This window comes from Heloderma suspectum, chromosome 5 (assembly GCF_057233095.1).
Source record: "Heloderma suspectum isolate Gila_16-S chromosome 5, 16-S_ref, whole genome shotgun sequence".
Classification (NCBI taxonomy): Eukaryota; Metazoa; Chordata; class Lepidosauria; order Squamata; family Helodermatidae; genus Heloderma; species Heloderma suspectum.
In genome coordinates, this window is record NC_139462.1 from 157,677,737 (window position 1) to 157,789,790 (window position 112,054).

Below are 112,054 nucleotides of genomic sequence, written 5' to 3' on the forward strand. Positions count from 1 at the left end.
AGTTGGACATTAGGGGACACTTCTTGACAGCGAGAGCAGTTTGACAATGGAACCAATTGTGTGGAGGGGTGGTGGGCTCTTTCCTGGAAGTCTTCAAGGAGAGGCTCGACACCCATCTGTTGGAGACACACTAGCTTTGGATTTCCTCCAATGAACATTGGAGCCAGTGTGGTGTAGTGGCTAGAGTGCTGGACTGGGAGTCGGGAGATCTGGGTTCTAGTCCCCACTCGGCCATGGAAGCTCACTGGGTGACTTTGGGCCAGTCACAGACTCTCAGCCCAACCCACCTCCCAGGGTTGTTGTTGTGAGGATAAAATAGAGAGGAGGAGGATTATGTACACTGCTTTGGGCTCCTTAAAGAGGAACAAAGGCAGGATATGAATGTAACAAATAAATATATAAATAACATAAAAACAGAGGCACGGAGCCTGCAGGGCACCATGGGAATAAGGGCACATTGGTGCCCATGGGCACCATATTGGGCACCCCAGGACTAGATGACCTACAAAGCCCCCTCCATGATGCTAAATTAGTTCATTTTTTATTACATTTATATCCCACTGTTTCTTTCCTCCTGGAAGGAACCCAAGGTGGCTCACATGATCCTCCTCCTCTCCTCTCCTTGTGAGGTAGGGTAGGCTGAGAGTCAGTGACTGGCCCAGTCACCATTGAAATCAGTGAGAGGTGTTCCACTGACAGCGCAGTCCTAGGCATGTCTACCCAAACGTAAGTGTCATCAAATATGATGTACGTCAGGCCTCAACGCTGGTGTGTTTTAGGCATTATTGAAAACATACCTGTTTACTTTGGCTTTCTTCCAGCTACAAGTTATCTTTGTACCAGGCTTGTACTATTGTGTGTGCGTATATGTGGTCTTTTTGTTTGTTTATTCTTTTGTAAACTACTTCAGGGTTTGTTTCAAATGAAAAGCAGTACATAAATATTATAAATAAATAAACAAACAAACAAATAAAGGCTTAAAAAAGGTAAAAAGGTGTCCCCAACCAGTCGTGTCCGACTCCAGGGTGTGGTGCTCATCCCCATTTCTAAGCCGAAGAGCCAGTGCTGTCCGAAGATGCTTCCGTGGTCATGTGGCCGGCATGACTGAACACCGAGGTGCACGGTACGCTGTTACCTTTCCCGCCGAGGCGGTACCTATTTATCTACTTGCAATTTCTTGCTTTCGAACTGCTAGGTTGGCAGAAGCTGGGACTGAAGACGGGAGCTCACTCTGTCACGCAGCACTCGGGTCTCAAACTGCTGACCTGCTGACCTTCCAGTCTGCAGTTCAGCGTCTTAACCACTAAGCCACCGTGGCCCCAAAAATAAAGGCTTATTTCCAGGTAAATTCGACTATGACTGCAGACTTAGCCTGGATCCAACCAGGGCCTGGCTCGCATGTAATGACAATGCAGGGTATGGGTTGAATATGGGTTGCTTTTGAAGCATGTGCTGTCATTACATGTGAACCCAGCACTGTGGTTTAACTCTGGGTCGTTAACTGCAAACAACTCAGGAACCCATGATTTGTTGTTGGGTTGTGAACTCTGCATTGTTCCTGGTGTTAGAAAAAAGAGACTCCATAACCGTTGGCGCCTCAGTTACGTAGGAGCCCGAGTGGCGGGAAAAATGTGGGCGGAGCCAAAAGAACCATAATTAGCTCATGACTAACGGCTTGGTAAGCTGATACTGACTGTTTATTGGCTATTGATTTGGTAATCTGATACTGACTGTTTCATTGGTTACTGGCAAGAACAATAGAAGTGATATGGTATAAAAGGCTTTTGCACACGTGTCTTGGGGTCCAGACTGCTCTGCACCCGTTTTGCAAAACATTCAATAAAATAGTGTTGGATCCACTGCTGCCTGCCTGGCATCCTTTTCTTCTAAACCGAAAGCAAGGCCTTTTTTTTATCTAACACTGGTTAGCAACCCAGAGTTAAACCACAGTGCTGGGCTCGCACGTAACGACAGCCCACGCACGATTCAGCCCGGAATCTGAGTTGTCCTTACGTGTGAACCAGAAAGTGTGAGCACGGGGAGGAGGGAGGGCAAGGCGGTTTAATCCCAAATCCTCAGGCAGCCTCTATTCGCATCTTGCAGGGAACCAGAGGTTACAAATAAAGAACTGGGAGCTAGGCAGCCTTGGCGGGTAAACGGGTTCTTACACATCAAAGGACGAAAGGCGGATGGATGGAGAGCTACCAGCGTCAAGTCTCGCTTTCTTTTCGGCTTCCCCGAGGCTGTGTCACGTGTCCCGGAGCAGCTGGCCGGAGGCCCCGCGGGGAAGGCTCAGCCGGGCTAGAAACGAAAGCTTCGCTTAGTTTCGTTTTCTGCCGACGACCGGCTGCCTGGAGGGCGCGGAGAACCTCGCCGCTGCAAAGGGCCCGCCCGCTTTCCCCGAAATGACGTCGCGGGGCGGGGGCGGGGCCGGGGCGCGGCGGCTTCTCTACATAGAAGGGAAGCCCCCGCGCCGCCAGAAGGTGGCCGCGCTGCGTTGACGGGCGGCCGCTGGGCAGCCGCTTCCGCCGAGCGCTTGCACCGTAGGGCAGCCAGAAGCACCGCCTGCGGTGTTGCCTGCAGCCCAGGTAGGAAGGCGGCCGCGAGGGGAAGGCGTCTGCATGCCTGTCTCTGTTTAGGGCTGTCCCGACGAAGGAAGCGGCTGCTGTGTGGTGGGCGTGTGTGCTCGGCGCGGTGGGGGGATTGCTTTTCCTGGAGCCGTCGAGGTGGCTTCCCCCCCCCCTTAAAACTTCGCCACATAAGCCCCAGACCTGCACACAATTATTATTGGGGCGTAAGCGTTGGAGTAAACCGTGGGGACTTCGGCTGCAATCCTCTGCGCGATTGCTTGGGAGAAAATCCCATTGAAGGCGATGGGGCTTTCTTCTGAATAGACCTGTGGCTAGGGCTGCGCTGGAACTTCCCGGCGGACGCTTGCAGGATTGCAGGGACCCTGCTGAAGGCCGCAGTTCTATGCGCCGTTACGTGGGATTTAGCCCCATAGGGTTCAGTGATGATGGGCTTAATTTCTGGAGGAAGATGAGTAGGATCGGGCAGAAGGACGCGTCGGGGTGGGGCTGGGGAGAAACAAGCCTCCTTTCAAGTGTAACTGATAGCAAGCCGGTCAAAGGAATCTGGGGAGGGCAAAGCTTGCTTCCGATGATCCTGCAGAAGGACGTTAGGAAAGTAAAAAAAACCTTGGCCCGATGAAAAGTGCCTGGGGTTGCCTCGTTGACGTTCAACGGAAGTGCTATGGAGCACACCTTGCCCCACTGAGTGGAAGAGAGGCAGAACTCTGCCTGTCATGGCACACTTCGGGAGGAAAAAGCCCTTGGTATTGTTTGGACCTTCCTAGGAAGGCCTGGATCACCCTGGGAGAACATGTTACCATGTCACGCCTCCTCTTTAGAGCTAAGAAAACGACACCGATGATGACATTGCCTTTCTTGACTGACTCATGTTGGTGGGGCGACCTGTTGCTTGGTTGTTTGGGAGGAGTTGTCCTGCAAATGAGAAATGAAACTGAGAGCTCTGGCCGAAGCCGACGTTTGCAAACCAGCAGAAATTGGGCTTGATCTCGCTGGCTCTCTCTCAGGCTAGGCACAGCAATTGACTGGCATGCAACTTCAGCAGGCCTCTGTTTCACCATTTGGGGAAAACTCAGAATCTGTTAAGAACGGAGAAGCTGATAGGATGCTGGACGCGGTTTTCCAAAGTATAAAATGGGGCACTTTGAAAAGTGCAACCAAGATTCTTGTGGCATCTTAAAGGCGAACAAATCTTTCTGGCACGAGCTTTCACGGACACTGTCAGATGTATCCACGAAAGCTTATGCCAGAATAAATTTGTTCGCCTTTAAGGTGTAACAAGACTTTCTTGTTTTTGCTACAACAGACTAATGTGGCTACCCCTCTGCAAGTTAAAACTTACAATGAGTCTTGTGTCTTGTTAAAAGACTAATATAGCATATCTTTTGGTGGGCCAGGGCCTGTTTTGTCAGATGCATGAAGTGGTCACTGCAGATACAGTTGTCAGGGTGTAGTCACACATTCCATCTCTGGTTTCTGAGGGTTGTTTTCACTGTTTACCTCCATCACCAGTGTACAAACAGGAGACTGTGCCTATCTTGCTTTTGGTTGCTTCTAGATGAGGGTTATATCCTGCAATCACTCTGCCTCATTCACAGAATTTTACGGTGGGTCCAGATGATGTCATCTTCCACCATTTGTAACCCTGCTGTGTGTTCCCACTGCCTCTTCAGTCTTGTTTCTTACTACAGAAAACTGATTACGGAGGGAAAGAAAGAATAGCTGCACAATGGCTTTTGATTGGTAAAGCTAGGAGTCCATCATCTGGAAGCACCTCTTGTCACATGCCACTACTTGAGGAAAATATGGCAGAGTGGCAACTCCCCCTCCCCCCACTCCTTTTTCCTCCCTGAGCCCTCCTTCCTGGGATCTTAATGTAAGCAATAGAAGATCCATATGGTCCCTTTTCTCTTGTCTCGCTCCTATCCTTATGAATATTGGCTGGGGATGTGTACATTTTATAAGTAGAGTGTAGGTATGTGTGTGTATTTTCTTCCAGTGTATGTGTATGAAAATACGCATACACTGGAAGAAAATTCTGGTGTATGTGTGTATATTTTCTTTTTAAAGATGGCTTTCCTTACACTGAAACTTTTGGGCAACTCTTTAAGAATGTTCAAGTAAGGTATTTCCAAAAGAAGTTTCAAAAACGACAACACAGGCCAGTAGTTAACCAATGAGAGGCTTTTTGAAAAGATTTTGGGTGCATCCAAATGAAGGGCTCCTAGGATTATCAATCAAAAGGCATTGTGTGGCTATTCCATCTTTTACTCCTTAATGGAATTTTTTCTGGTAAGAAAAACCCATGGATGAAGCGAGGGAAAAACCACAGGAGGGTTACAAATTGATGGCAGGGTTTTCTGGAGCCCCTGTAAAATGAGGTAGAGCAATTACACAACAAAAGCCTCATCTGGAAGCTCCTTAGGGTATCATTTTCTGAAAAGTTTCAGTTTTAATCTGGTCTCTTGTCTAGTAGAGATGAACTTGGGATTCATTGTTTTGTAGAATCACTAGGAAGTCATCTGGAAAATTAAAAAGGGAAAATACTTTTTAAACATTCTGACTTTTTCTTGCACAAGTTTCAGCCTTTAAAAATTTTATTGGCAGTTTGTTCCATGATAGAAGCAACTACCAGTCTTTGCATTATTGTGAAATAGAATTCTTTGTTGCCAATAATTAAGCAGTAAAAATGATCTACACTGGAAAATAAGTGGGGAAGCCAAACAATGTTACTAACTCTCCACCAGATTCTCTAGGGGTTGAGTATTTTCGAAGTAATTGGCATGGAAACCCCAAAGTGTACAGTTTTGCAAGCAGGCTGTTCTTATCTAAAGCAAGGGCATTTTAGAAAACATCACTGTTGTCTTTATTGCTTTAGTTTGGAGTGCAGTAGAGAGACTTCTGTCATGCTGACCTTTCCAGTAAACCAACAAGCCTGAAGTAAACCAAAGTTTACAATTTCATCCTATTAGCATGAGGAAGGCAAGCTTATGATATTAGGCGACCTGAGTTGTTTCCTTATTGCTCAGTTCCCTTGATGCGTATTTTTTCACAGGTGACTTGTTAGAATGTATGTTTTAAAAAATGCTCCCAAATTGTAAGAAAATTATTACTGCTATTGTGAGTCAAACCAAGGGTCTGTAGGCTTGTTCGTCTCTCTCCAGCAATGACTAATATGATGTAGACAACTATTTTTAATACAACTTCCTCTCTGCTAACAATTAATGTCCTTCCAACCTTGTCCTTGCTGCTACTTTATTAAGCCCTATTCTGAAGGGAGTGTTGGCTGTGCCCCGTGAACTTTTATGTATTCTTTGCTTTAAAAACAAACAAACACCTGCCCTGAGATTCTGGCCCATATTGTGTCTGGAATCATTATTGTATGGGGCAGACGGTTCTGCTTTTTGATAACATCTGCTTTCATATAGTTATATGGTTAATGACTAGTTAAGAAATCTCTGAAGACTGAGGTGGGGGGTTGAACAGAATATATAGTCATTAATGCACATTGCATAGTTATAGGTCCCCTCCTTATAACTAGCAGAAGCAGAACAGATTATGAGAAGGAAATACACGGCCAGGATCTAAAATGCTACATTAGGTGCGCACAGGGGCTTCTGTATGCTCACTGGCATGTTTTTACTTTGAGCAAGCCCCTGTGCCTTCTCACAAACTACTTTGGAAAGTTCCGTCAGTTTCCATAGCAGTTTGCCACGTAGAAGGAAGAGCTGCTGATCAAGAAACATGAGTGAAAAGCCCCCCCTTGGTTGTGTACGAGTTGTGCTCTTGGCCATTCACATTTGCTTACATGAATGGAATGGAATCCTGGCCATTCACATTTGCTTACATGAGATAGGCAGAAAACAGTGTGTCTTTGTGCAGAATTTGAATTACCTTGGCACAACATTTTGTTGTTTTTATTTAATAATAATAAATATATTTAATATAATTAAGTAAATAATTATAAAGATTTGTAGGCTGACCTTCAATGAAACGGTCAAGGCAGTGTACACTTTTTAAAAAGAAATAAGCAAAAAGCACCAGGATAACATCTAAAACTGCATATAAAAAATAGAGCAAATCAACAGTTCAGAAATTCAGCACAAAACTTTATGCCCTGGATGTTGTGGACAGAGGAGTGGACTGCATCCAAGTGACAGCATCTGGTGTTCCAGGTTGGTTACAGAATTCAGGAAAGCAACCTCTTTTATGAACCAATTAAAGAAACACATTAGAACTTGGATCCTTTTTAGCGGGCTCTTTTTTGGAGACGAGCTAGTCAGGAGCCTTGTACAGGAACAGAACCACAAAATCTGTATAATATCACTAGAAACATCCAAAGGGAAAATCAGGTATCACATGCAAATGCATTTTGCTGAAATGTAGTTCATGAAGGAAAAACCTCAGCATTTCTTATTTGCTGCAAATGTTCTGTTGAAGGGGAGGACCAATCTAAGTTATTTATTTTTTAGTTAATGCTTGGAATATAGGGGTGGATGGGGAGGGTTAAGCAACTCTCTCTAGCCCCTGGCCATATGGCTACCTCCCCGGATTGTGAGATGTTATCATTTTTATTTTTAACAAAATAGGTTGCTTGATGCATTAGTATTTTATAAAAGCTCAACCATTTGAGGAAGATATCTGACTACACATTGCTGTGTAGACTTCAGCTCTGTCATAAGGGCATCGGAGATTATTCAGATGTTTAGAAAGGGTGTGTGGTACAACCCTCACAGAACTCATCAACTCAGAATGTATTGGGGTGGGTGGGTGTGCATGTTTTAGAATAGGCTCTCATGTCAAAATCTCCTGTTATACTGGAGATCTAGTGCCTTTAGTGGCAAGTCGTGTTCTGCCAACTCACTGTTTTCTCAAGGAAATATGGGAGGGTCCTCCCTGAGCTCTGAAATGGGTTCTTGTACCAAAATAATTCTCTTTAATTTTCTTACTGTTTGGGAGTTTAAAGCAGACATATACACAGTCATTCACCTGATATATGAGAAACTTTACAAAAGCTTGTTTTTCTTTTACCTAAAGTAGGAACGCTTGGACAGAAGAGCCAGTAAAATTTTTCTTTGAGCTAGTAATTTCCATGAAGTTTCTGGTAGCTTCCAAGTCTGACATTCTGTTAAGATCATCCTGAAATCTCAATATTTAGATTGCCCTCCCATTGATCTGCTACTGATTTGGGAACAAACCAAAGTTAAGTATAGTAACCTATAATATTATAGTATAGTAATTGTCATCTAGTATTCAAACACTCTTTTTAAATATCATTGGCACCAAAGAAAGAAATGATCTCTTTAGGAAAGAGCTCTAAATATGTAAGTGCATCTGGACAACCTAATCCTAAACAGCCTTTTTGCCTCTAAAATGGCATCATGTGGTAGGCACTTTCACCCTTATTGCTGAATTTCACTTTCACAGCATGATTGAACCAGTGCGACAGAGTCATGGCCACTCTGTACCAGCGAGCAGCACAGTCCCACTTCCCACGTACTCTCCACCCTGTAAAAGCTTATTCTGCATAGCATAGCTGAGCTGCAGAGGTTTTTTTTTAAAAAAATCTGATTATGCTGGCATTTCACAACTGGAATAGTATGAGGGGTCATTGTGCACGAGATTGTATGCTTGGCGTTTACGGAACATCAGAGGACAGAATTGGACCACTGGAGCTTTCTTTATCCCCATCATGTATTCCATTCATTCTTTAACTCTAAAATTGTCCTTCCCCTAAGTAGAAGTTGTTGCTTTTTTAAAAAAGGTGGCAAATACAGTTCAACTAAGAGACCAAAACAAATACAACGTGCAGATAACAGGTTATTGCTTACTTCCTGTTATGAAAGACTTCCTTCATGCTTCTGTGTTGTATCTGGCCAATTGTGGTTATGGCCTGGCTAATCCATTGATTGTACAATCACTATATTGGTCTTTAAATGCATGTTGGTGCTTTTTCAGTAGGTTCCTTTGTGAATTAACTGCAATGCTCTTGAGATTTAGGATGGGGAGAGCTATTATACTATAATTCAGAGCATACTTTTTTCCTCTCTTTGTCAGAATGGATCACCTCCCCTTTCGGGATCCCATTGCTCATGCAGAATGCATGAAAGCACATGGAAATCAAGACTTCAAAAACGGGAATTATGTTCAAGCCATCAAAAATTATGATGAAGCAATACGTGTAATGATTTATTTATGGCACACAACAAGAGGGTAAGCATTTATTTAGAGAATTGTGAACTGTCCAGTGCTAACTTCTAGACTTGATCTTTCTTTTATTAAGTTACTGAGGTTGGTTTCCCGTGACCAAGTTAGTATTTGATGATGGTTTGATTGTTAGATGTACTCCTTACATAGTGATTGCAAGAAGGTCAGATTTTCACCAAAGAACAGAGTCCGTGTGCAGCAGTAATAGTTGCATTGTCCATCCGCATGTCCCCAAATACTGGAAAAGACAAAAGGCCACTCTAGGGAGAGATTATTATTTCAGGTAGCAGGTGGTATTGTGATTTGCTTTTCCACCCCAGACAAGCAGATCAATGGCTAATTGCTTCTCTAGTGAGACTCCATAGAAAAGAATCCACAATAGAGTATTAGCTAGTCTTATTGTAGAATGCAGTTATTTTTGCAAGAAGTTGTAAGTGAAGTATTCTACAATAAGACTAACTAAGGGCTCAATCCTATGGAGATAGACGGGTGCCTCCGACCTACCCTGAAGGAGGTGCCCTGTCCATAGCAGGGTGGAAGCAGCACAGAGGAGAGAATTTCCTCCATGCTGCAGCCGCCCTGCACCTTGCCTTAGAGTCATGTTTTTGCACATCTAAGTGCAGCTTTGGGGGTGGAGGTGGGCTAGAGACCACATAGGAAGCTGTCTAAAACAGCTTCCATGGTCTCCCATCCCTGCCCCCAGGAAGCCCCATTTTCACCCCTCTGTGCTCTGTGTTACGAGCACAGAGGTGGCGGTGATGCGGTTCTCTCCACCCCGGCTATGAGGGGCTGGGGGAAGGAGCGGAGAGCACAGTTTCCCAGCTACGAGCTCGTAGCAGGGAAACCAAAAAATCCTATCTCCCCCAGACGCTATCTAGGGGACATAGGATTGCTCTCTCAAACTCTGAAACCTTGGAGAAACATTGCCAATCAGTAGTGATAATATTGGGGTAGATGGTCTGACTTGGCTTCCTATGTTACAGAACTTATACTAAACTGTACATGGAGATGTGTTGGTGAACTGGTGTGTGAAAGGCTGAAGTTTTGTGTCTCCTTGAACAACATTCCATACATTCCAAAGCCAGAATATATTGTCAACTCCCTCATACAATTGAGGAGATAAAGGGTATTTTCCCTTGAGTTAGGGAAAGGATAAGGGTTTTTTAATCTCTTCCTCCACTATTTCCATAAAAGCCAACTGTCCTTGATTTATTGGAATTTTGAGACGCAGGCTGGAGTTCTATTTTAATTGTTGCCGATCAAAATTTGCAATATGACATGCCTAAGATGTATTTGTTTCTAAGGTGTTTCTTAACATGCTTAGAATATCTTGGGCATAATTTGATTTGGGTTTCTAACATGCCATATGTAACGTTTGCAGCCAATAAATCTGTTTCATTTTTTTGTTGTTGTTCAGCAGATACTTCTGATTTTTAACTAGAAGTCTGTTGCCGAAGTGTAGGTTGGTTAGTTCAAATCAGCGTGTGAAATTCAGCCCCTTGCAAGTTTACACTGCCTTTAGGAACATCCCTGACATGTTTAGGGTTGCCAGCTGCAGTGACAATAGAAGCCCAAACTGGCAGAATTACCCATTGGGGTCTAGATCTATGCTCCCTTTTCTCCCTAGCCCATGGTCCTGAGTCCCCCCAAACTCTCTTGCCTGATCACTTCCTTCCTGTCAATAGTACATGGCTGTAATCCAGCTTTCCAGTTTTTCTGCAGTCCTACCTTGGCTCTTCCTTTTCTCAGCTTCATGTCTCCACCACCCATGGTTTCCTCAGGTTTTTCTTTCTTCGGCCACTGCTTACTTTACCCCACTTCCTGTCTTTTGGCCAGCCACACAATGCTATTCTCTCCCTCCTCCCAGAATATACAGCCCCTCCTGATCTTAGGCGCTGTGAAATTTCTTCAGAGTCCCCTCCCTTGGATTGCCCTTTCTTGCCTCAATTCCCTGACTCTGCTGCCCCTTTCCTCAAGCCTCATACTCCACCTTTCATCCTGCGGCTTCCTTTCTCACTCTATTGCTTACTCTGCAATCTGCTTACCTCTGGGCTTCCTGTCACTTAGCTTTCCTCTGTCCCAGGATGTCTTCCCATTCCTCATCCTACCCCCTTGTGAGGTTTTTATCCCTGTCGAACAGGCGCCTTTCCCTTCCCTCAGAAGCTAGACAGCAGGCTGTTGCGTTTCCTCAACAAATGCTACCACATTGGCTTAGCCATTCAGTGTTAGAGCCTTCACCCCACATGTGCAATACAATATAAATACCTAGCCACTGGGATTTTTGCTTTGGAGACCTTTACATCAGGGCAGGTACCTGTCATGTTGTTCCCATGTTACAACTGAGGTAACTGGTAGATCCTTGTATACCACTAGTAAGTGCTTAGAGGTTGCCTCACAGCAATTGAGAGAGGCTCAACATTTGGTTCTTTATTTTATTTCTAAAAGTATTTGTTTGCTATGTTTCAACCCTAAAAAGGGTGCCCAAAGTGGCTCGTAAAAACACGTTAAAAACTTGTTAATGTGCAATAAATGTGAGAACAGAATGAAACATCAACATAATCGGGAAAGAGGAGATTAAAAGCTAGGTGAACTGAAAGTCTTATAAAATGCTTAAAGCTTAAAAGAAAGAACAACAACCATTTCTATTTATTTTCCATGGTACAATAGCTGTAGAGTATAAGATAATTATGTTTACAAGGCTACAGGGATTACATACAGGAAAAAACAAAGGTGCTGTCTCCTTCGTTGGTGTAAGTCCTCTGCTGGAGTTACCTGTGGAGAATGGTTTTACGCTCCAGTTGTGTTTGCTGTTGGACAGTGCTCTTTCCCAAAGGGAATGCATAAATGACACACATACATCCTTAAACACCCATGAACATGCATTGTGCCCAATAAGGAGATCGCAGCCTATATGCATAGGTCTTTAAAGTGTTCGTGATAGATATGTGCCCTCACGTATTTGCTGTGGGAAAAGCCAGCGTGCCTCTAACTAGTACAGTTGCCACAGCACCTCTGTCTAAGCCAGGGATGGGGCACCTGTGCCCCTTCAGATATTGTTGGATTGCAACTCCCATCATTCCTCACCACTGGCAATGATGGCTAGGGCTGACGGGAGCCCAACAGCTTTCAGAAGGCCACATGTTCCCCATCTTGGACCTAAGCCAAAATAAATACATGTTACATGCATCTCCAGTTACTTCCTGACTACCTCTCTGTATTTGTGTTTTTTAAAGCAACTGATAGTGGAATGGTGCACTGGAAGCACCCTTAGGAATTTTCAACAAAACCAGCCAGGAGTCTTATGGTACCTTAAAGACTACCAAATGGATTATGTCATGAGCGTTCCATGGAAATTTATTGCATAATAAATTTGGTGGCCTTCAAGGTATTGCAAGACGCTTTTTTGGTTTTGCTGCAACCAACTTTTTTGGTTACTTCTCTGGAAGGAGTTTTCAGGTGATTCAGTGTTTTTGTTAAAATTCCTCATCTCTTAGGGTTGTTCACCACCGAGACATGGCAGTTTTACTGTGCAATCGATCAAATGCCCTTTACAACATAAGTAAGTGGAAAGAAGCTTTTTGCTCAGCACAAAAAAGCCTCCAGTGGGATCCAACTTACGTTAAGGTACACTCCGAAAACTTTTATCTTGCAATTTTTAAAATCATGTTTTAAAGTTTAAATACTTTGAAGCAACGTATATGGTTTTGTTGATAAATAGAACATTTGTAAGAAGAGAGTGGTCAGATCTATGCAATTGGGATTTGAATTTGTTCTTTGGCCTTATCACATTAGGAAAATCTATGTTTTGGCATGTGTATGGCCTTTACTTAAAAGAGAGCTGCTTTAATGAAAATAGAATTATTTACAAGATAACTGCCATTCAGAGCTGTGTTCCTATTGCAGGAGCTGTGGAGATGAACAGGAGGCTTACTAGAAAAATCTCAGGGATATAAAAATTATGCTGGTACCTTGGAGTTTTGAAAACTTTGCTGTACATAGGGCTGGTGCTTTACAATCTGAAGTATTCTTCCAACTGATGATGGTTTCACAAGTGTTGTGTTGGGACTTATTCTCCTTGCTAACTACTAAGGATAGCTTTAGGTGCCATTGATTACATTACAAACACAGGTACTTTGAAAAAATAACAACCCTTTAAAGTTTCCATTTTATAAATTCTCATTGAGTTCAAAATGGAGAGAGAGCCATCGTACGTTCTCACATCACCTCAGACAGAATATTTTTCAGGGGAGTTATTTCGCACATTAATCTGCCCGTTATCAAGTGTAGAGGCATTTACACTCATGTGTGAACCAGGCCTTAGCTTAAGGGTCTGAAGGATACAGATTGTTTTTGAATCTCCTTTTAGGATTTAATTGAAAAATGTTCTGATTTAAAATATTTGTAAATTATCAAATAAGTGGTTGGATCCTTATTTATGCTGGATCAATGGGGTGGTGGAAGTGGACTTCCTTGCCGACTCTTTCCCAAGGCAGCCCCTCCAGCCCCCTGAAAATGCTACACAAAGAGTCAGGAAACCCTGCTGAAGAGGTGAACTGTGGCATGTGTGGGCGGCAGGGATGAACCCCCCAAATCAGGCAGAGTTTCCTTCCATGAGCAGAGCCCTTCCTCTTGCTCAGAAAGGTAGATCCTAGATCCAACCCAACAATTGCATCCAGGCAAGCAAGTAGATAAATTAGACATGAATAGCTTCATTTAATTTTTTCTTCAAGCTGTTGAAAAAAACTAAAATAATTTATTACTAAAAGAGCCAGTTACATTGGTATGTATGAGCAGGTGACCAGTAAAGAATATTGTGGGCTAGTAACTTGTTGAAATCAAATGCTAAATTGGCTTATTTGACTGGTTATTTGGGGAGTGGGGGGAAGTGATTGAAATGTCCACATATTTAGATACAGTTTATAAAACAGTATATTATGTATAATGCAGAAGTTTTCCTTCCAAATCCTGATATTTAATTCTATTTACTGCTAGATTCTTCCATTCTTATTTAGGAAGCCATGCCATCATATTGTTGCTGTTAAATTATTTGGCTCTGTTGATCTGTGTTGTTGTTGTGAACCGCCCAGAGAGCTTTGGCTATTGGATGGCATAGAAATATAATAAATAAATCTGTTGATGTGGTACTGAAGTCGAATAACGACTGTCTTGTGATCTTTCTTTCTAGGGGTACTACAGAGCTGGTTACTCAGTGATTAAATTGTCACAATCTAGTGACATGTATAGCTGTCTAGATGCAGCTACAATATTCTGTCAAGGTTTGAGCTTTCTCCATACTTCATCAGATATGGGTCAAATTCCTGATTTTATAGTTGGTGTCTTCTCAAGTGTTAACAGTAAGTGACATGAAATATGATATTTTCATGTGACTATTACGATAATGTCAGATTTGGGGACTGAATGACAGATACAGTTAGGCATGGTATACAATCATTAATATTCTGTAACCTTTGCAAAATTTGTGGCCTCAGTCCATTTGTAGATGATTAAAAGTATTCAGTGCCAGTTAAAGGCGGGGGGTAGTATTTGGCCTGGTCCAAAATGAGAGATAACTGTAGAAATAGCTTCATGGAGAATGTGATTTCAGATATGTGATATATAGTGTAGTTCCTGTTTGCACATGTGCTCTCATCCAGTGTGTCAGGCTCTGGAAGTGCATTGTTGCACACAGCTTTAACTGGATTGTGACACCATGTCATATGCAGCTAAAGAAGGCCAGATGAGGGTTTGATGAGCCTAAGGCTCCCCCGGCCCTTTGTACCAGGTCAAGTAAGGCCTAGTCTACACATGCAGCAGAATGAGGTATTAAGAGTGCTGAGACAGTAGCATGGTACCATGTACCACTTCGGTATGCAGGTCAGTCATAGTTTTGAATTCATCCCTACATCAAATACCTATTGCAAAGTATTTTGCAAGAACGCCAAGAGCAGGCAAAAAGTTGGGAATAGAGACTTTCTCCCTGCTGTGCTTGATTTCTATTTGCAGGAAGTCCTATACAGGGAAGAAAATTCAAAACTGGAATTGTACTACCTGCAGCACATCATGCCACCTGCAGCTTCTACCATCACATTCCCACGTCTTGCCTCTTCTTTCTGTTTGTATGGACCAGGCCTAAGTAGCAACTGGATCATATTTATATTCTTGCCTAAATGTAGCATTGAGAGAAATAGTTGAAGGATCCTTAGACGTATTATTGCATGGGAGGGCTACTTGTGGCCCTTTAGATGTTTTGGCCTACAACTTACATCAGCTGTAGCCAGCATAGCCAATGGTGAGGGAGCATGGGAGTTGTAGGCCAAAACATCTGAAGGGTCACAAGCTGCCCACCCCATTCTATAGCTTGTTCGTTTTTTCTGTTTTATATCTGTATTTGCTAACCTCTGTCTTTATACTTCCCCCTCTCTGTTGGTGCCAAATTGGGGAATTACTAAGGTGGAAGAGTGCAACATAGAAAGAAAGAAAGAAAGAAAGAAAGAAAGAAGCTTAAGCCCCCTTTGTTTCATTTCCCCCCCTTTAGATGAAAGTTCTATTAGCCCACAGTTTGTATCCATCTGTAAAAAAGTTGTGAATTATAATTTCGGTCCATCAGTATGGCAACAGGTGATTGAAAAGCTGGCCAGGAAAGGATTGTGGCAGGTAGGTGTCTTACTATTTTAAATATTGGTATTCTGCCTCTCCTAAGCTCTGCCCTGGGAGGTAGTGAGCTCTCCCGCACTGGAGGCATTCAAGATGAAGCTGGACAGCCATCTGTCAGGGATGCTTTGACTTGGATTCCTGCACTGAGCAGGGGGTTGGACTCAATGGTCTTATAGGTCTCTTGCAACCCTACTATTTTATGATTCTAAGCTCAGGTTGGCTTCTTAACAAATTTGACCAAGTCATCAGGGAAGTGATCATGGATTCTGGAATCTCTCTGCTTAAATGTTTCAAATCCTGCAGTTACAAAGCCCTATTTATATCTGGGATAAACTGGCATGAATTGTAGACATGCTTTCTTGATTTGTATGCTTAGCTCAATTCCTGGGTAGCATTCATAATTTTTGTTCACACCTGTTAAAGATGCCAAAGAGAGGGAATCGAATGTGTATGTGTAGTTGAGTAAAAGGCACTCTCTTGACTATTGTACTCTCTTTAGGAATACTGAAGCTACTTTGTGGCTGCTTAGGTAGTTACCTTTGCTGCACCAAGCTGCAAGAATGTAAGCTGCATGGAGCAGGTCTTGTTGCTAGCAAAAGGAAGTAAACCCCCACATTTCCAGTGCTGGGAGATATGCATGTGGTAGCACTGCAATCATACATTCTCCTTGTTGATGCTGATTACCTCTATGGATGGGATATTGAACTCTCCCTCCCACAACAAGTGATTACTACTGTCAGATAGGAAAGCAGTAATAATATTCTTCGAGCCCGGGGTGCAGGGGGCTTCTCATAAGTGGAATTTAAGCCATTGGTGTTTTGTAATTAACGGTAGTGTGTCCACAGAACTGCAGAATGATACTTGTATCAGAATACTTCCAGAGTTGCTTCCTCTCTCGTCCTTTCTGATGTATATCATAGTTTTGAATAACTATGCTAGGTTTTGCAAACACCAGGCATCTCGGTGATCTGGTGTCTGAATGCATTTGAAAGTTAATATTTAAAGGCCATTTGTTCAGAAAACTTTTTTTCTGTTCTAGTCTTGCCTATTGTTGGCTTATGAGAAAGACAAGTTGCCGAAGAGTTTGAGAGTCACCAATTTATCATTGAAAGATCTATTTGAGGTTAGTCCAAATATGTTTGGTGGAAATCCTTTACCTGGGATTGGGTGAATGGAATTGGGAAATGGATTTCACCTGAGTATTTGCATAAATAGTAGGTTTCGTAAGTAACCAATATAGACTTCACAAGATGGAGACTTCAGTTCAGAGGAGCTGCATGCAGTCCACAAAATTATTTTAATAATTCTTCTGTTAGCAGCTCACTACAGCAGTCGTCTCTTGATATCCCTGAATTGGTGGCAGTGGCTGGATAACGACATCTGAAGTTTTTGTGATAGATCCTTTTTGTTGATATCCTCTCTCCAAGTTAAGGTGATGATTGTGACTTGGTTTGCATGTCGCGGTGGCAATTCTTGGGTTGTTTAAGCATCCCCAATTGCTGGGGATGAGTGATGGGTGCACTACTTCCCATGCATTTGCCATTTTTTATTACAGTTAACAAATTTCAATTCATGACATCCAAACCAGGAAACTCTGGGTTGTTTAGGGGTTAAACAATGCAGAGCTAATGGGGCATTCCTGGGTTGTTAATTAAAAGTGGAAACGAGTGCACAGCTTGCGTGCTTTGTTCATCCCTGCATAAAACAACCCAGGAATTGCCGTTGTGAAGTGTGAACTGGGTTTGTATGTGCACCAAATATAACCTAAGCATGTATATTCTATTTCTCTTCAACCAGAAATATGTTTTTTGTGGTCAATATGAGGAAATGGAAAGGTTACCCAAACTAGTGGAATGGCTGATCTCCATTGGAGCAAATATAAAGAGTGTTGGACCTTATCCCCTTCATGCTGTCATCATTCTTTGTGTCAAAGCAAGTAAGTGCCTTACGAAATAATGGTGTAACTATATAATAATAATAAAATAATAACATACTACTAATAATATATATTAATAATAAATTATGTATTAATAATATACTGGTCTACAAATAATAAACAATTATTGTAATTATTATAATTAATAATTAAATGCCTTTAAAAATAATTCTCAAACAGAATGACAGCCTGAATGATGCTACAGATAATTTGGAAATATAGACATAAAATTCAACAACTAGGATTCTGTCAGAATGGTGTGTTGAGGATTGTGTATTCAAGCCCTACAACATGAGGTGGCTAACCTTTGGTCAGGGAATGTGGGTGTGTTGCAGTCCAAGACCAGACTAGAAATGCCTATGATATGGAGCTTCTCCACACGAGGCTTTTATCCTGTGATTTAGATTGGTTACTCACAGATGTTTGTGGATCCTTTATGTGACATCGTCACTCTCCAGGGCCTCTTCCATGCTTTATGACCATTTCCATGGCTTTATTTGTAATGGTGATAATGAGCTATTTTAAAATAGCGATTTGAATCTCAGAGTGTAATGGCGGACTTGCACTATAACCACAGCACCTTCTAGTGCCTATATAATGAAACATATAGAATGTAGAGATAAAAGAAATCCCCAGAAAAAAAGGGAAGTGTGTTTAAAGGGCCAATCTTAGTCCCACAAAGAAACCAGAAGCAGAAGCCCTGGTAAAGTTAGCCTTGTGTGGAGAAGCCCATAAAGTCAGTTACTATTCCCAGCTCAGTAGGCTAGAACGCCTTTAGACTACAGATAAAACTAACCTCAAAGTATGGAAGAGTTGTATAGATATTGTACTGTGTATGGAGTGTCACTCTAGAGTGTCACTAACGCATACTTTGGACTGGATTTGACACCAAATGGTTGTCCACCACAGCCCTGGAGAATTTTTTGTTAGACAGAATAGATAAAGCCAAATAGAGAACAATGGGTATATCCAGTGTTAGTCCTATGTAGAGTAGAACCATTGAAATGAATACAGCTTAAGTTAGTCATGATTAACTTAAGTCCCATTCATTTTAATGGGTCTACTTTATGTAGGACTAACATTGGATACTACCCAATTATTACAAAAAATATATTTTCCCATCCTTTGTGGATATTTTGTAAGACTTGACATAAATTAATCACTTAAATTAAAGCTGTATGCTTCTGTTTTTAAATTATTCAGAAGGAAACCACCTTTTCAGCTGGTTACTTGATCATAAACCAGAACTGAAGGATCATATCAACCAGCAAAATGAAGATGGGTCTACAGTTCTCCATGTTGTAGCATCCCATTCCAGTGGATATCCTTTACAAAGTAAGTTGAGCGGAATGTTCAGCATCTGTCTTCATGGTAGCGTTGCGTTACTTTCTGTGACGTAAAATTGTTTGTTTCCATTTTTAGTCTCTCCTATCCCCAAAGACTCAAGGTAGGTAACAATATTTAAGAAGCAAATTCTTAAAACAATTAACCATGACAGATAAATAAAATAATTGTCTTCTATAAGAAAGCTTGGTCTGTCATAAACTGCAGAAATGTCACCAGATGAAAAGGTGTGTCCCCCCCTCTCCCCCTGGAAGAGAGGTCAGCTTTGCTAGTCTTCTGGTGGAAGGTTGTACAAACCCGGGAAGCAGCAGCAAAGAACATCCCTCTAGCGTCCTTGCTGTTAGGGTGCGCTAGCCAAAGACCCTTTTTTTTGCCAATTACTGTAGAACTAATAAAGTGTCCTTTCCTTTCAACACTGAAAGGTGGAAATGGTTTGGTAACCTTAGGGCAGGCGTAGGCAACCTGGTGCCCTGCAGATGTTTTGTAAAAATTTCCATCAGCCCCAGCCAGCATGCCCAGTGGTAAGGGAGGGCACCAGGGCAGCTATTCCTGCATTATGGTGTTGGTCTGAGGGCACATGAGACAGCCACCTTGCTAAGCTGGTTTGGGTCTGGTTACTACCTGGATGGGAGACTGCGTGGGAATTTCTTTATGCTGCCTTGAGTTCCATGATAGAAGAAAGTCAGGCTATAAACGTACAATAATAATAATGAATAATGTATATTAGGGAAGAATTGTTTTTGTTAACTTGCATAATCATGATGTAACCCAATTATGTGAACAATAAGTAACTTATTCTCACCAGTTTAATTCTTGATATTTTGGTTGTTTTCTACCAAAATCCTTAGAAGGTTCTAAGGCCCAAGTGCAAGTACCACTGTGCTTTTAACATAGACTCAAATGAGATTTTGTGCTGATGTATTTTGAACTGAGCGCATGTGAAGGAATGAAACTGTTCTGCCACTTTGTGGTTGGTTCTTAGTTGTTTTCTGTTTAGGATCTCTCCCTGACTGGAGGTTCAAGAGGTTAGCCCAGGAAACTGAAACTTAAGGGTTGGGGGAGGAAACCTAGTCATCTGGGAAACAGAAACTGAACAAGACTCTATGGCCCTTCTGATAGCCAAGAGGCTGGATGTAGAAGTTAAAATAGCGTGCCTAAGTAAAGCAGGCAAAAACAGAATTTGCGTTAGGGAGTTGTAGAGTTCAGAAGAGAAAAGAGCTTGAAATCAGAAGAAGCCAGGAAGGAGAGTACTGCAGAGGACCCAGACTCCACTCCAGAGACTAAAGAAGCTGAGATGAGTGCAAGAAGGTTGGAAACTGTACTGCCAGTGGAGTAGGATTGGCTGAAATCACTTTTTTTACTAGGTTCTGCCAAAGTAAGGAAATACTCTAGACTAGCTTTAGATGGATGCATTTTCCCATGTTTTCATATCCTAATTGTTCTTATGGCTAATTGCTACAGCGGTTTTAAAATATTTTTCCCTCCTAGAAATATTTTTACAATAATAAAAATATTTATTATTTTTATAATAATATTATATTATTATAATATAATAATATTATAATATATTATAATGCTGCCTTTCAAACCCTTTACTGAAATCTAAATTGGTTTTTTGTCCTAACCTTGGTCTGATACCTTGTTTTTCATCCCACGCTTACTTGCTTTATCACACTGTCCAGTACAGTGAGTTGGCTGGGCCAGTGAGTAAGTTACAGAGGTTATAAAGGCTGTTTTAGTGGAGGCAGCCAAGAAATGAAGGCTCCTAGTTGGTGGCAACAGTGAGGACCACAGGAGGGGCACTGGGTTAGCTGGTTTGCTTGCCTCCCCTTCTCATGGTGTGGGGTACCACAGCACCCAAACTTTGCTGCCGCAGCACCGAAACAAGCAGTCAAAGCGTTCTTTCATGCTTTGAAGTTCTTGTCAAGAAAAGATTTGAAGTTGAAGTTTCCTTACAGAATTGTAGCCATGTAGCACGGTGTTGTTGTTTTTCTTACTTGCAAGTTTTATTTAGTCCACTGGGTGGCAATGGGGAAATAAGCATGTGTTCCAGCATCAGGATAGGCTTTTAATTCACTTAAATTCATTAGTGGATCTTTCTTTTATGCATGAGACCTCGACCATCAGTCTAGTTGGCTGTAAAGACATATCTCTTCTCCTCTCACTTCCCAGTAAACACCATCCCTCTAATGGAAGGAATTTTAGAGCCACGTGTTACTAGAAAGTTAGAATAACTTGGTGAATAAATGCACAGTTGTCACAGAAAGGGCATGGGAAGGATGTGTGCTTCTGCCTCTTTTTCCAGCACTCCGCGTGCTTCATTAACCTACCTGGTTTCTCAGCTCTCTTGACTTTTATTTTAATGATGAGTGTCTTATGCATCTAGCATGTTTACTCATGTGAAGTTTAAGGTAGCATACTTTTTCAGTAGGTGGAATCCTGTGCTTGTAAGGAGTCAGATGTCTGCCCTGTTATGTGCCCTTTTTCTTGCTTTGCATCAGTCTTGCAGGGAGGGAAAGATAGGTGTCCCATTGTTTTATAGGCTTTCTACTCTGCAATCCTTTTTTGTGGCTTAAAAAAACCCTTTTCCATCCCATTTGAAGAGTGCCACCTGCATAGCACTTTCCTGTGCTATTGGTTCACACGTTTCACAGTCCAGCCTAATGGCCTTGGAGCTTCCTACAGTTTTTGCTTATCTCTGTCTATCACTGGCCAGAAGTAGATAAGACTAGTCTGGCACATGTGGATTGCAGCGATCAAGCATTAGATGCACATTGGGCCATTTTCAAAACTGCTGTTTACCAGTGCTGCATACTTCTCAGAGGTTCTTGCTTCCTGCAAACTTCAAATCAGAATGTTGAAATCTGGCTTATAATGATTTAAATCAAGGGATCACATATTCCTTATTTGCCTTACACTTAGGTCAGATAGAAGATGTGATGATGCTTCTAAACGCTGGCGTGGATCCGAGGATCCGTGATGCACGGTCAAGGTCTGCTATGGATATCTTAAAAAAAAAGAAGAAGTTCAAGGCTATGGATATAATCAACAAGCACATAGACAGACATACGTTATGTCCAGAGGAGCCACCAGGTACTTTATGGGGCAGCTTGCTCAATTCAGTAATAACCATCTCTTGATGAAAAGTGATTCCATGTATCTAGGTTTCTGTAGCCTGCTGCAGGCATAAACCTTAACTGTGATTCAAGGATTTGGGCAGCAGGATTGTGCGTGTTAATTTCCTCTATCCCCCCTCCCCCGTTTTCTTGTGCCTTTGTTGTAGCCTTAATATTTGCTATTCGGGTGTGTTGGTAACACAGAACTGCTATGCCAGTTTTGCCATCAAGATCACTGCCGCGATGAGACCAGCATATATGAGCCAGGGCCTTTGTACAGCTGCCCCTGAGGTTTGTGGGTGCTCCTGACATCTTCTACTACTACTAGTACTACTACTACTACACAGATACTTTGTGAATTGAGGATTCGGCTCCGTAGCTGTATTCTTTTGGGTGCTACGGACAAAATATTTCTTCCATACTTGCATCAGCACAGGGGTGCAGTGTCACATTCTTTCGTCCTCTCCCTTCGCAATCAACACACCCCAGGAAACAAAGCTTCAGGCCAACACTACTTTATTAGTAAACAACACGTTTCTTTACAAATGCAGATTCCAGAAAACTCTCAGACTGCATAGAACCAGCTAATCCCCACATCTGCGAATATCAATAGCGGAGACGAAGTGGAAGTTTGAGAAGTTGCCGGCAGTCTGGGCATGAACTTCACGGCCAGACTTGTTTCGCAGGAATGCCCCTCCCTTAGGGTGGCTCCCTCCTACGTTGGCTTCCATGAGTGGCCAATCTAGCAGAGCATCCGAGCCCTTCCCCTAACTTTCCCCGCTTTGCTCTGTGATGGACCCTAGTGTCCCTCAAGTGACGCCCTTCTCCTCCTCTTCCTCCGAAAACTGAGTTCTCGTGGTGGAGGAATGAGGGAGCAGTTCAGGCTGGGCCACTTGTGTGTCAAGGTCTTGGGAAGAAAGTCTCGCCGTATCTGGGCTCACTAGGGAGGGTGCCTCCGTCTGTTCTTGTTACCATTCTGATTCCGAATCTGAGCTGCCAGACATCTCCACACGCTCAGATTGATTCCTGACATGCAGAACCTGTTTCATACTGAGGGCCGAATTCCATTTGGAAGACGCTCTCGTGTGCCACATTCCAGTGGTAGGCAGGACCCAAGGCAAGGGGGATGGGCTCAAAATAGCAAAAATGCCAGTATATTTTAACTTAAAGCTCTTACTGTCACTAACTAAGACTTAGGAGAAACATTTCAACCTTTTAAAATGAGGAAAAAACTGCACAAAGGCCCCGAAACCACCAAACAGTTGAGGGGGCGGGGAAGGGGGCACAATTCTCTACATTGTGCAGACTTTCTACGGCACATAGGTTGATGTGGGAAGCATTCCTGAAAGTAGAAAGTTTGAAAAACGTTGGTCTATGGAATTAATTATATCTCCCTATTGGAGGTAGAAATGTTGGATCATGTTGGTGACTTCCCCTCTTCTGAGGTGAGGGTGGGCTGCCCTGGGGCTGAGCCTTGATTGGTTACTCGAAGTCTGCCCTGAGTTGCTAGGGCCAGGCCTTGAATAGGAGGCTGAGGAAGAGGCAGGTTGTCTTCCTTTGCCCTGATGGTCCTTGGATTTGCTGGTGGCTGGAAACTATCCTGGAAGAACCATACTTTGGTACATATAGGATAGACTAGCTAGCCTTGTTATTTTGCTTGGGGATGCGCATACAGGCTCTTAGTGTTCCTGGGTCTTCCGTCTGCTGTAATTCAGCTTGTAATTTCCTGTACAACCTACCACCTCTCCCCTTCCTGTCCCCAACTGTCCTTCTCCCGTCAATAAAATTTTATCCAACTTCAAGCTGGTGGGGTTTGTTCTGCATAACTTCAGTGCTAATTTCAGTGCCTACTGGCTTGGGTGGCAGGCTACTGAGTTATTGCGGGAAGTTGTGGCCAGGTTTGGCCTATCCTACCTTGCAGGGTTGTTGGGACTGGTCTCAGCAATCCTTCACATGGCCTTAGTATTGTTACGCCCTTGCACCCCAATTCTCTGAGCAGTGAAAACTCCAGAAGTGCGAGTGTGTACCCAGGGTTCTGCTTTCCTTGGAATGAGGTAACTGGAGACTTATGGCATATTTGTGATTAATGGTTTACACACATATACACATTGATGGAAATTCACTAGAATGTTATGCCATTTTTGTGCTGCATGGTTTATTTATAGAAATATATACAGGTAAACGTAGATGGAAATTCACAGCATAAACTGCTCCAACAGACACTGCATCAGATTTCCAGGGAACGATCAGTGCCAAAGGATTCTTGGAGTAACACAGCTCACTGCTGTTCTATCCAGTCTCACTCCAGCACTGCTGGCTTGTTCCTTTGTTTCCTTCTAACACACAGTTCTGGCTTGCCCCCTTCCCCATTGAGTGGAGGGAATAAGGATGAGTCATCCCCTCCACCCATCACCTGTGCTTTCCTGGGCCATCTTGGCTTTATGGGCTATCAACAGTCCTTTGTCAGGTCTTAAGAGGAAGCACCTCAGGGCCACCCACACGGATAGGTCTATTCACAGAAATTTTAAGAGTCAAGAGTTGGAAAGGATCCCAGGTCACCATTGAGGGCCAACCAGCAGCTCTCCGCCCCAACTTACAACAGTAACCTCTTCTCATCATGGATTCCAAATCAATGAACGACCCCTTCCCAAAATAAAATAAAATATCACAACAGTGCTTTTCCATGTTGTTCAATGCAGGGCAGACAGAAAGCAAAACCTCTGCAGATGCTGTTGCCTTGCTTCAGGATGCTTTTGAGCAGTTCGTGCGGTTTTGCTCCTTGGAAAACGGAGCACGTAGCATCAGTTCACTGAAGCATGAAAAAATCCAGAGGCTTCTGAGACTGCTGTCTGCAGCAAAAGGTATAGTAATAATTGACATAATTATTCAAACAAACATTCCTGCACAAAAATGTTGGTTCTGAGTCGCCAGTGTTTCTCCCTTTAGTTTTTTATGGATTCTCATATTTATTTTTATACTTTTTCAAATGTTTTAACCCAAAATAAGCTTAGTGGCAAGCCACTCTTGCTCAGCCTCAAACTTCCACTCCAATATATGGATAAGTTAGTCTTCTTTGTCTTTAAAAGGTGGTTGTTTGGTTTTCTGTGATAATTTCTTTGAAGTGCTTTGGGCACTCTAAAGCATGGATAAGCAACTTGGTGCCCTCTGGATGTTTTGGACTATAACTCCCATAAACCCCAGTCAGAAGGCCAATGGACAGGTATTATGAGAGTTGTAGTCCAAAACATCTGGAGGGCACCAGGTTGCCAATCCCAACTCCAAAGGATAAATATTATTTCTTAGCCCATATCAACTGCTTTGTCTACCTGTCTTAATCTGCTTTACAAAGCATAAAACCATGACTGTTGCCATTCTGAGCCACTGAATATGGATTTGTCCACTTCCAGGCTTCAGAATATCAGATAAAAAGTCTTCATTGCAAAGCCTTTTGAATCTCCTCTGGGCAACAAAAGTTGTCCAGTTGGATCTTTAAAATGCTGTGAAAAGTGATTTCCTATGAAAGGTAACCAGCTGAGTAGAGGAACTCGAAGAATTGTATCACATCTTTGGTTTATCAAAAGGCGACAGTTTTCAGGCATTGTAGCTCTGGCTTCACTTATGGGCCTTTCACGGCTTGCCAGAAAGTTTGTCGTATCTAGGACTTCTTTCTGATTTACAGTTTGTAGTACATTCATGACAGGAGGGGCCTCAGCTTCCCTTCCACCAAGGGAATCTGAAATGCCAAGGGAGAAACAATGATGTATTCCCACCACCTTGTTCCTGTCTTAAACGAATTGGCAGCTAAAATTTCTCCCCTGCTGTTTTGTATTGTTTAAGAAGACTTTTGTTTTATATTGTCTTAAACGTGTACCTTTCGTAACATATTGTTCTAAATGCTTTGAGGAGCTAGATAAAGTTAGTGTTCTTCGTGATAATGGAAAATTGTATTAAACTTATCTAGTCGGCAACCAATAAGATATAAGAGTTATGGCTTGATATGTGTATTGGATTTGGTTTTGGCAAGGAGTCAGGTGTGAATTAACACAACGTCCTTTATGCTGTTTGTAGTGCTCAGAGACCTATATAGCCCTGTCTGTATATTGGGCATTTTACTGTGGCCATGCTAGAAGCAGATTTCTTCTGGCACACAGCATAGATTAGGGAGGCAGAGTAAGACCTCACAGCTGCATGATCTCATTCTCTGAGATAAGGGTGTTGGTCCTACTCTCCCGTGAGAAACTGAAAGAGAGCCCCTCCTTCTCTTGAGGAGAGTGATTTGTTTTGCAGCCCGTGTTTCTCCTGACAGTTTCTGGAACTGAGGAAAGACACCTATAAGATCCAGCAGGCTTGTTTGCTCTTTGTTCTCACTTTGGGAGGAGGAAAGGCGCCACCTGCCCAGAGACTGTGGGCCCTTGGGACGACAGCCTGTTGCATCCAGGGAACCAATGCAACACCCATTGAGGGGATTGTGATCTACCCATGGAGGGGTGTGTGCAAGCTTTCGGTTGCATTTCTTGTTTATATTTGGCATCCCTAGTACAACCATGTATTCCACAAACTGTATGTCATTGTTTTATACAAGTGGTCTTGTTTTATCTTGGTAACACCAGAACCTGTTCTGACTGGGCCCTGAGTGGATCAGGCTTCCAGATTGATACAGTATGTACATATTAGCTTCTTAATACTGTTCATCTCATTAGAAGCTGGAGGAAGGCCACAGCTTAAGGTGCTACCTGGAGATGTGAAGGCTCATGAAAAAATGGGGTGGAATGTTGTTTCCCCATTTTCCAACAGAAAAATTCAAAATTTTGGTTAATGCTGGAAGGTACGTCTTCCAAACATTTTCTCTTTTGGAATGAATAAAATGATTTTTAAGACAAGGTTTTAGTCACTCAAAATGTTTAGGTAAGACATGTTTTTGTTGTTGTTGTTGTTCAGTCGTTCAGTTGTGTCTGACTCTTCATGACCCCATGGACCATAGCATGCCAGGCCTTCCTGTCCTGTGCTCTCTCCTGGAGCGTGCTCAAGTCCATATTCATTGCATCGGTGATGCTATCTAGCCATCTCATCCTCTGCCGTCCCCTTCTCCTTTTGCCTTCAGTCTTTCCCAGCATCAGGGTCTTTTCCAGAGTTTTCTCTTCGCATTAGGTGGCCAAAATATTTGAGCTTCACCTTCAGTATCTGTCCTTCCAATGAGCACTCAGGGTTGATTTCCTTTAGGATTGACTGATATGACCTCCTTGCAGTCCAGGGGACTGGTAAGAGTCTTCTCCAGCACCACAGTTCGAAAGCATCAATTCTTCGGCGCTCAGCCTTCCTTATAGTCCAGCTCTCACAGCCATACATTACTACTGGGAAAACCATAGCTTTGATTAGACGGACCTTTGTCCGCAAGGTGATGTCTCTTGGGATCTTGGAGCCCAAGAAAATCAAATCTGTCAGTGCTTCCATTTCTTCCCCTTCTATATGCCAGGAAGTGATGGGGCCAGATGCCATGATCTTAGTTTTTTTCATGTTGAGTTTCAAACCAGCTTTTGCACTCTCCTCTTCCACCCTCAAAAAAAGGCTCTTTAGATCCTCTTCGCTTTCTTCCATTAGGGTGGTATCATCTGCGTATCTGAGGTTGTTGATAATTCTCCTGGCAATCTTAATGCCGACCTGTGATTCATCCAATCCGGCGTTTGTCATGATGTACTCTGCATATAAGTTAAATAAGCAGGGTGACAATATGCAGCCTTGTCGTACTCCTTTCCCAATTTTGAACCAATCGGTTGTTCCATGTCCGGTTCTTACTGTTGCTTCTTGACCCTCATACAGGTTTCTCAGGAGACAGGTAAGGTGGTCTGTTACTCCCATCTCTGTAAGAATTTGCCAGAGTTTGTTGTGATCCACACAATCAAAGGCTTTAGCCTAGTCAATGAAGCAGAAATAGACATTTTTCTGGAATTCTCTTGCTTTCTCCATGATCCCGCGAATGTTGACGATTTGATCTCTAGTTCCTCTCCCTCTTCGAAACCCAGCTTGTACTTCCGGAAGTTCTCGGTTCACATACTGCTGAAGCCTAGCTTGTAGGATTTTGAGCATCACCTTGCTGGCATGTGAAATGAGTGCAACTGTACAGTAGTTTGAACACTCTTTGGCGTTGCCCTTCTTTGGAATTGGAATGTAAACTGACCTTTTCCAGTCTTGTGGCCACTGTTGAGTGTTCCAAATTTGTTGGCATATTGAGTGCAGCACTTTAACAGCATCATCTTTTAGGATCTTAAATAGCTCAGCTGGAATGCTGTCATCTCTGCTAGCTTTGTTGTTAGTAATGCTTCCTAAGGCCCAGTTGACTTCACTCTCTAGGATGTCTGGCTCAAGTTCAGTGACCGCACTATCATGGCTATCAAGGGCATTAAGATCTTTCCTGTATAGTTCTTCAGTGTACTCTTGCCACCTCTTCTTAATCTCATCTGCTTCTGTGAGGTCCCTGCCTTCTTTGTCCTTTATCATGCCCGTCTTGGCAGAAAACGTTCCCTTGAGATCTCCGATTTTCTTGAAGAGATCTCTAGTCTTTCCCATTCTGTTGTTTTCCTTGATTTCTTTGCATTGTTCATTTAAGAAGGCCTTGTCTCTTTGCTATTCTATGGAACTCTGCGTTCAGTTGGGTATATCTTCCCCTTTCTCCCTTGCTTTTCGCTTCCCTCCTTTCCTCAGCTACTTGTAAAGCCTCATCAGACAGCCACTTGGCTTTCTTGCATTTCTTTTTCTTTGGGATGGATTTAGTTGCTGCCTCCTGAACAATGTTACGGACCTCCGTCCATAGTTCCTCAGGCACTCTATCAGGTCTAATCCCTTAAATCTATTCCTCACCTCCACTGTATATTCATAAGGGATATGATTTAGAGTATACCTGAATGGTTTAGTGGTTTTCCCTACATTCTTCAGTTTAAGCCAAAATTTTGAAACAAGAAGCTCATGATCTGAGCCACAGTCAGCTCCAGGTCTTGTTTTTACTGACTGTATAGAGCTTCTCCATCTTCGGCTGCAAAGGACATAATCAATCTGATTTCTATATTGACCATCTGCTGATGTCCATGTGTAGAGTCGCCTCTTGTGCTGTTGGAAAAGAGTGTTTGCTATGATCAGCGTGTTCTCTTGGCAAAACTCGATTAGGCTTTGTCCTGCTTCATTTTGTACACCAAGGCCGTGCTTGCCTGTTATCCCGGTGATTTCTTGACTTCCTACTTTTAGCATTCCAATCCCCTATGATGAAGAGGACATTTTTTTTGGTGTTAGTTCTAGAAGGTGTTGTAGGTCTTCATAGAACCGATCAACCTCAGCTTCTTCGGCCTCAGTGGTTGGGGCATAGACTTGAATTACCGTGATGTTGAATGGTTTGCCTTGGATTCGTACTGAGATCATTCTATCGTTTTTGAGATTGTACCCCAGTACTGCTTTTCCCACCCTTTTATTGACTATGAGTGCTACTCCATTTCGTCTAAGGGATTCTTGCCCACAGTAGTAGATATGATGGTCACCTGAATTAAATTCGCCCATGCCTGTCCATTTTAGTTCGCTGATTCCCAAGATGTCGATGTTCCATCTTGCCATCTCATGTTTGACCACCTCCAGCTTACCTTGATTCATTGATCTGACATTCCAGGTTCCTAAACAATATTGTTCTTTACAGCATCGGATTTTCTTTTCACCACCAGACACATCCACAGCTGAGTGTCCTTTCGGCTTTGGCCTAGCCGCTTCACTCTTTCTGGCGCTACTTGGAAATACCCTCTGCTCTTCCCCAGTAGTATATTGGACACCTTCCGACCTGAGGGGCTCATCTTCCGGCGTCATATCTTTTAGCCTTGTCATATGTTCCATGGGGTTTTCTTGGCAAGAATCCTGGAGTGGGTTGCCATTTCCTTCTCCAGTGGACCACATTTTGTCAGAACTCTCCGCCATGACCTGTCGGTCTTGGGTAGCCCTGCACGGCATAGCTTATGGCTTCACTGAGTTACACAAGCCCCTTCGCCACAACAAGGCAGTGATCCATGAAGGGGAAGACATACTATGCATCTTCAACCTACAACATTAAAGAATGAGAATTTCTGGGTATGCTGTAGCTATGTACAACACTCACAGCCAACATACATTTCTGCACCCAGAGGGTGCTGCCATCTTCATGAGAGGAACATATTAGGCCTTCATTGCTGCCTTCTTCTGGTGTCCTTTGATCTAGTTTGGAGATACTAGAAGCAAATATCTTGTGTCTGCCATCCTTTTGACTGGTCGTTCCCTGTGGGTTGAGCTTTGTACCTCTCCCCTCAAACTCCTGTGACATGGACACCCTGGGTAGCATAGGATGCAGTATTTTATAGCATGCATTTGTTCTCCCCCGCCCCCCATAGAAGGTATATAAACAGTTTTGCTTCAACAAAACGAAGGAATTTCTACTTTTGAGGCCACAATCCTATGTGTGCTTACCTGAAGTAAGTCCACTAAACAGACTGGATCTTACTTCTGAGTGCACATGCATCCATAAATGTCATAAATATGCCAAATAGTACAATACTATATGCTAATTTATAAATTATATATTTGTTACCAAATATTCTCCTCTAGACCCATATACAAACTTGCACATGTTCTCAGGACAAGCATTCATACAGGAATCTTTCTCATGTTGGCAATAGTGCATCTTTGGCAAGGCAGAACTCAGTAATCCATACAAATGCAGACACTCGCACATCTACACACACACACACACACACACTCTCTTACTTCATTTATTTATTTAAAATATTACTTGGCCGCCTTTCAGGGCAGAAGCCCTCCCAAGGCAACTTATAGCAATAAAATACATAAAAACAGTTAAAATATTAAAAATGATAAAAGCAATAAAAACAGCAATAAAACTAGCAACAATGTTAACAGCAGTAACAACAACAATAACGGTCATATCAAGAGAAGGCCAAGATAAAATAATATGTTTTCAAGGCCTTTTTTTAAAATATATTTTTATTTATTTTATCTTTATAAATTAAATAAACAGTACCAAAATTGCCAACAATCTAATCAATACTTCAATTTCCCAACAGTACAATATTCTGATGAGGACACCACAATAACAGAGAGAAGAAAAAAGGGGGGGGGAAGGGAAAAGGGAGGAGGAAAGGAAGTGAAGAAAAAAGAAAAATTCCCTCCCCTCCCTCTTCCTCCCCCTCCCCCTCTTCCTCCCCCTTAAAGAATTGAGTTTAAACTCCAACACCCCCCGGCCTCCGATGCCGTTCTATTTTAAAAACTATATAACCTTAACAATCTTACAGTTTAATAAACAACCTTACATTTCTATATCATATCAATCTTATATCAAAGAAACAGATCTAAAATTCATTCCCAAAAGCCTATATTATTAGTAATATAATATATACTATATATATATATATATATATATACACACACACACACACACATATACTATATATACTGTATGTATACACATATACTATATATATAGTATTATATAATAATAAAACTTAATATAAACCTTCAACCATCAATAATATATTTTATACTAGATATATTTATTTTAAAATAAAAAATATAAAGAAAAGCAAGAAAAAATAAAAGGTGAAAGAGAGTAAACCAGTATAAATATAATCATTCATCTTCTGAATTAGCCTGGATCGTGTAGACTAAACACAAACAGTTAACAAAGCTTGTTTAAAGATTCCAGTTCATGGGGTTGTAACAGGAATCTCGCGCATTTTTACATTCAGCCATGCCTCCGCCATTTAGAAACTTCTTCATCTGACCTTCAGACACGATACAAAGTGTAGCAGGATATTTTAAGTAATATTGTAAGTTCATTGTTTTTGCCGTATTTTTTGCTTTGATAAATTGCCTTCTTTTATTCACCACCTCTTTGATGTAGTCTGGAAATAACATAACTTTATCTTGTTTCCAGGAAAGGCTTCCAGCCTCCCTTGCCAAACGCAGGATATAATTCTTTGTGGAGACTCTGCAAATTGAACTGTGATGGTATAGTCAGTCCCTTTCGCATTCGGCACATGAAATGCCTGCTCAATATCAAGTAAATAATCAGATGGGATAGGGAGTATCTCCTGCAAAAGTTTATCCACAAAAATAGGCAATTTTACATCATTAAACAGATTTTTAATCCCAATAATACGTACATTGGATCTTTTTGTGAAGGCCTCCAGTTGAGAAATTCTGTCAAGAGGTATTTTTAAAACAAATTTGAGTCGTAGTTTCATTTCCTGCCACTCAGTCTTCGAACTCATTAATTTTCGTCTCCATTTTTTGCCATGACGCATTAATTAAATCTACAGCTCCTTGCAGGGCAGTGATGGAATTCTGGATTAAATCCAGCCTTTTGACTTGTTCCGTAAATTGCGAAGATAAGGTCTTTATCAGCATAAATAATTCCCCTATGTCTTCTGTTTTCAAAACTTTTGACACAGATGATGCGGGGGGTGTAGATGCCAGCTCCCTTCTCCTCCTCGGTGCATTCATGTTTCTCTCCAACAGATCTTACAGGTCCTCAGATGTTCTCAAATATTGTTAACATTTCTTAAATCATCCCTCAGAGGTTGTTGATATTTCTTGAAGCATATATTATTATGGAACACGTCAGCCCTGTTTTCTCCTATGAAATAGGAGTCTCATCACAGCTTTTTGCATTGGTAAAGCTCTAGGGAGATAATCCAGCCCCCCCACTATCTCGAGGGGGTTACTTTTCTCCAAGATGTTGTCCAGATGCCGCCTTGCCCCCCCTTTAATTCCAGGGGGGAAATGAAAAGGTTTTTCAACCTTTTAAAAAGCTGTTTGAGAAGGCTCCCATGGAGACCCATGGGAAGCTGTCAGAGCGACATCGGTCCCAGCCGGAAGGCCTCAAGGCCTTCTTAAAAGTCTGCAGTGACAGAGCATGGCGGACCTCTGATGGCAGCTTGTTCCAAAGATGTGGAACAAACAATGGGGAATTTATCCAGTTAACAAACTTGAAATATACACTTGGCAATTTGGCTGCATTAGATGGTAGAGCATTCTTCATAAAGATATAAAATCAAGACAGTAGTTAAACCACGCCGCGGACATATGTGCTTCGTCTGAGCTAAAAAGGGCGGAGCTTCTGAGTGCAACAAGGTTGTGGAGGTGGGGAGTAACTAAATCGGAGTCACTAACTGATGGGAAAGGCAAAGAAAGGTTTGCGGTAAGCTTGAGAGAGCGCTGAAGGGGAAAAGGAATTTAGGGAGGCTTGTGTTTTTGAAGGGTGGTGTGCTCAGCCTGATCTTGAAGCACAGTAACAGGGATGGGGTGAGAGGCTAACAATAAACCACATTCACTCTCGGTTACAGTGCTTTCTCCGCTCTGCTCCTGTTTCCTCTCAAAAGAGGGGAGATGGGCTTGCACCCACAGATGCAACGCATGCATGACCACTCTCACAGACAGTTTGGGTCCTCTAAAATTACCACTCTCAACTTGGCCAAATCTTCTGGAAGACTTGGATAAGTAAGGTGGGAAATAAAGAAGAAAGATGAGTGAGCAAACAGGGGTTCCAGCGTTGAAACTCTTGGGTCTCAGCAGGAGCAGTAAAATGTGTCCTTTAAAAAGGAGGGAGAATGAGGACCTCAGCAGCCAGGCTAGGCTTAGTCTGGCCAAAACAAAATGCAGTAGAAGAGTGGCAGAACCGCGGTGGCCTGTACTATTTAGGTTCTTCTTTCCGGGCTTGTCCAAGGGTAGCGGGGACTCCAGGGTTTGTCTGTCTCTTGGAGAGATTGGTTGGAGCTCCTACCAAAATGTGGGTTGTCCAGCTGCTTTAATTTAAGTCTTTTTTCTTAAAGGCACCATGCTTACATCTGTCAGTATCATGGAGGTTGCGGGGCCTACTCTGCCATGAGCAGCCTGCTAACACATTTATGTTGTTAAAATAGCAAAAAAAAAAAGTTTAGGCTTGATAAGGAAGTAGTTATTGCATATATTTCCATTTCCCCCAAAATTTCTGTGTTCCCCTGATATAAGGGGAGGATTCCCCCCCCCCATACCTTAGACATTTATGTAAATTCTACATCTCTATAAAAGTCTGGTTGTAGAAAACCTGGAAATGTTTCAGGAACATATTAGCAAAAAAGGTAATTTAAGGGAGTAAAACTTTAAAGGTGGGGAAATAACAGATTTATTGAAAAATTGTCAAATTTTTATTATGTTTTGGAACAACGAGGTGCAAGACAGTGTACAGATGTATACATTATTGGGGAATTCATGGATATAGAATTGATCCAAAGGGGAAAAAGAAACCTTGGGTTCGATCCAGATTTAGGCTAATTGAAATCAGTGGGACTTGATTAACTTAAGTCTTGTTTATTTCAGTGGGTCCACTCTTTAAATATGACCAAGTCTGGATCCAACCCATTGTTATATATTTATTAACTTAATAAGGATGGGATTTCTTAACCTGGGTTCCATTTGAACCAGAGCATGGAACAGGTGCAAATGTAATGAGCAAAGTCGACATGGAAGTGGGAGGGAGTGTGTATTACTAATGCTGGCGCCTGATTTGCAAAGGATAGTTTGCAGGGAGCCATTGTTAGGTCTCCACTGAGCTATTTACACTAGCAGTGCTGGCACCGCTGCCATCGATAGTGAAAGCTACTGTAACAGTTCCGTAGCAGCTACCGCTAAAACAGCATAACACAAAATTGTCATTTGCAGCGTGGAGGGAGTATGTGTGTTTCAGACAAGTGTCTGAGGTTAGGTTATCTTTGCAGGATATAATAACCTGCTTACTTTTATTTTGTGCAGAAATTCCTGGAAAAATAGTCTGTGACATTCCTCCTGCCTGTGCCAGCAGCTTCGTAAAGCTGTTGCTGAAGAACCAACTGTGGCATGAAGTCCGGTTGCTGCTGACCCAAAAGGCCACAGGCAAGATGAAATTGGGAGGCAGTCTTCTTAAAAACTGCGATCTCTCAGACCTTGACATTGGCACTGTCTTGAAACACCTAGACAAATTGGATGGACGAGTGCAGCTTATAAAATGCTTGATAGAAAGAGGAGGTAAATATTCAGAGTTATTAAAATATTCTAGATTATAAGACTCTATTCTTGACTAAAACAAATGTCTTACAAATGCCTTTTTTGAAATACTCCTGTACCTCCTTTTGCATATCCTGAATATGGCTTGAAAAATTAATGGTGTTGTCTTAAGTAACGAGATACGAATCTACATGAGTAGGGGTTGCCCAAACAAAATCAGTACAGATACCTTGTTTGGAGGGGATATAATGTAGCTCTAATGCTATGGACTGCTTTAGTGCTTCTGTGCAAAGATATTTTGCACAGAAGGCATTTGAGGGCATAACTCTAACATAGATTGCTATAGGAAGATTATGAGGAAGGATTTACTGTAGCACAGAGTTCTGCTGTCTCAGAACGCTCCCACTGAAGTAAATCCACTTTGCACGCACACTCCCAAAGCAGCTCAAGGCATAGTCTTTGTATGCCCACAACCACATTCTGTTCGCCCATGGTGTGAGAGGGTTGCCCAGCTCTATGTTGACTTCTCCTTGACACTGTATCTGGGCCCAGGTCGTAGATACTGTCTCTGTAAGCCAGGGGTGTTGAATCTGAAGCCCATGGGCCTGGTCCGGTCCACCTGGGGGCCCAATCCAGCCCTCTGGGGTTGTCCAGATGGCCAGTTCCCCCTTTTCCCTGACCACCAATTACTTGGTGGTTTCCCGGCTTTTGCTCAGTTTTCTTCCCATTCTAAACAGTTGGAATGCCTCTCTTAAGGTTGGTTACTGGCAGTAAGACATTTAAAGCCCGAAGCGGATTGGGACCTTGATAGCTGAGGGAGCGCCTCTCCCTATATATACCTGCCTGAGGACTGAGATCTGCTGGAGGGGCCCTCCTCTGCATCCCACCAATGTGAGACTTATACTATGGTGGGACATGGGAGAGGGCCTTCTCTGCTCAGGCACCCCAGCTGTGGAATGCCCTCTCTTTGGAGGCCCAATTGGCGCAGACGTTGGTTTCCTTTCGGCACCAAGTTAAAACATGGCTTTTTATCAAAGCCTTTGAGGGCTAAATGCATTCCCTAAAGTAGTACACTGTTTTAACGGTTTTATTGTTTTAGATTTTAATTGCTGTTGGCTTGTTTAATCGTTTAATATGTTTTTAGCTGCTTAAATTATTGTTTTATACTATTTAAATTGATTTTATCTGTACGTGCAATGAGATCTTAATGATATAGGGCGGGATACAAATATTTTAAATAAATGAATCGGAGCTTTAAGCTAAAATATGCTGGGATTTTGACCCGGGCCCCTTTTTCCTTGGCCCTGTCCCCGTTTGCCTTCAGCCCCGCCCACTGCGGCCCCTGAGATCTTCTCTGAAATGGAATTTGGCCCTCGGGTTGAAAGAGGTTCAATACCTCTGCCATAAGCTCTGCCACATCGCCCTTCCTTAGTCTGCATTCAGCTTCAGAGGGATTCATTCTGTAAGGCCAGGAAGGAGAAAGAGAGCCCTGCGTTCATGATTTGTATCTCTGTGGTGTGCTATGAGAGCTGCACTTGCTTGTCATGCTTCCTGATAGCCAAAGGGAGGCTTTATAAGCTGCGTCCTGTGGAACTGCCTGCCTTCAGCTGTCAGGCAAGCACCAACATTGTGTTGCTTTCGGCTCCTCCTGAAGGCATTGTTATTTTGAGAGGCCTTCCCTGAGTGACCAGCTGCGGTTTATTAAGTTCAGTATCTGTTCTTTTAAAATGTTTTAATTGTTTTAATTATGGGGTTTTATTCTTTTATCTTATTCACTGCTCCAAAATCTTTGATGTGGAGCGGTATATAAATAATAATAATATATGCTCTCATAGAGAATCCTTGTAGAGCATTGTGTAAGCCTTTGTGGATGAAACAAGCCATTTGAAATAACCCTTGAATGTTGCTTTCGTTGATCATTCTCCCCAGCCTTGGTAGCATACCATTGCAATCTTTGGGTAATGTTGATCTTTTTCCAAAGCATCACCTGAAGGGACTGGAACCGGCCATGAAAATCCACTTCAGCAGTGCTTAAAAAACGACGACTTTGAGTTGGTATATTTGCTGCTGAAATCCGGTGCAGATCCTTGTCGTATATCCATTGTGGAAGGAGATACTCCTTTGCATGCTGCACTGTCAATCTATTCTGATAAAAAAGGTGAGCCTTTGACTTGAGTAGGTTTGGCTGTTGGTGAAACCATTTATAAACTTAATCATATTTGATTACATTCCCACCACCCTCCCCTTGCCAATGAATTTGCCTCTCACTAATAGAAAGTGGCATGGTATGTAATCAGTTAGAAAGACAATGGGCAAGTTCTGTAGCTCAGTGGTAGAGCACATGGTTTCCATGTGGAAGGACCCAGGTTCAATCTCTAGTTTTGTTTTTTAAAAAATCAGTAAAAAAAAAAAAAGATGGCAGACAGTAGGGCTGAGAAGAATCTGTACCCAAGGCCCTGACAATACTGGGTTACATGACCCATGGTGTGATGGAGTATAAGGCAACTTTGTATGTTCATATTAATCTTTCAAAGATTTAAGCACAAGTCATGATACATTTTTTCTTTCTTGTGTTTTGTTTTGGAAACTTAACTTATTTGGAAGCATTATCTGAATAAAATATGATAAGTTTTAATCGATCCTGGATTGTCTTATGGTTATGGCTGTTTGCTTGAGATGGCTTGTTTGAAGTTGTTTTAGATATATATTCTCTTGTGTATATTGTCTGTTCCTGTGATTTTAACATAAATGGCTTTTAATCTCTGTATACTGTGTTTTTAATGTTTTTAATCTTTGTAAACTGCCCAAAAAACTTTGGCTATTGGCCAGTATAGAAATGTAATAAATAATAAGAAGGGAGAAGTCGTCTCTAGGATCCAACTGAGTGGAGAAGTTTCTCCCATGTTAATTAGGAACAAATGAACCATAGCATCGTGTGGCTGATTATTATAGCTAGAAGTAAAATGGGTACGCAGGGATATTCTATATGCACACTGCAGCCACTGAGACACCTCTTTTTCTCCCTGCCCCCCCCCACCTGCTGCCTGATGAGTCATTCCAGAGCTTTCAAAGTCGTCCACACAGCACAAGAAACTGTGGGTCAAGAGGATTAAAAGAAGAGTCCTGGTTTACACCTAACAATCTCTTTAGATCAAGTTCTGTAGATATTACAGTTTTGTTTTATTTACCTTTTATAAAAAAGCTCTGAACTTACTCTGAGACCTCGAGTAGTAGGATGACCCTGCTTCCTCTCAAAATCTGGGGAGGCGGGGTGGAAATGGCCATTTCTGCCCACATGGATCTCGGGAGCGCTAAACCTCTTCCAGCTGGCCAGTGGGTGATAGGGTGAGTTCATAGAAGGGTTACATTTCACCCAATCACAGGGGAAGGAGCAGAAGTGACAGCTTCAGGGGTTCCAGGGCACACAGTGTCATTTCCGGACACATGGCTTGGACACTTCCAGTCATGCGCAATCACAAAACATGCCGTTTCCAGTCGCCCACAAAATACGTTGTTTCTGGTCACCCACAAAACACGTCATTTGTGGTCACATGACTAGGACGTGGTCTTTGTTTTGGTCACATGATTGAGGACAGGGCGGTCACGTGACTGCATGTTGTCAGAAAATAGGGCCATCCTATCACTACCTGGATTATTCCTTAACTTGGAATGGGGTATGGGGAGGGGCTGTAGTTTAGTGGTAGAGCACCTGGTTTGCATGCAGAAGGTCCCAGGTTCAATCCCTGGCATCTCCAGGTAGGGCTAGGAAAGACTTTTGCTTGTAACCCTGGAAAGCCGCTGCCAGTCAGTGTCGACGATACTGGGCTAGGTGGACTAATGGTCTGATTGAATATGAGGCAGTTTCCTATGTGTGTACTGCTCCACTCTCCCTCGCTTGTTTGTTCTTTGGGGTCAAGGCCTTCTCCAAGTCTGTAAGGATACAACGCTAACCTTGCAGCTAGTAAAGTTGCTGAAACTTTGGGATAATGGATTTGGGGGGGCTTGTAATGATCATTATGAGCCCATATTTTTCTCTCACTTGTATTGAAATGTATACATTAGGAGAAAGGCCATATTTCAGTGGGTAGAGCACCTGCTTTGCGTGCAGAAGGTTCCGGGTTCAATCTCTGGCATCTCCAATAAGGCTGGGAAAGACTCCTGCCTGAAACTCTGGAGAGCCACTGCCATTCAGGGTCCAGTGATCTGACTTGATATGGGGCCATTTCCTATGCCTGCCATGACTTCTGTTAGGCTAGGAAGCTCTGGTAGAATCCTGTAGCTATCCTCTCATTGGAATTAAGGTAACTTGGAGGAGGAGGAGGAGGAGGAGGCGTGAACCACTTTGAGTGTTATTACAGTAGGAGTTTTAAAAAATTGTTTTAATTTTAAGTGACTTTACTTTTAAAAATAAAATTTATCATAAAATTTATGCAAAAACCAAAACCACCTCTTACCTTTGTGTATTTTGTTTTTTTTTCCTTGTAGATGATAATGGCTTCTATATCCTGAAGTACCTTCTAGATTTGTATGTTTCAGATCCATCCACATTTCCACATCTTAATCCCAATAATCAAGACAAGAATGGAAATACAGTAATGCACATTATTTTTCAGAAGAACCCAACCAAGGAGGTTAAGAAAATGTTGGGCCTGCTAGCAAAGTTTGACATTAACTTTAATTTAAAAAATAAAGCTGGCAGGGATGTGCGTCACAAAAAAAAAAAGAATGACCCAGTGCTTATAGCTTGGAATGAAGCTCTGGCCGAGAATAAGAAGAAATCCCGATATGATGCAGTGGGGCAGCCAGATAAAATGCCAAAGTCCACCTCAGTTTGCAACAGGTCACAGTCGAAAAGTTCAAGCTGTTCTTCAGGTGCACATTCATCCAAAATGCCACCTGGAAAACTGCCGTTAGACAAGGAGCCAAAAGTAGGCAGTGTTTCCCATAAATACGAAGAAGCAGAAGATACTGGAGTAAAAAACTCGGCATTTAGGCATATTAATAAGCCGTTGACTCTACGAGACTGTCTTGTGCAAGATATTGCACAGTTAATCCAGAAACATGTATTGGGTGAAGTCGCACCAAAAATGAGTTCAGTGGCATCTGAGGTAACAAAACCATTGTCTACAGCGGCTACGGCTGAAAGTGAAGAGAGTGAACGTCAACAGACCTGTGGCCGTGAGGGGTTGGCTTATAATGTTAGAGAGGATGCTTGCCCAAACAATGGCGATTCAAGGGAGAAGGCCCATGATGAGCACGAGGAGACCAAAGGAGAAGAGGAAGAAGCTGCTGAAGATGATGGGCCATTTCAGGACTTTGAGCCATGCAATCAGGACTTTGATAACATGACATGGGAAATCGAGTGCACATCTGAGATGCTAAAGAAGTTGGGAAACAAAAGCATCCCTCGTTATATGAAGAATAAGGTAATATTCATAATTCAACAGTTGGGGAATGGAGAGTGGACCCAGGGTCTACAAAAGCGGCTGAAACATTTGAAAGGTGACATTCAGCTCTATGAAGCAAAGTTGGACAAAGGGGCAAGGATGCTGTGGGAGCTTGCGATAGACTTTTCTCCTCGTTGCAGTGAGACTGCGGAAAAGATCATAGAGAATGAGCATTCTACTCATCCAACGGAAAAAACTGGGAGAGTTTACACAGAAATCATTCGGATATGGGACATTGTACTGGATCATGGCAAAGTCAACCATGCCATTGACACAATATGTATTGCATACAACCGTGGGCTTTCTTGCATCTTGAGGAAAAAACTCCAAGGTATAAACACAGGCCTGACGTCTTCTAACTTGAAAACACAAAAGCGTATTCCTCGCATTTATGTTGAAGACACCAAGGCAGAAAAATCAAAAGATGATGTCCTTCGTGAATACTTTCCCCCAGCCAGTGCAGTAGAAACTGAATACAATATAATGAAATTTCACAGTTTCAGTACAAACATGGCCCTTAACATCTTAAGTGATATGACGTCCGCTGTTGAATACCCATTCAGAGTGGGTGAGTTGGAATATGCAGTCATTGATTTGAACCCCAAACCACTGGAGCCAATAATCTTAATTGGACGGAGTGGAACAGGAAAGACTACTTGCTGCTTGTACCGCCTTTGGAAAAAATTTCACTGTTATTGGGAGCGAGCAGAATTGGCAGGAGGTCCTTTGCTGGTCAGACAAGTATGGCACAGACTAAAATTTAATATGCAGTTGGGAAGCAAGAGCAGGGAGGAGGAAGATCAGGATGAAAAACAAGATGGCATTGTTGATTCAGCTGAATTGGAATCATCTTTAAGTACAGATAATGAGCAAGAACAGGATGACGAAGAACAGTGCTCTTCAAGTTTAGGAGACTCAGAAATGAATTCAGTGCATGACTGCGATGAGGATGAGGAATGTACTGCAGAAGAATCTGACAAACTGGAACACTTGCATCAGATCTTTGTTACGAAAAACCATGTTCTATGCCAGGAAGTCCAGAAGAACTTCATTGAGCTTAGTAAGTCTTCCAAGGCATCCAGTCACTACAAGCCACTTGAAGCAAATGTTTACAAACTTCAGGATGTTAAAGATGAAAATTTTCCTCTCTTCCTCACATCCCAACAGTTGCTGCTCTTACTTGATGCCTCTATGCCTGAGCCATTTTTTCTTAGGAATGAAGATGGAAGTCTTAAGCGGACCATTGCTGGATGGTCTTCTAAAGAAGATACGGTCATCTCAAATTGGCAAGAGGAAGATGAAGATGTTGATGTGGAAGTAGATTATGATGAGGATGAGAAGGCTGCAGAAGTTTATACAAGAGAGTACGATCCTCGAGTCTTCGTAACTTATGGTATATTTGTTAATGAAATCTGGCCGAAAATGGTAAAAGGCAAATGTTCCTACAACGCAGCATTGGTTTGGAAAGAAATTAAATCTTTTTTGAAAGGGTCATTTGAGGCATTGAGCAGCCACCAAGGCATACTTACAGAGGAAGAATATAAAAAACTAGGCCGAAAGAGATGCCCAAACTTCAAAGAAGATCGTAGTGAAATTTATCAGCTCTTTTGTCTTTACCAGCAAATAAGATCACAAGGAAATTATTTTGATGAGGAAGATGTACTGCACAAGTTGTCTCAACGACTTTCAAAGCTGAGTGATCTACCGTGGTGCATCCATGAACTTTATGGGGATGAAATTCAGGATTTCACTCAGGCAGAACTAGCATTGCTAATGAAATGTATTGATGATCCTAACGCAATGTTCCTGACTGGTGACACTGCGCAGAGCATCATGAAAGGAGTTGCTTTTCGTTTCAGTGACTTGAGATCACTTTTCCACTATGCCAGTAAAAACTCAAATGACAAGCAACAGTGTATTGTTAGAAAGCCAAAAAAGATATATCAGCTTTATCAGAACTACAGATCTCACTCAGGTATTTACATCTTTTTAAGAAGAGTATAGTTATGTATGTGGTTTGAGAACTATTTATTTATTTATTTATTTATTTACAACCCTTGTATCTAAACATCTAAGTAGATTCTGGAGTGGTGACCAATTCCGGAGTGGTGACCAACAAGAGATAAAATGATAAAAAGTTAAAAAGAATAAAACACAATATTAAAATGATTCTTTCCAAAAACAAAAGTGCCAATAAAACTGTGGAAGGGAGGCTTCCTGGAAAAGAGCTGTTTTCAGGAGGCACTGATAACAACATTGCATTGCCACCTGCCTGACCTCCAACGGCTGGGAATTCATAGGAAGGGGGCCGCCACACTGAAGGCTTTTCTCTGAGTGGACTCCAATCAGGCGATGTGGAACCACCAGGAGCATGCCCTCTTATGATCTCAGTTGATCAGGCAGGTTGGTAAGAGATTAGGTTCTCAGGTATTCTGGTCCCTGACCCAGTAGCAAATAGGCAGCCAGTGCAGTTCTCTCAGCAAAAGAATTGCATGCTAAAAAGGGGCAACTCACAATAACTGCTGAGCTGCTGCATTCTGCATTAGCTCCAGCTTCCAGAGCAGCCTGAAGGGTAGCCCCATATAGAACGCATTGCAGTAATCCAATCTTGAAGTTACATCACCTGTTCATGGCCTGTACTGTGGCCAAGGTATCCCTGTCCAGGAGAGGCTGTAGCTGGTGAACCAGCTGAAGCTGGTAAAAGGCATTCCCAGCCCCCATGGCCACTTGGGCCTCCAGCTACAGTGATGGATCTAGGAGTACCCCTAGACTACAAACCTGGTCTTTCATAACGACTGCAACCCCATCCAGAACAGGCAATGAGCCTATCTCCCAGACTCAGGAAGGACTTACCCACATGGCTTCCATCTTTCCAGGATTCAGTTTCAGTTTATTGGCCCTCATCCAGCCCATTACTGTGTTCAGGCACTGATCCAGGACCTGCACAGCCTCACCTGATTCAGATGTCACAGGGAGCTAGAGCTGTGTGTCATCAGTATCCTGATGGCACTTGGCTCCAAATCCCCTAATGCCTGCTTCCAGTGGCTTCATATAGTATTAAGCAACACTGGGGTCAGGATGGTACCCTGTGGAACCCCATAGCTCAATTTCCAAGGGGCGGAGGAATAGTCACCCAGTGTCACTTTCTGAAATTAACCCCGCAACCTAGAATGCAAATGATCAATTCCAAGCCTGAATATATTCTTTGGGAATATATTTTCTTAGAATCATAGGGTTGGAAGGGGCCTACAAGACCATCGAGTCCAACCCCCTGCTCAGTGCAGGAAGCCTGATTCCCAAGTGATCTCCCATCCACCAGGACTGACCCTGCTTAGCTTACGAGATCAGGCACATCCATGCCCTATGCCTTCTTAGACCTAAAATCAGTGCTTCTATTTTTGATTCTACAGTTTTACCCCTGTGGATTGAGGGTAGGTAGCGTTACTACTTTATCTTACACATCCTTGGAACAGCTCTGCAGAGTTGTCTGGAGATATTTCTTGAATGGGGAATTGAGGCTTAGAACCAGTGTGCTTACGGCAATCCAGTAAATCCATGACTGATCTGGAAGTTGGCCTCTGGTCCAAGTCAACACCATGTGGCCTCCAGTATTGATCATATAAAACAGGTGTAAGGCTACTTCAGCTGCTATTGGGACTTTTGTGCTGCTACATAACTTCCTTTGCCTATGCAAATAAGCCAGCGAGAGCCATGGACGTCTGCTCACTTTGCCACTGAAAATGTGTGCTCTTATTGCAGGAAATTGTGGGTGCAGGGGGCCCTTGGTTTGCTCTGATGGCTCTTTGGGTCCCCATGTAAGCCATTCTTGTCCGCCTGTCTGTTGGGAACTTTGAGAATATGGGAGAGATGGACTATAGCTCAGTAACAGAGCACTTGGTTTTTGTGTGCAGAAGTTCCCGGGTTCATCCCTGGCATTTCCAGGTAAAAGGATCAGGGGGTGGGGAAAGACCTCTTTTGGAGACCCTAGAGAGCTAGTTGAAGTCAGAGGAGACAATACTGGGCTGTATGGACAAAACATCTTCCAAAGTTACTATAGGCTGTATAGAACTCTTCCCCTTCCGTCAACAACCGCCCCTATTTAGAAAATGCCTCTTGTGCAGCACTGTTGAGTTCCTTGGTGTGCAGCAGCAGTCATGGCTGCTGGTGTTCCAGGTTTGAGCACTAGCATCAGCTCAAGTACATGGGTTGTTTCCTTAGGCCTTGGTTCCTCTGTATTCCTTTCTTTGCACCCCTGTACCCATGGGAGGCAAGGGGCCACAGTGGCTTAGTGGTTAAGATGCTGAACTGCAGACCGGAAGGTCGGCAGGACAGCAGTTCCAGACCCGAGTGCCGCGTGACGGAGTGAGCTCCCGTCTTCAGTCCCAGCTTCTGCCAACCTGGCAGTTCGAAAGCAAGAAATTGCAAGTAGATAAATAGGTGCCGCTTCGGCGGGAAAGGTAACAGCGTTCCGTGCACCTCGGTGTTCAGTCATGCCAGCTACATGACCGCGGAAGCGTCTTCAGACAGCGATGGCTCTTCAGCTTAGAAGTGGAGATGAGCACCACACCCTAGAGTCGGACACGACTGGTTGGGGACACCTTTTTTTTTTTACCTTACTCGTGGGAGGCATGCAGTCCCCTTCACATGTCATCAGAAACATGGAAAGAGGATGTATGATTCAAGCATCTCTCCCCCCCCCCATACCTTTTATGTCCTCCCATTTGACCACCCTCGATGAAGCAACTTACAGCTCTAAAACACCTTTCTGCCCCAGGTGGAGTTTTAAAACCTGACTGACTTTTCAAGTCTTTCAGGGCTAAAACAAACGTTACTTTAAATCTGTGTCTAGCAGCTGTATCTTTTTCATTTTTACTTTAGAGTAGGCTCAAGGGCCTGATTCAGATTGGGGCACTAGTGTGGTGGGGATGGGGGGCCTTTAAGATCCAGATTGCAGACCCTGACCTTACTCTAGAGTAAAAATGAAAAAAGTCACAGATTTAAAGTAATTTCTGTTTTGGCACTCAGTTACTCTTCTATTTTCTATTTCGACTTGAGAGAGAGATTATGTCAGTTCTACCTTCTCTTTGTTTGCAGGGATTCTCCACTTGGCCTCAGGAGTTGTTGATTTGCTTCAGTACTATTTCCCAGAATCTTTTGATCGTCTTCCTAGAGATTCGGGCCTCTTTGACGGGCCTAAGCCCACTGTATTGGAATCATGCAGTGTTAGTGATCTGGCAATCTTGCTGAGAGGCAACAAAAGAAAAACACAGCCAATAGAATTTGGAGCACATCAGGTGAGCGTTCCTTGGCATATGATGTTCTGTAGAGGGCTTCTGTTGGTAGCCAAATGCGACATCAGAATTCACCATTCATGATCCTCTATAATGTTATTGTTACTTTTGTAAGTAAGAACATAAAAAGAGCTATGCCAGATCAGACCAAAAGTCCATCTAGTCCAGCAGAAGTAGGATATGAATGTAACAGCATCCTCCAGGTTGTGTTCCCCAGCAACTGGTATACATAGGTAGCATATAGCATCAGGACTAGTAAGCATTGATAGCATTATCCTCCATGAAGTGACAGTGTGCAGTCTTGAATTCTTCCAACGCCAGCCTTCACACCTTTCTCAGAACTTTATTAAAAATGCTGTATTTTTAAAATATAATTGAAAATTCCTGTGAGTGCTTATTTTTCTTGCTTAATCATTTGTGCACATTGGAACACATTGCAGTTGTCTAGCTTAGTGGTTGCTATAAAGGAATGAATTATGGCTATAAGGTCTGAATCTTAAAGAGGAGCCCACAGCCCTAATGTCAAATGGAGTCTGTGAAAATCATTCCTAAACAACTACTGTAACCTGTGCATCCAAAGGAAGTGGATCTTCTGGATGAAGGAAGTTCTGTATTCACTCCACCTCCTGTCCTGACCACATGACTTACTGGACATTTGTTCAAGTCCTGGATTTGACTTCAGACAAGTCACCCACATGTAGCGCTATGAAACATAATGCAGCTTTACATTATCTTCTGTTCTTATGGTTCTTCATTGGTTGTGTAACAGGTTTTTTGGTTGTTTGTGTTTCTGATTATTTATTATTCTGATTAATTTATAGCCTGCCCTTCACCTTATGGTCCCAGGGAGAGGTACATATATAATGATAAAGCAATATAAAACATAAAAGCACTACAGAAAGCTCAATTAATACTAATTTAGAACACAGCTTCACTACAGGGGAAAACAGCATGATCTCACCCTTCATTCACTTTCTCTTTTTTAAAAATATATTTTTATTTATTTTATCTTTATAAATGAAATATACAATACCAAACATACCAATAACCTGATCAATACTAGAATTTCCCAACAATACAATATTCTGATGAGGACGCCATAATAACAAAAAGAGAAGGAAAAAGAAATGGAAAAAAAAGGAAAAGCAAAGAGAGGAGGAAAGGAGGTGAAGAAAAAAGAAGATTCTTTCCCCCTCCCCTCCCCCTCCCCTTCCAAGAATTAAATTTAAACTCCAATACCCCCCAGCCTCCGATGCCATTCTATTTTACAAACTATATCTATAACCTTAACAATCTTACAGTTTAATAAACAACCTTACATTTCAATATCATATCATCAATCTTATATCCAAGAAACAGGTCTACAGTTCATTCCCAGTATCCTAGATTATTACTATTACTACTATAGTGTTATATAATAATAAAACTTAAAATAAACCTTCAACAGTCAGTAATATATTTTATACTAGATATATAAGTACACACTGTACCCTCAAACAATTAATTTAAATACAGCATACCATATCTATTTTGAAATAAAAATATAAAGAAAAGCAAGAAAAAACAAAAGATGAAAGAGAATAAACAAATATATATATAATAATTTATCTTCTGGCCTAGCCTGGATCATGTAGACTAAACACAAACAGTTAACAAAGCTTGTTTAAAGATTCCAGTTCATGGGTTTGTAACAAGAATCTTGCGCATTTTTACATTCAGCCATGCCTCTGCCATTTAGAAACTTCTTCATCTGACCTTCAGACACGATACAAAGTGTAGCAGGATATTTTAAGTAATATTGTAAGTTCATTGTTTTTGCCGTATTTTTTGCTTTGATAAATTGCCTTCTTTTATTCACCACCTCTTTGATGTAGTCTGGAAATAACATAACTTTATCTTGTTTCCAGGAAAGTCTTCCAGCCTCCCTTGCCAAACGCAGGATATAATTCTCTGTGGAGACTTTTGCAAATTGAACTGTGATGGTATAGTCAGTCCTTTTCACATTTGGCACATGAAATACCTGCTCAATATCAAGTAAATAATCAGATGGGATAGGGAGTATCTCCTGCAAAAGTTTATCCACAAAAATAGGCAATTTTACATCATTAGACAGATTTTTAATCCCAATAATACGTACATTGGATCTTCTCATGAAGGCCTCCAGTTGAGAAATTCTGTCAGAGGTATTTTTAAAACAAATTTGTGTCTAAGTTTCATTCCCTGCTACTCGGTCTTCTAGCTCGTTAATTTTCGTCTCCATTTTTTGCTATGATGCATTAATTAAATTGACAGCTGCAAGGCAGTGATGGAATTTTGGATTAAATCCAGCCTTCTGGCTTGTTCCGTAAATTGCGAAGATAAAGTCTTTATCAGAGTAACTAATGCCCCTATATCTTCTGTTTTCGAAACTTTTGACACAGGAGGTACGGGGGGAGTTGGCAGTGAAGCCATCCCCTTTCTTCTCGGTGCATTCATGTTTCTCTCAAACAGATCTTACAGGTCCTCAGAGGTTCTCAGATGTTGTTAATATTTCTTAAATCCTCCCACTGATACTTTTTGAAGCATATATTATGGAACATGTCAGCCCTGTTTTCTCCTATGAAATAGGAGTCTCATCACAGCTTTTTGCATTGATAAAGCTCTGGGGAGATAATCCTGGAATCCAGCCCCCCCCCCACTATCTCGAGGGGGGTACTTTCCTCCAAGATGTTGTCCAGATGCCCCCTTTCCCCCCTTTCCCCCCCTTTCCCCCCTCTTTAATTCCAGGGCGGAGATGAAAAGGTTTTTCAACCTTTTAAAAAGCTGTTTGAGAAAGCTCTCACGGGAGAACCCGTGGGAAGCTGCCAGAGCGACATCGGTTCCAACCGGAAGTCCACCCTTCATTCACTTTCAAAGACTAGTGTAGTGCAGTGGTTAGAGTTTTCGACTGGGATTTGGGAGACCTGGGTTCTGTTTCCCACTTAGCCATAAAATTCACTGACTCTCAGCCCAACCTATCTCACAGGGCTGTTGTGAGGATAAAATGGAGAGGAGGGTCATGTACACCACCTTGGGTTCCTTGGAGGAAAGGTGGGATATCAATTTAACAAATAAATATATCTGTTTTTAAAGTCCTGGGTAAAGAGGTCCATCTTGACAAAATGTATACAGTAGAGGCACCAGATGCATCTCGGAGGTGATTAGTAATCACTGGTGTTGGTGATCTAGTATTTTCCATTTTTTATAGGTCATACTAGTAGCAAATGAAATGGCAAAGGACAAGATTCCTGAGGAACTTAGTTTGGCTCTTGTGCTAACCATTTATGAAGCAAAAGGCTTGGAATTTGATGATGTGCTCCTTTACAACTTCTTCACAGACTCAGAGGTATGTACGTTCTGTTACTTGCTAGTGCTAGTTTGGTTTTTATCACACGTGCTTGGTTTGTACTGAAAGAGTTTTGCAATATCAACACACCTTAGTTTTTAGAATAAACCCAGGTGACTCTCCCTTGAATGAGGGACCTCGGTAGTGTGGAGATGTGACCCTAAATATCTGGTTTTGGGAACACTTGGTGCATGAGTTCCACTCACACTTATGGTTGGACTCATTATCATATTTGAGATTGAGATGGAACTTTTACACCTAGGTCAGACTATGAAGACACTGAAGGTTTCGTTGCCTTTCGTTGCAGTGTGTGGCATTTTTTATTGGCTTGAGGACTTGGGAGCTATTTGTTCCATACAACGTGTGGTTAAATAACAAAACAGATCATTCCAATGGCGATTCTTATTAATATGTATTCCAATAATTAATAAATGCATTCTCGTCCCTCTGCTTTATCTCCTATTACAGGGGTGGGCAACCTGGTCCCCTCCAGATGTTTGGAACTACAACTCCCATAAGTTCCAAACAGTATGACCAGTGGTTAGGGATTATGGGAGTTGCAATCCAAAATATTTGGAGGATACCACATTGCTTACCCTTGCCCTATTACTTATGCCTCATTTTGTCTATGAACAATTTCCGTCAGTTTCGGTGGGTGTTCAGGACTTTCTGAACCACTCGAAAATAGATGATATGGAGAGTGTTTCCCAATATTGAGCCCAGGCAATTTTAGCTCCCACTAATTAACACAAGGAAACTAAACAGTTTGCAAGGAAACTAAACAGCCTTCAAAGATGATAGTGTAAGTGCCCAAAGAACTTTGACTGGAGGGCAGAAGGGCAGGAGAGAAGGAGAGCATTCTTGCCACTGTCCCCCCTCCCCCCAAACATTTTTTCTTTAGTCAACCCAGGGAATCCTGAGAACAACTGAACCTGTTTGATGAAATCCTTTCACAATTTAAACAAGTGAAATTACCCAATTATTCATTGTGTTATCTAATGTTAGTTTATCCCAGTCCTCATGCAGTCGAAAACATGCTTAGAGCTTTCCATGTGAAATAGTGCTGCCACTGTATAGCTTTCTTTATGTTTTTCTTACATTTTCAGGCTTACAAAGAATGGAAAATAATTTCTTCTTTAACACCCGCCCCTTCTTTACCTGAAGAAAACAAGCCAATCATTGAAATATCCTTGGAGAAAGAAGTTGATCCTCAAGGAAAGCTTCCTGTTCTGAATCCAGAAATGTACAAGGTGATTACCAGATAAAACATCAGAAATTATCATCATGCCCCTATGTAACCCCATTTTTTTCTAATTATGCCTCTTTTGTATCGAGATCACCTTGTGAGTTAGAGTTCAAGGGTGTATTCTTGAGCTGGCTAGTTGATACTTTAGGGAGGGAGCTAAGTGAGAACAAATAATGGAAACTGAAGCGTTTGGGGTGTGGCTAAAGAACTTTTGCTAGGACTGAGCTGTGAATGGAGGGCAAGATCCTTGGAGAAGATGTTGAGTGTAAAGGGCACCTGCAAATCTCTAAATAGTAAAATCCCAATATTTAAGAAGACTCACTTAAGATAATACATTATAATATATTTTGTATCTTTCCTGCAGCCCCTTACAATGGGTGCAAGGGGTGAGCAGATGTTTGAGCCTTAAACTGAAAATTGTCTTGTAAATGTACATGCTAAGTTTCAGTACCATATTTCAGCACCTACAAGAGTTACGCCATTACAATGTGTTGTCCATCTTTCCTGTCCGACTCCAGAATGGCTGTGGGGATCTTGTTAGATTTTGAACTTCAAACGATGACCTGTATGTGCCCACCAAATATTGTTCTCTCTTAGCCATCAGGGTAAAAACTGTATAAACAAGCAGAGAATTCCAACTCTTTAATGGGAAAATTTAACTAAAGGTTTCATTTCAACTGGCCAATAAATAACATGTTAAGTTAAATTTTAATAGTGTATTTTGATTTATGTGCTGCGATAGAAATCAAGAGAAACTGAAATCAAACTACCATTCTATGAAACATGAGTCCAAATGTATTTTGCTTTTTTATAATATTCTCCTGCACTTATCACACATCCTTATTCTATTCCTAGATGCTTAATGGAGAACTAAAGCAATTATATACTGCTATTACAAGAGCCAGGGTCAATTTGTGGATCTTTGACGAAAATGGTGACAGGCGTGCACCTGCATTTCAGTATTTCATCAAGCAAGGACTTGTTCAGGTTGTCAAAACAGATGAGAATAAAGGTAAGGCCTATTTATGGTCCTTTTATAGAAGTCTGTACACTAGTCAGTCAGGCCCTGAACGGTTCTTTGATTTTTGCATATCCTGTGTGAATCCTGAGATGAGGAGTAAGCTTGGACAACTTATACTTAAAAAATCTTAACAGTCACCTCAGGTTTTTAACTGCCTTCATATAAGGAAATCCCTATTGACTTTGGTAGGTTGGGGCTAGTCTAATGAGCTTAAAAGGATCTGTGTCAAATGCATCGCTGGTTTCTTGTTATCAGTATACCTGCAGGGAAGCCATTAAACCAACCCATGACTAACTGCATGATCAGGGAGATTTAAACCTATTAGGAAAGCATTAAGGCAGTTCAGATATGCAGGGAATACATGCAGGGAGTGTTTACATCCCTGGTTGGCAGTTGGCTTTGCCAGAGGGCTATTTTGAGAAAGGAGTGGGAGTTTGAGAGGCAGGGTCCCATGTCCCACTCCCCCAAAAGCTTTATTAACAAGTCCTATTTAGACAACAGCCATCCCTTCCACACTGCTATTTTCCCCTCTTGCTTGCAACTTGGGTTGCCAGTTCCTTACCCCTAACCTACACTCTGATGTCATCCTTCAGAATACTTTAGTACGCCTATATCACAATTACAGGATTTTAGCGTCCTTCTAAATGCTGTTGAGTTGTCAGTGCTGCACACTGTATTACACTTGAAGCCTTATTGATATACATGTTTGTACAACAGCAGAGGTGTGCTTATGGAGACCAAAGTAGATGAAAATAAATATAGTATTTTGAATATAATATGTCATATAACATTTTTGGATTGGTTTATGGTGTTTATTTGATGTGTGTTATTGTGCTGATTATGGTTTATATTGATTTTGGTTTATTTCTGTTATTTTAACACTGGACTTCTGAATCTGAGTGTGTAAGTTGCTTTGAGATTGCCTTTTGCGGTAGGAAACAATGCATAAATTTAAATAAGAAATATAATCATGGAAAGATTTAGTTCTCCATTTGTACAGCTGTGGCTCTCTAGAGCAGTGGTCTCCAAAGTGGGGTGCGTCACTGCAGGGCGTGCGCAATACCATCCACTGGGGTGCACGAGCTGCCTGATAATTGAGCAGCCTCCTGCTGCCCTGACAAGCTGCCACTGTGTGCAGTGGTGGCGGAGGCAGCAGGATGGGACAGGAGCTGAGAGGGAAGCTCCATGGCATCTCTCTCTCAGCTCCAGTCCTATCCTGCCTCTGCTGCGGCCACTGGGAGCAACCGTGCCAGTCTCTGCCAGACACAGCAGAGGAAGTCACAGCACTGGAGCAGCTGTCATCCTGCTGAAGGAGAGCAGGAAGGAGACTAACCCTTCCCACTCTCCTTTGGCAGAATGAAGCCGAGAAGAAAGCTCGTGTTACAACAGCTATGTCAGCTATGACAGCCATTAAAACCAAGTATCGAAATAAACTGAACTTAGAACCGCACCTTCGAATAGCTGTATCACAAAGTGTTAAACCAAGATTTTCAAAAATAATGAAGCATATTGGATCACACTGCTCTCACTAAAAATATTATTTTATTTATAGAAAATAATATTTCTTTAGTGAGAGCAAAAAGGGTTTTTGTACTATTAAAAAATAAAAAAAACCTTAAGATACTGTTTATTTCATCTTTATCTCATCCTTTTTTAATTTCTATCTTTTGTGCAAGTTTTATAATGTACATAATATATTAGTAGAGTAGTACATGTATATAATTTATAAATAAATATACATATATTGGGGGGGTGTGCTCAAATTTTTTTTAACATTAGGGGTATGCGATCAAAAAAGTTTGGAGACCACTGCTCTAGAGGCCGTTTTGGATACTGTATCACAAGTTGGAATAATAGATTCAAGAATTAATAGTGCTTTGTATTGTAATGTCTAAAGCACTGATCTTCAGACCTTGACCAGGAACAGATTCGTGTGCCCACGAATTCTTTTAGGATAGGGATTTGACCAGGTTGAGATCAGTCAGCACTTCAGGAGTTATATTTAAAAGAAGGGATTCAGCAGATTCTTGCATTTTCTTGTAATGCAATTCCCTTATGAATACATTCATAGAAAAGAGATTCTCAAAAACAAATATGTGCATCTCCATTTATTTGTCTTATCAGACACTGAAAAATAATTTATAAGGGAAGTATCTGAGATGAGCTTAAACCTACCATCCAAGACTAAGGCTCCTTGCTTAAGTAGCCAGGCTGCTGAATAACTGATTTGGAAGAAGTTATTAGAGCCTGAATTGAATTGAGTGGAGATGTGGTCACAAGAATTTTAGATAGTATAATTAACCTGTGCTTTTTTAGTGATTAATATCTGTTTTTGGCGAGCTTCAGCTATTGGGTAGTACAGAAATGTAATAAATAAAATACATCACCATTTGCCTGATGTGCTTAATAAATGAACTCATTCTTGCATGCCTACTTCTCTTTGTAGCCTTTGATGACAGTATGTTTGTTAAAACATCAACTCCAGAAGAATGGGTTGCACAAGGAGAATATTACGCTAAACACCAGTGTTGGAAGGTAAATTCACAGACTTGTCTACAAGATTTTGGGGGGTGGGTGGGGTGAGGAGAAACACTGTGGGCAGTATCCATGTGACTCTGGTAGCACAAATGACTTTGCACTAGCATAAATTATGCTAGCATAAATTATCTCTAGTGCAATGTCGACAGTGTTTGTTGGTGTGCCAAATTTCCTGGCAAAACGTGGCATGCCAGCAAACATTACTGGCATTGTGCTAGGGATAGTTCATGTTAGTGCAACGTCATTTGCATTACTAGAGTTGCAGAATTGGATACTGCCCATTAGCTTTGCAGTAATGAAAATTTGAATCTCTTGCAAGCTGTAAGTTTGGATCATGAAACGTTTATTTTCATAAAAGTCTTTCTAGGCAGACTATTTTATTTTATCTAAATAAATGAGGCACAGTGATCTTGAACCCCTTTTAGGTGTTGCTTTTTCATAACTACTTTGGGAACCAACATTTTTAGTGAAGTTCAAAGAAAGCAAAATCATGCAGGGTTCTGCCAGCCACCTGCCTGTGGGATGTTGAGTAGAGCTACAGCCATGGTTAAGAGGAAGGGTAAGAGTCAGAGGAGAGTATACTTCCTCCTAAATTCCCTCCTCTCTCTGGATCAGATTCTTCCCCTGCTGACCTTAACTATGGTTAAAGGTTCTGGTGGCACGTACTTTAATCACAGTTCCCATTTTAACTAGGATTTGTAGCCAGAGTTTGCAGGTAGTTTGCAGAGATTGTTAAGACACTGCTCTGTCAGTGCAATCCCTGCAGCTGTCGTTTTTCATCTTTTTCCCCAACCTTGTGAGTATTTTTTAAAGCCACTTCGTGGATGGGACATGGCAAAATGTAAGCCTCCAGTAGTGACACCTGTAGTCAATGGTGCATGTGTGTACGCACACACTCTGTCCTGTTGAGTTGCTTAAAATACTGAAGTACTTAAAATGTTTTTTTTCTCTTTTTGCAGTGCAAAAGAAAGGCTTATTTTTTGTTATTGGTACAGTGTCACTCAGTGAAATGTATTCAACGAGTAGATCAGTGACTGTGGAACAAACCTCACAAACATACTGAAATAGCACAGTTTGTCTCTGATATTCTAGTGCAGCAAAACATAGTTGGCACGATCTGAGGAGTGTCTAAAAGTTGTTAGGTCTGGATTCATCACTTTTTTGTGTGTTTTAACCCAGTAGTGCAATTAACCAAACATGATAGAATGTCTCCATCTTGTTGTGGATTACTGTTTAGCACAACTGAAAAATGTAGTGTACTATTTTTCTCTACAAAACTGATGATCCTGGATGGATAGCATGTGCACCTAAGGGTGGACCCAAAGGTGCCTTTCTGTATGCCGTCAGCATCGGCTGTGCATGGAAGGGCTATGTTACACCTCGCGCTAGAGTGTCGCATAAGAAGGATGGAATTACATTCAAAGATACTGTTCTGCTTGCGCAACCTCTTCCACAAGTGCATGAGAATACTATAGAGTCTACCTTTCTATAACACTGAGTGAACTCTTGATCAAGAAGCCCTTGTGCAAGAGTTTGTGGAATGGCGTTAGTGGCTATTTTCCTTCCACTTGCAGTTCTTTGGATCCAGCTCCTAGTTTATTATATTTATTTGCATGTAACCTAACAGTATGTTCAGGTTTAGAGTTTAAATTGAGGGTGGGCAAACCTTTTGCCCTGGGAGCCACATCTAAATAAATAAATGGTATGGTGGGCTGCAAATGCTTTAGATCCTGAAGGGAGGGGGCTACCAGTCACCCATCTCCTCAATGCTCTGCTGTGGCTCAGGTTCCAGAGCAGACAGAGCTGTCTCCTCCTCAGCAAGCAACATGTGCTCAAGAGAGGGATCCCTTATCTTATGAGTCATCTGAGCTCCCTACCCGGCAAGATTACATCCCCTTTGCCAGGGCAGTGGGCCATGAGTCACCCTGCTGTTAGGCAGCGGCCAGTTCCAAGCAGCTCTTTATGTTTTTAAAGGTACAATCCTATGCATGTTTAGACAGGAGAAAGGCCTTCGACTCCCAGCATGACTGGCTCGGGCATTTTGGGAGTTGTAGGTCTTTTTTTGGTCTACAGATGCATAGGATTGTGCCCTAGGATTCTCTTTAAAGATGAGTTCCTCAAAATCCAGCAGTTGGTGAGTCAAGTGGCTAAAAGTAAGGGTTGCCTCAGCTGGCTGGCAGGGGGGCAGCAGTGGAAATGCTGTATAAAAAAACTCCCGTAGGCTGGATGTAGCCTGCAGGCTGTAATTTGCCCACCCCTGTTTTAACACACAATTTTTCAAAATGAAGGAAAGCGTTCAGAATTCTACTGATACTGCTTCTCTAGTTGGCAGGAATTACTCACTAACTAATGCCTTTTAAACATGACAAATTAACCCTGAATTATTTTGGTGTAAAAATATTCTTTGTAATGCAAATGAGTTCTCTAAGGCTACCCAGTGGCTGCATTTTGAACTCAAAACTTCTCAAGGCTTAGGGTTGCCAACTGTCAGCAAAATGTGAAAAAGCTTTGAACAGTTCTTTGGATGGGCAGAAATCAACAAGTGATTTATGGCATGTAGACCAAAATGACTTCAATCAGAATGGGATGTTTTTAGTTTAGGGGGAAAAGGCAATGAAGGGGAGGGGCTTTAGAGAAATTGGTTAAATTACGCATGTTGTGGAGAAAGCAAATAGAAGGAACTCCCCCCCCCCCCCCTCGCTTCTCTTAGTACTAGAATTTGGATGGGGGGGTCATCTGTGAAAACTGGTTGGCAGTGGATTCAGGACCAACAAAGAATGTGCTTCTTCATAAATGCATAATTAACATGGAGTCCACTCCCATGAGATCCACTGGTAGCCACTGACTTAAATGGCTTTAAAAGGATATTATACACATTTATGGGGGATAAGTATATCAGTGGCTATTCATCTCCAAATGAAACCTCCATATTCACTGTCAGTTGCTGGGGGTCAATTAGTGAAGGAAGGCAATTACCTTTATGCCCTGCTTGTAGGCTTCCTAGTAGCATCTGGTTGGTCACTGTGTGAAGCAAGAAAACAAGGAGGTGAGATTCCAAAGTAAATCACAAAGAAGAGAAACAGGCTCTCAGGATACCAACAAAAAAAAAATGTAGGAAGCCCAACTCATTTTGGACTTTTTCTTATTTTGGGGCCTTCTTCAGGGGGCTGTGACATTAACGGTAATAAAAATTACAGGTAGGACAACACACATAATTAAAACGTTACTAAAATACAAATTGCCACAGGGGCTTATGCGTGTATAACGTTCTTATAAAAACCATATAAAACCTGCTTATTTACTAAGAGTAACATATAAATAAGTTCATACTTACTAGAGAAAAAACTTTGCAGAACTGTAGTAAGTATGAATTTATATGTTGTTCTTACTAAATAAGCAGGTTTTATATGGTTTTTAGAAGAATGTTATCCATGCATAGGCCCCAGGGGCAATTTGTATTTTAGTAATGTTTTAATTATGTGCGTTGTCCTATCTGTAATTTTTATTACCATTAATGTCACAGCCCCCTGTAGAAGGCCTAAAAATAAGAAAAAGGCCGAAACGAGTTGGGCTTCTTACGATATTTTTTTTTTTTTGTACCCTGAGAACCCGTTTCTCTTCTTTGTGATTCACTTTGTGAAGCAGGATACTTATTTTGGTCCAAGGGCTGAATTCCATTTCAGAGAAGTGCTCAGGGGCTACATTCCAGTAGTGGGCGGGGCTGAAGGCAAAAGGGGGTGGGCCCCCAAATTTGGGCATATTTCAGTTTAAAGCTCTTCCTGCCAGCAACTAAGCCTTAGGAGAGAGGCATTTGAACCTTCTAGAATGGGGTAAAAACTGCACCAAAGTCAGGAACCTACCAAATGATTGGTGGTCAAGGAAAAGGGTGCGGGGCCATCTGGAAAACCTCAGAGGGTTGGATTTGGCACCCTGGCCTGAGGTTTGGCACTCCTGTTCTACCTGATTTAGCAAAGCTACTTTTGTGAGATAAGCATTCTCACCTGCTGATGGGTGTAGATCACATTATGTTAAAGGCACAGAAACAGGAGATGGCAATTTTAAAAGAAGTTGGCAACCCTGCCTGTTCTGTAGGCCACCATTCTAATAGTTGTATCACCTCTCCTCTCTATTAATTGCATATTTCCACACTGTATGGAAATGTGGTTATCCTTATTTCAGGTGGCTGCAAAATGCTATCAAAAGGGAGGAGCAATTGAAAAGGAGAAACTGGCCTTGGCACATGATGCCGTGCTTAAAGTTCAATCAAAGAAGATCAGCCCCAAGTAAGTGGTTTTTCGAAATTAAAAAAACCCACGAATCTGTTTGGAAGGTTTTATATAAAACAGGGTTGGGGGACCTTTTTCCAGATGTTGTTGGACTTTCACCTCCCATCATGCCAGCTAGCACAAGGGATAGTGGGGTTTATAGTCCAACAACATCTAGAGGGCCAGAGGTTCCCCACCCCTAATATAAAGGGGAGGGGGGGAACAGGTGGTAGGTTCTGCTAACCTAAGCGTTTCCTTATAATAGAGCAAATATACACGGACACAGTAGGTCATCACAGATAAACTGTGTACTGGAATAATAAGCCAGTGGTGCACTTGTTCTTAGATCTTGCCTGCTACCTCGCTCATTTTGTAGTGCCTGATCTGGCAGATGGGATACAGTACAGGTTTTTGCTCCTCCCTTCTCCTGCCAAGCAGACAGCCAGACTAAAATTCCATCTTGGCACTGTGAAAAATTCTAAGGAAATGATGAAGAAGAATCAGGGTTTAACTGAGATCTGAGCCCCAGTTTTCAGTTATGTCCCTAGCCCAGTCCTCCCCAACATGGTGTCCTCCAAATTGGGGGTGGGGGGAGGGGGACTACAACTCCCAGCATTCCTGACCATTGTCCATGCTGCCTGGGGCTGCTGGGAATTGAAGTCCAAAACATCTGAAGGGCACCAGGTTGGAGAAGGCAATCCTAGTCCTTCTTACGATACCAAGTACTTTCCAGTTTGGTAGCAGGAAATTATTGTGATAGTCTGCTCTTCTCCTGTTCCCTGCTTATTTGGGAGCTCAAAAAGGCTACCTTTCCACAGAAGATCAAAGAAGAGAGAACTTGTCACGTTACCCGCTATTGCCCTATTCCAGTTAAAGTTAGTTGTGATTAAGGCTGCAATTCTGTGCACACTTACCTGGAAGGAAGCCCTATTGAGCACAGTTGGCGCCCCTTCTAAGTTAATGCTCATAGGTTTGTACAGCAAGTCTCCTTTGAAGCCAGTGGAACAAATTTGTCATGTCATTTTGCTTTCAATAAGGTAGTCACAATGGATATTAGCTAGATTGTGGCTGCTGTGTATAGCTTGATTTAAGCAGAGGATTTAAGCTGCTTTTTAAACAATTAAGGCTGCAATCCTGTACCTTAGCTTGTATAGGATTGCACCCTAAGTAATTATCTATTACATTACTTTCTTGTCTGTATGAAGAGGAAGTATTAGTATCCTTTTCTACTTTAATTAGTGTTTTATGATAGCTGATAGAGTAAAATATCTTTAAAGGTAAAGGTAAAGGTGTCCCCAACCAGTCGTGTCCGACTCTAGGGTGTGGTGCTCATCCCCGTTTCTAAGCTGAAGAGCCAGCGCTGTCCGAAGACGCTTCTGTGGTCATGTGGCCGGCATGACTGAACACCGAGGTGCACGGAACGCTGTTACCTTTCCCGCCGAGGCGGTACCTATTTATCTACTTGCAATTTCTTGCTTTCAAACTGCTAGGTTGGCAGAAGCTGGGACTGAAGACGGGAGCTCACTCCGTCACGCAGCACTTGGGTCTCGAACTGCTGACCTGCCGACCTTCCAGTCTGCAGTTCAGCGTCTTAACCACTAAGCCACCGCGGCCCACTAAATATCTTTGGTCAGTTGCTATTTTTAAAAACCTTATCATGTTGGTATATTATCAATGTTTTTTCTTGATAGAGAGAAGCAAATGGAATACATGGATCTGGCTAAAACCTACTTGGAATGTGGTGAACCAAATTTGGCTCTAAAATGCCTATTTCATGCCAAAGAGTACAAGCTTTTTGCGCAGCTTTGTGAAAAATTAGGAAAGGTAAATATGGTATCTCCTCCCGTTTCTATTTTAAAAATGAAAAGGGAATCTTATTGCCCAGACAAGGTATTGTTTGAGCTTTTCAACATTTCCCTTATGGGAGAGTACAAAATCCTGTTCATTTCTCTCTGCTGGATTATTTATCAAAGTCATGCTGTGGTCTATTATAACAACTGATGGAAGTAGAAAGTGACTCAGGAAGGCTATTTGGGCCAGTATACTTTACCCTGCAGCTGTATTTCTTCACTTCAGTAAGCAGATATGACAACCAGCTCAATATGTACCTGATGTCCCAGTAGCATTTGTGTATTGTGGAGAGAGGGGCATGAAGCCTTATATGTAAATGGGTGAGATTTCATTACCGACAGCCCTCGGGAGGCAGACAGCATGCGTGCTTGCTGTAGTGGCAGATTTTGAGGTGCAGGCGCTCCTCGCGACAGTCTGGCCATGCCCCAAGGAGAGTCCAATACTTCTTGCAGCTGTGTTGATCCATATCAGCAAACCAGCACTAGCAGTTTTCATCTCCATCCGGAGCGGGTCTTTTGTAAAGGTAGTGGGTCTTAATTGCCCATTCAAGACCAGGCTTCTCCAAAATACTTAGCATTGCAAGGAGGAACAATACTTTGTTCCTCAGAAAATTCATTTCCCCCCAGCCACTGTGAGGAAACTCAGAGGGTACAGGGAAATCTGAGTGCGGTAGCAGATGATGTCAGCATCCCTCTTAATCAAAAAGTGCTGGTGCTGCCTCCCTGTGAGCCCTGGATCCACTATGCCTCTGGTGTGCTGAAGGTCTGAGCGGGACTAAATGTTGTAACCCAATCCTTGTGCTGTTGGGTGTACTATATAGACAGACACAAACGGCGCAATCCTGTGGGGATAGACGGCCGCCTCCCAACCTGGAGGCAACTATCCAATGCAGGGTGGGCAGAGTGCGGAGGGGATCTTCTCCATGCTCCGACCACCCTGCATTTGTGGCTAGACGGCCAATTTTAGCTGTCTAGCCAGGGTGCTGTGGGGGTGTGTGGGGGAAGGCTGGATGGCACATAGGAAGTGTCGTAATGGCGCTTCCGCCCTCCCCGCCCCAGGAATGGGACATCCCCTTTTAGGCTGCTCTTACAAGCACGGAGCCGGGGACAAACCATGCTGCCTATGAGGTGGCAGGAGATGGGGCGGGGAGTCAGTTTTCTGGGAACCAACCTTGGAGCGCTGGCTCTGAGCTTGGTTCCCAGAAAATTAAAAATCCTATAGCCGTCTAGACGCTGTCTAGCAGCCATAGGATTGTGCCCTAAGACATTTATTTTAGTGGGTATAATTTGTCACAAATAATTCTAATAAATGGGCTGATTCACACATGGATGTCCATCACTTGATTTCCTTTACATTGATTATGGTACACATGATGACTTGTACCTGAATGTATGAATTGACACAGCTGACTATGTGTTACTTGAGCTAACACTGGGTGATATGAAAATTCTGTCTGTGATGTTTAAATTTGTGATGGCCCATTTACATATGCAAGTTATCGCTTCATTTTGCAGTCAACAAGAGATTAACATTCATATGAGATCCAGCTTTGTTCTCTAGAATTACAGAGTGTCCCATTCATTTTCTCTAGCCAGTAATTGTAGGTTCGATGTATACATCAGTAATGTATCATTATCATGCAGGTGAAAGAGGCTGCATATTTCTATAAAAGAGGCCAGTGCTACAAGGATGCATTCAGGTGTTTTGAATCGATCCAGGAATTTGATCTAGCACTTAAAATGTGTTGCCATGAGGAACTGTATGAAGAAGCAGCAAAGTCTGTTGAACGGTCTGTATTTAAAACACATGTTTCATAAACAATAGTCTGTCTCCCCCTCTTTTTACATTTCTGCATTTGAAAAAAGATTTTGCAGATTTGAAGTCCCTAGGCTGAAATACATGCCAGTAGCATAGCATCTCTAAATAGCCTGAGGGAGGGAAAGTTAATACTCTGCTTTAGAAGACATTTTTAAAGCAGTTTCAGCAATGTATAAACATAGACTTAATAGAAAAGTACAAGTGGCAGTTTAAAAAAAAAACAAAAACTGCCAAGTACCTTTTGTTTTTAAATCAGTGTTACAGAATCATGCATGCAAATTATACGTCTTGGCCACGTAATGTTATCTTCTATTCTTACTGTGTAGAAGATCATAAAAAGCTAAAGTTCATTGACTCAACTTGAAAAAAATATTGCTCATGCTATGGGTGTGGGTGTATTTTGTTTTGTTTTTTTAAGGGTGAATTTTTTAATGCTTATTTCCACAGATTATTACTAAGACATTTTAGGACTAATCTTTTCAGATGTGCAAAAAATAGGCTAATTTATGGAATGAGGGGGGGAAGAGGTTTAAATATTGTGCAGCATTGTGTTTGTATCTTTATGCATGAGATTCAACTCTCTTAGATTTCTAATATCAAATGATTTAGATTGTGTGCCCAGTTACGTAACATAGTTACTTTGCATTCACAAGAGTCTCAATGGAGGGTGCTGATTAATAAATTGGCACCCTTGTTTTGAAATGAATGCAATAGAAAATGTAAAAGGGAAATTCCTGTGCTTGTATTTGAGTTTCCAGTATGCTGTCATAATGACAGACTTGGATTCATTTGGACTTCACTTTGAACCATGATTTAGTGTGACATGAATGAACTTAGCATCCTCTCAGGCTTACATGTCTTCCCCTCTTTTCCCACATGGCCAAAGGAGGAGTTTGGAAGCTTTCACTTCATTTTAGTTGACCACAGTTTGCCATATTATCCAGACACAGAGTTGTGATCAATGTTAATTGTGGTTAATTTCAAAACCCATGGTTTAGAGTTGCCTTGTTTGAAACTGACCATAGTTAAGGTTAGCCACAATTTGTTGTACTGGATGAAACAACAAATTGTGGTTAACTAAAAAGAAAATTGGGAATGATATTAAAGGCAAAACTGCTTTGGCCACATAATGAGAAGACAGGATACCCTGGAGAAGATGCTGATGCTAGGGAAAATGGAAGGCAAAAGGAAGAGGGGCCGACCAAGGGCAAGATGGATGGATGATATTCTGGAGGTGACGGGCTCGACCTTGGGGGAGCTGGGGGTGGCAACGACCGACAGGAAGCTCTGGCGTGGGCTGGTCCATGAAGTCACAAAGAGTCAGAAGCGACTGACCAAATAAACAACAACAACAACAAAAGAAAAAGCTTCTGAATTCTCCCTCTTTGTGGTTCAGGAGCTGGGGGAGTACGTGAGTCCAAGGCTTCCTGCAGGTTGTTCCTGCTCCTATACATCATGCTAAACCGTGGTTGAGCATCAGTGGGGAACTGTTCCAGCTCTGGTGCTGGATTGCTTCTTGGCACCTCTCCAAAAGTGCCCTCCCCTTGATGTCATAGGGATCCGTTTCTACGTGCAGAGAGAGGCACATGTGATCACTTCTGCCTCTCTGTACGTGGAGAAAGGACAGTCCCTCTCAGCAGAAGAGAAAGCAGCCTTTCTCTAGCACTGGAAGAGGAATGCTCACCTGTTATCTCCATTCAGTGTTTGGAGAGAACAGTGGAGTTTCCTCTCCCAGCACTAAAGAGAGGCTCATTTTCTCTAATGCTGGGAATCCCTGGTCTTACCTCTGATCACTGATCAGAGATAAGAGCATGTTTCCTCTCCTAGCACTGGGAGAGGAAACGAGGCCAGGGAGAGAACCTCCATGGTCTGGATGGGGAACATCCGTGTGCCAGATTTGGCCCATGAGCTGAATTCTCATCCTTGGTTTAGCATGATGTGCAAATTAAGCCTTGTATACTCTAGCAAGTGAAAAAATGCCATTATATTTCCATTTATATTATATTATTAAACAGTGTGAAGCAGGGCTTCTAACCTTGTGGTCTTATTCTTTATCAAAATAGTAGTGCTTTAAAATTACTTACATATTGAAAAAACTTGCATTAAAATTATGGGGTTTTCCTATATAGAGTTATGGAGAATTATTCACTTTTTCTTTTCTCCTTCTTCCTTGGGCTGGAACTTGGCAGCCTTGTTTAGCATGTTTCATGTCTTATTAGATGTTGAATCATGTGTCTACTTCCAGTTCACAATTGATATTTATTTATATATATATATTTGTTTCAGGTATGAGAAAATACTATGGAAAGACAGGCAGCTAGCTTCCAAACTTTCATACACAGCAAACCAGTTCTATTTGGAAGCTGCTGCAAAGTACTTGCGTGCAAGCAAGATCAGTGAAATGATGAAGGTGCTCTCTCACCTTGACGTTGAAGACCAGCTTGTATTCTTGAAAACGCACAAACTCTTTCCTGAAGCAGCTGACCTGTTGAAGAGGGAGGACAGAGGTGAAGAAGCTGCAAAGCTGATGAAACAGCATGGGTTTGTGTTGGAAGCAGCAAAGCTCACTAACCAAATGGACTTCCGAGCATCATGTTTGCTTGCTGCCGCCCGCCTTAGTGCGACAGGCTTTTATAAGCCGGAGAACTTAAGGGCCATATTAGAAGAAGCCTTAAAATTGTGTGAGCAACAAAAGCAAAAGTCTGGTAGTGCAGAGGCAACGTATTTAATGGGCATTCTAGAGAAAAACTTCCATATGTTGAAGAAGGCTTTCCGGATGTTTTTGGATGTGAATCACAATGCTGGTGCTGTGGAAGCTCTGTTTGAAGCAATTCGCTGTGAAGAAGAAAGTGAGGCAATCTTGAAATTAGCATCACATGGAATTGAGGTACTTCTGAAATTGGTCAAAGCTTTCAAAAAAGCAGGCACTAATGCTGAGAGAGAAATGGTGAAGTCATGTTTTGAATACTTTGGGATTGTGCCGGTAGATGGGAAATGTTGCCACGTTTCCCAGAATGAAGCTGGATGTATTCTAGAGTTTTTGCCTGAAAATTTCAAACCAAGAGAAAAGAAAACAAGTGATCCGTTCATTGTCAGCCTGGAAGATGTGAAAACTGCACTGAATAAGCATTTATTGAACAGGCTGACTGCTGTTGCTCACCATTTGCTTGAACTGAGCTTCCCCAATATCTGTATGAAGTTCATTGCAGGCTTGAAGTGTGAGGACGAAGCCTGTAAAGACTTCCATAGAGTTTTGTCATTCCGTGAGATAAAATCTGTGTTTCAGTGTAAAATGCATCTGGCTGCAATAAATGGACTACTGTTAGAAGCCAAGCAAGTGTTCCCAAAAGAAGAACTTCATGAGCCCAATGCTATTGATGAACTGTTGAGCGCTGATAAGTATGCATTGTGCAAATCCCTTATAAATGCTGTCTTTCCTAAACATTTCCATCTGAGAATGGTGTCCAAAAGCCCAGCAGCATGCAATTACACCTTGAATCTTCACAGCCATGGCTATAGAATCCCTAATCCTTGCACGGCGGTGCTGAGGGAATACATCAAGTCTGAGTTTAAAAATGAGACTGCTCAAAACAGAAGAGAATCTACTGATTTCTGGCTGAAGACGATGCAGGTTCTTGCCTTAACTGCTCGTTATCCTGAAGAGTTTGAGAGGTTTCTTTTCAGAGAAGAAGATGAATATAATAGAGAATTAAAGATGGTAGAAGAAAGGGGGAGAGGAAGACCCAAAGGTGTAGAGGGCAGATATGGTATGTTGATGCCTGACAAATATGCAGGAAATGCTGAAAGTGCCCATTTGTGTTTCATTCGACTCTTCCAGAATTCCATGGACCAGCTCTACATTCACAGAAACCTTGAGCAGTGTAAATGGCTGTTTTATCGTTTTATGAATGTCTTGGTGAAGAAATGCATCGACCCTTTGATTCCAAGCATAGGAAACACAGTGACTTTGTTGGAGTTTCAGTTTATCCTGGGCTGTGCTGTCCTCATGCACCTCTGCAAAAACATGACTCTGTGCCTTCCCAAGAGTTACATTGCTCTCTTCCACTACTGGGATTTTTTATTTGCAAGGGGAGACCGACACAGAGAGGTCTTTTCTATTGTACAAGATTATAAGCCAGAGGACACAAAGCGAGCCATACAGGAATTTAAATTTCATCTGAGGTATTTAGCTGATGTTCTGTGTAGGTATGAAAACTTCAGTGTACTCCTGGATGCTTTTGGTGATCCTGATTACATCATGTCAGGGGAAGCTGAGCGTACTGTGGTGCTTTGCTTAGTGATGTTAATAAATGCTGATCAGGTGCTTAGTTGGAAATATAAAGGTATTTTAGCTCAGCATTTTCCTACCCTGAAGGAAAGTCTTATGGAAATGAAAAAGGAGTGCCCTTCCAAAGTGCCTGAAAGATTGCTTAAGATTGTGGACCTGATGAGTGAGACCTCTGATGTTAAAGAAGTAGTTGAAGGCCTCAAGGAGCTGCTGTTTTGCCGAGATGAAGAGTTTTTAGCTGACTGTTGTTGGAGGTGGGATCCTAAAGGAGCATGGGGTATAAGGCATGAGGATAATAAAGTTATCAGAGGTATCTATTACAAAGTTGTGGACTTGGGCAGATTTGCATATCTCAGTCAAGCAGACTGTTTTGAAGAGCCAGAAACAGACCTGGAAAAAGACATCTACGTTGGAGAGAGAGAAGATCCATTAGCCAATATAGCATCAATACGGCAGCAGAAGCAACAGCAAAAAGCTTCTGCCAAGCGGAAATTGCAGTGCCTTTTCCTGTTTGTCCGCTGTTGTGTTAGATGGAAAAGGATTTCATGTTCAAAACCAGAGTCTTCGGAAATGGCATTGGGAGTCTTTAAAAGAGCAGATATTGACCAGACGCAGTGTGACCTCTGTGGAGTCAAATTCCTTCAAAATCCTGCAAATTTCCATCCTCGAACAGAACACTCTGAAGAAGAACCCACAGAAATGGCAACGCTGACAGAGACTGACTGGGAAGAGGGTGAACACTTTGCTGCTGGCAAAACTTTTGAGAGTCATGTCACCCTGGATGAACATAAAAATAAACATACCTCTTACCAGAAATATGTTGAGTTTTTCAAAATCAAGATGGAACCATTAATACGTAAGGGAATGAATGTGGCGGGAAGGATTGTAGAGAATACCCGCATCAAAGGTCATTTTGCATCCAACGAACAGTCTAATATAGTGCAGAGAAAAATCCAAGATGCCATTAAGAAGATTTCTGATACAGTGGAGGACATCTACAGGAGGAAAGCATGGGCAGATGGTAGGGCATTTTGATTGTTTCCATGTCTCTCATTTCAGCAGTCATCAAACTTCTTTCCTTCCAACTAAGAAATACAGGGAATTAAATCTGGGATTCATTGAATTGATATAGGGAATCTAAACATTCTGGCAGCTGCATGGAGCCTTCCATCATGCAGATGTGATTTTCAACAGCAGCCCACTCCTATAACGATGCTTGGATTGGGTTTTAGATCCAGTGCTTACGACCTAGTGTGCATGTAACCGCTAAACATGGGTTGTTTAACTCATTTAACTCAGTTTTGGCCATGCGGCAGCGAGCATACTGCCTCCTATGTGCTCCTCACTTTCACTTTCTGAAGCAACCCAGAAATATCCTGTTCCTAGGTTGTTGTTGCGATGTCGAAACCTAGCACTCTGGGTTGTTTAGGGTTAAATAACCTAGAGTTTTAACCCAACAACAAACAATGGGTTAAATCTCTGTGTTCTTTAACCCTCAAGAACCCAGAGTGCCAGGTTTGGATGTCACAGCAACAACCCAGGAACGGGACATTTCTGGGTTGTTTCAGAAAGTGGAAGCAGGGGAGTGGGTGGGAGCCAGCAGGCTTGCTTGCCCCTGCATGCACTCACAAACAACCCGTGGTTTGTTAACCATGGGTTATTTGCTCGTGTGAACCAGGTTTTCCAGTCTTTTTACATCTGTAAGCAACTAAACATCATGTGTATATGTACACTGACTTTTCCAAACTAACTTAGGGATTCTGCCCCACAGCCTCCATGAATATCCATTGTTTTAACATCCTACTAAAATTATTTCTGTAAGTGCTAATTAGGTTGTCACACCTTACCACTCCCATTACCACCATAGTTCTAACTTGTTGCATCAATTTGTATTCTATTCTAGCTGAAGAAATCTTGTCCAAGTCGGCTAGCAATTTGAATTCTAATTTAGACAACGCTATAAGCTGGCTGGAGAAAACAGAGTCCCACCTACTAAAGGAGGAAGGTATGTTTTACATAGATCCATGTAGAACAAGTCACTGTATAATATTACTTCTGTTTAAATGGAAACCTTTATTGTTTAGAGACTAACTGTACTGTGGTTTTGCAAGAACAGTGATGTACCGTGTGTCAGGTCCATTCACTTACTTAGCATGAAACTTGTAATTCAGGGCAGTGGATTCAATATAAGATGCCCACTTCATATGCAGCCTCAGTGTAGTGACAGGGGAAGCTTCCCTTGCCAATTTTTATCCTTCTTGCTCAGTTACTAAAGGCACAGGTGTGGCAAACCTATTCTTGTACATGAAAAGAAAAAGCATGGGATAGGGGCCTCCTGGTCAAAGAGAAGGAAATTCTTTAGTGCTGGGTCTGTGTTTGTACAAACCCATGGGGCATTTTCACATCAGAAGTGCAAGCGATCTGCACAGTCTTCAGTGCAATCCAGGTACAAAAGAGGGCAGTTCTGGTGTACTTCTCATAGCTGGGGAGAAGGAGGAATCTCAAGTAGGTGCAGGAGCCTGCCTTTGCAGCTGAAAAACCTAGGCAAGCTCACTCACAATATCATGCTCTGTTTTGTGTCTGTCTGGAGCAGAGTCTACACATGGTGCTCTTGTTTCACATTGAAAAAGATTCAGTCAAAAACAATCAGTCCCACACTCTTTCCTTTTCCTATATTGGCCCAGAAGAAGCAAACAGAGCTTCAAACTTGAAAGAAAAATAGATTTGGATTGTTATCTGGGAGAACCTGAGGACCTGCTGTCTAGAATGAATTATTGCTTTTTAAAGAGGTTTCTCTCACACTTATTTGGCCTGGGTTTTATGCAGCACGTAAGGATTGTCACATGAGCCACCAAGGCTGGCCCACCCATGAAGTGGGGTGAATCCCTTCTTCAGGCAACGGATCCAGAAGGGCGGCTGTTTGCACAACCCCACCCGCCACTGGGATCTCCGAGTCCCCCTCCACTGCCAAGAGGGCTCCAAGCCCAACTACCCTGTGTCTCACACGGAGGACTTATGAGAGTGAAATGTAGGGTGCAGGCAGCTGTTCTAGAGAGCCCCGCTGGCCACTTCCTTCCAGCCATAGCAGGAGAGTAGGTGGCACTGCTCTCAGGAGCGGCCGTCGCCACCTTATGCTGCTCCGGAGAGCCGGCGCCTTGGCTGAAGGATTGGCTTGCCCTGTGCTCTGGAGAGCTGTGCTGATGGCTCTCCAAGAGCGCCTAGCACAGCTTTTTGGAGTGTCACCCATCCAACGCCTAGCTCTTTGAGGACTCCTCAGAGAGCTAGGCATCAGGTGAGTGGGCTCTCTGGGAAGCTCCACCAGCCGCTTCCCCAAAAGCGACTGGCGAGGCTCTCCAGGGAACCTGCCCGGCCAAAATGCATTGCTGTGTGGGGTCCTTCCTTACAGAGAGGCATCAGTGGGGAAGTGGCCCTGGACATTGCTGATGCCTTGCTATAAAGAATGAGCCCTCACAGCAGTGACTTGAGTGGGATGATGTCAGCAGCAGGGAAAGGAGCGAGGAGGATGGCATCAGCAGCTGCGGGAGGAGGAAACGAGGATGGTGGCAGCAGTGGCCTCAGCGGGAATGGAAATAGGATGGCGGCCGCAACAGGAGGGGGAATAGGGCAACACCATGTCCTCCCACCTCAGGCAGCAGGAGGTCTTATGCCAGCCCTGCGAGCCACTATCCAATATGGTATTTAAGCAGAAGCATCCATTTTAAGCATGCAGTAGTCTGCAATAAGATTGTTTCCACACACACAACATTTGTGTGTGTTCTTTATCAAGGTTGGGATATATTTACTGCAAAAGGAGATTAGGATTCACACTAAAAAATATTGTGACGGAGGGTTTTGTACCTTTTAACAATGGCATGGCAAAGATTCAACTGGTTAACTTCAGTACGATGATATAGTAACGAGGAAGCTGCACCTGTCATGCATTGTCACAGAGCTTCTTTGGGGATGGAGACTTAAGGGACTGAAGAGGAATCAGTCAAGAGGTCCAGCAGCTGCATATGCCTAGGCCACCCTTCCCCAACCTGGTGTCCTCTAGATGTTTTGGACTTCAACTCCCACCAGCCCCAGTCAGCATGGTCAGTGGTTAGGAATGCTGGGAGTTGTATTCCAAAACGTCTGGAGAGCGTCAGGTGTTCAGGAAGGCTGCCCTAGGCACTGTGAAGGGTTAAAGACAGGCAGTATCTTTGGGTAAAGATCCAGCAACATTATTCACAGGATTAAAGTTGCATCTGCAAAGGAACCTCGTTCCTGACTGAAGTGATATAATGAGCACAAGCTTTTCTCCTCCATTTTTGACGGCTTACTGATTACAGGTGTTGAAAAAGGTGGTTGACATGATGGAAATCTAAACTAACCATTCTCTTGCAAATAACTCTGTCAGAAACATGGCTTTGTGACACCAAAACATTTTTTTCCCCAAGATGAGCCTAGTTAGTAAGCAGCCCTGCCGTGTACTTGACACACAGTTGTGTTGATATCTATCATCTTGAACAATTTCTTCTCCTTCCTTCTTTTAAACTAGAGTTTGACCATGACAAAGACTTGGACAATGAAGTAAAAGGTGAAGAGGTAACCTTTGAGGAACTGCACCCGAAAAAACAGTCAAGAAAGAAGGGGAAAAGTAAAAGAAAATAAAATTTTAAGTCCTGTGGTTTATCCTTCCTTTGATTTCAGCTGTATTTTATTTACGTTGTAAAAACCTTACTGTCGAAGTGTAAAAAATACACACACACAGAAACTGTGACATGTACCAGCAAAATTTTTTCTCCCACAGGAATGTGGATAGAAGGCTTATAGTCATTAGGGTCTGATTTTAAAAGTACTCGGCGGAGCTGAATTTTGGATACAATCAACTCGTCAGCAGTGAATCAGTCCAGAACAACCCATTTGGCAGACAGTCCCAAGTCTCTGCTGGAAATATTAAAGCAACTGGAAGAGGGCACAATATGGTAGCAAAGGGATGCTTAAGCTCTTTTCCCTTGCAACTCTTCCTCCTCCCCTCCAGCATTTGCTGCTTTATGAGGAAAACAGCTCCTCCCATTTGCTCTTCTCAGTTCCAAATTGCACCTTCCCTCTGCTGCTTCCCAGCTGTTTGGCAGAGGTTCAGGTCCATAGACCTCTGTCTACATCAAATGTGTAGTTCCGCCTTTAAAAGCCAATGCATAAGTAACTGGGAGAGGAGCAGGAATTCTCTCCCCTTTATTTTTCACCTTCTCTACTCTCAATTTTCCACATTTAAAAACAAAAATGCCAACTGGACTAGGAACAGCTGCAGCAAAAAGTGGGATTTTCAAGTTTAATAGAATTGTCATATTTCAAGATATTAAAAAATAGCTTAAACAAGTGAAAAGCCACTGTGGATATGTGAGACCTATGCCTAGTCCTTTATCTGGAATCTCTCAGAAAACAGAATGGAATCAATGATTGTGCTCATTTTTCTAAGTTGTTTTGATATTAACTGTTCTCTACATATGTCAGAATTATATAAAATGTTTCTTCAAAATTTCATTGTTTATATACATTTTTAAGTGGAGAGATTTTATACATTTCAGGTTCCAAAAATAAAGTATGACATGCATTATTTTTAAAAGAAAATAAAACAAATGTTGATGTTACCTTTCTTCATTTTTTTCAATAGCCGACTTTAAAAGGGGATTAGACACATTCATGGAGGATAAGGCTGCCAGTAGCTACTAGTCATGATGGCTATTTATTATTTCCAGTATCTGAGGCAGTATGCCTCTGAATACCAGTTGCTGGGGAACACAGCTGGGAAGGTGCTATTGTGCTCATGTCCTGCTTATGGGTTCCTCATAGGCAGCTGGTTGGCCAGTGTGGGAACAGCATACAGGACTAAATAGGCCTTTCGTCTGATCTATCAGGGCTCTTCACATCTCTTAAAGAATTTCCTTGTTGGAAGGGATCTTGGAGGAAACTGATTATCTGGACCCATTTCAGTCTGGTTTCAGGCCAGGGTACAGCACTGAAACAGCCTTGGTTCTCTGACTGATGACCTACTCCAGGTGACAGACAGGGGGAGTGCTACCCTGTTGATCTTCCTGGATCTCTCAATGGCTTTTGATACCATTGATCACAGTATCTTACTGGATTGGCTCTGCGGGATGAGAGTTGGGGGCACTGTGCTACAGTGGGTCGACTCCTACCTGCAGGGCAGATTCCCCACAGTATTGGGGGATTCCTGTTCTACTCCATGGCTATTAAGCTGTGGGGTGCCACAGGGTTCTGTTCTATCTACCATACTGTTCAACATCTATGTGCAGCCATTGGGTGAGGACATTAGGAGTTTTGGGGTGGGGTGTCACCAGTACTCTGATGATGCTCAGCTCTACTTCTCCTTGTCATCAGAGTCAGTTGGGGTGGTAAGGCTGCTGGACTCCATGCCCCAGAGTACTTGGGGCCAGCTTTGGCTGATACACCAGTTATGGCCTTTCCTGGACAGGGATAACCTAGCCACAGTAGTGCATGCGCTGGTAACTTCCCAATTAGACTACTGCAAATCAATTTATGTGGGGCTGCCCTTGAAGATGACTCAGAAGTTGCAGCTAGTACAAAATGCAGTAGTTCTGTTGACTGGAACATCATGTAAAGATCACATAACACCAGTCTTAAAGGAATTGCACTGGCTGCAATATGTTTCTGGTCAGAATTCAAGGTGCTAGTGATGACATTTAAAGCCTTAAGCGGTTTGGGACCTCGATATTTCAGGGAGTGCCTTCCCCTATATATGCCTGCCCAAGGATTGTGATCTGCTGGAGGAGCCCTCTGCATCCCACCAGTGTGAGACATACACTATGATGGGATGTAGGAGAGGGCTTTTTCTTCTGTGGCACCTGGTTGTGGAATGGCCTCCCCTTGAAGGCTTGCTTGGCGTAGACGTTGGTTTCATTTCAACGCCAAATAAAAACATGGCTTTTTACCAAAGCCTTCGGGGGCTAATTGGATTCTCTGCGTTTGCACACTGTTTTAACTATTTTATTGTTTTAGATTTTAAATTGGCATTAGCTAGCTTAATGATTTCATGTTTTTAGCTATTTACATTTATTGTTTTACACTCTTTACATTGATTTTATCTGTATACCTCCCTGAGATCCTAATGATATAGGGTGGGATACAAATGTTTTAAATAAATAAATATCTTGGAGGTCCTTCAGTCCAACAGCCCATTCAGTGTAGGAATCTACAACTATAGCATCCCTGCCAGATGGCCATCCAGCCTCTGCTTAAATACCTCCAGTGAAGGAGAGCCCACTATCTCCCAAGGCAGCCTGTTCTACTGTCAAACAGCATTTACCATTGGGAAGTGTCTCCTAATGCTTAGCAGAAATCTCCTTCCTTTCAATGTCAACCTATTAGTTTTAATCTGGCCCTCTGGAGCAACAGATTAATCTGGCCCTCCGGCACAACAGGTTCGCACGACGCCCCACTGTTGCTTAATTTACTTGCGGATCTGTCACATCATGCTGGGTGCCCGTGGATGCTGTTTTGGCTTGCTGTAGCTTGTCATGTCATGCAAACCCAGGCAGAAGGGATTGTTTTGAGGGTTGGATAACCCTCAAATAACCTTAAAACAAGCCATGGTTTGAGGGTTGTCTAACTCTCAACCCCCGCCCTCTAGTTTTACATGACACGGTAAGCCGGGTGTCCATAGGCACCACGCAGAAGTGGCGCCCATGGGCACCTGGCATAATGTGACACCCCACCCCAGGAACATTAAGCCACAAGTGGGCTGTTGTGTCAAGCAAACCAGGTCATTTTTGGCACCCCTTCAGACAGTAAAAGACAGCTGTCATGTCTCCCTTTAATCTTCAGGCTAAGTTCTTCCAAAGAGCTTGTCCTGGAGTACACCTCAATACTCCCTTCTCTGATTTTCATTCCAAGAGATGAGTGGAGGTCAGCATAAGCGGCCTTTCAGGGAAGCTTGTTTCAGTCATCTCCCCATTGAGCAGCCCATGATCAACTTACTTCCAAGGAACCTCACGGGCTTCCTAAAAACACAGCCTGAAAAGCACTGAGGTAGAAGATGTGCTTGTGGTGAATGCCAGCAAAGTTTTCAAATATATTTTTAAACAGCACCATTGAAAGTGAACTACTAAGAAGCTGTTTATTCTTACCCAGAGATACAGCATTGCAGCTAATACACTGTGATTAAAACCAGGCTCTTTGGAAGTGGGTGTGTGTACATGTGGAGGAGGGCACAAGATCGTCTTTTCGTTTTTAACCAGCCAGCTCATTCTCAAGGAAGAAAGCAAATCTCGGTTTGCTAGCAGACAGAAGTATGTGTGGAATCTATTATGTCATCTCTTTGGTCTTCTGTTGCTGCTTCTCCAAGGGTGTGTGTGCTCATGGCATATTAGGGAAACAAAAGGGTGAATTAGGGAGCAAAGTTATGGGGATAGGCCACTGCCTCTGAACTTGGAGGCAACTGCCTATCCGATGCAAGGTTACATTGTGGTTTTAATGTTCTATATATTTTAAATTGTTTTATTGTGTGTTGTTTGGTTTTAATTGTTGTGAACCGCCCAGAGAGCTTCAGCTATTGGGCGGTATAGAAATGAAATGAATGAATGAATGAATGAATGAATAAATAAATAGGTAGGCAGAGTGTGGAAGGAACCTTCACCGCCCCATTCTGGCCGCCCTGCATTTGCAGCTACATGGTCAATTTCGGCTGTCTAGCTGAAGTGCTTTGGAGAGGGGCAGATGATGCCTAGGAAGTGTACCAGCCCTTCCAAGGCCCCTGCCCATGGGAATGCCCTCTTTCCTCCTGCTTCACACTGCTGCTATGAGCACAGAGCACGGGATGATCTGCACTGCCTACGATGTGGCAGGGGAGGGGAGGAGGGGGCAGTTTTCTGGGAAATGACCTTGGAGCGCGGGCTCTGAGGTCGGTTCCTGAAAACCGAATGAGTCTATGGCCGTCTAGCCACTGTTTTTATTTATTTATTGAATTTCTTAATCACCCATCTGGCCATTCACCCGGCTACTCTGGGCAATGTACAGCAGTACAATCTAAAACAGTAAAATTAAACAGTAAAACATCATTTTCTCAAAATACCCTAACCCACCCCAAATGCCTGCTGGAACAACCATGTTTTCAATGCATGGCGGAAGCTCATTAAAGAGGGGGCATGGTGGAGTTCCCTAGGGAGGGAGTTCCACGGAGTGGGGGCCACCCCAGAGAAGGCCCTCTCCCTCGTCCTCACCAGCCTAGCTGTCCTGGCTGATGGGACAGAGAGAAGGCCATCCGAGGCTGATCTTGTTGAGCTACCTGTCTGGTGTTGCTGGAGGTGCTCCTTGAGATAGGCTGGGCCAGAACCGTATACGGTTTTAAAGGTCAAAACCAACACCTTGACTTTGGCCCGGAAAACAACTGGTAACAAGTGCAACTCCTTCAGCACTGGAGTGATGTGATCACACCGGCGGCTGCCTTTAATCAGGTGAGCCGCCATGTTCTGCACCAGCTGCAGCTGCCAAACAATCTTCAAGGATAACCTCATGTAAAGCGCATTACAGTAGTCAAGACGGGAGGAGACCAGGGCATGTATTACCGATGGGAGCAGATGGTCGGGAAGGTAGGGGCACAGCCGCCATATCAGATGGAGTTGGTACAGCGCTGTCCGGCTCACAGCTGACACCTGACCTCTATGGACAGCTGGGAGTCTAAAATGACCCCCAGGCTGTGGACCTGGTCTTTCAAGGGTAGCCGTACCACATTCAACAACAGGTCAACATCCCCCAACCTCCTCTTGTCTCCCACGAAAAGTACCTCGGTCTTGTCAGGGTTCAGCTTCAGCTTATTCCTCCCCATCCAGCCACTCACTGTCTCCAGACATTTGGATTCTACGGCCAACCTTGGTGAAGATTTGAACGAGAGGTAGAGCTGCGTGTCATCTGCATATTGATGACACCGCACCCCAAGCCTCCTGATGATAGCCCCCAGTTGTCAGGGTGGACACTGAGCCCATAGAATCCCAGAGTAGTTCTGATTCTGAGGAAGAGGAGTCGCTCCTGGGAGAGGAGCGCGCTCCTCTTTCCCAGGGCCAACAGCTGATGGAGATTCCTCCCACCAGCATTCCTAGCTTAGATAGCAGTCCTGGGAGTGACAGAGTGCGGGAAGCAGACTTGATGGATGCGCGATGCCGACACAGAGCAGGGCCAAATGGAGGGCGCAGAAAGGAGGCGTAGTGCCCGGTTGGCGTGCAAACAATGGCTGCACCCAGAGGATCCAAGGGAAAAGGGGAGGGACTCTCCCTAGTCCTTAAGTTTAGGGGTCTGCCAGTAATTCCCTTTCAAATGGGGACCAACTGTTCCAACTTAGGGCATAGGTACTCTGCTGCTCATATCTATTTGCTAACGGTAGAGTTGTTAAGTTGTAAAAGAGGAATAAAGCTTTGAAAAGAATCCATTTGTCTGTGTCTGGACTTGGCTACTGGATTAGACTGAGAGAGGCCTCCAAGGAGCCCTTGACACCAGTGGCTTCACATTAGGGATGGCAGAGAATTCCACCACGGATTCCAGTGAGAATTCCGGAATCCGTGGCGGAACGGCCTCCTGCCCCCCCCCCGTGGAATCCCCCGGGACGGCACTTACCTGGGGTGGATGCGGTGGTGGCAGCTCCGGCGGCAGCTTTGGCGGCTGGTCTCCTGGCCGGCCGCGGCCAGGCTGCTGCGGCCGCCATTGGCGTCCTTGCAGCTGTGATAGGCTATGTAAGGATTTACGTAGTCTATCATGGCTAACCCCCCAAAAAACAAAAAAAAACCCAGCGTACGCAAATGGCGGCGGCTATGGCGGCTGCCATTTGCATTCCCTATTTTTTGCCATTCTAGCCTACGTAAATATTTACATAGGCTATTACCGCGAAAAAAAGGGGAACGCAAATAGTGCCCACTACGCCATTCCGCCACGGATTCCTCACTGGAATCTGTGGCGGAATTCTCCGCCATCCCTAATTATCTTGCCTAAAAATGGCAGATTCGAGACTGGGCGAAAGTTGTTCAAGACTTGGGGATTCAAGGAGGGCTTCTTTAAGAGCAGTCTTATCACTGCCTCCTTGAGGGCTGTTGGCATCACTCCCTCCTCAAGGGAGGCATTCACCACTGCCCTGATCCCCTCACCTAATCTCTCTCTGCAACTCATAATGAGCCAAGATGGGCAAGGATCAAGTAAGCAGGTGGTCGGCCTTACAGATCAAAACATCTTGTCCACTTCCTCAGAAGGAAGAAGCTGGAACTGATCCCACAAAACCGGTTTGCCACAGACCGCCTCTCCCTCACTAATTGTGTCCATGGTGCACGGAATAACACTCCTGATCCGATCAATTTTATCTGCAAAGTGCCTTGCCAAGGCCTCACAGGAGGCCTTAGAATGCTCCAGCAGTTCCAGAGCAACTGGACCGACCAGGCTCCGGAGCACTTCGAACAGCCTGCTGGGACAGCACTCTGCAGACTCAATAGAGGCAGCATAATATTCCTTTTTTGCTGCTTCGTCGCCACGTGACAGGCTGAAGATACAGCTCTAGCCCGTGTCTTTATCATTTTCGGAGCAAGACTTTCGCCACCAGCGCTCTAGCAGTTTCACCTCCTGTTTCAGAGCTCGTAACCGCAGATTGAACCATGGTGCAGTTCGAGGCCTGTTCAGGGGGAGGGGGCATTTTGGAGCCACCCGATCTAATGCCCCAGTGATTGCGGCATTCCAGCCACCCACCAGGGTCTCGATCAAGTGGCCATTTGCGTGCTCCAGAGAAACCCCAAGTGTGTTCAGGAAACCATTCTGATCCACAAGACGCCTGGGGCGGACCATTTTAATGGGTCCTCCACCCCTGCGGAGGGGCTGTGGAACCAAGAAGTCCAACGTCACCAGATAGTGATCTGAGCTAGGAGTGTACGAAAGTCACTTACCTGGTCTCGCAGCTTGTTTTGCGGTGGGGGGGAGGCGCTTCGCTGCTCCCCCCGAAGTTCAGGCCGGGGGGGGGAGGCGCCTCGCCTTGCCCGGCCGTGAAATAAAAAGTTTTTTTAAAAAAACGCCCCCATGATAGGCTACGTGACGATTTACGTAGCCTATCACGGCTAGATCTGCAAAGTCAGCCGTGATAGGCTACGTTAATCGTCACGTAGCCTATCACGGGTGACTTAAAAAAAAAAAAAAGCGCGTACGCAAATGGCGGCCCCCATAGGGAGCTGCCATTCGCGTTCCATATTTGGTCGCTGTAGTCTACGTAAAGATTTACGTAGACTACGGCGACCAAATAAGGAACGTGAATGGCGGCTCCCTATGGGGGCCGCCATTTGCGTACGCGCTTTTTTTTTTTTTAAGTCACCCGTGATAGGCTACGTGACGATTTACATAGCCTATCATGGCTGACTTTGCAAATCTAGCCGTGATAGGCTACGTTAATCGTCATGTAGCCTATCACGGGGGCGTGTTTTTTTTTTTAACTTTTCTTGGAATGGCGGCAGCGGCAGCCGGTCGAAAGATCGGCTGCCGCCCCCGCCCCTGTCGAAGCCCTGCCGAACCTCTGCTGCGACCTGCCACCGGGAGCGACATTTGGGAAAGGTAAGTCCCATCCCGGGGGGGGGGGGGTGCGGAGAATTTCTCCCCGAAACTACTTCAGGGGGCCGAACACGTTGGCACTCGGCCCCCCAAAGTTTCAGCGAGAAATTCTCTGACACCCCTAGATCTGACCATGACAAGGGGGTGGTGGATATACCCCGACTTCCAGATCACTCCCTGCTTCTCCAGGAACAAACACAAGGTCTAGCTCATGACCGGCTACATGGGTGGGCCCAGTTGGAATAGGGTACAGCTTCCAGGAAGCCATGGTCTCCATGAAGTCCTGAGGTGCCCCTGTGAGGATGGCCTCTGAATGTACATTGAAGTCTCCCAACACCAAAACCTAGGGGACTGCACATGCACATCAGAGACCACCTCAAGCAGCTCGGCCAGGGAGTCAGTCGTGCAGTGGGGTGGACGGTACGCGAGCAGAGTCCCCAGACTGCCCTTCAGGCCCAACCTCCAGTACATGCACTCAGCAACCTTGGTCTCCCGGAGAGGGGTTCTGGTGAAGACCAGGGACTCTTGGTAGATAACAGCCACTCCCCCTCCCCGATCCCCAGCCCTCGGCTGCTGTGCGTACAAAAATCCGGCTGGGCACATGGCCACAAGAGTTGGAGCAGTAGCCTCAGCCAGCCAAATCTCCGTAATACATGCCAGGTCTGCACCCTCGTCCCGGATCATGTCATGGATGACAGATGTTTTCTGGGTAACAGACCTGGCATTGCAGAGCAGCAAACGAAGGCCAGAAGATGGAGTCACGCCTCCCCCAGCCATCCTTTGGCTCTGGACAGGCCCGGAACAGGCATGGCCTGCCCCTAGGAACCAGGCCTGGAACCTGGCATGGCCTGCCCCTAGCGCTCCGCCAGCACCTGCCGCCCAGCCTCTGTATATTCTGGCCCCCAACGCTGCCCCCACTGCCTCCATCAGGTGAACACCTGCTGCCTAGCGGCCTTTTAAGTTGCTTTCCTTTATCAAGATCACAGAATAGTTTCAAAGGAAATAAAATAGGCCCAATCCTATGCATGCTCATGCAGAAGTAAATCAGTGAGCCTTACTGTAAGCATGCACAGGACTGTAGCCTAGAGTTACCAAGAATGCATGTTAAGAAAATGAGCCCTGGGTGTCCAGATCTAATTTTGTGGTTATGTCAAGGGTCTTGTAAACTCGTGTTATGCGCAAGCCTGCATGAACTCTGAGCTTAAAAAACAAACTTTCTACAGTAAAGTAGAAAGGTAAAGCTGAGTACTATAACCTATATAAATAATTCAAATGAAGCACAGATGTGTATATTCACTATTTTGAAGCATTCTGTCTTTGCTGGTCATGGGGAGATGCAATGAGCTGTAGAGGGAATTGAAGGCATCAGCTCTGGAGATGTGCCATTATTATTGTTGTTGTTGTTGTTTCTATACCGCCCCATAGCCGAAGCTCTCTGGGTGCTTTACAAAAGTTAAAACATTAAAACACAATATACAAAGTTTAACAGCCATTCACATAAAAGCATATGGACAATATATACAAACAACATATAACTAAAAACAAATTTGAACTAAAAACAATTAACAAACAAACAAACAAATAAATAAATATCCAACAATGAAACAACCCAGCTTAAAAACAGTATACAGAAGTCAGCAAAAGGAACAAGAGTTCTTAAAAGGGAAGGCCTGCTGGAATAATAGTCTTTAATTCCTGCTTAAAGACCTTCAAAGAGGTCAGCAGACACATTTCAACTGGCAGGTCATTCCCCCGCTGAGGGGCGGCAAAGGAAAAGGTCCCCTTGCGCGTGGCTGCCAGTCTCACATTAGGCAGCCACAGCAGAGTGCCCTCAGAGGACCTTAGGTGGTGGACTGGGACATAGGGGAGAAGGTGCTCCCTAAGGTACCTAGACCCTGCAAGGCTTTAAAGGCTGGACCTAGACCCTGCAAGGCTTTAAAGGTAAGAAGCAGCACTTCATATTTTGCTCGGAAACAAACTAGCAGCCAGTGTAAAGATTGTAAAACCAGTGTAATATGGTCTCCACAGGATTTTTTATTTATTTAGTATTAAATTTATTAATCGCCCATCTGGCTAGTCACCCAGCCACTCTGGGCGATGTACAGCATACAATAAAACAGTTTAAAACAATAAAAGTCTACAATAAAAACATTTTCTAAAATACCCTAACCCACCCCAAATGCCTGCCTGAACAACCATGTTTTTAATGCACGACGGAAGCTCATTAAAGAGGGGGCATGACGGAGTTCCCTAGGGAGGGAGTTCCACAGAGTGGGGGCCACCACAGAAAAGGCCTTCTCCCTCGTCCCCACCAGTCTAGCTGTCCTGGCTGATGGGACAGAGAGAAGGCCATCCGAGGCTGATCTTGTTAAGTGGCCTGTCTGGTGCTGCTGGAGGCGCTCCTTAAGGATGTTCCAGAGACCAGCCTGGCTACCATATTTTGTGCCAGTGGAAGTTTCCAAACTAAATATACAGGCAGCCCCAAGTACAGTGCACTGCAGAAATCAAGCCTAGAGGTTACCAGCGCGTGCACCACCGCTGCCAGGTCCACACATTCCAGGAATGGGCATAGCTGGCATATCAGCCAAAGCTGATAACAGGCACTTCTCACTGTTGCCTCCACCTGGGTTGCCAGGAGCAGGGTTGGGTCAAGAAGTACCCCCAAGCTACGAACTTGCTCCTTCAAGGGGAGTGCAGCCCCTCATCCAGAACTGGTTGACATACCTCAATACCTGAATTAGGACCCTTCATGACGAGCACCTCTGTCTTGCCTGGATTCAACTTCAGCTTGTTCTCCCTCATCCAGCCCATTATTGACTTTAGGCAGTCATTCAGAGGAGTCATACCTTCCTTGGATAAAGATGTTAAGGAGAAATCGATTTGGGTGTCATCAGCATAGCATCGGGGATAGAATGGAGCCCTGAGGGACTCCACATAATAGTTCCTTTTTTGAGGAACAACTATCCCTGAGCGACACCATCTGGAACTGTCCTGAGAGAAAAGAGCAGAACGATTGCAGAGCAGTGCTCCCAACCCCCAACTCCCTCAGGCGATCGAGAAGGATACCATGGTCGATGGTATCGAATGCTGCTGAGAGATCCAAAAAAATCAACGGGGATGCACTCTCCCTATTGATTCCCAGACAAAGATCATCCACCAAGGCAACCATGGCAGTCTCAACTCGGTACCCTGCTCCATATCCATATGCTGTATTTACAAACCTAAGGACTAGAAACTCTAAAAAAAATATAAATAAAAAATGAGGTTCTCAATCTGATGAGCTCTGTGCAGGATATCCAATTCCAGGGGTTCACACAATACACTATGCAGTATTAATAGGGATGACGGGCTTGTCGAGGAATTTGTTTTTACAAAAATTTAAAGTATTTATATACTTTCAGGATATAAAACATAGTAAAATATAAAAGTACACCAAAAACTACAAGAATAAAAGCAGTATCAACAGCTGATGTTGGATGCTGTTTATTTCTTTTACTGTGTTTTTAATTTCTTGTTATGTTATTTTTAATTAAGGTGTTTAAATCTGTATTTTATTGTTTTTAGCCACCTTGAGTGTCATTTTTGGTGGACAGGCAGGAAACACTGTAGATTTGACTGTATATCATAAATGTTGATCAGAAAGAACAGAAAATGTTCCACAAACAAGAAAATGATCCACCACAATTGGGTTTTTTTCCTGTTTCCCCAGCTATCTATTTTTTCCTCTTTCCTCAAGGATGTTTGTCCTACTTTCTGTCTTTTCGACTGATTGATAGGCTGAGATGATGAGATGATCTTGATAAACAAACTCTGAAAAGTCTTACTGAAGGCTGCCCCTGTATTGCAGAAAAATACTAGACTTGCGTTGGGCCCAGAAAGCATTGGAAAAACAAGAAGCAAGTCATTTTGTTCTATTTAAGAGTCTGTTCTTTCCTTACAAGTTTTTAAATATTTTCTTTCATAGAAGTATATTGTACATACACATATACAAAAGGATACTTTGATTTGATTGACATAATGGAAGCCTGAAGAGGGAGTGCTTGTAGAACCAATTTCAGGCCAGGTTTATTTGCTTATTTATCTGTTATTGTCTGATAGTCTGCTTTTCACAACATCCACAAAGCAGTTAATGATGTGTTCAAAAACAGCACAGCATGGTCATATGACAACCATATTCAAAGCCATTTTGTACAGTCCAAGAAAGAAGTCCATGCCTTTGAATGAACAGCCTGTCAAATGCATCATTGGTTTGCTCTTCTGCTGAAATATGTGAATGAGGATGAATTTCAGAACCCTTGTTTCTTTAAAAAAAAAAAAATTATTTTAACATGGTGTTTTTATTCTTTATCCTGTGTGCTGTTCTCCGCTCCAACGTCTTTGGATGTGGAGCGGTATACAAATATTGCAAATAAACGAATAAATGAATTTGAGCATCACCTTGGAAGAATACTCGATGGCAATTCTGTCTTAACTACACTGCCATTAAAGGTACAGGAATCCTGTCCTCCTTTGTGGTCAGTCAAGTTGGGCAAGTTTCCCCTTCACAGGCCATCCCAAGAGATGTGCAATTCACTTGTTTTTCCTCTTGTGGTACTTTCTGGTAATGGAGAATGTAATTTGTTTTAGTCTCCCTGAGAAAGATACTTGGTTGAAACGCATTGGTCAACCTTCACATAATAAATTACTCTTTTCTGGTACCTGCTTGAGGTCTGCCTCTTGTTTTGCTCTTCCATTTTTGAGGTGTTTATCAGCTGCAAGCTCCTGCCAGAAGTAGAGCAAAGCCATTGTTAGAATAGTCATTTTATAGTAGACACAAACAGGGATAACAAGGTACTCTTCATTATCTTAGGTTTTTATTCCACAGATTTCTACTATACCTTTTTCTACTGAATACGGATGTCATGAAACCTGCCCAGTTGGGCCCAAAGGAATAAGAGCTCCTAAAAAATCTCACCCACATCTGAAGACTAACAGAAAGCAAGTGTATCTGGATTTTTCTTTTTAAAAAGACATATATAAATGTATTTATTTAATTATTAAATTTCTTAATCGCCCATCTGGCCAGTCACCCCGGCCACTCTGGGCAAGGTACAATAGTACAACAGTTTAAGACAATAAAATTCCACATTAAAACATCGTATTTCTCAAAATACCCTAATCCACCCCAAATGCCTGCCTGAACAACCACATTTTCAATGCGTGGCAGAAGCTCATTGAAGAAGGGGCATGGCAGGGTTCCCTAGGGAGGGGGTTCCACAGCATGGGGGCCACCACAGAGAAGGCCCTCTCCCTTGTCCTCACCAGCCTAGCTGTCCTGGCTGACAGGACAGAGAGAAGGCCATCCGAGGCTGATCTTGTTCAGCGGCCTGTCTGGTGTTGCTGGAGGCCCTCCTTAAGATAGGCTGGGCCGGAACCGTATAGGGTTTTAAACATCAAAACCAACATCTTGACTTTGGCCCGGAAAACAACTGGTAACCAGTGCAACTCCTTCAGCACTGGAATGATGTGGTGACGCCGGCAGCTGCCTTTAATCATATATATATAAGAGTTCAAAATATATAAGAGTTCAAAGAATCCAGAACAGCTGCACCAGAACTCCTTTTTCTTGGAAACAGATATGTGTAGAAACTAGAGTAGACAACTTATTTTCTAGCAGGGTTCCTGTACTTTTAACCGTAATGAAATAAGTAGAATGCAAATACTGCAGCCAGATTACTCCACTAGTTTGTGCAACGTGGCCTAGATGCTGCTGTGCAATAAGCCTCCTAATATACTAACCTATCTATCCACCAACTTTTAAGTTATGGGATGAGGACTTCAGGCCTGGGCATGGGACAGAAACGGCCTTGGTCGCCTTGGTGGATGATATGAGGAGGGCTCTGGATAGGGCGTTTGATACCATTGTGTAGTATAGTAATAGTGTAGTAATAGTGGCGTTTGATACCGTTGACCACAGTATCCTCCTGGACCGCCTGGAGGGGTTGGGCATTGGAGACACTGTACTGCGGTGGTTCCGGTCCTTCCTCTCCAGCAGGTACCAGAGGGTAGCACTGGGAGAGGAGGTTTCGGACCCGTGGCCACTTACTTGTGGGGTGCAACAGGGTTCCATCCTCTCCCCGATGCTATTTAACATCTATGTGAAGCCACTGGGGGCTATCATCAGGAGGTTTGGGGTGCAGTGTCATCAATATGCGGATGACACGCATCTCTACCTCTCATTCAAATCTTCACCAAGGTTGGCCGTAGAATCCCTGTCCAAATGTCTGGAGACGGTGAGTGGCTGGATGGGGAGGAATAAGCTGAAGCTGAACCCTGACAAGACCGAGGTACTTTTGGTGGGAGACAAGAGGAGGCTGGGGGATGTTGACCTGGTGTGAATGGGGTACGGCTACCCTTGAAAGACCAGGTCCGCAGCCTGGGGGTCATTTTGGACTCCCAGCTGTCCATGGAGGCTCAGGTGTCAGCTGTGAGCCGGACAGTGCTGTATCAACTCCATCTGATACGGCGGCTGCGCCCCTTCCTTCCCGACCATCTGCTCCCATCGGTAGTACATGCCCTGGTCTCCTCTCGTTTAGACTCCTGTAATGCGCTCTACGTGGGGTTACCCTTGAAGACGGTTCGGAAGCTGCAGCTGGTACAGAACGCGGCGGCTCGCCTGATTAAAGGCAGCCGCCGGCGAAATCACATCACTCCAGTGCTGAAGGAGTTGCACTGGTTACCAGTTGTTTTCCGGGCCAAATTCAAGGTGTTGGTTTTGACCTTTAAAACCCTATATGGTTCCGGCCCAGCCTATCTTAAGGAGCGCCTCCAGCAACACCAGACAGGCCGCTTAACAAGATCAGCCTCGGATGGCCTTCTCTCTGTCCCATCAGCCAGGACAGCTAGACTGGTGGGGACGAGGGAGAGGGCCTTCTCTGTGGTGGCCCCCACTCTGTGGAACTCCCTCCCTAGGGAACTCCGTCATGCCCCCTCTTTAATGAGCTTCCGTCGTGCATTAAAAACGTGGTTGTTCAGGCAGGCATTTGGGGTGGGTTAGGGTATTTTTTTTAAAAAAAATTTTATGGTAGAATTTTATTGTTTTAAATTGTTTTATGGTGGGTTATACATCGCCCAGAGTGGCTGGGTGACCAGTCAGATGGGCGATTAATAAATTTAATAAATAATAATAATAATAAATAGGAGAGGCCTAGCAGCTGAAGCTACCCCACCCTGCCCCTGCTGCTTCATCTCTACATTGAGAAAAGCCCTACATGTGACATTTCTGCTTGTCATGCAGCTATTAAAGGCATACAAACCCTATCTGAAAAAAAGCTGGCCACCAACCGGTGGACCATCACAAGTGCGATAAACGTTTGTGATTAGGTAGGGTGGCCTCGTATGAAACGAGGACAGATTTGCATACATTTTTCATATGCTAATTTATATGTATAAAGGCAAACTTAGAAATAATGGTGGTCATTTAAATAGAAATGCAATATATCTCACCATAGTGGGGAAACCTGACCAGGGCACCTGTGGGCCTGCTCAGTCTGCAGTCCAGGTTGTGTTGTTGTTGTTCAGTCGTTCAGTCGTGTCCGACTCTTCGTGACCCCATGGACCATAGCACGCCAGGCCTTCCTGTCCTCCGCTCTCTGGTGCTAACTGTTAATGTACCACTTCAAGACTCATGATCTTGCTCCTTATGTTTTTTTTTAATCTTTAAACCTCCCATGGATTGGACAGCCCTTCAAATACAGGATGCCTATTGTCCTCTATAATGTAGTGTACAGGGCCATTCTGCCTTGGTCAAAGCACTCTTGTGACTCAAAAATATCATAGGAGAATCTGACATCTTACTGGCTATTTAAACTCACACAATCCTGTGAATTCTTGGGGGGGGGAGAAGCATTGTGTTTCTGTCAGTCGAAGGTGGCTTTAGAAAATGAGGTCTATCAATCATGATATTTTGAATATTCACCCCCTACTGCGGGGTTGCCATGGTTTGTTGTGGGCAGCATGGCTTGTTTGAGGGGAAACAACTGTTAAATAACCCTAAAACAGGCCATGGGACAACACGACAAACCATTAGGGATGTTGGAGAAATCCGCCACGGACTCCAGTAAGGCCAGATTCTTTGGAATCCGGCCCCCTGGAGTCCGTGGCGGAACGGACTACCCCCTCGCCACCTCCCAAAATCCCCCTGGGACGGACCTAGCTGGCGGCGGATGTGGTGGCGGTTGCGGCGGCTCGTCTTCCAGCTGCTGCCGGGCTGCTGCGGCTGCAAATGGCGGCTGTGGTAGCGGCCGCCATTTGCGTGCCTGCATTAGGCCGTGATAGGCTACGTAAATACTTATGTAGCCTATCACGGCAAAGAGCAGGGGAGCAAATGGTGGCCGCTACGCCATTTGCGCCCCTGCTCTTTGCTGCGGTAGGCTACGTAAGTATTTACGTAGCCTATCGTGGCAAAAGGCAGGGACCCAAATGGCATAGCAGCTGCCATTTGTGTCCCTGCCTTTTGCTGTGATAGGCTACATAAATACTTACGTAGCCTATCACGGCCTAAAGCAAGGCCGCAAATGGTGGCCGCTACAACGGCCGCCATTTGTGGCCACAGCAGCCCGGCAGTGGCCGGAAGTCCGGCTGCGGCTGGCCCCGGCTGGCAGCTCCGCGTCCTTGCGGTGGAGTGGAGCTGGCTGGGGAGGATTCCGGGGGATGACGACGGATTGCCTCCCCCGCCACCGCGGATCCCTGGAACAGAAGAAGGTAAGGGATCCGTACATCCCTACAAACCATGTTATCTATTCAAAATGGCTGCTGGCATGCACCACAACCCACCGTGGATTAAATAAGCCACTGAGGGTTGTGGTGATCGTGCGAACCAGCCCATAAGTCAACCCCAAGTGGAAGGGGTGTGTGAAGAGCTGGTTCTGAAGAGTTCTGGAACCTAAAGGACTGTGTGTGTGTGTGTGTGTGAGAGAGAGAGAGAGAGAGAGAGAGAGAGATGGATTGTATGATCAGAAGTTGACAAATAAAACACCTGTTTTCCTAAACTGGATTGTTGTCTTCTTTGGAAAACAACCTGCCTGCTGTAGTAGACCAGCTGACAAAACAGGTCAGTCTGTCTTTCCATAATTCATTCGACTTGAAAAAAGTGGGGGAAGTGAGAGAGAAGTTGTTGCAATACAGTTACATAACGCATATAAAAGAAAACACTAATTCAGACTTTGAAATCAGCAGGGAAGAAAGTGCTTCATGATCTTTGACTGGCTTTCCATGGAGCTACTGTTGTAATTCTGTGGTTGACAAACAGGCCAATTTCTCTCTGTGACTTCCAAGGCAGATCAAATGATGAAAGATTCAATGTTTGAACAAGCTAGCTGGTGCTGAAATGTTTAAAAGCTTTGTGGTAGAAGCTCCTTTCATGAATCTTTTTGGACTAAAAATGTATCGCAGGAAAAATAAGCCCTGCAGTGCTTTATCTAAATAGTCCTTTCTACACATAATGGTTCTTGACAATGTTTTTTTTCTTAATTTTAATTCTCTTCAAGCCCCCCCCGCCCCTCGCTCTTTTTGAATACAAAATATATTAATGGGAAAGACAGATTATTAGAGTTATCTTGACTCCTGTATTGCACTGAAACTAAGGCTTGAGGAAGACTTTCCACACAGCATTATAGATGATGCAGATAAGTTGCCATGGTAGCAAAGGAAGAGTCCCCAGGCTTCTGGCCTAATCATGAATCCTCCATGGCATGTTGGGCCTATTCCTAATAAGCAGAGAGGGATTAGAATGGTTTCCCAAGTCCGTTCAGAGATGCTTTCTTTCTGCATTTCCTACATATCTTCCTTCTGTAACAACACTGATTTTGTTGTGGTGGTTATGATGGTGGTTTAGCTTTTTAAAGGAAGGTGTGTGTGTGTGCGTACACGCGTGCGTGCGTGCAAAATCCTATTAAAGTTGGTACTTTGACATTGTACTATTCTTATTTTTAGAACATCCTGTATTGTCTCTCTATTAGCCTAAACAGAGATCTATGTTCCTTGGTGCTACTACATATTAATATTAATATGTGGGTTGCGTTTAATTGGCTAACCAACTTGCTTTTAGGAAAAGTAATGAAAAAATAAAGGAATATAACAGTAACAGTTGACTTTAAAAAAGATATTTAATAAAGATTATTAACCAAATAGTAAATCAAATTATTTTGATTTATTTATTGTTTAGATTATGTGTTTACAAAATTAATTTGCGGCCCAGTCCTGTCCATGTTTACTTTGAGGTGATCCCCATTTATTTTAACAGGAGTTACTTCTAAGAAAGTAGTGGGTTTAGGATTGCAAATATGCCGCTTCATACTGCAATGGATACTTACTTGGGAATAAGTCCCACTGAGTTCAGTGGGACTTACTTCCGAGTTGCCATACTTCCCATCATGTTAACCTCATTGCCTGAATCAAGGGATGCAAGTATGTTATTCACTCTAAGACTTGTCCAATATATGTAGTCTTTCCAATCTATATGGTCAAAACACCTTAACCCATCTTTTTCATGTCCAGCTTTCCCATTTTAACTTTCCTCTTTAAGTTTTTGTTTGAATGCTGTTTTATTTGTATTGTTCCATACACTGCCATTTTAAACAAGATATGTAACTAACTCTACCACAGTCCCTGATTAAAAGTAGATTAAAATTGTATGAGCTGACTGGCTAATTATATGCATGTCTTGAAGATTAGTGTAAAAGGTCACTGGATTTTTTTGGAGACATCTTGAAACAGATCTTAATAAATAAGGATGCTCCCATTTTGAAAAACACATTGTTTCATACTTCCTACTTATCCATGGGGCAGGAAGTCTCAGGACAACGATGTAGGGTTAGCTTCCTTTACAGAGTTAAGATGATGATTCTGTAGTCTTTTTAAATTTACAAACAGACATATTGAGCAGGTAGAGAGCGAAGCAGGCAGTGTTTGACCCAAAGTGACAACAGTACAGCAGCCCTGGAACCCAAGACAGCCTGACTGGCTTTCTTTCCAGTCTTTTTCTTGCCATACTCACACCTTGCATCTGGCTGTGAGGTAATCATCCAAACAGCTGAGATGATCACCATCCATATGCATTCTTGGATAGTAAATGGCAAGTCATGCTAAAGATTCATGCTGGCCCATAACAGGAAAACGTGGCCCATAGTAACGTGCATACATTTACAGTGTGAAGAATTTCCAGGTTTACAAAGGCCATGACAACTGAACACAGCCCTTTCACCTCCCCCTGCGCACGGCTCATTCCATTTGCACAGACTGCAGATATGCACACCCCATCCCTACTCTCTCGCAAGTTATGAAACTAATAAGGCACGTACCAGATAAGGCATACCCAGTTTTTCCAGCAGTCCTATATATCCACGCATGCTCAATGGGAAAACCAGCCAACACCTTGCTGTAAAAACGCATAAGCCTGAGTTGTTTACTCAGTGCTATAAAAGCTTGTTGCACACCCTCTGAGGGGCCTCAGTTTCCCTTTGCTAACTGATCGCCATACGTGCACATATTAAACTTTGTTGAAACCTTATCTGTGTCTAGTGTGTACTCACCCTACAGCTAGGCGACGAACCAGGAGGGTTTTTACACCCCTCTGCACAACAATAGCATTATAAGAAAATCTAAATCCTTATTCTTGTATGTATGGGGAGGGTGATTGTGATCACAGAAGCAGCCCCGCACCCTCCCTAGCCTCTGTTTTTGTTGAACATGAACATACGTGCATAGTGGCCTATATACAGGGGCCATCCACTCAGGACCAGCACCAAAGGTAAGTGTGATCGGGCACCTGCCAAGGTCCCACAACCCAGCAGGGGCCCACTGACAAGAGCCCCCCAAATTTGCTCCTCTTCACCATTGTAATCTGCTTGTTCACCTGCCTCTTGCTCTGGCCCAGACAACAGTGGTGATGAAAAGAGCAGTGGGTGCCCCTGCCGTCTTGCTTGCTGGTTCTTTGCTTGTCAAGCAAACAAGCGGTAGTAATGACGAGGAGGAGGAGCAAAAGCAGCTGGTGACAACAATGGTGAGAAGGTAGACCCACTGAGGGAGGGGGCCCTGAAAAACCTGAAGCTAGCACTGCAGAAACATCCAGAGCAGCAGAAACATCCAGAGCACAGGGAAAGAAACTAAACACCCACCCTTGTCTCTGTTGGAACCTTGAAAACTTCACCAGCATGAGAGAGTGGAGTATGGGAGACATCAGCTGCTGCAGGATGTATGAAATCTGTTTTCATGAACAGTTTTCTGAACTTTGTTTTCCTGGTGTAGCTGTTGCAGTTGGTAGTGTTTATTGAAGCCTTAAAGGATTGGAAAGATTTAGTTTATTGGGCTCTGGTTTGCACACTACAGAAAAAGAATAACTGATAATGTGCTGTAATGTTTGATTTTGCCTACTTTGTAATTTATTTGAAATGCTATAATGTTAGTATTAGTGAAATGAGTTGCTGATTATTGTAATGACATATTATGGTAATGATGTATTGGTATGCTCTTTTGTTTTTGTGTTGTAGTTTTGTTTGCTGTTTTGGGCACTTTTTGTGGAAAAGCGGAATATAAATTAAATGCTGAGGAATATAAATTAAATGCTGATGATACACTGCATTTTTCAGGTGTGCTGAACACATACTTGGAGCCTCCCTTTGTAGGGGCATACATGTATAGGCCACTTCCACATGCATGGACCACACATTTGAGCAATATATGGATGTCAGGTGCATGGATTGGGTGGGGCCTGCCACTTTGATTGTGATTCCCCACACAAACACATACAAAAAAGAAGGACCCCATGTGGCCTTGCTGATTTCATTTTTTTTAAAATCAAGCAAAAACATTCATGTTTAGGCAATGCTAAATCCCACCCTTTACACTTTAGCACATAGACCAGCCTTCCCCAGTTGTGTTGGACTGCAACTCCCATCATTCCCAGCCAGCATGATGGGAGTTGCACTGCAACACATCTGGAAGGCACCAGGTTGGGGAAAGCTGACATGGACCAACATTCTGTTCCCTACACCTCTAAAGTGAGGACCCTCAACTCCAGTGGCGTTGCTAAGCCACATCAATTGTATGTAAGGAAGCTTGAATTCCCTTCTAGGATGGCCAGGTGACAAAGAGGGATTGCTCCCGCACCTTTAACAGTTCTGTTGGAGAGGGAATTTCAGCAGGAGTAGCTCTCATGCCAAAACCCATCCTCTTTGGAACCTGACTGGGAATAACTCCCTGGGCAGGTGTTAAGCTAAAGACCTAACAGCGTAAATGCAATTAAAGGCAAGGGAATGTCACTTGAAATACAAATAGCAGCCTCAGTCCAGAGATGATTTTTGAGGAGTGCTGCAGGGAGAGAAAGAGTCAAACTCCCCATCTCCATCCCCTATGGTCCCAAGGCTGTTCAGGCTTCTCCTCAGCTGCTATTTACATAACAAAGAACCATTAATGTTACCTCTATTTTAGTCCTAAGACTAAAACAGCCCTGATGCAAACGTTGAGTCAAGGTGACTATTGAGCATTTCTGCCACTTTGTGATTGTGCGTCCTCCCCCAAAAAAGCATTGAATAAAGAAATACATATAATTCCATAATGCTCCAAATTCCTGGGTTTGTTTGCCGTGTCAGAACCATGCAGTCATGTATTTCAATGCAATATAATTTCCATTATAATAAGACAAATTGCTCTTTGTTATATAATATGCATTGCAAATTAACATTGTTCCCCCCACCCCCCTCTTCTCTATTCTTCCCCTTCCCAAAGCACAGAACTGAACACAGCCCTGAAGAGTTCTTTTGGAGTGCTGGCAATATCAGTGCTTATTCAGAAAATATATATATATGGTTTTCTTTTCTGTAGATAATAAGAATATTTGTTAGAGGAAGTAGCTGGTAGGGGCAGGGCACTGTGGTGAAATGAAGCCTAATGTGCCACATTGAAAGGGATTCCAGGAGAAACAACCCACATGTTCTCAGTTTATGTGCCTGAGGCAGAGAGAGACCTGAGAAGCTGGCTGCGTGACTCCTTTCTTGGATGGCACCGCGTATCAAAGAGGATGCACTTTATATAGCTACATCTGCAGAATTTACTTCCCCTTGGGTGCACCTAAATTTGGAAAAGAGGTTAATGTGAGCTCATGTGTGGTGGAGTAAACACAACTTTACCCCTTCAGCCTTATTGTACGTGTTCCCCTGATGCAGATGAAAGTTGGCACTTTTAACTCTTCACTTAGTTGTTCAAGGTCAATCAGTGCTTTCACACATCCAAGAGAGTGCTCCTTTCAGGAGGTATGGAGCATTTCCTATGACTAGATGAAGAAAAGTGAGGCGCAAATTGGAAAACAAACAGCTCAATCTGCCCGGCCCCACCTTCTACATTCTCCTGCTTCCTGCAATGGAAGGGATTTGTCACTTTTTTGTCCCAGTGAAGGAGCTCAGGCTGCCATACATGGGGGTTATCCCTGTTATTTGCACAACGAACTGGTGAGGGAGGTTAGGTGCAATAGGACTAGCCCTACTATTGAGCACCCTTTCCTAGGAAGAGAGGCGGGGTATAAATCAAATAAATCAATAAATATCATTAGGGAAAGTGAGATGACTCCCCCCACCCCCCCACATGGCAGATGCGGGGGGGAGGAGGTAGTGGTGGTGGAGTGTTGGGAGGTTAGAGCTGTCTGTGCCCCTCGACGTGCCCTGCATCCCCAACGCTAGCCTGCTGCTATCAGGTGCAGTGTAGGACTCTGTCCCATTGTCAGTATTGAAGTTTAGTTCAGCTGCCAGTCTGGTCGGCTTCTGTACATGGGTTGGGCGAGCGGGGGAGACCTCTTTCACCTCATGAAGCAAAATGTCTGGGACTGGCCCTGGGCGGGGAGACAGCGACTGGATCTAGCCCACCCTGGATCCAATAGGTCAAGGGTGGGCAAAAGGTAGAGCTCCAAATGATTTGGACTTCAACTTCCAGCATTCTTGACCATTGGCCATGCTGGCAAGAGCTTCTGGGAGTTGAAGTCCAAAACATCTGGAGATCTACCAACCCCTGCACTAGATGAGCAAAGATGAGCAGCTTTTAAATTCCAAGGTCCACATCCAGCACTTTAACCACTATGCAGCTCTCACGATCAAGTTAGGAAATGGAAGGAAAGCCCCTTCAACTTGGTGCTAGCAGGACAGGAGCTCAATCTCCTTACCTCTTCTGTCTCTACCCATGTGAGAAAACAGGCAATGTAGAAGAAGAAAAGGAAAAGGAAATGACAACATACTTAATTATTCTTTAGTAAATACAGCATTTTTATACATAACCAAAGCATTTAAGTTTTAGTAATAGCTCTCAGTATTTTTAGTAATCTAATTATAATTGCATTATAGCAACAAACCCATTCTTTATTTTAAGAGTACAAATATCTTCAGTATCCATAGGGTGCACACAGAACAGCAGAGAAACAGCCTAAATGAACAGAATCATAATACAGCTGGCTCACAATCCCTTGGATTTGCTCAGATGATCTTAGATGAAGGCAGAGTCTTCTTTCCTGCCCACTTGAGTCCTCCAAATAGCCAAAAGTTGGCCTCTAAAGCAGCAAACTCCATGGGCCTTCCCAACCTCTTTAGAGCATCTTCGCTCTTCCTGGGACAGGCTGAACAGATGGAACCATCTGAGAGCAGTTAGCCCACCTCTGAAGTTGTGCATACTCATACATATATAATTCAAATACCGATACTTATCAATAACTTTAAAAATATAATTCTACACCAGTATGGCTTTGCTATTGAGGCCTGTAATAATTCTAGTCAAGACCTCTAACCAATTGTAAAACAAGTTCATTTCTTAAGAAGATCCCCATAATTAAAACTTTGCTCCCAGCACATACCTCCAAATACTTAAAATAGGCCTACAATTCAGTAAACTTTGCAGGCCTTCCCAACACCTCCGGGGCACTTTCCTTCTTCCTGCTAGACTAAAGCCTTCTGAGGACAGTCAATCCTTGAAATGCTTCATACTGAGCATGCTCCAACAACTAGCTCTAGGAAGAAAAGGGGAGCATATTTGCCACACCTTATGCTGGTAGATATAGGCATGCTGAATTTCTTTTCAATTTCTTTAAATACAACAGCATGGGTTACACAAGATTGCAATAAATTATATGGGATGAAACTTTGTGCCAGTCAGTTGCGTAACGTTTTTGGTGAGTGCCATATTAGTCCAAACATTAGGTTTGCCAGCCTTACAACCAGTCCTCTAAGAGAGCGGTTTAGGACATGATGCTGTTTCGTTTCATCCTGTAAAAATGTTTGCTGATTTCTCTGTATCGAACCTCTGTTAAAGCAATGGGAACAAGTGAGGGCAGGATTTTTTGTCCTGACCAGTTCACAAACTCACACAGAACTACCAGGGAGCTTGTGAGTAGAGACTGGAAAAGGTGTAGCAGAACTGGATTTTGCATCTGGATGTCTGCTGAGCTTCCACTGCTTAGCCCAGAATCTGATTCTAGAAGTCCATTTTTGGTGGTAGGTTTCCTGTAGTTTCTGGCAGCTCTGGAGGCGTTGAGATGTAGTATGCTTTGTTACTCGTGCAGAGAGATGATGCACAGCATGATATGATAATATATTCATGCCAGGTGGTGAAGGCCTCTGGACACTGATCATGCCTACTTGAACTGCAATGGAGTTGATGGAATAATAATAATAATAATAATAATAATGATGTTTCTATGACACCTTTCTGGGACCAACCAAGGCAGTTTACAAAAAGTTCAGAATATAAAAAAAACATAGTCAAGTAAAAAACATACATTAAAACATTAAAAATAACACTAAAAACCATTCCGGTCATTTTCAGTGCCCCTCAGAGACAGGAATCCAAATTTACTACAGATTTCTTAGTTTTTCCAGAATTGACAATTTGTGATTCAGATTGGCTGGACTTAGTTAATCCAGTTTTTTTCAGAAACATCCTCAAGTGCTTTGACTGCGTGTACTACAAGTAAATTAGGACCAGATTCAAGTTCTAGGGCATTTCTACATGAGGGTTTTATTGGGTGCTCATGATTGGTCATTCATGTTTTTTGCGGGTCCTTTACAAGACGTTGTCAATCTCCAGGGCCCATTCCGTACTTTCTTGCCATTATAGCGGTATTATTCTCAATGGGAAAAATGCAATAAGAGATTTGATCGTGCTTTGAAGCACAATAAATTTCTGGTGAATTTCTGGAATCCTGCTATATTGCAGCTATACCACAGCACTGTCTAGTGGCTGTATAATGAAACATATAGAACTTGCCCAGAAAGAACCCCCCCCCCCCCCGGAAAAACCATGTCTTAAGGAGGTGTTCTTAATCCCGCAAGGAATCTGGAAGCAGAAGCTCCAGTAAGGGTGCAGGATTGTAACCTTGTACGGAGAAGCCTTAGTCTTGGGTTGTGTTTGACAGAGTTAGCCTATTGAGGTCAATGTGCTTACACCAGAATCAGTGGTGTGATAACTGCATAGACCATCTCTATAAATTGGGGCTCAGGGGGAGAGGAAATCTAGTTATTAGTAGTATGTTAGTAAAGACCTGATAAGTTGGGCAGTTATTAATAATTTCATAAGGAGGTAGCACAAGTTTCATTTGTGCATTAAACCATCATAGTTTAAGTGATGGGTTGTTGTTTTGTTCCTTCTTTAGTTACTGTTTGGGTGCAATACTATTCATGTTTAGACAGAAAAATGTCCTACAACTCCCAGCAGAGAATGCTGGGAGTTGTAGGACAGTTTTCTGTCTAAACATGCATAGGATTGAGCCCTTAGTAATGTTAGTTGTTAGTACTATTTGCATACAAGTTTGTATCTTATTAAAGAGTACACATTTTCCATGATTCATCAGGCCAGAAGTCTTGTACTCTCTGCCCCTCTTCCCTGCCATTGTCTTGCCTGAAGAAGAAAAACACAAAACCTCAAGGGACATTCCTTATGTAACCTTTTTTTCTTTTCAAAAATAATGTATGCTACTGATCACCTGTATCTCACACACCATAAATTCTTGCTTGCTAAACTCTTCTCCCAGCTGTTTGGGAACAAGGTTCCTGTTGACTTATGTGTCAGCAGAAAACAAGCTAGTGCTCAGGAAAGTGAGAATCTAACCTATGAGAATAGAAATCTTGTTTCCTCCACTTCCTTCTTTCCTTAAGAAATTTCTCTTGATTTCTCTTCTCAGCTGATATTGCTGAAGGGCAAAAACACTGTACAACTGCAACGGGCTGTGGTATTTACAAAGTAAACCTGAGATAATGAAGGATCAATCAGTCTGTTCCTTAGTATATCTGCATTCCTCATGGGACATGATACTCCTTCTCCTAGGACTGGAGCTATGTCCCTGCACTACATATCATGGACAGATATTTAGATTGTGTCCATCTGGGCCTGGATTTTGCTCGTTAATAATTCTTAGCATTGATATAGCACTTTAGAGTGCTAAAAGTGCTTCACATACATGAGCTCAGTAATCTTTAAAGCAGGGTTGAGGAATGTGTGGCTTTACATATGTTGTTGGACTGCAATTCCCATCTGCCCTAGCCAGCATTGCCAATGGTGTGGCATGATGGGAGTTGAAGTCCAACAACATCCAGAGGGTGACAAGTTCCCCATCCCTGCTTTGAAGCAACTCTGGATGTCTCTGCATTAAGGTAAAATCCCGCAGCCCTACCAGAGCATTTTGCTTCCATTTCTGTGGCATGATTAGGATTGGCTCCTTTAGGTGATGAACTGGAGGTGGAATTGAAAATGCCCTTTCTCAGCTGGCTTGCCAGGGCTTTCTATATTTTTCAATGGAACATTGCCATCTACTGGCGGAATTATTGCACTACACCGGCACTACACTGTGGCAATTGCGTGGTTTTTAATATTCCAGCTTATCTCCAGTATTTTTTAAGGCGGGGAAACCGGGAAAAATCTCAGGAGATGTCTTGGAAATTTATGACATTATGTAAAGGACCCACAAACTTCAGTGAGTGGCACATGTTAAATGCCTCATGAAGAAATGGCCTCTGTAAGGTTGATCAGTATTATTTCCATATTGTAGACTGAGGGACTGAAACTGGGAAAGAATGGTTTGCCTAAGATCACCAGTGAATTAATAGGTGAGGTGAGCTTTGAACGCCTAGCTGTTTCTTCCCCCAGAAAAGACATAATTAGTTTGTTCAGATATTACAAAGAATTCAGACCACTTCATTATGAAGCTATTACATTTCGGTGTTTTCCCTGTTATTCTCTTGTCTTTTAAAAGAGCTGGTTTGTGGTGATTTTGCTGACTTTGATTTAGTGCTAATCTGTTGTCATGTTCCTTCCTACTCCCCCTTTGCAGTCAACACACTCCAGGAAACAAGGCTTCAGGCTCACTCCTTATTAGTTAATGACTAGCTTCTTTACACATGCAGATTCTCCGGCTGCAATGAAGCAGCTAACCCACACATATACGAATATCAATAAAGGAGCCGAAATGGAAGTTAGAGAAGTTGTCAGCAGTCTGGACAAGAACTTCATGGCCAGACTAGCTTCTCAGGGATGCCCCTTCCTTAGGGTGGCTCCCTCTTATGTAGACTTTGGCAATTGACCAACCTGGTGGAACATCTGGGCCCTGCCTCTAACTTTTCCCACTTAGCTCAGCGACGGATCCTAGCATCCCTCAAGTCATGCCCCTCGCTCTCCTCCTCCTCCTCTTCCAAACCCTGGGTTCTCATGGTGGAGGAAAGGGGGGGCCATCCAGGCTGAGCCATCTGTGTGTCAAGGATTTGGGAAGAAGGCCTTGCCATATCTGAGCTCACTAGGGAGGGTGCCTCCCCCTGTTCTGGCTGTTCCCAATCGGAAACTGAACTGCCAGATATCTCCACACACTCAGATTCATTCCAGACATCTGTCTAGTGTGAACTAGCAAAATGATTTTGATGCATCTAGCTTGAGGAGTGGTCTGTGAGGCAACTGGTGGCATAACAAGTGATCCATTTCCATTTTTGGCATTGCTTATCACCAGCCTTCTCATTGTTCGCTTTTTCCAGACAGCGCCATGGGTTCCCCCCCCCCCAAATTGCTTTTCGCTAAAGTGTAATTGCACTTCTTCTTCGTCTTCGTCTTCTTCTAACGAAAGAACTATTCTTCTGGCTGCAAAGAGGAAATGAGTAATTAAAGAGCTCCTGGCTGGCAGGGTACAGGAAGTTACTAATTAAAGGTGCAATCTTTTGCATGTTTAGACAGAAAAAAGCCTTTGCTTGTTTAGATATTTCTTGCTGGCTGGGGAATGCTGGAGTTGTAGGACTTCTTTCTGTCTAAACATGCATAGGATTGCATGCTTAATAACCTTTTCGGTAAGTAACATAGTGTCGGAGAGGCGCAAGAACTACTTTAAACATGTCAACTCAAAACATGAAACCTTTGCTGAGTGAAGGTTGCAATCCTAAGCACACTTTCTAGGAAGAAGTCCCATTGAGCTGAATGGGAATTATTTCTGTGAAAAAATACTTGTTTACTAAACAATCTTGCCCATGGCGATGGGCACTGCCAGGATTTTATGGGGAATATATGCTCTGTTTAGTGCCTTGTGGAACCACAGCACTTTCACTTCCAGCATGTTGCGGAAGGGCCGTGCCTTAGCAATGCTAACAAGTGCTACTGTGGAAAGGATTGCACTTCATGAGTTGCAGCATCATCGCTTAGCCATGTCAGCTTTACCCTAAAGCGAGAGACATCAAGAGTCTCTGATTGTATGGAGCTCTTTTTCTTCCTTGATTTAGTCTCCAATGATTGTATAAACAAATCAAATATTGAATCTGTTCATTCTCAGTTTGGCTGAAGGTAAGTGAGACAAAATGAGATTCTTTTTCTGGCTGATTGAATGCCACTGGGGAGCATGCAAGTGTTTGTTTGTGAAAGGACCAATGGAATCCTGATAATTCTATCTCTGCTGTGTTTGTGTCTGTGCTGTAATAACATTTCATGTTGTTCACAGGTAAATTCTCTTGTCAAGGTCATTAATAACATTGAAAAACAATATCTCCCATGAGATGCTTCCCTAAGGAAGTTTTATCATCTCCCTTAGAGCAGTAAGTAAACCGATATGTAGCAATTAGATGTGTACATAGCCTTCCCTTTTTGCAGTCTATGAGCCCCACAAGTATATTTTCATAGTGCCAATATGAGTGGGACTTTCTGTATGGATGCTAAAAATCCAACTTCACATGTGGGCTGAGATTTCCTACTTTAACTAGGCATCAAGAGAAGGAGATTTTAGAAAGACCCCAAATACCATGATATTCTTCATGAAACACAGAGTTGTCTGTGTTTCCTAATGCATTATAAATAATAAATCTCACTGAGAGTTTGTTACTAGGTTTATATGAATAAAACATGAATAAACAGTTTTTTCCCTCCAAGTTATTTGCTGATAGAGTAGAAGGATGGTTTTTATCTGAGCTTGGGTTACCTGGGACTCCCTAGTTGTCCAAAATTCAGTGTGCCATCCATGTCATTGGAACTGTGAAGCTAATACTGTTATTAATTCTATTAGCCGGGATAGCTATAAATGGAACCTCCACGTGCAGTGGCAGCATACTGCTAAATACCAAGTGATGGAGATAAACAGAGAAAGGACAGCACCTTAATATTCTGCTTGTGAGTGCTCAGAAGTGAGATATCTAGTTGTCCACTATTGGAATAAGAATGCTGGACTAGATCAGGGGTGTTGAACCTCAGGGCTGCAGACCAAATTCAGCTCACCTCGAATCTCAGTCCAGCCCTCTGGGGTTTCCCAGATGGGCACACTCCCTTTCTCCTGACCACTGATTGTTTGGTAGTTTCCCAGCTTTTGTGCAGCTTTTTCGCATTCTGAAAGGTTGAAATGTCTCTCCTAAGGCTTAATTACTGGCAGTAGAAGCTTTAAGCTAAAATACGCTAGTATTTTTGCTTCTGCCACTTTTGTCTTCAGCCCTGCCCATCACTGGAATATGGCCCCTGAAACTGAATTCAATCCTTCGGGCTGAAAGAGGTCCTATGTCAGGTTTCCCTTTGCCCCCACTGATCTTCAAATGCTGAATCAAACACAGACAAGAAACTTCAATCTACAGCTTTTAATTCCATTACCACAAAGGGTTATACAGATGCAAATTCCCAGTGACTCTCAGTCTGTAAGGAAATGCCTTCAGGGGGTTCAAAAGGTAGCTACGAAGTTGCCCACCGTTTGAAAGATGGCGGGCTTACTAGCCTAATTTAAGGGGTGGGGGGAGGTCTCGGTCTCGGTCTCGGTCTCGGTCTCGGTCTCTCTCTCTCTCTCTCTCTCTCGGCTTTTAAGTGCCGCTGTTCATGCAGGGCCAATCGGGAAGACCTCCTGAGTTCTGCCCTGGCCATGTCCCTCTTGGCTCTGCATCTGCGCCTTGCATCTATTAATTCAGATTCACCAAACACCGCCTCTCCCTGCTTGCTATCACTAATGGGGGTGGGGTGTGTGTGAAGAGGGACCTTCCTCCAGCTGCACCTTTGAAACCTGAGGAGCCTGCCTCGCCATCTCTGGAATAGCCTGGGAACATTCTTCCCCCATGTCTGGCGGCTCCTCTTCAGACTCTGCTCTCCCACTCCCTGAGCTCAGAAGCGCCCCTGACATCCAACACCCCTGGACTAGCTGGACCTTTGTCTAACATTTCTCTCTCTTGCATTTGTATCCTGTTCTTCCTCTGAGGTGCACAGGGCAGTATTGGATTGTCCTTGCAATTTTAACCTCACAACAGCCCTGTGAGATAAGAACGTAAGAACAGCCCTGCTGAACCAGACCACAGGCTTATCTAGTTCAGCATTCTGTTTACACAGTAGCCAACCTGCTGCCTGTGGGAGACAGTGACTGGTGTGGTGGAACGTCATCTAGTGATATTCATGGTAGAGTGCAGATTTGGATCCAAGTCTTCCAGTCAAAGATAAGCATTCTTCCTATTCTGCATCTGGTTCAATTTTTCTGAATACATTGGCTGGCGTCTGGCCCATTCAAACAAACATGTTTGTAGTGTATTGATACTTCCAACTGGACAACAAATTATAATATAGAACTTTGGCTTGGTTCTAGACTTAGTCATACTTAGAGCAGACCCATTGAAATCAATGGGTCTGCTCTAAGTATGACTAAGTCTGGATCCAATCCATAGGATTTCATAATGCTGTATGCATTTACATGATTGTTCTCCTGCCTTTCTACACCAAAGTATACTCAAGGTGGTTCACAATAAACTACTACAAATCATAATGCAAATTTATAAAATACAAAGCAACAGTAAAACACTAAAAGACAAGAGTTAAAACATCAAACAGGCTAAATTAGGAGAATGCTTGCTTTAACTGAATTGTCTTTACCACCTGCTGAAAGGCAGGTGGTGATAGGACCAAGCATAGTTTCCTAAGCAAGCTTTTCTACAATCTACATGCCATGATCGAGAAGATCCTCTCTTGTGTCCCCTTGCCATACCTTAGACAGCAAGGGAACATGGATATGCTTTAGTTCTGCACCACAGTTATTAACTACAGTAGCGAGGAATAGAGGGCTTCATGGTCAGAGGCATTACCTCTGATTACCAGATGCTGGGGTAGTGACAGGTACATTTGCAATCTTGCTCTTTTTGTAGAACTTTCCCAAGTTATCAGTGTTGGGCTAGATGGACTTCTGGTCTGGTCCAAGATGTCAGTCCTTGGGATCCTTAATTAATCTCTCAAAACAAATACTTTGTTTATTTGTAAAAGGAAGACATTTGTCTGGATTGTATAAGCTCAGTACTGGCTTGTCTTCTTGACCAATATATAGAGAACGTTGTACAAAAACATTCATCAAGATAGGGTTAAACTGTGATTATAGCTAGCTTTAAACCAGGGGCGGGCAACTTGTGGCTCTACAAATGCTTTGTCCTAAAACTCCCATCATCTTTCACCATTGGTTATGCTGGCTGGGACTGATGGAAGTTTTAGGGCAAAACATCTGGAGGGCCACAAGTTGCCCACCCCTGCTTTAAACAAAAGACATGGTACCGAACCCATGGAAATTCTTATAATCATGGTATGCTGCTTATCCTGATGCGTTCTTCATGTACACCTCTCTCTCTCTGAGTGCAGCTAAAGGTCGGAAGCGAGGTCAACCCAATGGCCTTATCACTTCTGAGCAGTAACTACAGCTCAATACAAACCACACATAATGTGTGATGTAAAAGAGCACAAAATGCCAAGCAGTCATGATGTCTGCTCATTTTATCCTCGACAAGGGATTGTAAGATGACACAACCATTTTGAAAAACAGTTGAGAATTTTCCAGCTTCTGTCATCATCCATAAAACAACAGTGTTGAAGAAGCCACTGCTTCATTTTGATTTCTAATTATCTTGTGTTCGTATGGAGTAATTTGATCAAATCTGGTGACAGTGTCAAGAGCTAAATATTAGATGTGAATCCATAACCTTTCAAAATGATTGCACTTCTGAGTTGTCATTAGCTATTCTACAAGTGGGATCTGCAGTGTGGTGTTCTCCTGTCCAGCGTGCCAGCCAGTCAGGCATGGCCTCTTCTGGGATACTCCATTCCATTCCCCCTCCCTCATGGTTTTCTGCCACCCCAAGTCATTCTGTGGCCACTGAGCACAGGATTTATACTTGAGGATTTGAGTTCATTATTAGAATATAGGATCTCATCATCACAGACCCCATCAGAAGGTCTAATCTAAGCTAGGGGAGCCTGTTTTTCAGTGCTAAAGTTCAACCATGGAAGATATGCACCAACATGATATCGGTATCTCCTGCTAAGGAAGTACAAAATCCTGGCCTTCTGACGGGCACCTCTTTCACACAGTACTATAGGCTTAGGGTCGCTGTGCCCTGTTTTACAGAGGACAGTCCTCTATTTCAAGGGCTGCCAGATGGTCATCCTCTATTTGAAGGTGTTCTCTATTTGAAGAATTGCCCTGTCCAAGTCCTGTATAAAGATAAATAACCATTCTGCTAAAAGCAATAGGACAGCAGACTGAGAAAGGTACACTGGTCAATGGGTCACAGTCTTCCAAACTATGGTGAGATGTACTGTATTTCTACTTAAATTATAATAATTATTTCTAATTTATCCATCTATAAATATGTTAGCATATACAAATTTTATGCAAATGGCACCCTCTTTTGTCCTCTCTTTGGTGATGGATTACCTCTTTTTTTATGCATAAGTGGACTACTCCTCTTCCCCCAGGGACTAGAAGAATTGCTTCTGATGAAACATGTGATCACCCAGTTAATACATAACTTTTCTCAATGTGAATACATACCTACTGAGGCTTGATCAGAAGAAAAATGTGTCTTCTCTGAATCATCCCTTAGTCAGAACCTGGCGACTTGGGCCTGAATGCTAGGGTGAGGGCAACATATTTGCTTCCATAATTCTTCTCCCTCATATCTGCCATGCAATGTTTCTCTTGGGGTGTCCCAATGCATATTATAGTAGTCTGGAGTTGCTTGGGGGCTATATGTGTGATGTTGACCTGTGTAAAACTGAGGTTTGCCTCACTTCCCTGAGTGATGAGAAGTTCCAGGGGCACAGTGCTAACTAGGTTTTGTTTCCTTTGGATGGAGGGTCACTGGAGGCTGGTGTTTTGTAATCTTTGAGTTCATTTACAAATATACAGGTTGAGCATAGAGGAGGTACACAGCTTAGGGACTTCAACAGCAACTCCTACTAGCCCATATAACTGGAGAGAAGCAGTCCCCACCCTCAAAGGCACTTTCCAGAGTGTATGCTGTCTTTGTGCCTCTCTCTCTTTTTGTCTCTCTCTCAAAATGTCTGTTCAGTCTGTTTCTAAAAGTGCTATGATTTCTCCCCCACTCACACCTATCCCGCTCCCTCCCTGCTGAAAAGGAGGAAAATAAGTGTGACTCATCTTCTCCAACCATCTCCTAGTCTTCTTGAATCATTTACCTGTAATTTTCCTAACAGAAGATGTGATACTAAGTAACATTTGTAGTGGTTCCACCCCCATTAACCCTCCCCTATCTGAACACGCCCCCCTCCCCAATCTCAGAGCAGAATTATTTAGGAGCTGTGCTGTTGCCACGCAACTGCTGTTGCTTTGCCAAGTGTGCTGCTCTTGGTGTATATATCAGCATGATAGCATACTGTTACTGTACTACGTCTGATATAGTTTAAGTCTACTCGTGGCACTGCTTTTGATGCTATGTGATTATTTGGTCGCTCCCTCTCTTTTATGTGAGCAGCGTCAGAACCGTTGCCCTTTCAAATGCTGTGGCAGGTGCCGGCTCTTTTATGCCGTTGAGCTGCAATTATCTCAATACAAGAATCAGCTAACTTCCATCACACTCCGCATTTGGTTTGGTGACAGAAGTGGAGAAGGAGCTGCAGTGGCTGAGGGGGTGGTGATGCAGTGGCAGCCGGCAGCCTCTTCCTGTGCCTGTCTTGCTGGGGCTTAAGCAGATCAGCAGTGACCTCAGCGTGCCTGGGAAAAGAGGGAGGAGGCATCACGTCCAGTGCATTGTCTACTCCGTTGGCCTACTTTTCCTGGTCAATAAGGTTGCAGGGAGCCTGCTCTGCTTTACTTGGGAAGAGAGGATCATGCTTCTTTTACGGGTAGATCTTTATAAAGCAGGGGTGGGGAACAGGCAGCCCACCACAGTTTGTTGGACTCCACCTTACATCGTTCCTCAAGATTGGCTAATACTGGCTAGGGTGGATAGGAACCGCGGTCCAACAAACATCAGAAGAGCCACGAGTTGCCCACCCCTCTTATAAAGTGGCATGACATCCTAAATACACTTACTAAGGAGTAAGCCCCATTGAACTCAGTGGGGCTTGCTCCCAAGTAAATACAGCTAGGATTGCGTTGTAAGGGGAGGCTTTGTTTTGCCAAAGGATGCCTTGTTTTATTTTGTCTGATTCTTAACTGTCCTTATGAGATCAGGTGTGTAGAACTTGTGACCCACCAACTCCCCAGCTATGTATTGTGGCCTGCCGATGCTAGACCGATGTCAGTGGGACGCTGAATCCACTCTGGGTTTCAGCCAGAACCCTAAAGGAGCTTTCCAAAGTGCTCACTTTGGATAGCTCCTTTAAAGTTCTGGCTGAAACCCAGACCAGAGTCACCACCCCACTGACATAGGAGCCACCAGTCTCCACTGGCTAGACCCTTCCCTTATTTTTGCAGTCCAAAGCAGGCAATAGAAACAGGAGTTTTAATGGGCTCCTGGTGGACTGCCATGATATGGCAGATAGACTTTGTTCAGCTTGGTGGGCCACATAAGTTGTGTGGGTCTGTACTAGACAAATTATGATGGTGATTCATATTTTACAAGATGAACATATTTGCCATGTGCGCAGTGGTGTGTATCACAACAAATACTGTAGAGCAGGGGTGGGCAACCGATGGCTCGAGGGCCACAGGTGGCTCTTGGCTTCATACAGTGTTCGGCCTAATTTCAAAACCCCTCTGCGAGTGATCAGACTTCTAGCAAGAGCGATCCGTTCCTCCCTTAGCAGCCTGCTGGGTGGGCAGGAAGAGGGAGATAGAGAGAAAGAAAAGGGGTGGTCTCAGTCACTTTTTGGCTCTGGCTCTGTCAATGGCCAGCATGCACCCCCTGACAGATTAGCCCTGAGGAAATGTGCTCCTCAAGAGAAAAAAAATGTTCTCCACCCCTGCTGTAGAGCTGGGGTGGGCAAATGTCAGGCCTACAGGATCTACTTTGTTTCCAAACTAGAGCCCCAAGATCTACCAACCAGAGCCTGGCGCAAAAGACATACACTTAGAACTGGAAGCCCAGGAATTTATTTTGAGTATCATAACTGAATTGACTTTTAGAGTCCTTCCACATGAAAACTGACTCCTGGTTACAACAAACTTTTAAAATTTCAGCAGTATAATTTAGAGTGGAGAGGTCATCTTGTTGCTGCTGTTGTTAAACAATTGGGAGTCAGAAATCCTTGTTGATCTGCTGCAAGTCATCCAGGGATCTACCTTCTGCCCACCTCTGCTGTAGAGCATGACGGTGAAAATGCCCACTATCTATCCCTGTCTTTTATAGACCTGTCTCTCAAGTGTACATGCATCAAGTATGACTGCTACATAAACAGCATGTTGTCTCTGATTAAACTGTTTCTTTCTGTAAATATTATTACTTCAGGTGCTGTAGTATTTAAATTTATTGAAAGGTAAAGGTGTGAATTTGGGCAATTATCTTAAAGTTAGTCACTCATTTTCCGCCTGAATTTCTTTTACATGATATGAATTTTACAAATGATGTAAGATTTTGTGACTTTTTGTAAATTGCTTTTTGTAATTTACAACAAGTAATTTTTTTACTTTTATTCTAGAGCACAAGTTTTGAGTCTAGCCTTAATTTTATTTGCTAGGAGAACTAAGGGCAAAATTACATGTTATAAAGAAAACACTGGGTTTTTGTGGTTTGCTTGTGAGGAAAATATGTGAGGCAGTATGGGAGGATGGGTGGCTGGGAGGAGAAGGGTGCTTAGCAGTGCCAGCTCCAGGTTTTGGAGGGCTCCTGGGCAAGACACCCTCAGTGGCCCCCCTCCCTCAGTGAGTCTACCTTCTCAGCACCATTGTCCCCAGCTGGTATTGCTCCTCATCCTCATCCTCCTTCTCATCTTTGCTACCACTGGCTTGCTTGCCAGGAGGAGAGCCACTGAGCAAGTCAGCAGTGGCATCTCCTGCTCCTCCTTACCACCACCACCATTGTCTGGGCCAGAGTGAGAGGCAGGCAAACAAGAAGGTTGCAATGGTGAAGAGGAGCAACGGCAGGGGGCTCTTGTCAGTGGGCCCCTGCTGGGTTGTGGGCCATTGGAAGGTGCCAAACGATGCCTACCATTGATGCCAGCCCTGGTGCTTAGCCCGTCCCATGCTTAGCACTTCTCCCAGGAAAAACTCCAGGCTCCTAAGCGGAAGTAAGGCTGGCTGAGGGAAAACGGATTGGTAGGATCCATTCGATCAGGAGAATTGGTGGTCAAGGGAAAGTTTGAGTACCTTCCCTCCTTCCAATTCTCTCCTCTACCCCCACGTTTGTGTTACCTCAGCAAACATGAGAATACGTGTTTGCTAAAGAAAAGTGTGGTTTCACTCTAATTTTCGGATCAGATTGCTAGTTCCTTGTGATCTTCTGGCCGTTGGCTGTATCATTTAAATGTCACCCCCCTCATATACTAGTTCAAAATTACCTGTACAGCTTACCAAACAGTCTACATGGGGATATTTTGGATTCCACAGCCCCCTCCCCACTACAACCATTAAAATCAGTCCCTGCAATATATTGAAACACCTGCTGTTTAAGAGATTATGGCTGCTGCCAGTAGTCTACAAAGACTATGTTGATGAGATCAGTGCTTTTCAACTGGAGGGTACTTTGCAGTACACCAGGTGATTTGAGCACAATCAGTTGAAAAGCACTGGATTAATCTTCTCACTCCAAATGAGATTACATGACTCATAAAACATTTAGTACAGCCAATGTGGCATCGTCACCAGTTATTGTACTATTGGTAGAGTCAATACCATAGCACCAAAAAGGATTAGAGCTAGCACTCATATTATGGGGAGGCATAAATACTCCACAGAAAGTAGTCACAGAGAACAATGACATTTCCATACACATAGGGACATAGGAAGCTGCTTATAATGCATCAGACCATTGGCCGACACTGACTGGAAGTGGCTCTCCAGGATTTCAGGAAGGATTCTTTCCTAGACCAACTTGGAGATGCCAGGAATCGAACCTGGGCCATTCTTGCATGCAAAGCAGGGGCTCTACCACCGAGCTATAGCCTCCCTAAAAGTAAGCCATAGTTCTGAAAATAAGCTGGTTTTACTGCTGAAGTAAATATTATGGACACAACTATCACATTTATTTTTATACTTCATTATGTGTCAGGTGTCTGTTAATCAGTAGGGCAGATGGTAGTTCCCAGGAGTTGCTGAAAATAACTAGGCTAGGTTTAAAGTAGCGTCTTGCACACCCAGGCAGCTGTAGTGTACTCTACAAAACAAATCAAATCAAATCAAAACATTTGAGTCTGGTAACTCTGCAGTCTGCTTCCCTCCCCCTTCCAAATAACTGTTTACAATTAGCATGATCAAAATGCAGTGGAGCAGGAATTAGGGAACTCTTGGTTCTCCAGAGCACAGGCCTGTTTGTGTAGTAGTGCATCAGTTTCAACTCTGTCACCACATCTTGATCGTCCTGGATAAGCCTCTCCAATATCTAGGACATGGCTCTGATATGGGGTTGGCAAAGGGTCCTGTCCTGTGCTTTCTGTGTTCTGGTTGAATCCTTACAACTTTTGATGATGATTCTAAAGAGAGAGGTAATTACTGCTTTGCTCAGCCCTCCCTACCAAAGTAGGCTGGGATGTCGCACTAACCAATAAATTATGTCGGGTACTTTCATTTCAGCCATCCTTAATGAGTGGGAGGTCACAAGCCAACATTGCTCCATAATTACAATGCTCTTTGCTTGACAGAATAGTACAGAATGGGGGAGGAACAGTTAGTCATCCTTGGTAGGAAATGAGAGTAACCAAGTGACCATGAAAGGCTACATGGAGAAATAGTGGCAGGTGATCGCTATAGCAACCAAATTGGCCTAACAACATCATGGGCAAAATACCATTAGGCAGAGGAGGCAGCCAACCTCAGATGACAGATTTTTGGAGTATCAAAAGGAAACTGTTTACTACTATGGGTGATGCCATTGAGTTGCTCAGGCTTGAATCTACATGGCAACGGTTTTTGAAGCGATTCCATTCAAATATGGATTTTCATGAAATTGGGTTAGTTCTCCCTGGGGCAAACGGTAGCCAGTAAAGTGGTTTATACAATAAACACAAATGCCACTTGAAACTGCATTAGTTGGGGTTGGGTTGGTGGAATCTCATGAGTAGAAATTAACCTCATGTACTCTGTAGATGTGGGGCACCTCCCCTCACCCCACGCTCAGTGAGTTGCAAGTTGCAACGGAGGACAAATTACTTTCAAGTAGGCAAGCTTAGCAGGCAGCTCTCCTCTGTCTCCAGCCCCTCTCTGCAGGATTTGGGGTCATTTGGGGGCCATCAGTTTTTGAAATCAGTAAGGCTCTGCGTACCTGCGAATCTCTGTAAGAGTATACCTTTGCACTTGCATAATAGCGCAGTTTTAAAACGACTGGCCTGAGGCTTGGGATCTCTCTGCAGGAAGCTAAAATCCCACAACTTTACTGGGGTTTCTGCTTCCCGGTTCCTTGCTGGATTACAATAGGCTCCTTTCCACCTAATGTTTTCCTTTTTCTTTTCCTTTCTGGGCAAGTTCTATATGTTTCATTATAAAGCCACTAGATGGCGCTGTGCAATTGTTGCGATAAAGCGCCATTTCATCAGTACACCATAGATTTACTGAGATTCATAGGAAAATGCTGGACTTTCATTGTCAACCTCCCCACCCCCGTGATAAAGCTCGCAAAACCTTGGAGGATGACAACGTTGTGTACAGGACCTGTGAACTTCCTGTCATGACCCAGGAGTCCAGCAATGACATGGACTCTGAAGCTGAGGATTCAGTGGTGCCAACAGGGGAGGCTCCAGGTTTGAGTACCGCTGCAGAACTACCAGAACCCCTGAGCCTCCAGAGAACCCTGAGCCTAGCCCCAGTACCAGACCAGAACCCTCATCTACAAAGGCCCCACATCCTGGGGAGCCAATGTGCCAACGCCGGCAGCGTGCCAGGCACGAACTCTTGGAGAGACAGCGGAGTACTAGGCTACAAGCCAGGGGCCTGTCCCTTTAAGGCTTCCATTCTGAAGGAAAGGGTGGAGTCTGGGACTGTAGCATAAAAGGCTTCAGTCTGGCTTCTGACTTTGACAGAGCAAGTTGCTCACTAGGAGCAGCTCCTGGGTGCTGTGACTCCTGCCTTGATGCCCTGCTGCCTGGTATTGAACCCTGTGGGCTTCTGCTCAGGCTGGAACAGGACACTTCCATGAGTGACCAATCATGAGTGCACAATAAATGCCTTGTGTAGAAACACTGCTTTCTGTCACCCCCCCAGCCCCCCACTCAGTAAAGGATTAGTTACTTCCAAGTAGGCATGGCTAGTTTTAACACAGCAGGCTTGAGGCTTGCTCTCCACCACTCCCCGTCCCTACTCCTGCGGTCAGTAGTAAAGTGCAATTGGAGAGAGCTGCTTCAGAGTAAGCATGCTTATCCAGTGCACGTTCACAGGAGAGCAGTTTCAAAGCAACAGGGCTGGCTGCCCACCCCCTCCCGTGCTCAATGAATATTTCAAACAAAGGAATTCTGCAGACCCCTCTGCTCTTGTACTCAGCAAAGTGTAATTGAAGTTACTTCCGGGTAGGTATGTTTAGCCCTCTGCTTTTCCCTCCTCACACTGCTTTCCCTTCTGCCAATCAGTGCTGCTCCCTGCAGTGCGCGCCAAGGGCAATTCAGGTCACACAGACTCCCAAACCACTCTGAAGCAGCTGCTGTGGGAAAATCCATCAGAAAACCAGTTTCCAGAACACTGGATTTTACACCAAGAAACTGCTTGCAACTGAGATGAGCATACTTCATCTGTCAAGATCGTCTTTGGGACGCAGCAGGCCTGGAGTAAATACCCCATGTAGATAGGCCTCTGGAGACTTTTTGTGCAGAACGGCAGTGTGTAAATGTGTAAATGAAGTAATGCATGAATTTTCTACTTCTGGCACCAAAATGTCTTGCACTGTCAACAGCAACATGAAAGAGGGCATAAATATTTAGTTCATACATATCTGAGTTCAAATTAACTGGCTAAATTTAATCATTCAAGTTTTAAGTGTTAAAGTGTGACCATCATTACTATCCACTCCCTGATCACTAAAAACCAGACTAAATTTTAACAAATAATAACCCACCAAAATCTTGCAGTCCTGGAAAATGCTTAGGCTAAAAACATTTTCAAAGGGTATCCAATGTAGGACCCATTAAATGGGTAGACCCATTGAAATGAATGGGACTAGCAGTGGGTACATGCCACTGGACACGACCCAAAGCTTTTCAGCTGGCAATTGAAAACACTTTTCACAGTGTCTTTCATGTTGGCAATGTGAGAAGTAGGTGCTCAACAAGTGAAGCTTCCCCATCCCTGCATCATAATGGTGGGGAGCTGCACTTGCTAAATGCTTGCCTGTCCCATAGTTCTTGAACACAGGATCTGAGCAGCAGTTCAAATATAAGGTTGCTATATTGTTATCCCCACGAAAGGGGGTGCATGCCTTCAACAGCTGCATATCAGGCAAGAATTCAACAGAAGCCAAACCTTGCATGGCTAGGAAAGGCTGTGCTTCTGACCTGTTGAATTTCAGCCTGCCACACCGCTGTTAAAAGATACCCAAGACCTGGCAGGAGGGACATTACGGCAACCCTAATGTTTTGATTCCATTAAAATCCTCTCTCTCCCCACAAT

General features: G+C 43.4%; 1 protein-coding gene across 6 annotated transcripts; it reads left to right on the forward strand.

Moving 5' to 3' along the window:
- Positions 1-2,478: 2,478 nt before the first annotated feature.
- On the forward strand, positions 2,479-71,645 carry TRANK1 (tetratricopeptide repeat and ankyrin repeat containing 1). 6 transcript variants are annotated; one of them, XM_084857978.1, is made up of 24 exons: positions 2,479-2,588; positions 8,646-8,801; positions 12,290-12,419; positions 13,981-14,149; positions 15,331-15,449; positions 16,489-16,572; positions 17,247-17,385; positions 18,589-18,720; positions 21,652-21,822; positions 24,545-24,706; positions 34,653-34,904; positions 36,865-37,041; positions 39,369-42,305; positions 45,425-45,624; positions 48,848-48,985; positions 50,092-50,235; positions 51,087-51,243; positions 53,699-53,787; positions 57,970-58,073; positions 59,747-59,879; positions 61,550-61,695; positions 64,011-67,033; positions 67,916-68,017; positions 70,553-71,645. In XM_084857978.1, the coding sequence occupies exons 2-24, from the start codon at positions 8,647-8,649 to the stop codon at positions 70,663-70,665; spliced, it is 8,976 nt and encodes a 2,991-aa protein (XP_084714104.1). In that variant the 5' UTR covers positions 2,479-2,588; position 8,646; the 3' UTR covers positions 70,666-71,645. The 6 variants fall into 6 exon arrangements, with proteins under 6 accessions (XP_084714104.1, XP_084714105.1, XP_084714106.1 ...); XM_084857979.1 differs by lacking the exons at positions 2,479-2,588; positions 8,646-8,801; positions 12,290-12,419 and adding an exon at positions 12,858-12,923; XM_084857980.1 differs by lacking the exons at positions 2,479-2,588; positions 8,646-8,801; positions 12,290-12,419; ... (1 more) ...; positions 15,331-15,449; positions 16,489-16,572 and adding an exon at positions 16,794-16,881.
- The last annotated feature ends 40,409 nt before the right edge of the window (positions 71,646-112,054 follow it).

Coding starts and splice junctions, on each gene's coding strand:
- TRANK1 (XM_084857978.1), top strand. CDS start 8,647: ATGGATCACCTCCCCTTTCGGGATCCCATTGCTCATGCAGAATGCATG. Junction 24,707..34,652: donor ACTGCTGTCTGCAGCAAAAG/GTATAGTAATAA, acceptor TATTTTGTGCAG/AAATTCCTGGAAAAATAGTC. Junction 37,042..39,368: donor AATCTATTCTGATAAAAAAG/GTGAGCCTTTGA, acceptor TTTTCCTTGTAG/ATGATAATGGCTTCTATATC.